The 144,179-nt window shown below is 39.4% G+C and overlaps 1 protein-coding gene and 1 long non-coding RNA gene across 6 annotated transcripts in view; one reads left to right on the top strand and one right to left on the bottom strand.

The window, feature by feature from the left end:
* LOC134538398 (DNA-directed RNA polymerase III subunit RPC8) overlaps positions 1-7,505 on the bottom strand; it is a 10,892-nt gene extending 3,387 nt beyond the window's left edge. The window contains exons 1-4 of one of the 2 annotated variants that reach the window (XM_063379691.1): positions 7,232-7,505; positions 3,295-3,478; positions 2,209-2,346; positions 1,561-1,694 (exon numbers count right to left, since the gene is read on the bottom strand). In XM_063379691.1, the coding sequence (XP_063235761.1) occupies positions 1,561-1,694; positions 2,209-2,346; positions 3,295-3,478; positions 7,232-7,342 (567 nt within the window). In that variant the 5' untranslated portion in view covers positions 7,343-7,505. Of the gene's footprint in view, positions 1-1,560; positions 1,695-2,208; positions 2,347-3,294; positions 3,479-5,651; positions 5,789-7,231 lie in introns of those variants that run through there. The other variant, XM_063379692.1, reaches the window with a different exon arrangement.
* Positions 7,506-45,562: 38,057 nt separating this feature from the next.
* LOC134538397 (uncharacterized) lies at positions 45,563-107,671 on the top strand. Of its 4 annotated transcripts, none has more exons than XR_010076135.1 (5): positions 45,563-45,749; positions 100,971-101,197; positions 105,631-105,787; positions 106,975-107,063; positions 107,152-107,671. It is a non-coding gene; the product is annotated as an uncharacterized LOC134538397 (long non-coding RNA). The 4 variants fall into 4 exon arrangements; XR_010076134.1 differs by lacking the exon at positions 45,563-45,749 and adding an exon at positions 83,976-84,083; XR_010076136.1 differs by lacking the exon at positions 45,563-45,749 and adding an exon at positions 84,084-84,102.
* Positions 107,672-144,179: the final 36,508 nt, after the last annotated feature.

The raw sequence follows: 144,179 nt of genomic DNA, 5'->3' as shown, positions 1-144,179 counted from the left end.
TTTACTGTGTTTTGGGAGTCCCTATTATATGTCACAAAAGTAAACCTTAAACAGTCCTGTAATAAAACTGAAAGGATTTTTTATTTATTTATTTATTTATTTATTTATTTAAATGAAATGAAATGAAATGAAGCCTTGTGTTACTACATCTATCACTGTAATCACTTAAATATACCAAGAAACAATTTTTTTTGAACCCAAAATATTAAAAGTTTAAGGTTGTTTGGATACACATCAACCTCTGTAACTTTTCAACTACATATTTCCAAATACGATAGTCAGTCATAAAAATTGCCTCAAACTTAAAAGATGTGGTAATAAAACACTGTATAACCATAAACCATAGAAAATAAACACCACAATATTCCAAAACATTAACTCCTTCCAAAACAGAAGGAGAAATACCTGTATTTCGTGGGAAAAATTTGACACTTTGTTGGACTCCAACACACTACGTTACGGTTTTTGAATAATTTGTTCTACTATTGGCTGTGGTCGGTGAGAAACACTTTCCGCCACTAGACTGGTCCAAAGACAATGCAGTGAGTAAGTGCACGTGGTTGGCCACTAACAGATTGAATAAACAAACTTATTAACATTTAGTATATGTGATATAATCAGTTATCACTTACTACTCCTCAGTGGTTTGAGAAGTATATTGACAGAAAATGTTTTTCCGAGATACAGGTAGGTGTCTCTATAAACAATATTTGACAAGGAGTTACTGCCGCTCGGTCTGTCGAGAAAATATTAAGACCCAGGGGAAAAATAATTTTGCCGGGCCACCTCCTCATTATTTAATAAACAATTTTTCAAACCTGACAATTAAAAAAAAAAAAAAAAAAAAATTTCAAATACTGCAAATGATACAGATGCTATAACTGTAAAAGTTACTTGCACGTATAGCATAACTAAGGAAAAGCTTATATGGTGAATTTAGATAAAACCAAAATAACATCAATAAGCACGTCAGTGCACCATTTAACACTGAAAGTCTATATAACACTGAAAGTCAAGTTCATGCACCAAAAAGCACTGAAAAACCATTAAAATCATCAAACCAATCATCATTTTCAATCAAAACTTAACTTTAATGACAAATATGTAAATATTTGTATTAAATGCAATGAAAGTAATTTATTTAGCATGAATTTTTTACTTTTATGGAAAAAAAATTGGGAAAGTTTAATTCTTTTTAATCTTGCAAGTGTCATTAGTAAACACATTTTTGCAATATGACATTGTTATATTTTTTTTAAAAACAAAACAAAAATACTTATTTCATTTGTTGTTTTGACACTGGATGATTTTGGCTCGTATTCATTCTAATTGTGTATCTATCGCTTTGCCCATTCTTGAAGTTTCTCTATGGCATACAGTGTAAATGGGCAATGACTATGTATAAAAATAAAAGTTTTAAATCAAATGATGTAAGGAATAAGTCCTGTGATTTTTTGTAACTTCTCGTGAATCATCTAGTAAATAAGCTACTCTAAAAGATTATTCAAACATCATCTCGTCAGTTGTCCAACAGAGAAGGCGATAATCCGAGTTACATACCGTTAACGAGTACGGAATTTTCGCCTCTTCTTTCGGTGCCTCGCTGGTAGATGCCGTGTCCGACGGGGTCTCCGGCCCTTTGGGGGAGGTCTCGACAAAATTTTCAGCCGTCACTCGAAACTTTATCGATTCACCTGCAACCAGCACAGAAAATAAAGGCCATGCCATCGGCTAGAGAAGAACTGCAGCAACAACAGGGAGAGTGATTATGTACCGTACGCGCCACACACCTTGGCAGGTAAAAATATCTTGATACACTGCATCATCACTGCAGAAAACCTTCAGTAAACATTTCTGGTAAGAGCCTGTATTTATAAAAACTCGGCATCGGGCGAGACGCGACAGAAAAGCTGCATATTGTGCGCGGTGAATTTCGGTCACCAATCCACCCCAGCTACATAAAGTGGATCAAAAGAGGGTTTGGAGCCATTCCTCCAAATCACCTCACTTGGAGTAAATTGTGAGTAAATTTTCTTTTATCTTTTTTTTTTTTTTTTTTTTTTTTAACTTCATATCAAAATTAGTTCTATACATTAGTGAACTCAACTGCAGTAGAAATTTTTTTACAATGGGAAAAATTTTAAAACATTTGGAAAATGCAAGCATGAAACCTGAATGCTGTAGGCCTGCCAGTCGAAGTGACCTCACCGGCGTCCATGAAGAGGTCGTGGCTGCCGCCGCCCGTGTCGTACTCCCACACCCACACCTGCTCCGTCTCGTCGAACCTGGACGGGTGCTGCAGCGCAGCGGGCGGGATGATGACGTCGTCGAAGAAGCCCAGCGTGACTGCCAAGCAAGGTGCGTGCGTTTGACTCGTGAAGACCATGTGTAACTCGGCACACAATGGTACAAGTGAAACTTGTTTGGCTATTCAAACCTCAACTCGTAAGTATATCGTGATGAGTAAAACAAAGAGCGAAAGAACACAATTCTGTCACTGAATCTGAAGAGTACAAACAAACATTTTTTTGAGAATTCTGTATGTGTGGATTAGCTTTGATTTTTCATATGGTCTTGGTAAAGTTACTAAGAAAGGATACTAAAATAACCTAGAGGGAAAGTATTTCTACAAATATCCAACTCAACTCAAGACATTCGGACATGTTGCGGAAGTGGAAAGATGCATAAAGAGGTAAAGTAGATCTTAAAATGGACTCCCGAAAGAATACTCGCTCGCTCGCTGGTGTTTTTAGTGAACTGGAGCACAGTCTTCTTGTCGTGAATAGGAAAAACTATGATATTTGAGTAGTAACCGTAAACTAACATTATATGGCAGATAAATGAAGACAAAGATGTAATGCGAGTCCCTTTAGTGCTTTCAAGAATCTGTACCGGGTGTTTCACGCCTAAAAATTGTTCCAAAAACATATGTTTCAGCCATTTTTACTTCTTTTTTTTTTATTTTGAAACGAAATACGGAAACAGAACAACCCATCCACTCTCAGCGTATCCTTAAATGCTTTCCATTAACAGACACCCCTCAGATACTTTGAACAATTTTCAAATAGTGTGGTTTTCCTTGAAGCTCTGCACAATCTATGTGTGTCCAGGTAGACGTGGCCCTTAATATGTAGAACTGCACCGATAAACACATTTTTTTTAGGAGAAGTAGTTACTGAATAATTAAGGCATGAACAAAAAAACTTCTGCAATTTTTAAATATCCAACAGTGGAAAGGGAGGGGAGAATACCTTTTGCATCAATGTTATAAAAATCATTAAAAAAAAAAGTTACCATGTACACCTTCACGGCTACAACTCCGTATCTTCCCAATGATCACTTCCTCCATGAACGGGCGGAAAACCACGTAGCGGAACTTCACCTTCGTGTGGGCTGAACCGTCGCCTGGGAAGATGTAAGAGTCCTCCAAACCGACTATGTCGTAGAGGGCTATGCACAGCCCAACGTTCAGGACCACCTGAAACAAAATGACACAGTCAAATAAGAAGTTATTAACAGCCCCACGAGATACAACTAAACTTCGAGATAGGGTTTTACATGTTTAATTCAGACACTTTTCAAAATAAGCCAATAAAATTTTTTGAAAAAACAGTATGCATTGTGATGAAAAGAACATTGCAATAAGATAAAAAGTGTGCAAAAAATTATTGTAAATGTATAAACGTGTGTTTCTGAATGTTTAAGGATGTTGCACAAATATTTAATCAAATTTCCTGACTTTTTCCTGGTCAAATTTTCAAATTTCCTTGTTTTGTTTTTTTTAATACTTAACATATTTTCCTTTTTTTTTTTTTTTTTTTTTACGAAATAAAGGAAATCCAACCTCCACCACAATCATTAGCTATACTTAATTTGAAATTATAACTATATTAGCTAATGCCTGGCATGCGTTGCAATGCCCTTTTAATTATTTTTTGTAATTTTTTTTAAGTTTGTACACACAAGCAAAGCATCTCTATCTATATCTCTCTTTATCTCTATAACTATATCTCTATATATCTATTTTTATCTCTATATCTCTTTCTATTCATCTCTCCATGTCACTCCAAGTCATTCCACCTCTCTAAATCTCTCCATCTATATAACTCTATAGCTCACTATATATCCTTATATCTATATGTATCTTCATATCTCTCTATAAACCGGTCTATGAATCTAAAAATATAGCTTTACAATTCTCTATATCACTACCCCTTCATATTTATCTCTCTATATACCTATCTCTTCTATGTATTTATATTTCTCTTAATTTAATTATCTATAAATCACTATCTATAGATCTCTAACCCTATACCTCTTCTGTATGCATGTATATGCATGTATATGCATTTGTGCACGTGTGCACGTGTGCCGTGTGCACGTGTGCATGTGTGTGTGTGTGTGTGTGTGTGTGTGTGTGTGTGCGTGTGCATGTGCATGTGTGTGTGTGTACACATCTCTCTCCATCACACTATATTTCTATATCAATCTCTATCTCTCTCCAAGTCCATCACACTATCTTTCCATCTCTCTATCTCTCTATCTATTTATCTTTATCTTTCTATATCTCTCTCTCAACTTGCAAGCCACCATTATTATTTTACCATAGAAAAGATGAACTACATATAATACTTATTAGTAATTATCAGATACTACTTGCCACCTTAATTTATGCTTTTAATTTTGAATTTTAATTTGGGCAAACTTTCAACTCAATTGGATGAATGATGCACCTGACCACTTTTGTTTTTCCCACATTTATCCTCATTCTGTTCCTCTCCACCCACTCTTCCAGCCTATTTAAATCCTCCTGCAACCCTCCCTCCTCAGCAAACCCATACACAACACTGTCATCTGCAAAGAGTCTCGGATGCTCTTTTATTTCCTCCCCTTAGTCATTCACCAGGAATTAAGAGCAACGGTCCAAGGACACTGCCCTGCTGCACTCCTAGAATGACCCTTCCCTTCTCACCCTCCACACGTACCCTCTGTTTCCTGTTCCTTAGGAAATCACCAATCCACTTCACCACCCTTACGAGACCCCCTCCACCTTATTCATAAACGTCTTATGAGGCATCCTGTAGAAGGTCTTCTCAAAATCTATGAAGCAGGCATCAATCTGCTGTCCCATTTCATAAAAATTTAATCATTTCAATATGATACCATTGGAATACCATCATAAAACTTTGTACTTAACTTACTAAAAGAGGTTTAATACAAAATATATATTTTTTTTTTCATGAAAATTTAAAATTCCAATTTTTTTTAATGGAAGAAATATAAAGTGATGTGATACACTAATGGGTAAATATTTACCCACTAATGTTACAAATTCCAATTAGAGCCCTTTTCATTCTAAACATTGGTACAAATTTTAGCTTTCTAGGACCAACAGTTTCAGAGTTACATGATTTTAAATATTTCAAAAAATGTCCAACAAATTAGCGTTTTGGTAAATCTGTATTGTACGGATTAGCGCCAAAAAAAATCGTACAAATATGAAATAACTTTCATTATATGCTATCTTACGTCCTCTTTTCAGAACCGCCTGCGGAGATAAAAAATTCCAATTACTTTTGGAGATATCGAATTTTTTAATATTCATTTTTTGGCGATTTTTTTAAAAAAAAATTTTAAAAATCCGAAAATACCTTCATTCTGTGCTCTTTAACTTCCTCTTTTCATTAAACCCGGCGGAGATCAGGAATTCCAAATACTTTAGGAGATATGGAATTATTTAATTATTATGTTGTGCACTGATGCGGCGTTGAGCGGGAAGCCTACGATTCACACATCCTTCTGGACATACCCAAATACTCATGTTGGCAAGCCTTCTTTTCTTAAAATTAGCAAGAAGTAATTAAAAATACTTTAAAACACTGTGGATGGTTGGTTATATTAGGTAAGTATAGCTACATTAAAAAAAACTGTAAAATAATTTTATGGTTGCTTAGCAAATAACTTTTTAATATGTAGCTGTCCAGCGCTAGGAAACCGTTTACATGATTTCACAGTATTTTTAATGTAGCTATCCTAACCAAATCAACCATCCACAATGTTTTGAAGTATTTATAATCTAGCTAACATAACCTAATTGACCATTAGTTTTCATGAGTTGCATATTTATTTACAATAAACAAAAAAAACCGAAGATGCACGATCGGGCGTTTGCCTCTCGTCTGTTGAAAGAAGGCTTGCCAACGTGAGTATTCGGGTATGTCCAGAAAGATGAGTGAATCGTAGGCTTCCCGCGTTCATCATTGTTGCTTGTTTACAAGTATGATTTTTTTTTTTTTTTTTTTCGCGACGTAGTTGAACGACTACATCACGTAAAATGAAAATTACGTGAGTTCCTACTGTTCATCCTTTTTCCCGGTTTGTTAGGTCAGGTCAGCTACATTATAAATACTTTAAAACTAAACAACCATTAAAATTAATTTTTATTATTTTTAATGTCCGTTCAGTTTCAAAGTATTTATACTGTAGCTGACCTGACCTAATCTACCTTTGTCCCGTTTTGTTAGGTCGGGTCAGTTACATTATAAATACTTAAAACTATACAAGTAAAATTAATTGATATTATTTTAATTTCCGTTTATTTTGAAGTATTTATCATGTAACTAACCTTACCTAATGGAAAATTTCTGTTATTTAGGCATTCACGCACACACGGCAAAATAGAAAATGGCGTCTGTTGAATGATTACATAGGGCTTGTATTGCAAAATAAGAACGGCGATATCTCCAAAAGTAATTGGAATTTTTAATCTCCGCAGGCGGTTTTGAAAAGAGGACGTAAAAGAGCATATAATGAAAGTTATTTCATATTTGTACGATTTTTTTTGGCGCTAATCCGTACAATACAGATTTACCAGAGTTTTTTAATCAATCAAAAATTTATAACTCATAAACCAAAGGTGATACAAATTAAAACTTTTTATTTTTTATCTGCTAAGTTAATGATCTCATTTAACAAAATCATAAAGTTCTGAAGACATGTTTTGACCACTGATTGATTTGATGTGGCATGACTCCGCAGAGGCTGGTTTGTTCATGTGAAGTTGGTGAAAATATCTTAATGTACCTCGACAGAATTATTAAAACAAAGTACTGAATAAATCCATTTTCGGGTATGTGCCTTTTTTTATGGTGGCGCCCATACATTAAACAATTACTAATGCTTAACACTGCCATAATGTATTAACTAGAAATAAATCGCATTTAAAAATAACCTTGTTTGCTAATTTCCTGTTTAATTCTTCTGCAATTGCATCATTTAGCTTTACGTGAAACTTCCACGGAGGAGTTCGAATAACATGTTTCATTTCGGCTAACACAAACATGTTTTAACTTAAAATGTAACACCAAAATACAAAGGAAAACTAACACATATTTTTCTACGTGTAAACTCGACACGTGTTACAGCTAAAAACGCATTTTATTTGTTATTCGTAACTCCATGGTTTTTGTGTTTGTGTACATAAGATACAAAAAAAAACATTCCATGGAGTCACGACGTTAGGGAGTGTGTGAAAGGTGAAAATTCTGAAGTTGGGTTGCATTTTCGGAGACAGTAATTGTAAGCACATTACAACCGTTATATATTTAAACCAACTAATTCACAATAGCGCATAGGACGGTCGTGTGCAAAGTAGAGAAAATAATTTATTTTACTTCTGTTTCGGAAGAATCGCACAATAGCCAAAAAGAGTAGATTAGCATGGCATTTTGTCGGGACTATATTAATGTTTATCAATCACATTGAAGCAAGAAATTGTCGAGATAAGGGAATGCTCAGGTATAATTCCTGTTTTAAAAATTAATTTAAAAAAAGGCACTAGCAAATGTTATAAATAAAAAATATAAAAATTTTGAAGCTCGAAATGATAATTCAAAATGTAACATAACCCAAATTAATTTATTTATTGAAAAACTGTGTTCAGAAAAATAAGCCAAAGATAAACAAGAGGTTAGGACATGTCCGAACACATCCAAAGAGTTTACCTTCGGTAAACTTCGGGAATTAGTTTTAGTTTTGAAAATACGTGCGGGAGTAATGACATGAAAACTAGCAATGATAAAGGAAAATTGTCAGAAATTTGTTTTTAAAAAAATAGGTTACATCGACTGAGAATAAGTTAACTTCATATCCCAGACTATCGAGCCATCTATAAAATGGAAACCTCAGCTTGGTGTAACAAAAGCTTAAGTGCCTCATATTCAGCTTGAAAAAAAATAATAATTGTATTTTCAAAATTATATTATACACGTCACCTTAATTTTCTACACTATCACAAAATTCACTCTCACTCCACAAGCCAATATGCCAAAAAATTATAACTATATGGGCGTCTGTCTGTACAATAGTTTACCAGCATGTAAAAAATAGCAACAGAACTTTGTTCAGCAATTTATAATATAAGCTTTAGGGTTACACAAGTTGATGTTCATTTTAAAATCCTTTGAACTTGATGCCGATCATCAGTGCTCGCACAGGCCATTTTGCCTCAATTATACCTCGCCAGTATATTTGCAAAAACATGTCAGTATATGCAGTGCGAAGTATAAAGTATAGAGTTTCGAACGGCCCGCGCCACCAACATGTCGATAGCCGTCCACTTGACTATCGACCTCTAATCATGTATTGTCGTCGTCCTGCTGAAGGCCATAAAGCCCAGCCTCCACCCACCAGTACTGAACTCCGCTAGCGGACCGCACCCCTAGCAGACCCCACTCGAACACTTTGTGGGCGAGCAGAAAAGAGGTCTGCGGAAGGAGAGGGCCGGGCAGTCAGTTCTCCTCTGCTCTTCGCCACATACACTCGCGCTCCACGACAGCTCCGGCCACTCCGTCGTTAGCCCTACAAGCAGCCACAGTATGGGACGGAGTGAGCGTACGATTAGGGAACGTACAAGTAGTGAATATTGACTCCAATGAACCAGTGATTAGTGAGTATTGTTTTCTGCCAACATAAGCAGGACCACCCATTCACAGCTATTTGTAGTCCATGCACTGATACCACCACCGACGACCCTCGTGGAACACGAACGGGCTTAGCACCCACTACCCTAATTGGTTAGATGACGAGCTAGCCTGGCGCACTCCGGAAACCTTCTCCAAGCCACCAGTCTCCACTAGGCTCCACCTGGGTCTCGAGCTCACGACTACAGGTGACGGCAGTATTAATCCGCCAAAGCTATCAGGGAGTGTTGATGTATTCGCCTGCTGCTAATGTACATATCCATCCACTAGATATAGATACCAAACATTGTTATTTATTGATGTAATCAATAATTATTACTTGTTTATCAAAGTTCCTTTATTATTGATGCCGTCCCCGCTGCCTGATTTCTGACTTAATGAATTTAGAATTTTAACTCGAGGGCGGGGTTCTTTGCCTCGTGGCTTCAGGCAGGGACACGTCGACAAAGGACTCCCCAGTTTGTTTAGCCCACCCAGGACGCCGTAACGATTAAAAGGGAACACTTAAGACAAACTGAATTTATTATCACGTCACCTGGTACATGGCGCCGTCACGCCACTGGCCGTATCATCGTCTATCTTTTCATATCCACACACGCAGCCCTCGAATGGCGGCACTGGTTAGGGTCTTCCGGAAACAGCGAAATACCCAACCTGGGTGGTGCAGGCTATCCTAAGACTAGTGGTACGTGAGTTGGCAGTGTGTGACGTGTAGGGAAAATAATCTTAGGAGCTCACCAGATGGTGGAGCAGCTGAAAACAAGACTAAATAATGAAACTGCCTGCAATTTACCCTAAAGAATTGAGAAGTTACATGTACACGTGGCGGACGTTTCCGCAACTAGCACGCCCTTGACACAGGCGGACGCCACATGTGGCTGATAACCGAAACTAGCCATAGGATTACCACTCTATGACTAATCCCGAACGGGACGCGCTCTGAGGAGCGAATTGAATCCGTTAAGATGTAGAGTTCAGGTTGGATTGTAAAAAGTTACCAGAGTTTCGTCCTCGCAGTGGTGTAGTAGGCACAAGTGCTGGGCGCGGGCGCGGCGGTATCGATGTTCCGGAAAACTCGCACACCACCGATTCACACCCCAGCAACTCTGTCGTTAAGATGTTGGTGAACGCGTTTAGCTACAGAGCAGCCCCGGGTGGGCAAAGTCCAAACGCCTAGCAGATCTGTTAAGGCGTGAAGCGCGGGTCTATCGGTGTAGCACCCTTACAAAGAGAAATTACGTAGAATGCGAAAAATGCTCATGGCTGAGCCAAAATCAACTAGTTAAGGGCCGCGCGAAATCTCGCACAATCAGTTAGGGCAGCCCGTGGAACGGATGAAAACGGATTCAGAAACTTTACCTATTGAACACTACATTCTGGTTTTGGCGCGAAGGTGAAGGCTCCATGCGCGCAGGGCTGCCAGTCCTGGTGAGTGCTTGACTGCGACTGACTCCGCTCCCTGGCAACCCGGCCAGGGAGGGCTCGACTTCCCGCGGAAAGATACGGAGCATGGTAAGATGGTGACGCCAGCGTTGTAACACAAAAGCACCTAAATCATCATGTATTAATTAGTTAGAGATTTTAATGAAATAAAAAGTTTTAGTTTTTCTCTGAATTACAACTGCATGTGCACTATGTTTTGATGGCGCAGCGCCACACCCGGCCAGGCGCATCGCACAACACAGCCGGCTGTGACTAGTGTCACGCTGTTCGGCGCACTGCCCTAACTCACCCTTCCTGGCACGCGTGGACATGTTCGTTGCACTCGTCCTAATCGGGTGTTGAGGACACATAACAGCCTGTGCGATCAGAGGGAGCACCAATGGGCAGCATCATTATATACCTATCCTGTTTTAAATATATATATATTTTTTTTTTCCAGTGTGCGACTACACTGCAAATCTGCGCACCAGTTTTTCCCACACAATGTGTACTTCGCACGTGAATTGTGGACCTCGAAGGCCTGGAGTTGCCCAGGCCACACTACGCTGCTCGCTCGGCACAGGGTTTGGACACTTACGAGTACCACTGGGTCTGCAACCACTTGCCATCACCGACTGTAACATCCATAGTGTATGTTTCTTAATCACTTTGCATCGGCCCTGTGGCCAGCCCCAGTTTAGGTGCAGTTTGAATAAACCCACCGCATAACTTAATTCTTTCATTCAGATTAATGTGTCTTACATTTATTTCCTTTGTAGATTACAGGCATTCGCGCAATTATCCTGAGGCAGTCGGTATCATTCGAGAGCTATCCAACATCACCTGCACTAGGTTGTTTACGGACTAAATGTGTCAGATTCATAGATTCACATCTCAAAATTACATCCTGACTCCCCCAGGCATATAATCCCGTAAGGGCGTGATCCTGGTTAGGAGAAAGATGGATCTTTTACATGCCAAACACTGTTTCCAGAGTCTGACATGGGTTCCTAGAACCGAGAAATAGATACGCCATTTCTAATCGCGGCATGTTACTGGGGAGTGCCCAGCTAGGTCGAGAGGTTGAGGAGACCCATCCCAACTTCGGCCCCACCGAAACAACCCCAGCTCCGCCGTCCACCCCCTGACCTCCAACAGAGCCAGCCCCCTCTAAGGGATCTGAGTAGCAACGACACGGAACCATACCTCTCACATCCCTGGGACCCCTCGGTCACCCAGTTACTCGTGATCCAGCTGAGGCCTATCCAACCTCTACTAGCTCAGCAGGCTTTTACCCGAGCTTAAGTAGCTCAACACTTCCACTCGTCAACAGGGTGGGGACCCTTCGGAGTGTTCTCCAAGCATAGGAGGACCACTACCACCACGTTTCCTACTCCAATCCTGATCCTGAGCCATTTGAGGAAATCTCAGCAGGGAACTATCACAGTAAAGGATCAGTCCCATGGCACCTTCATCTTCAGGTATAGTGCTTTCCCAGGCAGCCTCATGGCGGGAGAGCACCCCCTAATCCGGGCTTGGATGTCCTTGGGTACTTCAATATCAGCATATCCCCCGCCCGAAGGTTACAGCTTTGCCAGAGCCCGGGTGCCCGGACAGGAAGCGAAACCCCGCCACGCCGCCACCCTTCGCTATTCCATGTGCATCCTGGATTCTTCACTTTGAATCCGATGCTTTGAGACACCACCTAGGGTTTGGGGGTCCAAAACCCCCCAGTGGACCTTCTGCAGAGGCAAGTCGTAGTCACCTACCCCCTTATACTAATCCACCAGAATTCCCGTTCCGACATACCGAGGAAGTCTGAGGAGTGGGCACCCCCGGCATTGCCCATATTTGTTTAAACACTGGCGCCACGAGAAGGCTATGGGTTGCCGTAAGCGGGAGAGGCTATATATTCGCATCACACGCCCTTTTTGGGTCTTGCAGAGAGCTTCACTCAGATACTAGAGCCGACTACAACTCCGACACTTCATAGGTCCGCTCATCACCCACAAGGTTGACGGGAAAACCGTGGGGCGCAAGACCCTTAAGCCAGCGGACTAAATGTGTCAACTCGCGACACAATTTTCTACCTAATTCATCAACCATAAGAATCTGCAGTAGGCCACATTCTTCCACATAAGAAATTTTGTGCTTAAAGCCAGAGACTACAATTCTCTTACAAAATATCGTCGCCGTTTCGACATGAATCATAACTGAACTGGATTCAACTCCTCTAGCCAACCACATAAGACAGATTAAGGTAATTGTGTAATTTTCAATGATCTGTGTTCTGTTGCTTATACAGTGTTTGCAGTATTCTATGTCATGGATTTGATGTGTTAATAAGACTGTATCCTCGTATCACAATTCGTGGACCTCTACGCAACATAACAAACTGACCCTCATATCATCGCCGCACCCTTGCATAAGTCGTTTCTGTAATACTTGCATACCATAAGTACACAGAGACATACTTCAGTACCTACACGATACAGGCTGAGTTCTGTGGTAGCACTATGTGAAGTTTTACCTCTTCTGTACTAAATCAACATCGTTATGGAGCTATTTATTTAATTCAATCTTTGCTGTCTCCAGCCATGTGACTAGGAATCCCCCTTGAGAGCTCACACAATGTAAACTATCAATCAACTCAACAAGACAGCTCATACTGCAGCAGTACATAATGACCTGTGCGAGCAGAGGGAGCAACGACTGGTGTCATCACAGTATTGAAACTTGGTTTAGAAAAAAAAATCAAACAAAACACACCTTCTACGATACAGAATAAATACCGTACTTAACCCCATGCCCATGGTTAACACATTCAAGGGTCCATTAATACAGGGAAAAAATTCCACAAATTTTTTTAGGTTTAGAAATAGATACACACCTGAACTGGCACATGCATATAAACAATACTGTTAAAAAAAACCTAACAAGTGCTTGTTATGGTTTAATGGTAATAAGAATGTTAAGTGTCTAAAGACACCTTCAGCATATTTGTCTTAATTCTATTCCATTATGCGTTATGGTATACAACTTTGGGGACATACAACAGAAGGAAATAAAATACCTAGTTTAGCTTCAGAAAAAAACTGCTAATTTCATTTTCAAAACCATTATCATTTTGTAGAAAATTATTTTAAGATCTCCAAGTTTTTTTTTCCTATTTACTGCCAAAATTTTGTTAAATTGTATTGATGTCCCTCGGCCTGTGGTCCCTAAGTCCCTGCTGTGAATTGTCCTGAGACTCGCCCTGATTTGCCCGCGTAGCTCTAGTCGGAGAAAGAGTGGAGTTCAGGCCAACGTGGCCGGAACCGTGGAACATGGAACCAGGAAGGAAATTTACGTAGGTAGAAGGAATGGTAGCTGGCAGCAAGGAGAAGATGTTGCTGTCCGTTTTCACGAGTTTATTTATTCTGTTAAAAGCCCTGTCGCAGCCTGGCTGGCACGTTGCATGACGAGCGTTCTCCCTCGCCGCGACCCGGACTCCCGGAAATACACTCGTGATAACAAAACACGAATCTATGTGACCGCGAAGGCAGTCCCGTGACGTAACGTACTGGTTACGAAAGTCCAGATGTGCAAAGTAGTGCACACGCGGCCTGATACATTTGCCGAGATAGTTCTGTGACGAAACATACTGGAACAAATTATACTGATAGAGAACAACGATGCCGTGCTACACGCGTCCCGAGCGGAGCGGATTGCGAAGTGAGGAAAAACCGCGATTATGTTGACGTAGCCAAGGATATCACCCCCTGTAATTTAGCTGGTTATGTCCTACTCTCGGTTCGGGGTTCAGGCCTTGTGGCAGGGGGAAGTTATCACTACCCGTGCTTCAATGAAAGTTCGTCCATTTGTGACACAACATTTTACTTAGTCTTTCACACAGTCCCTTTACATGAGCTGCGCGCAGCTCAACACCCGTTCTCTCCGTGGAGTGAAGCTTGGCTACACGTGTTTCGGTGGGCAGGCGCCGAGTGCGGGCTGCCCCCATGGTCTCGCGACACGTACATATGAAGAACTTATTATGCCCCTCCTGAATGATAGCGAGAAAACAGTCAGTCTGATTGCCAGCGCCGAAGACATGAAGTCCGTCTCGTTGCGGTACGCCCATGTCGCTGATACGCGCAATGTCTGATTTCGCGTCTCTGCCTCTCCGCCCGTCCTCCCCCCCACTCCGCGACACGTTCAGCGCTCGGAGAGATTCCGGGTGTTGGCCTTGGCTTCGACGCCCAGTGACAGTTAATGCAAAATATCACATAATATTTTAGAAACATGTATAACAATAATTACAAGTTTACAGAAAAATAATACATAAAAATAATATACATGACACGTTATTAAATATAAAAGTATGTTCCTTAAAATACACAATCACTGCACGGGGCAGGGGAGGATCAGGGGTTGGCGCAGCATAACGGACTTTATAAGCAGGGGAGACACTTGGGTCGACGTCAAATGCCCCCCCCCCCCAACCCTCAACAAGGCCACTATGTGCGCGAACACCCCTCTACACTGAACATATTTACAAGTCATAATCGGGAACGTGCTGCATGCCGACTGGCCGCCCTAGGGATGTCCTGTCCGTGTTAACCCTGTGCGCGAACCAGGGCAGCAGGTTCATCACGCTGATGCATGGCGTCTCGTCACGAGTGGCTGTCTGTGTCGGTAGTGGGTGGTATTCGTAGTCCATCAGGTAAGCCGGCGCCCTGCGTGCTCGGGAGGGTCTCCCTGACTCGTCCCCCTGGGCTGCGGGTCCCAGCCCCTCCCCTGACGTCGTGGACCCCTGGACAGCTTTGTCCGACACGTCGCACGACGTGTCTACCAGGATTACCACCGGTACCTCCGTGTGGTCGTGAGCCCCCTCATCAGGACTCACCAGACAACACATCTGCACAGGCACCTGCCGTCGGCGTGGCGGGTTCTTCCTCCCCTGGACTGACCCACTCACGCCCTACTCCTCCCCTGATGTCGTGGACCCCTGGACAGCTTAGTCCGATACATCGCACGACGTGACTACCAGGATTACCACCGGTACCTCCGTGTGGTCGTGACCCCCCTCAAGAGGACTCGCCGGACAACACGTCTGCACAGGCGCCTGCCGTCGGCGTGGCGGGTTCTTCCTCCCCTGAACTGACCCACTCACGTCCAACTCCTCCCCTTCCGACTCCGGCTCCGTAACGGAAACCGTAAAAATGGAGGTAGCCAGGCTGACATCCACTGGCCAGATAGGGCTGTACCAATCCCCTAACGACTCCGTGTCTTCGCTGTCCGCTTCTGGCTCCGTGACGGTCCCCTCTTGCTCATTCCCCACCAGCTCGTGGCTCGACGGCCACACTATTATGTCCCTCTCCTCCACTTCTGTAATCTCAAACTCCTCACCTTCCTCACCTGTCAGTTCCCGTGCCACGCCCTATGTCGTGTTCCCCTTCCTGCTCCTTAAGACATGCCACCTGCTCTGTTTTATCGTGATGCGGGGATGCCTGCCTTTGACCCCGCCCCTTTTTACACGCTACCCCTTCCCCGCTAGCCAGTGGGCTCCTGTCTGGTTCCCTCCCAGGGCTCGTGTCCTCTGTCCGCGCGGCGAAAGCTCGCTCCTGGCTCTCGTGTGACTCAATGTCCACGTCCCTCTGCACCCCGCGTCTTCCCAGGCAAACTTCCCCTCTCATTCCTACGGGGCGTTTCCTCCTCCCAGTCCATAGACCGCGCCTGCATCCTGTTCCCCGGTGACCCCCCTTGCACCTCTGTCATCTCTGACTCCGCCTGGTCTCCTCCCACCCGCCGAAGGTCGTCCCTGTGTATCTTTGCAGGTCGTCCGCTCGGCGTCCATACCAGGTACAACGTGGGCCCGAACTTGCGGATGACCTGCCTTGGATCTGACCATTTAGGAGCAAGCCCCGCATTGAAGTTCTTATTCTTGGACGACAGGTGGTGCTGCCGCACATGCACCATGTCACCGGGTTCCAGCGGCGGAGAAGGACGTCCGCCACCGGCGTCGTCTTTTGGATGTACGCCTCTTGGCGCTGACGTGCCTGTTCCCGCATGATGGACAACTGTGTCCTGAGGGCCTCCCTCAGCTCCCCCTCCGTCGCCACGGCAGCCACCCGGCACTCGCCCGGCAGGGCCACGTTCTGGCCCTGGACCAGCTCCACGGGCGAGTACCCGGTAGCGGCGTTGGTCCGACGTCTCAGACAATAAAGCAAGTTAGGGATATGTACGTCCCACTTTGTGTGATTGTTCCCCAACCGGAGACGGAGTTGAGCCTTGACCTCCTGGTTCCATCAATCGGTTGGGTTGGCGCGGGGATGGTACGTGGGGGTCGTGTGGTGCTCGACCCCTCAGTTCCTGCATGCCTCCCGCCAGCGGGGACCACTGAACTGTCCCCCGTTGTCACTCAACAGCACAGCCGGATAGCCAAACCAGGGAAACACCTCCCCCTCCAACAGCGCCACCAGTGTGCCCGATCTCACGTTGAACACTGGGTACGACTCCACCCAGCGCGTGAACAGATCGGTCACAACAACCAGGAACCGTTTCCCCTTGGCTGTCCGGGTATACGATCCCATGATGTCCAGTGCTATTGTCTGGAACGGCTGCTGTGGGCGGCGGGGTCGCTGTTGCTCCTCCCCGTCTGACCTCCGTGCTTTGAGTTGTTGCATGTCTGGCACCGGCGGACGTAATCACGGACATCACGCGTCACCCCCCGGCCAATGGAATGCCCTACGTACACCCTCTATTGTCTGGTCAGCCCCAGGGTGTCCAGCTAAACTGTGGTCGTGAAAAAACGTGAGCACAGCGGCTCGTGCCTCTATTGGTACGTACGTGCACCAGGTCCCCATTGCCCCTGGACTCCGGGTCTGCACGACTCCGTCCACGCACCACTGAGACGGCGAGAACTCCGCCTCACATGAATCCCTCATCGTCAGTGTGTCTGCGTCCCCCACCTGGGTCTGTTTTACGGCCTGCACCAGGTCATGCAGAGTGTCCACCGGCCCCAGATTCGCCTCCGGCACGGGCAGTGATGTAGCGTACAGCACCGTGGGTGCATTGACGTCCGCGGTGTCGTGTCTCCTGCCCTCTGGTGGTACAATGTCGTCCCAAATGCCCTCGTCCTCGTATTCTACTGTCGTGTCCGGGTGTCGGGAGAGCTCGTCAGCCAGTTGGTTCGCTTTTCCCGGGACATGCTCCACCTGGAAGTCGTAATTCTGCAGTGTTATGGCCCAACGCGCAAACTTGGACTTCCGTCCTTGCATGGTATTGAGCCACTTCAAACTGACGCCGTCCCCGCTACCTCTGAGTATTTAGACGTGATTTTTGTTCGGTTCGTGTTCTCAGGGAAGGTTCGGCCTTGTGGCTAGAGGTAGGGGTCAACGCAGTAGGGCCCCCCGAGCTGTTATGGCCACTCGGGACGCCTGAATAATAACACAAAGCTTCTGAAGATAGTTGGTGAATTTAATACAGCACAGCCCAATACATGGTGCTGCCCGTTCTGGCCGTAACGGTTTGCCCGACGCGACTAGTCACACGCGCAGCTCACTTCCTCAGTGGCGGCTCACGACTTTTATGCACGTGAGGGGCAAACTCGTATACGTGATGCGATAATTACAAAACACACTCTGATATGGCACATGATTTCTTGACGCACAATACACTACACTAAAACCTAGCTCTGGATAAACTGGGCTAGCAACACGTAGGCCCGTGTCTCCGGCGACTCTACGCGGTGTCTAGGTGTGTCCCAGGGACTGAATCGTTATTAAGTTTGGCGGCGCAATGCCGTACGACGGTGATACATAAACCCTGACACTATGGATAACACTTGAGCGAACGACTATTTCGCTAATACATTACACTTGATAAACTGGGCTAGCAGCACGTAGGCCCGTGTCTCCGGCGACTCTACGTGGTGTCTAGGTGTGTGCCAGGGACTGAATCGTTATTAAGTCTGATAGCACGTGTCGCCTGCTGGCTGCCCCGTGCGGGCCAAAACTAAGTAGCCGGTAGGCTAGGTTGGGCGTGAAGCGCCGACGTAAAACCATATAATCTCCCCACAGTACTTACGTATGACGTGGAACACTCATCTTGAGCACTGATTGAATTAAGTTAAGTACCTCATGGTAAATTTAGGCCGACCGCGGAACTGTACGTAAAAGGTTGAAAAGAAATTACACTATTGAATACTACATGTCGGTGAATGCAAAGGTTGAAGGTTCCGCGTTGCGCGCAGGCTGCCGTCCTGGGTGAGCTCTCGAAGGACACTAACGGTGTCGCCGCGCGCGACCCCCCTCCCCCGCCAGCCCTCCCGCGGAAACGTGTGAATTTCGCGGGAAACTGAACCGGCCAGGTTCGGGACAAATCGCACAGTGAAACATGGTTTTGCAAAGACTGAATTATTAATTAATAATAAATAATGTTTAATAAAATCCTGTGGAAAAACATAATTATAACAATTTGTTGTAGTGCGGCGGAAGGATATGCCACACCCGGCCGGATCCTTGCGCCGGTGTAGCACTCGTATGGCGTTCGCCTCGTCGCACGAACTGCACTTTGCTGCGCGCACGGGCGCGTTCGGTGCACACGCTTTTGCGAGACGATGAGGCATAGCGGTCTATGCGACAGAGGAGCATTGGCGGTCGGCGTCAAAACATTGGTTGTCAGTGCGCAGGGTGAACTTACGTCCTTCCAGATGGTGTCAGTAGCGGCCAACCGCCCACACCACGGCCAAGCATTCTTGCTTGTTTACATCGTACATCTGTGCGTCCGGGCCGAACTTCGTGCTAGCGTACTCAATCATGCATCGCTCGTTGTCGGGCCCGAACTGGTACAGATTATCTTGAAGCTTATAGAAAAAAATATATATGTTGTAAGTTATATATATTGCTTAAAAACTACTCTTTATATAATCCTTTTTTAAGGTTTGCAAGAGTAGTATATTTTATTTATTGCACACGGATTATAATATTAACACACACAATAATATATAAATATTATATAATATAATTTTATACTGTTTATATTATATAATAATTCATTTCCTTTTAACTTGCTTATACAATTTTCCGGGGGGTAGATTTTTGCCATCATATTATTTCATTTTTCAGAGAAAAAGATCTGGTGTATATTATTTGTTCTCTTTTCCTTATTTAGTTCTTTTAAACTGCAAGTGTTTTGTTCAATATCCGGCTGTACGATTACACATACACAAGAAGAACAGCCAAGAAACTTGTGTAGGAAAATCGAAGAGTTATTGTCATAATTGGACAGCTTTTATATAAAAAGAACCATGCGCCATGTTTTGCATTTTTAAGAAAATTTAATGTGTATTTTCTTTCTTGATTTAAAAAGAACCAAGTGATATTATGATGATTGTACTGTAATAATATTTTGAAATCAAACAGCTGTTGGAATGTAATAAGTAAGTAATAGATGTTTTGTAAATTTTAACGATGTCTGGGTTGATGCAAAGAGGGAGATACATGGTAGAATTGGCATGTGGTACAGAAATAAACAATGAAGAGAGAAAAAAGAAGCAGAATTTTCTTCAAAGCTACTTCTGCGACAACCAACAATGAAAATGAGAGTGCCAGTATGACAATACAGGATGTTCTTGAGGTACCATGGGGAGTATTAGAAAACTGGGAGACAGCTCACTTCGTAGATGTTAGTATGAGAAAACTCGGCAGGCTTATATTGCATTAGTGTAATACCTACATTAAAATAACACAAAACTGTGTTATTACAGGTAATTACACATGATGCACAACTTGGCGAAGCTGCTTCTGCAACAGCCAGCAATTATAATGGCTGTGCTAATATGGTTCGGCCTCTTATTTGTAGTGTTCCTGAAATAATAATACAAATAGTTACAACAATGAGGTATGAATGCATTTACGTGGCTTGTTTGATGTTGCTTTAATATTTATTATTTTCAAATTTTTAATATGCATATACATACATGGCTTTGGTGTGCATAAATATATTTTTGACACTACTATCTTGGAGGAATGGGGTTCAATTTGTTTTTAATTCAATGTAGATTTTGAAATACTTGAGGGTACAAAATTCTATAAATTAATATTAGATTTGTTATTGTGTGTTTTTTTACAGAGTAGAACACCTCAAGATCATGATGTATATTGTCAAAAAGATCATACATATGATGATGAAGACTGGGATGATAGTGTTCAAGATCCAGACTACACTCCACATTTAGATTCAGGCAATTAAGGTGAACATAGAGAGACAAAAGACATACAGGAAGAGAATGAAGATAATAGTAATGTACCTGAAAAGTTAGATGGACAAACGACTCAAAATAATAAAGAAGGTAGACCTAAAAAGGGGAGAAAACGGAAGCATGTAAGTCAAACATGTCAGTCACGGAAAAAACTAAAAGACAGCAACAAACCTCATTTCGTAGTCAAAGTTACTTACTGTAGTCTCAATAAATTCAATGATTTTAATTGCAACTGCCCCAAACGATGCAAAGAGAGTGTTAATATTGATTCTAGAAAAAAAAATTTGAGAAATTTTGGGATTTAGGATCTTAAGATTGCCAGACTGCTTTCATTGCTGCACATATTCAAGAGGTAAATGTTAAAAGAAAGAGGTCATCATCTAACAAACGACAATACACTAGAAAATACGAAATGGATAAAGTGAATGTCTGCAGAAAAATGTTTACTCATACCTTGGGAGTATCAACAAAACGAGTCAACACATCACTGAACAAAATTCGCTCCGATTGTGTAACTGATAAGAGAGGAACTCACAGAAAAGGTGTGCCTCGAATTCCTCCAGTTGAAATTCAAAAATTTAATGATCACATCAACAAGTTTCCTAGGTATAAATCACACTACTGTCGGCGAGTGAGTGGTGATACAGAATACCTATCTACAGAACTTACAGAATCAAAAATGTATGAATTATACAAAGAGGAAAATGAAGGAAATGGAGCAGGAAGTTTTAGTTGCTACATAATTATACTTCACAGAGATTTTAATATCAAATGGAAAAAGCTGAAAAAAGATACATGCAATGCATGTGACAGATTTCATGCAGCAATGCAAAACTGCAACAACATTGAAAAGGAAACAGTTATGAATGAGTTAAATGTGCATCAGTCAGAAGCTGAAGAAGCAATAGATGCAATGAATCGTGATCTTAAGACTGCAAAGGAATGTGAAATTGTGGAAACGTTATGTTATGACATGGAGAAAACATTGCCTCTGCCTAGAATCCCAACAAATATAATTTATTCCAAGAGGCAAATATGGGTTTATAATACTGGGATACACTCTGGGAAAGAATCCAAAAGTTTATTTTATGTTTGGGTAGAAGGCACTGCCAGAAGAGGTGCCCAAGAAGTGGGTTCCAGCTTGGGAAAGCATATTGTTACTCATGTCGGAAGGAATGTCACAGACATCATTTTGTGGTCTGACTCGTGTGGGGGCCAGAATAGGAATATCAAAATGATACTAATGATGAACACATTGTTTGGTGATCTGAACTCACTGAATTCCGTGACACTTAAGTATTTAGTATCAGGTCACACTTACTTCCCGAATGATTCTGATTTTGGTGATGTGGAATCTGCCCTAAAACAACAACAGCGACTATATACTTTGGAGGACTACATAAAGGTAATGGAAGGATGCCGTAAAAAAAGAAAATTTGTTGTGACACAAATGTAGAATGACGACTTTAAAGCGACCAGTGAAATAGAGAAAGAGATCACCAACAGGAAGATTGACACAGAAGGAAATAAAATTAACTGGCTCACAGTTCGTCAAATTAAATTGAGATGTAAACCACAAGTTCTTCAGATGAAGACAGCCATTCTCAAGAAACTTTCATTGATGTTAACATTAACAAAAACAAGCACCGAGGGAGACCCTCAGATGGATTACAATCATCTAAATTAACTTCCCTGTGGCCTGAAGGAAGTAAGGAAAAGCTTAAGGATATTAAATCTATTCGTCATCTTATACCTCAAGGAGTCTGGCATTTTTATCAGAAATTTCTGTCGAGTACAGAGGTAGAAGATAACATAGATGGCTTTGGGAATAACGCAGACTTCACAATGGATGATGAATAATAAATTGCTTATGTGTTTTATGCTGAAATGTGTATGTAATAGTTTCTCATAACCAACTGACTTTTAAGAACTTTTTTGTGATTTATTTGTCATCTCATATGGTTTAAGTTATGCTTTCAGGGTATCTGGCATTTTTAACTTGCCAGATTGTTTTAAGACTGATTATGTAGATTTGTAATGGGAAATTACTGAATGATTGGTATTAAGGTAATTAAAATTGTGTATTATTTGTTTGTTTGACAACGTGACCATGGAATTAATGTTCCATTATACTTGTTTCTTTTTAAAGAAACTCTACTTTATTTTATTCAAAGAGAACCAACAGCCATTTTTACTGATTTAACTATGACAGGAAGAGAATTCACAATGTTATTCATAATAATAAAGCAGCTTATTATACATATTAAAATATTTTACAGTAATTTTTTTTATGTAGATGTTTCATTATTTTTTTGACATATGGATACTTTGAACAGTCTTTTCTCAGTTGTGACTGAATGGCGCTTGTTTCCATTTATATAAAAACCGTCCAATTATTCTTCCGTGTCGGAGAGCAAGTCTTCCATCAGAGATCTTTCATGCATCCATCTATCAAAACGTTCTAGTCTCTTGGATACTTCAAAGGTGTAACTCCTCCATATTTCATAAGTCTTCTTGTTTCTTGCAATTCGATTGATGTCCTTAATGTCTACATCTTCTATGGCCATCTTCCTTGTGTATATGTCTCGAATGTCTTCTATTTTAATACAATCATTTAGAATTTGCTCTGCTGTATCTTCCTCCGTACATACAGGGCACATAGGACTTTCCAATAAATTAAAAGAATTTAATTTATATTTAAAATTTCCGTGACCTGTTAAAAATTGTGATGTATAATGGTCAGTGCAAATAATTTATTGAGGGGAATATGTTGTATGTATACCTTCCCTTGTTTGAGTTTCGCCACCTTTCTTGCCAAATTGCAATATTTTATGTATGGATTCTACGATTTTTCGAGGTAGTATATTCCTTATTAGTAGTATAGTTTGGGGGCTCCGGAAACAGGGTTCAGGGTGTGGAGCCGGAGCCGGTGTCCGCCATCTTGGATTGTGACGTCACGGCGGCCATTTTTGACCAAAAATTCCTCAAAATTCCTCAAAAATGACTCAAAATGACTCAAAATTTCCCGTTTTCGAGGGAAAAATTCCCGTTTCGAGGGAAAATTTCCCGTTTTATTCCTTAAAAATAACATCATCTTGAAATGTCCCCATAGTGGCTTAAATTCCCCCATGGTCAAGTTGCTCTAAGCCACTGGTGGGGAGCTTTGACCTTGACCTTTGACCTTGACCTTGACCCCGACGGCCATTTTGGACCCGCCATCTTAGATCCGCCGTCTTGGATGACGTCATTGTGTTCTCGAAAATTCCGGCAATGTGTTTTCCACCATATTGGAAGATGACGTCACCGTTGCAATTCCCGTTACGGCCGCCATCTTTAACTTTTTATTTATTATCCGATTTTAACGAAAACAATTTTAAAATTTATAAAAAAAATTAAAATGATAAAAATTTAATAAATTATTTATAAAAAACAAGCATTTACTACACGGAGTTCGGAGTCCTCGGTTCGAACCCGGTGAGGGCAAAAAAATAAAAATAGCGACCGATCCTTCCCCCGTGGTGGCTGCTGGCAGACTGACCACCACCACCTATGTAAAAGTATATATCTTCACCTAGTATGACGTCATGACCGCCATCTTGTCTTCGATGCTGGAAGCCATCATCATTGTATCGTCGGCTAGAGTGCGCTGACGCCATGTTAGTTTAATTCTTACCCGCTAGAGTGCAGTAATCATTTATTAATATTACTGTGACACCCGCCATCTTGAAATTTGGCCGCCATCTTGAAAATCCGTAATTATTTAGCTATAAATTCGGGAAAAGTTCCAAAATTCATTAAATAAAGCACTCATTAATTTACATACTGATTCGACCGATTCCTGTCCTCGGTTCGATACTTGATCGATTCAATAATGTTTAATTTTATGTAAAAAATAATAATTTCAATAAACCATGTTCAACATTCTTAAAGAGACTCTAAATCCTCTACTAACATCATCCTATCAGACATCAAGACCACCATATTGGAAATTCGTAATTGTAATGCTAGAGATTCGGGAAAAAGGTCAAAATTCATTAAATAAATTTGTAATCTATATACTGATTGATTAGGTCGACTAAGATCCTAGGTTCGAAACCAGTAAGAGCAAAAAAATTAAATATAACAATTTAACATAATAGTGACAGGTTCGAGAAAAAAACAACACAAGTTCTTTCACAAAATAAATTTACTACATAATATATATTCTACTACACGAATACTTACGAAAGCCAGCAATCTTATAAACATTTAGGTCCGCATAGGCGTGAAATGACTAATTATTAGCTCCAAACGGTTTATACTAGACAGAGTCGAGCCAAAACCTTTACACACATAGTTCTCCTCTTCTTGAAATAGTTTCAGGATACCGTTTTTAGCAGTTTGTTTCACATCGTTAGAACTTTAAATTACTGCAGCCGATGTCTTGAATGCACACTTCTTCGCTTCGTCTTCGAATGGATACGGCTTTCCATATATACAGTCCAACCACAAGTTATGTTTTAATGGTCCATTTGTTGCTACGTCATCAGTAAGCTGATTGATTATGTCCTCTCTGATATCATCAAGAAAATTACAAATGTCTTTCGACTCACCTAACGTATTTAGATAATAGTAGTCTTTCAATGTTCCACGAAAAGCAGACTGTGACAAGTAGAACCCATTATCATTCACTTGTAATGCACCGAACACAGTCTTATGTTTATATTCATGTTCAGACGCCATACCAATCGGTTGCAGCACATCGGTTTTCTTGCTTGTACGCTTACGAGTCTCCAATCTAAAGCGAGGAGTGGAAATTTCTACAGGTAGTTCGTCAGTAGACACACGGACTTCACCTTTGCATTTTTTCACATGTCGTCGCAAACTGTCAATACGTGTAAACCAACCATGACACACATCGCAGCGAAACTTTATACGAGAAGGATTCTTTTTGCATTTACTCCGCTCATGTCTTCGTGCGTCATGAGCAAATGCGTACGACATATCACAATAGCTGCAAGGATACCGTGGTGATGATGACGATCCTTTCAGACCCGAACCAGATGATGTTGTTGCAGCAGTTACACCATCTCCAGGCATACTCTTATGCACATCGATGCATCGTTGTTGTATAGAAACCTTTACTTTCTGCCGCACAGCAGGACCTCTACATGTCTTCAGGTGTCTTTTCAACTTATCTTGCCTTGCAAATTGTTTACGACATTTGTTACAGCTAAACATTTTGCGAGGAGGATTCTTAACACATTCTCTCTTCTCGTGTCGTCGAGCATTGCTGTTGTTTGAGAAAATCTTGTCACAGTAACAGCACCGATGTTCGTTAGTCGTTCTTGAATCACCAGTCATTGAAGTTTCCATCGAGGACGAAACGAAGTTCGTAGAGTTTTCCTGTGTAGCCAGCACCACCGGCATTAAAGTCTCTCCTGCTGACGGTATCGCGACTGTTGGAGTCTCCTCTTGTGATGACGTCGTCGTTGCCGACGGGATCTGCACCTTCTCCACCGTAGCTGAAGTCAGGGTTCCCGTAGACGATGGTACAACATCCATCAAGTTCTTCGTTTTCGTTGGTAAAGATGCCATCGAGTTCACAAGAACAGGTAATTACGCGTCTTATGCACCAGAAGAATCAAACTTGGTGATCCTTACACCGTCGTCGTCGCCAGTAACAAACTGAGCGACCTGCTGTCTAAGACTCGCTTAAATATCAGCGTCCGCTTATATAATACGCAAGTCAATACATCATCCAATGTTATTACTAAAAAAAATTAGGAATTTCAAGGAATAAAAGTTTAAATTATATATTGAAACAACTAATCGCACATCCTACATACACGGTTCATTTAGACTTACTAGAGGATTAAGAGTCTCTGAACAATGGAACTTTCACAACCCAAACATTTTTTAAACTAGGTACCCAAATTTAAATTTTATTATGTACAGCTACAAATAACCTCCAACTGACTCCAAATGACTACAACACATGACCAAAATAATTTATACGATACCAGGTTAGGTCCAAAGTCAATTTTTTTTGTACCTCTCATCTACAGTTCAGAGGACCTTCAGTGTTGATATAGCTACAGACAAGACATGCCCAGTACCATACATCTTCAAAGCCTTCAAAGTCGATCCTTGTTAAGCCTTATGTCAAAAGTCTCCGAAACAAGAGTCCTACTCTATAAGTTTACTATACACTTTTATGCCTTTTCATAGCACACATCGATAAATATCTTCATAAATAACCCAAAATATTATCAGGCCACTAGCATTCGATTTATGCACCAACATATCCATCAACACAAGTCCATTCTACATTAAGCTCCTCACTTATTTTCATCAGTCTACTCGGCTACACTCAGCACACAAAAACCAAAAGAAGTCAATTAACAACCTAGTATTTATGTAAATTCGGTCATTTAACATGAGGTGCCCGCCATATTGAAATTTGGGCACCATCTTAGATATTTGTATTTATTGACTTATTAGTTCGGGAAAAATTCCAAAATTCACCGAAAAAATCACACATTATTTTACATATTGAATCGAAACTTGCTTCGATCTACGGACGAAGCTGAAAATAAATTTAATTTAAATACCAGAAAGTGTCAGGTTCGAGAAATAAAACACCGCAAGTTCTTTTACAAACATAATATTTATTACACAATTTCTATCCTACTACAGAATCACTTGCAAAAGCCAGCAATCTTATAAACATTTAGCCCTGCATAGACATGCAACGACTACTTCTTAGCTCCAACAGCTCCAAATGCTCCAAATGGCTCCAAATGCTCCAAAAGGCTCCAACAGCTCCAAATGCCCCAAATGTCTCCAAATGCTCCAAATGGTTCCAACAGCTCCAAATGCTCCAAAAGGCTCCAACAGCTCCAAATGCTACAAAAGGCTCCAACAGCTCCAAATGCTCCAAATGGCTCCAACAGCTCCAAATATTCCAAATGCTACAAATGCTCCAACAGCTCCAAATGCTCCAAATGCTCCAAATGCTCCAACAGCTCCAAATGCTCCAAATGCTTCAAATGCTCCAATTGCTCCAAATGGTCCAATCGCTCCAAACGCTTCAACTGATTTAAATTACTTTTTTTTTTTATCGATCTTGACATGTTTACATGCATGACTTTATTAGTATACATTTTTGGATGTCAGTGGTGAATTTTTTACACCTTTACGTTATAAGTTTATTTAGAAATAATTTTTCTTCAAGTTTATACACATGCATTTAATTGAAACCATCATTTTATGTAGCCGGCTTCCTTCAGTTCTTTAAGTATGAAGGATATTTCTTTGATGTTCGAATAGTTTCCTGCACAAAGCGAACCATGTAGAAGTCTTAGCCTGTCAACCAATATGTTGGGATCTTCCCATGAGCTACAATCAATCTCTTCTGCTACATTCATCTTCCTATTATGTTTATAATAAATATTATTATCCCTGGTGTCTTCTGTTTCAACACCAACTACAAGGTCACTTTCGGCATCGAGCCAATGATTATCACAAGCTTGATTAGGATAATTAATTTTATTACGTCGTTTCCATCGTTTTGGTCTCAAGACACCATCACAGTCTTCGCTCTTGTATGATTTAGGTGCTTCAGCACAGTACTCATTCATGTCAGCATCACAAGATTGATCAAGATAATTTATTTTATTACGACGTTTCCACTGTTTTAGTCTTAGGCCGCCATCACAGTCTTCGATCTTGACCGCTTTAGGTGCTTCAGCACAGTACTCAATCATGTCAGCCTTAGTTGTGTCAGCACAGTCATCGATCATGTCAACCTCAGATGTGTCACCACAATCTTCAATCATGTCAACTTCAGATGTTTCATCACAGTCTTCGGTCTTGTCAGCTTCAGGTGGTTCTCCATCTTTCACATTTTCATGGAGACGACTAGATATTGGTGTAAATATCTTTTCATTTCTAATGAGGTTGCTACTTTCTTCGTTTGTTTTTAATTTTAAATTATTGTTTTGATCTATATCAATATTTTTAGCATTAGCTTTTTTACAGTCTTCATAATTATTATTGACGTCTAATATTCTGCCTTCGTTCCTCTTCCACGAAGTTGGAACACAGTCTTCGTTATCTTTATTCATCTTAGTTGTACAGTTCATGCAATGTCTATCCAAGTAATATCTTCTACCAAAGGATTTATGACACTGACTGCAATTAAATGGTTTTTCCCAAGGACCCAAACTACACTCGCTTCTCTCATGACGTTTAGCATTCTATCTCAAGGTAAACACCTTGCTGCAGTATCTACAGTGATGACGGTTTGATACAGCTACAGGCAACGAATCAGGGTACATGTTAGCTTCTGTGACTAATGGTAGATGAAAACTAAGAGTTGTAAATTAAACCATTACTTAAATAGAATTTTTTTTAATTATTATTTCGTCAGCGGGAGTTAAGTTATCTCATACAAAAGTACTGGTTGTAAGTAGTTCTACTTTTCATCAACAGTTGACTCCACATGTTGCTAGCTGGTAAATAATAATTATTTCTTTTATGCTGGATGCGGGATGCTCACTAACGATCTGTTGAAAAAGGTGTGCTTCCCTAGATCTCAAGAGGAAGAAAATCGTCCTTATTTAAAAAAATTAGTGAATATCATCATGGCCTAGCGAGAATCACAAGATAACCTATTCGCATATTAGCATCCAGCATGTATCAGTTGTCTGTATAAGCAGTCTCTGTTGTCTGTATAAGCAGTCAATGTTTTGTGTGGGATGCAGGATGCTCCCTAACGATCGCAACAGAAGGAGGGCTTCGCTAGAACTTAAGGGGAAGGGAAATCTTCGTGTGTGATAGAGTTTCTCAGTTGTTTCATGACGTAGTAATCGTCTGATTAATGATCTTCTGTTTTTGTCTGATTTCCACCTGATAAAAAAAAAATTTTAAGTACCGATTTGTTAATATGAATTCGGAAATTTATACGAAACTCTGAATAAAATTACCTGTCTTAGACACCAAGGACAATGCAGTTTGTCTTACATGTTAATGCTTCTCAGCTGTCCCATAGCATATTATTTGTCTGAGTAAGGTTATTTTATTTTAAATCCACCTAATAAAAATATTGTAAGTGCTAATTTATTAGCAGGATTTCACTAATTAAATGTAACTCTGAATAAAATGACATGACGCATTTAGTAAAAATTCATTCATGCAGAGATCGATTTCTCACAAATAATCAGGATCACTCGGAGAAAACCATCAGATGTCTAGCCAGGAATAATCAAAAGCATTTGGAAAAATCCATTCAAATATTAACAAGAATAATCGGGAGCACACGGAGAAAACCTTCATAATATTAACAAGAATAATCGGGAGCACACGGAGAAAACCTTCATAATATTGACAAGGATAATCAGAAGCACACGGAGAAAACCACCATAATTTTGAGAAGAATAATCAGAAGCACACTGAGAAAACCACCACACGTTTTCTTGATATCATAAAATTAGAGGAAAAAAACATTTAAAAAAATAAATTAATTAATAAAATTTTTAATATAAAAACAAAAAATACATAGATAGATTCTGCTAGCTTGTGAACTTCTCATTGATGAGCAAAGATAGAGTTCTAGCACAAGCCAGAATTTTATGTATTTTTTGTTTTTATAAAAAAAATTTACACAGGAAAACTCTACGAACTTCGTTTCGTCCTCGATGGAAACTTCAATGACTGGTGATTCAAGAACGACTAACGAACATCGGTGCTGTTACTGCGACAAAAGTTTTAAATACCGTCAACATGCAAGAAGACATGAAAATCATGTCTGTAGAAGAAACGCTAATCGTGTGACATTTCCGTGTGACCCATGTGGTGTACATTTCACAAACAAAAGTAATTTGATTAGGCATTGTAAAAGCAAAGTTCATTTGCAAGTTGTACAGCGGGGAAGCGATGGTAATTGCGATGAATATCTGTATCAGTGCCGCTACTGTGGTAAACGATTTGAGCGACTACGAAGTACACGCATCCATGAAAAGCATGGCTGCAGAAGAAATCTTGACCGTGTAAAATTTCTGTGTGAGAAGTGCGGTGTACAGGTTACACAAAAATTTTACTTGAAAAAACATTATAAATTTTGTAAAGGTGGGTTTCTAGCATCATCTCTGGTCCTCTAAGGTGCTACACTCCTGAACTGATGTAATGTGATCTGCATGAATTATTTGTATTTTGTCACTCTAAAAACGAAATATAATAATTTATTTTAGTAGTATAGGATAGCCGGTCCTGAAACAGGATTCAGGTTGTGGTGCCTGTGGTGCCGACCGCCATCTTGGATTGTGACGTCACGGCGGCCATTTTTGACTCAAAATTCCTCAAAATTGACTCAAAATGACTCAAAATTTCCCATTTTAAGAAAAAAACTCCCGTTTTCGAGGGAAAAATTCCCGATCCGAGGGAAAATTTCCCGTTTTAGTCCTCAAAAATTCCAGCAGTTAGAAATGTCCCCATAGTGGCTTAAATTCCCCCAAGGTCATGCCGCTCTAAGCCACTTGTGGGGAGCTTTGACCTTGACCTTGACCCCGGCGGCCATTTTGGATCCGCCATCTTGGATCCGACATCTTGGATGACGTCATTTTGTTTTCTCGAACTTTCCGCCATTTTGTTTTCCGCCATTTTGAATGATGACGTCACCGTTGCAATTTCCGTTACGCCCGCCATCTTTAACTTTTTATTTATTATCCGATTTTAATGGAAAAAAATTAAAATTTTTTAAAAAAATTAAATTAATAAAATTTTAATATATTTTTTTAAAAAAAGTACTTTTTTTGACACGGAGCTCAGAGTCCTCGGTTCGAACCCGACGAGGTCAAAAAATAAATAAAAAATGGCGACAGGCTCCTTCCTCAATGGTGGCTGCAGACAGACTGACTTACCCCCACCACTCATGTCAAAGTATACATATCTTCACCTGGTGGTACGACAAGTGACCGTAGCGACAAGCGACCGTACTCTTTTAAACCACACCTCAGGTAGAAACTCCGGCCAACCACAGGTTAGCACCTCCCACCACATTGTTTCCTCGGGGCGAATACCGTGGACACTTCACAGGGATTAGGGAGGAACTGGTTCTTGCTGTTTTCGACCAATGGAAATGACAGATCGAGGGCTGCCTCTAAACAGAAAGGACGATGAATACAGAAGTAAAAAGGCCTAAGTCGAATAAATGGTATGGAAACACGCGGGCTACCTGAGTATAGTCCCGGACGGTTGCTGTGTGCGTCATATGGCCATGACGTCAACTGGCCGTGCTGGACACATCACACGCAAAAGTACGTAGTGAGTGAAGTTTATAGAAATAAGCGTAACATTTTAATTGTCATAGACGTAAGGCGTAGGAAAATTAATCATCACGTTTTGTACTGAAATAGTTTTCAAGCAATTAGCCTACTTTTGCTTCTGAGAATAACGATATTTATATCTATACTAGCTAAACCCGGCCACGCTTTGCTGTGGCACAGTTTAATATTAATTCATTGTTTAATTTAATATTTTACTGTGCATGGCTGTGGAATGTGATAGAAGAAATAAACATGTGTTTAGCTTAAATATTTTTATTGTAAAGCTAATGGAAGGACTACATTCCTTGTTTTCCCATTTTTTGCATAAACATATAGATCAGATGGTTTACCGACTCTGGAGCACCCGACATATAACTGTCCATGAGACAAGCATTCATTTTCTAAATTCAAACCGCACACTTGCAAATATTGTCCTTGTGCTTTATTGATGGTCATAGCGAACGCAAGGCGTATTGGAAATTGAAGTCGTTTGAACTCGAACGCCATATCTGTCGGAATAAGTGGCATTCGTGGAAGTAATACGTCTTCACCTTTATGAAGTCCAATCAAAATTGTTGCTTCAATAAGATTATCCATTAATTTTTTAACTACTAATCGTGTACCATTACATAATTTAGGCTGACAGATATTTCGAAGCAATATAATTGGCACACCAATTTTCAAATTCAAAATATGTGGTGGTAATCCTGGAACATCGAGTGAATTGAGAAATTCCGTTGGAAAGTTCACTGCTTCATTTTGGTGCACTACTGAATCAGATTTGTATGTCATTGTTTCACCTTCGATTCTGTTTATAATACTATTGTTCATATCGTGTACGTCAACATTTTTAGCCGCTAGAATGGCTCTTTCGCTCAACCATGCATGATTTTTGAATTTTGTTTCGATGTTTTGGAATACCTTGTCTACTAATTCCTCTTTTGAATCTACGATGTTGCATAAATCAGATGATAAGCTGATTTTTCCTGTTTCTGGATTTGTAGGTACAGTGCCATTACCAACTTCAATTAATTGTCTTGAAAATATGACTGCTGTTGGATCGTTCTGAAGTTTAACTCGCATATTCGTGGTTAAATGCATTTTTTTTACTGTGCTCCAAAAATTTGAATATTTTTTAATTTAAACGTATTTTTATCAATAGAGTCGAAAGAATATACTTTCAAATTAAATAAAGTTTTTTATTCTTTCTTGAAATATATATATATATTTACATATTTGTGTAAATTATAGTCGTCAAGGCACAATGGTCGAGTAGACATGTAACTAACACACAATTACACGACCTTGCAGGCACACTATCACCACGCCAACTAGTCATTAAATACACAGACAAATTTTTCACAAAAGCATCACAACACCCGTCTACACTCATACAGAACATTGGACAACACAACATCACACGACCACACCCACATAAACTAATTACAGACTACCACCCAGGCAGGCCACCCTGACTGGGCAGAAGAAGAAAATCCTCCAACCAGCCACAAAAGTGTACAGTGCTACGGACATCCACCAAAGTGCCGTGCATCGAGACTGCAAATGAACGCCAACCAAAGCGACATAGATTCAAAAGTGCAACTTATGTAATATAGTGTACAATAGTGTAATATATAAGCTGCAAGCATAACTAAACCTACTCCCAAACTGTTCAGTGAAAAATATGTAACTATGTGTATGTAAATATCAATAATAATTTCTCTGTAAATATATTTCAACGTGTATGATCATCAGAAAACATTGAGCCCACAGGCTCCAGAACATTACGGAGGTTTTTTAAACTTTTCCTCCTAAAAACAATTATTAAATAAATGTAAATGTATATAAGAAGTGTTGTATAATGTCTATAAACTATGGAAAAAGAGCACAATGTGCTGGCGTTCCACTATGTATACCTATGTAAATATCAATGTATGCAAACATCGCAATAAAAAGCTTTTGAATTTGAATTTGATTTGATTTGAACTTCGACAATATGGTACAGCATCGTCGAGCGTGGTCACAACTAAGTTGGGTGACCATGATATTTAGTTATAGAAACTTTTTTTTCCGACTTTTCCGGTGGATTTTCCCAAACTTTTATTTCATATAAACACTCTTCTGTTATTAAGATGCAATGTTCTGTAAAAATTTCAATCCAAACCATCGTATACTTTCCGAGTTTTGCGGCCAAATACATACGGAAGCTAAATTTTTATTTATATATATATATATATATATAGATATATATTCCTGCGGCCATTTTGCAGCTGATAATAATTGTTCAAGAAAAATAAAATTAACGTGTCGCAGAGGATAATTTTCGAAAAAAACGAAGATATAAATATAAAACCAATTTTTTTAAATGTTTCTTATTTGCTTCTTTTTCGCTTGGATATTTACAAAGTGTCACTAAATCTGAATTCCAGATTTTAATTTCAGACAAGTTAAATTGTATCACTTTGAATTTCATTCCATCATCTACAAAGCGCTAGGGCTATCAGTTATCAGCCCTTTACTCTGTATCCAACACACAACTTAGCAGTGACAAGTAATTGATAGTGAAATTAATTTTAAAAAATTCAAAACTCCATTACTTGGTCACGAAAATAAAATATCCAGATGCACATATCTACGGTTTAGTGTATACCCGCAATATAAAAGTGAAATGATATTACTGTCTTTAATCAAATAAAGTTTGCTTATCCCTTCATTATGTATTGTGATACTCGCACGGAGTTAGGTACAAATCCGGATAGTCATTTACGGCATTGTTTTCCTTCCATGCTGTTTGGGGCGATACATATTTATTTAGGGCCTACCAATAGCGCTGGCCTAAAATATAGCACCTAATTTAAATCCTTCGGTTTTGGTTTTTCATAAATAGCAATGGTCAATGCTTTTGATGTGACGTGCATTTTTATTTGTTAAGATTATGGTGCAGCCCAATGAAAAATGTAATATGGTAAATAACAAGTATTTCTGAAACAATAATTTTGAAGCACTTGCTGTTTGAAAATGTAAATAAATAAGCGACACACTTATGCTGTTGAGACCAAAGTAACTACCTACTTATCTTTAAAAGAGCACTGTGTCATAATTCCATGAAATCACGTTAACAAATTATGTAAATTAACTATGCCTATTTAGTTTAATGAGTTCACCACCATGCTACCTTTCAATGCTTATAAATTTACCATTTCAATGCAATCGGCTATCATGTATAGTGAAACCTACGTGGAGTGAATTTACGGTTTGTTTCTTTTACTTCAGAAACTCATTTCATTGTCGTTTTCAGCTAAGCACGAAACACCCTTAATTGTATACTCTGTTGCATACGATTCCCATTGTAATAATAATAATTGCATACTGCATAAGTCACAATTGTTAACTTTTCATACAAACTAAACTCGACAACTCTGCTGGCTCGGCTTACGATATTCAAACTAAAGCATTTGTTTTTCAATCTTGAAACTAATCTTTTGTTGGCACAAGCCATTCTCTCAACGCGAAAGGGTAAAGAAGGGGTGAAAAAATCCTTTCTTTCAAGCTATAATTCTGCTCTGAAAATAAATTGTTATGATAATTAATGTAAAATACATAAAATAGAGGCAATTTATACATCTTTGAAACCAGATATCGAGTAATAATTACTTCAAAACTTGGTACACGAGTGTCGTAGCTTTAATTTTATTATGTATATCTTAAATTGGCATTCATCTGCTCAAATTATAGTATAATTAACTTATTGTTAGGCCTACGCGGTTCGTATCAGTTTCATTCACGATTTTAGTCGTATTAACTTAGAAGATAGTTTTTGATATTTCTGGGCTAAACACAGTAATTCTTTTGCATATTAGAAAAGTCGACAACCCCAGAATCTACGAGCCTTTACTTATATTTATCGTGTAAGCGTTAGCTTTTCGAGAAAGTGTAGCATAAATATCTGTTTGCCTTTTTTTCTTTTCAGTTACGATAGTTATAAAATGGGGGCTCGTCAGTTTTGGTACTGCGTACCCCCGTTTCAACTTTTGAAATATCATACACCTATTTTTGACAAAATTTCATTACGGAAAGTAGCTATGTGGAACTGAAGGAAATGACACTGATACGGCATATTTGGAGTAATACAGCCAACCAACAGATAAGTTGATGACCTGATGAAAATGACAAAAGATGTAGTATAAAATTTAAATGCATGAAAAAAAAATAAGTTCACTCAGAACTCGCAAAAAAATATGACCGCCATAAATGGAAAATTTTCATATTTTATTGCATTTGCATTGATGTATTCATAACTAATTATTAACAATTTTTTAATCTAATTATCTAGGCATAGCCTATATGATACTTTTGTGACAGCCAGTATTTCTGACATTTCTTTTTTCAAAAATTTATTCCTAACTTAGTACATAAAAAACTTTCAAATTGTTTTTATAATTTGACACCAGTGTATAAGCTCATTGAGGTGAATTTGTCCCAGTAGAACTAAAAATATTGTTTAAGTTTATTCTCTTCCGCACCTAAAACTGTTCCACTTTCAAAAATTCAATACAATTAATCTTTAGAGGGAATATTGGTATCAAACTTTCTTTTTTTTTCCTTTCGGGAGTCTGAGATGATATAGATAACGCAACATTACTATAAATAATTTTTATATTTATTTATTTCCTGTTATATAATTAGGCTACACCTAACAAAATAAACAAAGGCAGCAAAACAAAAAAAAATTAAACTCAAATAAAACTCTTCTAAACATATTAAAAAATGTATCACACGTAATGTAAAGTCAGTTGTAATGTAAGAAAAGTTTAGCCTTGCAATGTGGTAACCTTACTATTAATAGATACCAATCGTCATTCGGAGTATTAAAAAGGTGCATTTTTTAGACATGACAATGTATCCATATGATAATTAACTGAGAGACTAAAAACTATTATTATATGAATTCTAAAATAGAATGTAATCCTAATATATTGAGCAATATAGTCTAAAAGTAATGATAAGTTTAAGGTAAATTTTGCTTGTAGGATTACATTCCAAAAATAGTGTGCTCCCAGTAGTATGTAAATGGTGGTTCTGAAACTGGCTTCTGGCTGTGGAGCCGGAGCCGGTGTCCGCCATCTTGGATTGTGACTTCACGGCAGCCATCTTGGATGACCTTGACCCCGGCGGCCATTTTGGATCCGCCATCTTGGATGCAGCGTAACGGGACACTACGTAACGGGACACAACGTAACGGGACATAACGTAACGGGACAAGTAGATCACGGCGGCCATATTGGATCCGCCATATTTAAATCGAGCGCCCCACTCATTATGATGAAATTTTCATCTCTGTCGCCATGTTGATTTTTTCTGTTCCGATGGAGGCCGTCATCTTGGATACCGTCGACTCTGTTTCAGCTGTTTGTTCCTAGATAGCGCCAGCGTCGCTTTTGATTTTTTTTCTGTTCCACTGGAGGTCGCCATCTTGGATACCGTCGACTTTGTTTCTGTTGTTTGTTCCTAGATAGCGCCAGCGGCGCTCATGTTTTTTTTTCTGTTCCGCTGCAGGCCGCCATCTTGGATACCGTCGAATTTGTTTCTGTCGTTTGTTCAGAGAGAGCACCAGCGTCGCTCTGTCTCATCACATAAGGTCGATGTTCCATTACCTACCATAGCTATTATGAACCTTATCGACCTTTTAAATTTAATTTTTTATGAAAAATATATTGGAAACTCTGTGATTCGAACCATCGCAGCTCTGATCTCTAGGTTGGAAAACATACGCCTTTAACCGCTCGGCCATCAAGACATTTACCAGACTGAAAATTAAATAAGGTATATATAAAAATAACATGCATATTTGGACTTGTATTTTTTTTTAATTTAAAGTAATAATAGCACCACCTGTTCGAGACAGAACCACCATCTTGTATTAAGATGTAACTGTTGCAATTATCGTTATGGTCGCCATCTGGAAAATCCGTAATTTTTATGTTATAAAATCGGGAAAAATTTTAAATATCATAAAAAAAATTAATCAACCTAATTAAATAATAAAAAAATCCTTAAAACCACCGTTGCACTTTTCGTGACGACCGCCATCTTGAAATCACCCGCTGGAGATCACCATCTTGTTTTCGTCCACTAGAGTGTGCTGATACCATGTTAGTATAAGTATCTAGTCACCACACCTTTGTCCTTGACCGTGAACTTTGACCTTGACCTTAAACTTTGACCTTGACCTTGACCTTGAACTTTGACCTTGAACTTGAAATTTGACCTTGACCTTGAAATTTGCCCTTGACCTTGAAATTTGACCTTGACCTTGAAATTTGACTTTGTCCTTTAAATTTGACTTTGTCCTTGTCGACCATCATGGATCCGTCATTTTATGTTTAGTACATGCTGCCAGGAGCTACCACCTGCTGGAGTACTCCATCTTGTGTGTGTGTGTACTCGTCTTATTTTAACCCGCTACAGTGCAGTAAACATTTATTACCGAGGTGCCCCCACCATCTTGAAATTTGGGCACCATCTTGAAATCGTGCAACTATTTAGCTATAAAATCAGGAAAAAAATCCAAAATTCATCAAAAAATTCACTCATTAATTTACATATTGAATCGCTGGATTCCTGCCCTCGATTCTATACTTGAACAGTGACACTTGTAACTAAATATTAAATAAATTTTAGATTCTGTTTTCCATTGCCGTTCCTGTAATTTATTAATCATTCACTCTTCAAAAATAGAACACAAGTCAATATACCTGACCATCTAAATAAATACAGTGCCACTATGCTTTACATGAAATTCTAGTTTTTAGATAATCTGAATAACCTCTAAGTCGTTCATGTACAAAGTCACACATATAGACCAATTAATTGCCTTCAGTCCATGAGACCGAGTCATGAACAATGTCAGTCATATAGACCATGAACTCAGTATACACAGGAAACGGGACGTACAAACAGGAAAACGAAATGTACACACAGGAAAATGGAATGTACACACAGGAAACGGAACGTACACACAGAACACACAGGAAACGTCGATATGAACACACAGTACACACAGGAAAACGGAATTTACACACAGTACACACAGGAAAATGGAATGTACACACAGGAAAACGTAATGTACACACAGGAAAACGGAATTTACACACAGGAAACGGAACGTACACACAGTACACACAGGAGACGGAACGTACACACAGGAAACGGAACGTACACACAGTACACACAGGAAACGTGACGTACACACAGGAAAACGGAACGTACACACAGAACACACACAGGAAACGGGACGTACACACAGGAAAACGAAATGTACACACAGGAAAACGAAATGTACACACAGGAAAACGAAATGTACACACAGGAAAACGAAATGTACACACAGGAAAACGGAATGTACACACAGGAAATCTGAACATACACACAGTACACACAGGAAACGGAATGATCACACATACAGTAGCGGAAACACAGGCTTATTTGGAAATCAGGATACAAGAAATAAATCATACTTTTTAAAAATATAAATAATTCATTTTATTTTTCATTAGTACACAAATGACAGTTAATCAAATGATTATTGTATGTAGCCAGCGTTCCGAAGTTCTTTAAGTATGGTCGATACTTCCACGATATGCGAGTAGTTCCTTCTACGAACAGATGTCACCATCAGTCTTAGCCGGTCAACCAATATGTTTGGATCTTTCCATGATGTGGAATCAATCTCTTCTGCCACCATCTTCATTGCTTGTTTATTATAAATATTATGATCTCTGGTGTCTTCCGTTTTAACACCAACCTCAGGGTTACTTTCATCATCTAGCCAGCGATCATCACAAGCTTGATCAGATTTATTTATTGTAACACGACGTTTCCATCGTTTTGGTCTCAAGCCACCATCACAGTCTCCGCTCTGACATGTTTTTGGTGCTTCAGCACAGTACTCAATCATGTCCGCCTTAGATGTGTCAGCTCAGTCTTCAATCATGTCAGCATCACAAGCTTGATCAGGATAATTTATTTTATTACGTCGTTTCCATCGTTTGTCCTCCACGAGGACCACAAAGATCTGCCGTTCCTGCCCGTCAGCCAGTGCCCACCCGGATCGCGTCAGTCAAAATTGATCACAACACTGGAATCGAAAGAAAATTATATATTACATTACAGAAACCTGAAACAGGCCATCCAGCACGGACTGAGATTAAAGAAAATACATAGAGTCCTCGAATTCGAGCAGCGTGCCTGGATGGAGCCATTTATTACGGAAAATACGTTGAAACGACAGACAGCTACAAATGATTTTGAAAAGGAGTTCTTTAAGCTTGCCAACAATTCTTCGTTTGGAAAACTCTGTGAGAACAAATTTCGTCGACAGCGTATGGAACTTGTCTGTAGTGAAGGCAGGCTACGTAAAGTTGTGGCAAAGCCAGCGTTCCAGGACCGAACCATCCTTGATGAGTCTCTGACGCTGGTGAGACTACAGCAAGAAACCATCTTTCTTGACCGCCCAATATAAGCGGAGTTCGCGGTCCTGGACTTATCCAAGACGTTAATGTATGGGTTCCATTATGACATAATGAAACAGAAATATAAGGATGATATCACGCTGGCGTACATGGACACGGACAGCTTCATATACGAGATCAAGACGCGTGACTTCTACCAGGACCTGGCCGACGACGCTGCGCTCCTGGACGAGTTCGACACCAGCAGCTATCCCATTGACCACCCTTGCTACTCACCTACGAACAAGAAGGTAGTAGGCAAGTTCAAGGACGAGCACAGTAAAGTGGAAATGGAGGAGTTCGTCGGCCTAAGGGCAAAGCTGTAAACCTACAAATACGATCAAAATATAATTAAAAAGGCTAAAGGAATACAGAAGTGTGTGGTGATAATTAAAATATTGTTTGAAGATTTTCTTGAGGTCCTGGAGCAGCACACGGAGAAGCGCGCAAATGTCGGGTCCACATGTTCACATAATATGACATTATATACAGAATGTATTAATAAATTAGCACTATCATGGCACGATCACAAAAGAATTATTTGCGAAGATGGAATTCATACATTACCGTACGGATATATATGGAATGCATAAAGTATATGCATTCTCTTTCTTTCACGTGTCATATTTATAGCCATTTTTTTGCCCTCGCCGGGTTCGAACCGAGGACTTCGAGCTACGTGTCAAAAAAGTATGCTTTTTAAGTAGTTTTTATTCAAATTTTATTATTTAATTTTTTTATAATTTTTAAATTTTTTTTTGATTAAAATCGGATAATAAATAAAGATTTTAAAGATGGCGACTGTAACGGAAATTGCAACGGTGACGTCATAATACAAAATGGCAGCCATGGAATCCTAATTTTCAAGGTCATGACCTCGGCGGCTTAAAGCGGCTAGCTCTTAGGACTTTTAAGCCGCTTTTAGGAATTTTCGTGGTTTCTAAGGTAAAACGACTTTTGAGGATTTTCTAAATCTTAATTTTTGAATTGTGGAATTTTTTGAGATTTTTTGGCGGAATTTGTTTTCCACAAATTTCCACAAATTTCCGTCATAATATTTCTCCATGTCAATACTGACAACTGTTGAGAAAATCTAACAATTTGGGGGGGGGGGGGGGGGGGAATTATCATATGTAATTAATTATATTACTTAAACAATTATGTAAAGTAAGTACTTCAAACTCATTAAACTCAGAGTGTTTTTTTTTTGTTTCGGTATGTATTTTTACATTTCCGGAGTTATCATACGTAATTATAATACTTCCGTGACTTAGACCATCTTTGTTTCAAAAAAGAGCTTTTGAAATGTGTCTAAACGTAAGCTAAGAAATGATTTTGGAATCAGCTAAAAAATTAAACAAACTTTAATACATTTTAATATAATATTTTATATGCAAACACCTAGAAGACATTAGGAGGTTATAGTTTCATCCGTTCACCCGTCAAAAGTATAAAGTTACCAAGCCTTAGACGGACGAGTGGATGAAATTTTTCGGTCTATCTTATTGGGCGCAGGTCACGTAATTGACAGACGGATGACGGATGGAAGGGCTATTGTAATTCCGGCCTTAGTTGCTAACGCCCTTATAATCAAATTATACAGAAATTATTTTATTGTCATGTCGTCAACTTATTAGGAATAAGTTTGTAAAGTGCGTACGTAAATTCGTTAAGTTAACTAATTATTTTTATTATATATATATATATATATATATATATATATATATATATATATATATATATGTGGTTTTGTAGGTATTTTAATATTGTAATGTAAACTTACTTAAATTAAATGAAAGAAAAATTACGTACCAATTACATATCAACAATAGCCCTGGTTTAAAAAAAATGAAATTTGAGACTATTATATTTATTTACTCAAAAATTATTAATTTTTGGTGTTTATGAAGTTTTTTTAAAAAATCTGGAAGAACACCCCCCGAAAAAAATTCTTGGGTACGCCTATGCGTAACGCATGAATGTAGTTGGTATTAGTCGCCTGATGTTTGTATTAACGTGTTGGTTTTGGAATACGAACGTAATATTTACAGTAATAACAAATGTATTCGAAACATATGAAACTTATGTTACTATTCCATTGAGAATTTTAATAATTATTATGAAAAAAGACGCAATCTGAAATATCTTTAAAACTATATTTATGACATTTAAGTATCTTATTCATAGCCTCTTTCACAAGTTTACAATAAAAATCTAAATTAAGTCAATGACTATGCTACAAATAAAAGCAACCTTACCTTGTGTATTTTGTTTGCCTTTCACTGTAAAAAAAAATACCCTCTTCCATCATGGTATATAGAAGAACCCTTGGAGCTGCCGGGTAGAATTTCTGAATGATGTGTTTCATCTGTTGCCGCATGTACTAGTGGCTGTTGAAGTTCTTCTGTCTCTTCGTTAGCAGCAATAACGTCCTGATGTATGATGGGCTCGAATTCTACTTGAGGTTCTTCGCGGTGTAAACCGTGCTCGTGACCATTCATGCTGACACTAAGCAATCTGCGACGCTACTTGGTTTTAAATGATGAGAGTAGAGTACTGTTTTAATCCCGTGCGATGTGTCAACGGGTCCACTCCATTGTTGGTCTGAGCTAGTTGTACTGTTCAGGTAAGAAAGGTCACTCGTATTTCTGTCTCTCTCCCACGTTGGACCTCTCTTTCTATTAGGCGTGGGTATTCCCTCTAAACATTATCTCCAAAGTCTCGTGGCAGGATGGGGGTTGGGCTGTCATGTTGCCAAACGTAAGCTATCAGGTAGAGCCATTCCTGGAAACGAGGTCATTTATCCCTGGTTTCCTGTTGCTTTAAGACATCCGCTGTCTGCGTTACTCTTCGGTGCTAGACGAGTCATACGCTGGCTTTCAGTGTAAAGCGCAACAGCTTTTGGAAGCTGGTAAACATGTAAGCAATAAGAAAATGATTGTACTCTCCAATATAATTTTGTTTACGAAAGGCGCAACGTTTAAACGAATTCAAATTAGGGAATAATCGCCCAAGAATCAAATATCATGGCAAAGACCGATTAATTGAATAAATGGCTTTCGGCGAGGAATTTTATTTCACTATGATTCAAGCGGAACTTTATAGTGAATGGATGTTATGTAACATAATACTTTAGCGACGCAATTAGTATTTCGATTAAACAATTTCAAAAAAAAAGTATTATCGTGGTATCAAGTTATTTGTAAGGGATTGAGTAAGATATTTTTAATAAAGTTCACTTCAGAACTTTAATTTCTGTTCATAATTGTCAAGCTGAAAATGGTTATATGCTTTGATTTGCATATATGCCTATCAATATATCATACACACATGCTAAGCAAATAGTTTTAAAATCAGTTCTAAAAAAATAGTCACAGAGAAGTAATTTTGTTTTTTGTGATGATATTCCGTCAATTTAATCTTAATTGAACACTTTTGAAATCATTTCTTGAAGATATCTCTGCCCAGTACTGTATATAGAGTAAAATTGTCCAGTAAACTCCCAGCCAAGTTGGCAACGCCAGCGCAAAAGTATAGTTTAATGCATTAAGAACTTATAAAAGGTGTAGCCTAATATTTTAATTGTCTGCTAGTGTAATTGGTTTTCTGTTTGATTTATGTCAAAATTGAGTAATGAAATTAGTAAGTTGGCAGTCTTCAAGTTTTTAATTTTTTTACTTTTGTCATGATAGATGTTTGAAAACAAGTCGCTGCGTCAAGTACAAAGTCTGTTTCGCTATTGAGCAGAATGATACAAAACAAGACAAATAAGATAGTAAGCAAGACTTTCAAAGGGTTCATATTAATTTTTACAATTTTAAACTTATTATTTAGTAACATTACAAAATACACAAAATGGCACACTAAGAAAATATAGTGTGTTCTCAATATAACTCATGCCACATTGCGTGTTTTTAAACCCAAGCCAAGTTATGGATATTCCACATTTGTATAATTTGTAAGAAATAAACTAGTTTCAAAGAATTTTATATCCAGTGCCAAATACCCAAAACCAATGTAAGAACAAGCTATGGGTACTTATTATTTGAAACAACTCGAGATAGGTAAATTTCTTCTCAGATTTGACTACCAGGAATATTTCTGTACTGAATAACATAATTATGGGGTTTGGAGTGTAAGCCACTAAGCACACTAATATATAAAAATAATAAATATACCGAGAACGATAGCATCTCACTTTTATTTGAAAATTATTTTGATTTTCTAAAATACATTTAGTAATCAATTACTGAGACAAGCAGTAACCTCGGAGACTTATTCAACACATATTTATATTATACTAGCTGCAATACCTGGCGTTGTCAGGGCTGAACACGGAGTGATATTTTTTGTCCGCGAGTTAAAGGAAAATGGATAGCGCCATATGACAGTGTGGTGGACCCAGAGAAATGACACAATTACTGTTTGTATGTCTATGACCTATGATTTTCTGTTTACCTATGGCGATAGGTTGAACAGTATAGAAGTTGATGGCAAGACCGATTTTGATGAAATTTTTTTGTGTATGTTCCGGTGGATTCGAGAATGGTTTAGATTCACTTATTTTTTTTGGATTCCATAACCATTTTCAAATTATTTTTTGATTTACATGGATTTTTTAATCGTTGGTTTATTTAGGGTTGCTATAGAGACGGTATTAACCATTTGTTATTCTTCACGCGATTCATTTGTTTCTCTTATTTAACCTAAATATTTGATTGATTAAACTTAAAATCAGGAAAGTTTAAGAAGGTAACGAAGGTTGTCAGATAAAACAAAGTGTAGAAAGTTTGTTTATAATATGCTGATCATTTATTTGGTTATAAGAATTGGTCATAAATGTCACAATAAAAACAAACGATACATTTATTTATGTTTTAAATATTTTTCAGTAATATTATTCCAAGTTTTGTAATACAATTTTAAATCTGTAATATTTATTAACTCTATTTACTTAGCACGTCAAGCAATCATTATAGGTTCACAATTGGATCCGGTAGGCAGCGCTGCGATCGCGTATTAGACAGTTGGTGCCAACGATCCTTTACTTACTCTATGCCAACGATCATTATGCCCTTCGGTTGGTGCTGCGATCGGATTTTAGGATTTTTTTTGTTGCATTTTCGCACATCATTTACTTGCGTTGTAGCTTAGTGTTGTTATTACATTAAAATTAAAATAGAATTGTGCGCTTGTTGAGAATATTATATTATTATTTATTGAAATAACGTTCTAAAGTGTAATTGAAAATATACATTTTGCAAAATTTGTGAGGTGCAGTATTGAAGTGAGTATTTTACACGATTTTTCATGACTTTTAATGATGTATACATGTGCAATCAATAACAATCAACATAACCTACAATTTTAAATTGTCAGTTCTCCTTTTATTCTATGCAACTGAAGACGTACTGAACGACTTTTCGTAAATAAAAACATCAGTTTGTAAAATAAATTATAATTTATGTACAAAATAAAAATACATATTACTTACGATAATTAAAGTATAGTAATACACCCACAAGCAATAGATGGGTGGAGTTGTGATAACTGTACATGTGATGGTACCAGGTATTTTAATATTTTTTCTATAAATTAAATCAAAACGGTCCAAACAGTTACAACTTTTTTTTTAATTTTCGAATTTAAAACATTTGAACAGAACAACGTCTGGTCCGCTAGTAATTTTATGAAAAGCCTCAGAGGATGAAATGCACTTTCATTTACGTCATAAGTAATCTTTAACTACTTTATGTGAGGTATACGTTTTCTTAATGTGTTAGGTGTCATTAAAACCTCTAAGCTTAGTTGGGAACCTAAAAATTAAATGTTTTTATGCGTTATGCAAATAGTCACCAGGAAAAACGTTTGTACTATGCATTTTTATATTATTTTTATGTACAGAATCACCAGTTTCATACAGAATAAACAAAGGGCCATTAATGAGAACCTAACTTGTAGCTAAAATATGGCAGAAATTTTTATGTAGTTTTTTTGCTAGATTTTTAATCGTTTCGTGGAATACGTTTTAGATTAACATTTACTTAGGCATTTTTCTCGCATCGTTAATTCAATAAATTCTATACATATAAAATATATTAAACACTGCACACTTGCAAGTGATTGATTCAGTATATCTCTAGCAACGACTTTACAGGTATTGCAATAAATCTTAATTAATCTTAATCTTAATTAACATAACCACAAAAAAATTCACCTTAGTCTCTGACACAATTTGTTTTTTCTCTATTGCACAATGCTGCGATGGTCAAGTAACAGCGATATTAAAAAAAAAATGGTCGAATTAACATTCTAAAATATTATTTACTTCTGGCATAAAATCAGCTTTAAAACTCATTAATAACAAACAATTAACTCTTAAACACATGTAAACTGTTCTTAATTATGAAAAAGAAAAGGTTATTTGTTTTCATGATACCATCCGGCAACATCCGGCTACCTATGATTCACAATGGCGATAGAAATATATCGCCTCTACAAAATGATTTTAATATGACTGCAGTGTTTATTTTAAAAAAATTTCAGTAAAAATAAAGTTGAACCAACAAATATTATTAGACCCATAAAACACATTATCAGTGTAACATTTCAAGCAAAATTGTTCTATAGGAGTTTCAGAAGTAAGCAGAAAAAGTTGTTTCGTGGAACCTCAAAAATCATTCAAAAAACTGTTTTGTAGTAATAACCAAATTTAGCCAGTAATCAATAACATAACATTTATACTTTGAACTCGTAACTAAATGTTAGGTAGTAGGTATGCATATCCTATTAAAAAAAAGTATTATTTTAAAAGTAAATTTTCGAAAAACTACAATTTATACTGCTCATTCAAATCAAACTATTTAATAGAATTTGAAATAGTACCTTTGTAGTAATAGTTACTAGCAAGATCATGAGTAAACGTTATTTTTCGAATCCCGCATATGAAACGCCACCTTATCTGCACCAGTGGGAGATGAAACAAGTACTAAGTACTACCACTGTATATGTATGAGTGCGTTACTGTTATTATATAAATTGTATGCGTATCTATAACGGCTTTATCATAGAAGAGAGACCGGATGATCATGCGATTAGGTGCCTAAAGGAAATTAATATAGTTTTACTTTGCTTCATTATTCTTAGAAGTTTCACTCTGAATCACATACAAAGTAAGCTGGCTTAATAACTAGCAGAATAAAAACACAAAACAAAGTTTCCAAACACACAGCAATAATTACACAACTCGCTACTGAAGGAAGAACTTTGAAAACTAAATTCTTAACCAAAATACCACCAATTCATATTTTAGAAAAGTTTTGCAGAGTAACGCAGTTTTTAAAAAACAAATAAATTGACATTAATGATTATTATTTTGATCTTACTTAGGATCAGATCACACACTGTATGTTTAAGGAGTGAGTTAGTCAAATTTTAAAAGTCTAAAAAAAAAAAAAAAAAAAATTTTTTTAATGAAATATTACTTTGCATTAAAATGATCGTTTATTTACTAGGTCCCATTTTATCTATCATAAACAATATTGCTTCTATGGAATTTTTAAGCGTTCCATTAGTTACAAAATGATACAAGGTAGCACCCGTAATTGATATACAGTACACTCCCTATTTAACGCGGTTGTCGGGGTACATAACTTTTACCCGCGTTGTTGCATAACCGCGATGTTTCGATGTGACCAAGGTCAAAAGGCATAAAACACCGCCTGTGTTCTAATAGGTCGGCAAGCACGCACAGTATAGACGGCCCGCCTTTGTGCGGACTTTGCATCCGCAGTTTTCACTAAACGCGGGTGAAAAAATAAAAATAATAAATTGTAAATATAAATATTAAATGTTGAATTTTATTTTTTATTTTTCCGCATGCTGCGCACAGTTTGTCGCACGGCCTACGAGCGCGCCACACGCCGCCATACACACGTGCGGCACACAAGCTGCTGCCAGTCTCGTGGTGTCAGCCACAGTATCTGCTTCGTCTGAGTGTCCGTAACAAAGTAAGTGCAGTGTGTGCGGTTACACACGATTTTGTGGTCAAAGTCTTCTAAATAGAAAGGCCATAGTAATACTTCAAACCGAATATGAATCGCAAAGTACCGAGTTTGATTGACAAAATAAAAATTCTAGATTTACGTACTTACAAATAGCGTGTCTTTTGCAGAAGTATGCAGCAGATACGTGAAAAACAATTCTAGCATTCGTACAATATAAAATAAAGAATCGTCTATCGTGTAAAGTGGTTAAACTTTGTTATCCATGCTTACAGTAAATTATAAATGGTCACATGTGGGATACAAAAATTGCGCCAAAATAATTTTAGCGCAATCAGTGGCGCCGTATTAAAAAGTCTGTTAAACGTTGTCTTTACTTATTCCATCAAACGCTTTGTCGAGTTGCTGAGTGTGTGTGGCTCGGATCGGCAAGTGTTATATTCCCCAGCCTCTGGTTAAAGGTCGGGAGGCCGCTACACATAAACATATCCGGGGCTTGTTTACTACCTCACGGCAAAAGTGGTACAGTATGGTTCACGTAAGTATTGGACCACTGGGAATTCCTCGGCAAAGATTAAAATTACGCTAGCTGATTTACTTTATTATTTAATGTTAAAACATTATACCAAAGTAAAAAGATGAACGTGTATAATACAACGAATAATATTACGTCTGTAGGTTCAAGTTGTAACAAAACATTTATATGTCTCCGCTTGTCAACACACGTGACCACGAGAAGTGTGCAGACGGAAATGAGTGAACTACTCAAGGTCACCAGACTTCCCCTCGGCTTAATCGCCCCTCTCATCACTGGCGCTTATATTCCACTCCTCCGTCTACCCGGGTGTCTTGGTCGCATATTCTCGGCTCGCCTCTCCCCTCCCAGCGCTTGCCGTCAACCAAACCTATCCAAAATCAATCCCCAGCCGAGTCACGCTGGATAATGTCGCTGGACGGTAGGCTTTATCGGGTCCCCTGTCCGATGCTTTATTTGTGGGTTAAAAAAAATGTTAAGAACTAATGTTTCAGAAAATAACACTGGTCTGGATTGGATCATAATTTGAAAACACTACAAGATAGAGGAATAATGTACGGAGATATCTTGTTTAGAATTTCACTGCGGACATTTTCTACGCCTAGGCTTTTTTCTGCCCGATGCTTAGTTTGTGAGTTACAACGCAAAATTATCTTAATCGGCTGTCAATCATTTATTCCATTTATTATTACAGTAGAAACTCGTTAATCCGTGACGCGCTAATTCGGGAATCGGATAATCCGGGACGATTTAAAAGTGCAGAAAAAAAAAGAGAAGTAAAAATTGTCAGCGCTTAAAATTAACGTCACGCGGGCCGGCAGCCGGCAAACACTGCAAGCCTTCGCATGGGCCGCCAAACTCTGCAACACTGTTTGTACCGACCCTTTGTGTCGTCCCCCTTTCAGCTGTCACATTTGTCACTCTTTAAACTTGAGGGGGATGTCTTGACTTCTGCTTCCCGTCTCCCTTTGTTTGTTTCCACCCGCCAACGCACGGCAGGCGCCTGGCGAGTGACGTGTCTGGCTGGCATTCGGCTGGACGAAGTGGGAAGATTTATGTGTGCAAGTTCAGCACGATCTTATCTTTCTTTCTTCGGCTGTTATAAATGACCGTGAACTAATGGCTAGGCAGTGCCGTATTTTTTTAAGCCGAGACTAATTCGAAGACGGTCTTTACCGTGAACGGATTATCCGGGTTTATTACTTTTTTTTTTACAGGATTTTAATTAGCCGGGCATCGGCGGGTCCCAATTAACACGAATAATGGAGAGTTTACTATTTTTTATCTATCTGCTGCCATGGCGCAGTAAGCCTCGGTAGATGTTACGTCACATGACCTTGGCCTTAACCCAGCTGCACGCCGGTATCTGAGAAGCTTGACAAGACCTTCCGGGCTTTAATCGCTAGTCCGTGAAATTCGGTAATCCGTGATTATCTCGGTCCCGACCATCACGAATTAACGAGGTTCTACTGTGTTATTATTATTATTATTATTCATTTCTGATTGGGGGACATGGTTTGACCCGCGATATACCCGATTCCGCGATCTATCGGGGCGCGGTATACCGGGAGTTTACTGTATTATGCATCAGTTTGGTGATTTAAGTCCCCTAATACAATCAAATACATAAAAATCAATCAAATTTGTGGCGTTATATAGTTAACAAGAGTGTGAAAGTATCACAGCAACATAATGACCAACTAAAATATCATCAAATGATCAAAATATTCAAGAAGTTAGCCTTAGTTTTACAACATAAAATATTGCAATATTGTAACATATATCGAAAAATTTAATTTTAAAGTTGTCTTGAAAAATAAGGAAAAAATCAGAAAAATAACATTCATTAGTCAAACAACAGATAGTTGCAAGGACGAGTCATACCCACTCCAGAAGACAAATTAACAGGTGTTTACTTGATTATTCACTTCAACCTGACCACTCTTAAGTTAAAACAAGTGATTTCATTCCATGTTCTCACCGAGCTTAATTAAAGAAATATAGTCCAGGCTGAAGTTGGAAAAAATAGGGTACTATTTATTTCAGTAAGCTGGTGACATCAATCGATAAAAATAACATTGCTAATATTGTTGTTTGTGTACCAATGTTAAAAAGGCAAGCCAGACTACAGTGCGGTAAAAATAATTATACAAATTTTATGTACGTATCATACACTGTATGTGTCTCAATATTTCTTCACCTGCTGTATCAGAAACCTAAAAATTGTTATGCGCTGTTAGTAAAATTTTTAAAGCTCGCTCTTGATATGTGGTACAAAAATATTTTTTTTCATTTAAAAATTAACAGATTATAATTTATAATGTGACTCCTGTTTCGTAAATATTTTTTAAATGGTAAAATAAGCTAAGAAATTACAGTGCAAAAATATAAAACCTTATGAAATAAACTGATATCTATGGTGTAATATTCACATGTCTTGATTATATATTGATTGATTTAATAGTTATTAAACAATATTCACTCGTACATGAATATGAAATACTCATTCATTAACTGAAAATGCATTGAAATATAATCTTTTTTTTACAGGCGTGCACGTAATGTATGTTCAACGCATTTACAGGCGGTAATTTAGTTTAGAATTCCTACACGCTAAAACAAAATGTTTATACGCCTATTGCAAGTATGATTATTTTTTAAAGTTTAGTAAAATCAAAGAAAATTATTGAAAATAAGAATAAAATACTTAAAAATTACTAAGTAACGTAAACTATAATTTCAACATAGAAATTAGTTTTCGTTGAATTTGTACCTACTTATATTGCAGATATTTTCAGATACTTCATCACGTAAAGCTTGGGCCAAATAAGAACATCTTTGTTTAGTAACCGTTCATCAATCGATTATGCATATAAGTAATGCTTATATTATAATCACAGCTACATGAATTACATATTGTCTATTTGCTAAACAAGCCCCAGAATATCATTTCAACCCTGAAAGGTAGTCAGTCAGCAACAGGTCAGTATACAGGTGCTTGGAATTTTCGAAGAAATTTAGTGGTTTTACAAAATTTTACGAATGAAAGATGCCTGAAATATATTATATTTTTTAATTCGGAAATCTTAATGTATTACAGGCAGTAAACCTCTACGCGTTCTTGTAGGAAAAGAATTTCAACAGGTATCAGTTCAAGTGTCAAGCCAAATTAACTGCGAGGCAGAAGTTGTAACCAAATGCAAAGCAGAATTTGTTGTTTATTTAACGTCAGAACAGTGCTAGTGTGCAATGGTCAATGGTATTTAAACACAAAAAGTACTACAAGAGCCCAAGTCTGAAATTTACCGAACATACTATGCGAGGTTTAATATCTTCTAAATACTGGTCGCTAAGAAACATTCATACAACAATCCAAATATTTATAGCACATATTAGAAAATAATGTAGGCCTACGTTACATTCTACAAACACCGAAGGCATGCGTAGACTATGCCATAAAGACCATATTATTACACGAGAATAACATTTTAAAAAACCTACAATGTATTACCGGAATTATTATACTTGAAATCTTGAGAAATGCGTAGCAATTTTCGTTGACAACAAAATCATTAAAGCCTGCAGAAGCCTGATTTTAATTAATTTTAATTAGTGTTTTTTTTTAGTTTATTTGCTTTTGAGAATAATTTACATGAAATGTCATATATAAATGTTTATCTCAACAGTTTATGTTACCTACGCATTACAACTAATGCGATTAAAGTAAGAGAACTTTTTAATAACACACTAGATACATTACACACTAAATTGAAATTGTAGGAACTTTACCTTAGCAAACCTATACCATAACGCCTGTCTAATATTCCTCACACTGCCCGCAGAACACGCCTAGTGCGGTGAGATAGACTACTCTTCCCTCCAAGCAGATGTTGTACGGTCACTTGACGCTTCGGAGACACGGAGCGTACGGCCCTCTGACGCGCGGCCACATTTTCCTCCACATTTGTTAGTTTTAAGATTTGGTTTTATGCGGTTTACGCACGAAGCTTTCAAAATACGTGTTTTATAATCAGGGCACACCATTGGTTAGAAAATTGGAAGGGTTAAACGCATATACGCCCCTAGTATTCTTATTGGCCATGCCTTAGCTGTGGCAAGGCATCCACATCATTGGCTGGCTCCGCTAACTGCTGTAGCCAGTAGATATAGTACGGTCGCTTGACGCTACGGTCACATTGTACCCCGCCTCTTCACCTAGTATGACATCATGTCTGCCATCTTGAAAATCCGGAATTTTTATGTTAGAAAACCGGGATGAAATTTAAAATCATTAAAAAAATTAACTAATCAAATTAAATAATAAAAAATTAATAACATTTTACTTATAAACCACTGCTGCACATATCGTTATGGTTGCCATCTTGGATTATATAATTGTAGCATGTTTCGTTATGCCCGCCATCATGGTTGAGTACGATGTCGTCGTTACACTTTATGTTATGTCCTCCATATTGGATCCTATTACTGTTGCATGTTTCGTTACGGCAGCCATCTTGGAATCGTGTAATTATTTAGGTAAAAATTCGGGTAAAATTCCAAAATTCATTAAATAAATTTGTAAGCAATATACTGATTGATCCGGTCAGTTGCTGTCCCTAGTTGGATACTTGATCGATTCAATATAGTTTAATCTTATGTAAAAATATTAATTTCAATAAACCATGTTCAAAATTCTTAAAGAGACTTTAAATCCTGTACTACAATCATCCTATAAGGCATTAAGACCACCGTCTTGGAAATTCGTATTTATTGTCTTATTAATTCGGGAAAAAGTTCAAAATTAACTAAATAAATTTACAACCAATAAAATGATTAGTTATATTGATTAAGGTCCTTGGTACGATTCGGAATGAAGATAAAAAAATTAAATATAACAACAATATAACATAATAGTGACAGGTTCAGAAAAAAAAACACAAGTTCTTTCACAAAATAAATTTTATTACATAATATATATTCTACTACACGAGTACTTACGAAAGCCAGCAATCTTATAAACATTTAGGTCCGCATAGGCGTGAAATGACTAATTCTTAGCTCCAATCGGTTTATACTAGACAGAGTCCAACCAGAACCTTTACTGACATAGTTCTCCTCCTCTTGACATAGTTTCTGGATACCGTTTTTAACAGTTTGCTTCACATCGTCAGAATTGTAAATTACTGCAGCCGATGTCTTGAATGCACACTTCTTCACTTCGTCTTCAAATGGATACGGCTTTCCATATATACAGTCCAACCACAAGTTATATTTCAAAGGACCGTTTGTTGCTACGTCATCAGTAAGCTGATTGATTATGTCCTGTCTAATATCATCAAGAAAATTACAAATGTCTTTCATCTCACCTAACGTATTTAAATAATAGTAATATTTCGTTGTTCCACGAAATGCCGACTGCGCCAAGTAGAACCCATTATCATTCACTTGTAATGCGCCGATCACATTCTTAGGTTTATTTTCATGTCCAGACGTTATAGCAATCGGTTGCTGCACATCAGTTTTCTTGCTTGTACGCTTACGAGTCTCCAACTTAAAGCGAGGAGGCGAAATTTCTACAGGTAATTCTTCAGTAGACACATGGACTTCACCTTTTGCATTTTTTCACATGTCGTCGCAAACTATCAATACGTGTAAACCATTCATGACACCCATCACAGCGAAACTTTATACGGGATGGATTCTTCGTGCATTTACTCCGTTCATGTCTTCGTGCATCATGAGAAAATGCGAACGTCATATCACAGTAGCTGCAAGGATACCGGGGTGATGAAGACGAGCCTTTCAGACCCGATCCAGATACTTGCGTTGCCGCAGTTGTGCCATCTCCAAGCATACTCTTATGAACATCAATGCATCGTTGTTGCACCGAAACCTTTACTTTCTGACGCGCAGCAGGTCCTCTACATGTCTTCAAGTGTCTTTTCAACTAATCTTGCCTTGCAAATTGCTTGCGACATTGGTTACAGCTAAACATTTTGCGAGGAGGATTCTTAACACATTCTCTCTTCTCGTGGCGTCGAGCATTGCTGTTGTTTGAGAAAATCTTGTCACAGTAACAGCACCGATGTTCGTTAGTCGTTCTTGAATCACCAGTCATTGAAGTTTCCATCGAGGACGAAACGAAGTTCGTAGAGTTTTCCTGTGTAGCCAGCACCACCGGCATTAAAGTCTCTCCTGCTGACGGTATCGCGACTGTTGAAGTCTCCTCTTGTGATGACGTCGTCGTTGCCGACGGGATCAGCACCTTCTCCGCCATAGCTGACGTTAGGGTTCCCGTAGTCGATGGTACAACATCCATCAAGTTCGACGTTTTAGATGGTAAAGATGCCATCGAGTTCACAAGAACAGGTAATTACGCGTCTTATGCACCAGAAGAATCAAACTAGGTGATCCTCACACCGTCATCGTCGCCTGTAACAAACTGAGCAACCTGCTGTCTAGGACTCGCTCATATACATGCACCGGTTGGAATAATACGCTAGTCAAATCAAGAACCAATTACTATAATACTCGAGTCAAAACACCATTGAAAGAAGAAGCGCACCAAAATAAGATGACACTTTTGGAAGAAAATTCGACAAATGAAATGGACACGCAATGCACGCACTTGCAGCTTTCATCTCAAGGTATCATTTAAATTTCATTCAAGCGAAGTATCAAGCCAATGTCACATCATATTAACATCCTATTGGTCATACTATCCTCATAATTTCACAGTCTTATAAATCACATCAGTTATAGGACTTATAGTTTATAACACACATCATTGCAGACATTGTTCTTTAACAAATTCAAATTTAAAAATGTAATATGTAAGTACTTGTTAAATTGAAGAACCAGGTACGTAAATATTTTATATATACTTTATGGACACTGTAGGCACAAAAACCCTGAAAGTACATATGTAAGAATGATATTTAATAAAACTAATATTAAATTGTATATTTATTTCCAATAAGATACATCTGATCAAAAAAAGCAGGTTTTATTCTATAAACCCTGCATTTCGTAGATCATGTTTCTTTGAGGATGTATATATTTTCAACATTTTGTGAACCAAGTAGAAGTTTTAGCCTATTCTCCAATCATTTGGATTGACTCTCGATGATCAATTTGGTCTCGCGTGCTACGGCTTCCATCTTTTCTATATTAATAATATTATTTGTCGTAAAATCTCCGCATCCGTGTCACCATCACAGATTCAAATCATCATCGTAGCTGTCATCAATATTGTCATGAGCTGCATCAATATAACTCATTTTATGATATCGTTTCCGCATTTCAGTTGTCAGAGATTAACCACAATCTATGATCCTGTGAGCTTCACAATATTCTCTATTGTTTTCTAGACATGGTTAGCTCCATTCTCATTTTCTTTAAAAGCCTATGTGTCCAGTTTTATTATTTAAACCTTCAACCCATCATCCCAAACTCAATTAAATTATTTAATTATATAGAACAAAAATCAACAATGTTCCTTTCATTTAATCATAGGAACCGTATCATCCTTTCCACCTATAGTGTAGTTTCTTGAGCCCAGGAGTCTTTCATTATATACCATGCAGTGTTTTTCAAGAGATGTGGTATACTACCAGTTCTACATACAAATCCATCCTATCATTGATTTGTTTACACATAAAAAAACCTTCTCGTTATTTTTACACGTTTTATTAAATTATCACTTCGACTAAAATAATTACCACTCATAGTAATTTCTACAACGAACTCTTTGCCCAAGACATTTTAACCATCATCTCTGAACACAACCATGTCCCGTCTATATCACAAAGTAAAAGAGGGTAGAGGAGATAGGACAAACAAGTGCTAGTCACTCATAGGGTAAGAACCATGTGTTGGATACCTATCTCAGACATTGTAGCAACTCTGTATTTTTCTTACCTCATGTAGAAAAATATCTTCCTATACATACGTTTTTAAAATTATTCACGTACGTCTAGTCAAAAGTACCTAAATTCAAGCTCGTTAACCTCAAAGAAAATTTAAAAAATTCTCAAGGATAGAGGCAGATACTACACGATCAAGACACGCATACCGTCACCCGCAAATGAACATTGACCCCTCGCGCAGGAGTTGCAAGCTTGCAGAATGCTGCGGCAGTCATATGTTTGCTCGAGTCATACATACATAACGTCGCCAGCCTTCCCACTCATTTCACGTAATGCTCCAGTGAAATCGTAATAAAGCTCATGTAAAGTACTCGCTGGAATCGGTTTAAAAGTGCTAAACACGGATCCAGAGCAGAAAATCAGCCCTCGAATGTATAACTCGCTACTATAAAAAAAAATTTGTAGTGTATATAACAGATTCAAACCCAATAGCATACTCCTTACGCTGAAAATTATAAGCGACAAAAAATTGTAAAATCAAGACCCCGGCCAGTATACATTCATTTTCCCAGGTTGTAAAAATTCATGTTAGTAATCAGCAACGAAGGAGTGAGTAACTTGGACGAAGAACCGCTTTCCAAGTATCCAGAATCTTACTGATACAGCCCATCCAGTGCACCAGCATACTCCGAAGTGTGGTCAATTGATAAACATTCATTAATTTTTTTAATATCATCTGTAGTGTACACCAATATATGACAGGTTACGATTTAAGACCATAAACTTCCCACAAGTCTGTTAGTTTTATTTCGGGAAGTAATAAATTATTTCTCAAAAATAATAAATCAAGTTCATATCAGATTTGCTCTAATGTTACGGCACTACCTGTACCTGCACTTTACCAAAACATCTCCCATAAAAATCTTAAGAATGCAGATGGCATACTCAGACAAAAATAATTTTAGCATTACTGGTAAAAAAAATAATACACACAAAAAAGACAAAACGGACATTACAAATCCGACCTAAATTACGTGTCACGTGTAGTTTATTACATTAAGATGAATGAAGTAGGTTAAGAAAAATATATAAAAAATTCTTTAATTCTATAATTTATTTAAAATTGTACATTTATACACAATAAAATCTGACATGGTATATATATCGTATACATTTCTCAGTTCATGCGACATTCATTTTTATTAAAATAAATTATTATAGTTCGTTTTAAGAGTGACAAAATACATATAATTCATACAGATCACGATACATCAGATCAGGAGTGTAACACCTTAGAGGGCCAGAAATTATGCTAGAAACCCGCCTTTACAAAAATTATAATAATGTTTTTTTCAAGTAAAATTTTCGTGTAATCTGTATACCGCACTTCTCACACAGAAATTTTACACGGACAAGATTTATTCTGCAGCCATGCTTTTCATGGATGCGTGTACTTCGTAGTCGTTCTAATCGTTTACCACAGTAGCAGCACTGATACAGATATTCATCGCAATTACCATCGCTTCCCCGCTGTACAACTTGCAAATGAACTTTGCTTTTACAATGCCTAATAAAATTACTTTTGTTTGGGAAATGTACACCACACGAGCCACACGAAAATGTCACACGATTAGCGTTTCTTCTACAGACATGATTTTCATGTCTTCTTGCATGTTGACGGTACCTATTTAAAACTTTTGTCACAGTACATACACAGATGTCCCGTCGTTAGACCTTGAGTCACCGACGGCTCGGAAAGTATCTTACTTTCAATGTACACTGCTGTTTTAGGCGACAAAGTCCCGTATGTTGCATGAGCTGGAGATTTCCCAGTCGACATTGACAGATCATCTGTACTGGTTGCCAAAGAATCTGATGTATACACGACTGATGCAGAAGCTGGGAATTGCTCACAAAATTTTGTATTTACCAAATGAGGTGTAGTTGCAGGTATCGGAGTCTCCTCTACGTTCGATAATGCACACATTGAAGTCTCTTGGAGTGAAGAGACAGTAGATACAGCCATCATCGGGATCTCTGGAGATGGTAGCCTCGTTACCATCGGAATATCTGGAGCTGCCCTCATCGTTGTCATCGGGATCTGCTTCGGCATCATCACCTCCGTCGTCAGGGACCCCGGTGAAGACGCGAGACCCTCCTTCAAGATCTCTACAGTCGTTGACCCCGCCACCATTGGGATTTGTACCGATGTCGACGTTGCTACCATTGATTTTGGATACACATCAATATTCATATACAAGACTTATATGCAGACGAGCCAATCCATCAGATCTGTACTGTACCACTACAAGAGGTGGACTGAGGGACCTGCTGTCTAAGACTCGCTTAAATAACCATGTTCGCTTGCATAATACACAAGTCAATACATCATCCATTGTTATTACTTAAAAAAATTAGGAATTTCAAGGAATGAGAATTTAAATTATACAGCGAAACCCCTTATTTACGTTACCGTTATTTACGTTTTCCCGTTATTTGCACTATATTCTTCAGGTCCCGTTTGGTTCCCATATAGTCCAATACAATACTTTCCCGCGAATTACGTCTCAAAAATCGAATCAATCCCGCTATTTACGTCACGTAACAACCATAAACAACCAGAAAATACCGTGGAGCTAGTAGGCAATGAACATTTTAAATAGCAAAATATACATATTTTATAACATGAAAAGTTGCTTTTATTTCTAAACATGTAATAATTTAAGCCTAGGCGTGTAAAAGTACGAGTAATTATAGCAGGAGACAATCTAAAATGCACGAGGGAAAAACGTAAACTCATGAATGTACAAACATGGCTGCTTGTAAGTTCTGATACTGTATTTATGTCACAACTTAGCCGAAATACTGGTACGAGACATAAACTTCACAAGATAAAATGAGCGGTGTCTTGGTAACTGTTTTATACGTCTTTTATAATTTGGGAAGTATTGTACAGTTGACGCCATATTTTTTAAACTAACCATTTATTTCTGGGGATCGTAAATAATTAATTATTGGTATCAAGACATCATGATAAACGTAAACTTGAACATGTCACGGCAGCGAGAAAACTGGTGCATATACCAATAAATTGGTATTAGAACTGGATAAAATTGGTTCACGGGAGGTGGAGCTTATATTTTTTTCCGCTAAGCTCGCATCTATTGGTTGGCGGCTGATGGCGTCATGAGTCTGGGCGGAGCATAGAGTGCGCATGCGCCGCCGCGTCGTTACAGCAGCTGACCAAGTACAATGACCTTTCTCCGCGTTTGGCGCGCTATTGACGGTAAATATTCATCAATTTGCGGCCTTTTCTTAAAAATTTTTTTACTGTGAGCAATGTGTATGTAGCCCGTATTTGTTATAAACCCTGCCGGTTGCAACTGTATTTATCATTTGGAGAGGCAAATAATCTCCTTGAACAGCTAAAAAAGCAAGCAGAAGAAAATTTCAAATTTATTTTTTAGGAAGTAATCAGAAAAACATTTTGGCTTTCATTCTTTTTTTATTTTTGTCAAATGTGGTAAATTAATAATTGATTAAATACTAAAGTAAAATTTGCTGTTAGTGTGTTTGTACCTGCATTGTAGTATGTGCTATTAAACAAAAGGAAAAAAATTCTAAATAAGGTAAACTGTACTCCTTTTTATACTTTTCCCTTTATTTACACTTTCCCGCTTTTTACACTTTTTTACTTTGTCCCCATGAAAAGTGCAAATAAGGGGTTTTGCTGTATATTCAATCAACTAATCACACATCATACATACAAGGTTCATTTAGACCTACAAGAGGAGCAAGAGTCTGTAATCAATGGAACTTTCAGAATCCAAACAAAATTTTAACTACTCAAATGTAAATTTTATTATGTACAGCTACACATAACCTCCAACTGACTCCAAATTTCTACAACACATGACTAAATTATTTTATCCGATACCAGGCTAGGTACAAAGTAAATTTTTTTTTGTACCTCTCATCTACAGTTCAGGGGAGCTTCAGTGCTGATATAGCTACAGCCAAGACATGCTCAGTACCACACATCTTCAAAATCCTAACCCTTCAAAGTCGATCCTTGTTAAGCCTTACGTCAAAAGTCTCCGAAACAAGAGACCTACTCTATAATTTTACTAGACATTTTTAAGCTTTTCATAGCACACATCGATAAATATCTTCGTAAATAACCCAAAATATTATCAGACCACTAGCATTCGATTTATGCACATACTGTGGGTCACCAACATATTCATCAACACATGACCATTCTACATTAAGCTCCCCACTTACTTACATCAGTCTACTAGGCTCCACGCAGCACACACAAACTAAAAGAAGTCAATTAACAACCTATTATTTATTTACATTCGAATATTTAACAGCATACCGTCGACTAGTAAAATAAGCCTGACAGTGATCATGTTAGCAAAGTTTACTTGTATATAGGACCAGGAATCCATTGAACCTTCAGAACCTAGCTACACATACACAGTGCTGGATGCAAGGAATTCTACACTCATTAGCCATCACTGACACTCATATTACATCATAGGCACTTGAGTCAACACTCATTTTCCATCATTAACATGCTCACAAATACAAATTAACCACCATCGACACTCAATTCAACACTCACTTTCCATAATCCAATCTCAATTCGACACTCATTTTCCATCATCGACACTCAATTCAACACTCACTTTCCATCATCGACACTCAATTCAACACTCACTTTACATCATCGGCACTCAGTTTCCATATTCGACACTCAATTCAACACTCAGTTTACATCATCGTCACTCATTTTCCATAATCGACACTCATTTTCCTTAATCAACACTCAATTCAACACTCATTTTCCATAATCGACACTCAATTCGACACACATTTTCCATAATCGACACTCATTTTCCATCATCGACACTCAATTCGTCACTCAATTTCCATCATTGACACTCAATTCGACACTCAATTCGACACTCAATTTCCATCATCGACACCCAATTCGACACTCGATTTCCATCATCAACACTCAATTCGACACTCATTTTCCATCAACTACACTCAATTCGACACTCATTTTCCATCATAGACACTCAATTCGACACTCATTTTCCATCATAGACACTCAATTCGACACTCATTTTCCATCATAGACACTCAATTCGACACTCATTTTCCATAATCGACACTGAATTCGACACTCAATTTCCATCATCGACACTCAATTCGACACTCATTTTCCATCGATGACACTCAATTCAACTCTCATTTTCCGTCATCGATACTTAATTCTACATACTCCTTCCTTCTTCGACACTCATTTTCCATCATCTACATACAGTAAAATGGAAACTTTTCACACACACACACACACACACACACAGAGATATATATTAATATATTCTTACTCAACTCAATTCTTTAAAGTAGCAAACACATGAACATGAATAACGACACATTTTAATAACAATTTTTAAAATTATATTTATATCAAAAATACAAAAGTATAAAAATTCGTCAGTCAATAAACATTACTAACTTATTATATATACCCTGAAAATCTAAGTTCATCAAGAATAGTCCACGTTTCTTTGATAACTGATAAAATTTCGTCATCTTGCGAAACAAGTAAAAGTCGCAGCCTGTTCACCAACACGTTCGGGTCTTTCCACGATATATAATCAATTTCACTTGATGACACCATCTTCTTCGATTGTTTGCTGAACATATTCTGAAAATCGTTGTAATAATGATTATGATAATTTGTATCATCATCATCATCATCGCTGCTGTCCACATCTTTATCAAACACACTGACATCTTCATCTTGCATATCCCAGTATTTCGAATTTTTTGACATTGGAGTACCGTCATTGGCATCAAGCTTACTTGCTAAATTTCCAAAAAAATTATTCCAAAGTCCGTAGAGAAGCTCCCCTGAACTGTAGATGAGAGGTACAAAAAAAAATTGACTTTGGACCTAGCCTGGTATCGGATAAAATAATTTAGTCATGTGTTGTAGAAATTTGGAGTCAGTTGGAGGTTATGTGTAGCTGTACATAATAAAATTTACATTTGAGTAGTTAAAATTTTGTTTGGATTCTGAAAGTTCCATTGATTACAGACTCTTGCTCCTCTTGTAGGTCTAAATGAACCTTGTATGTATGATGTGTGATTAGTTGATTGAATATATAATTTAAATTCTCATTCCTTGAAATTCCTAATTTTTTTAAGTAATAACAATGGATGATGTATTGACTTGTGTATTATGCAAGCGAACATGGTTATTTAAGCGAGTCTTAGACAGCAGGTCCCTCAGTCCACCTCTTGTAGTGGTACAGTACAGATCTGATGGATTGGCTCGTCTGCATATAAGTCTTGTATATGAATATTGATGTGTATCCAAAATCAATGGTAGCAACGTCGACATCGGTACAAATCCCAATGGTGGCGGGGTCAACGACTGTAGAGATCTTGACGGAGGGTCTCGCGTCTTCACCGGGGTCCCTGACGACGGAGGTGATGATGCCGAAGCAGATCCCGATGACAACGATGAGGGCAGCTCCAGATATTCCGAGGCTACCATCTCCAGAGATCCCGATGATGGCTGTATCTACTGTCTCTTCACTCCAAGAGACTTCAATGTGTGCATTATCGAACGTAGAGGAGACTCCGATACCTGCAACTACACCTCATTTGGTAAATACAAAATTTTGTGAGCAATTCCCAGCTTCTGCATCAGTCGTGTATACATCAGATTCTTTGGCAACCAGTACAGATGATCTGTCAATGTCGACTGGGAAATCTCCAGCTCATGCAACATACGGGACTTTGTCGCCTAAAACAGCAGTGTACATTGAAAGTAAGATACTTTCCGAGCCGTCGGTGACTCAAGGTCTAACGACGGGACATCTGTGTATGTACTGTGACAAAAGTTTTAAATAGGTACCGTCAACATGCAAGAAGACATGAAAATCATGTCTGTAGAAGAAACGCTAATCGTGTGACATTTTCGTGTGGCTCGTGTGGTGTACATTTCCCAAACAAAAGTAATTTTATTAGGCATTGTAAAAGCAAAGTTCATTTGCAAGTTGTACAGCGGGGAAGCGATGGTAATTGCGATGAATATCTGTATCAGTGCTGCTACTGTGGTAAACGATTAGAACGACTACGAAGTACACGCATCCATGAAAAGCATGGCTGCAGAATAAATCTTGTCCGTGTAAAATTTCTGTGTGAGAAGTGCGGTATACAGATTACACGAAAATTTTACTTGAAAAAAACATTATTATAATTTTTGTAAAGGCGGGTTTCTAGCATAATTTCTGGCCCTCTAAGGTGTTACACTCCTGATCTGATGTATCGTGATCTGTATGAATTATATGTATTTTGTCACTCTTAAAACGAACTATAATAATTTATTTTAATAAAAATGAATGTCGCATGAACTGAGAAATGTATACGATATATATACCATGTCAGATTTTATTGTGTATAAATGTACAATTTTAAATAAATTATAGAATTAAAGAATTTTTTATATATTTTTCTTAACCTACTTCATTCATCTTAATGTAATAAACTACACGTGACACGTAATTTAGGTCGGATTTGTAATGTCCGTTTTGTCTTTTTTGTGTGTATTATTTTTTTTACCAGTAATGCTAAAATTATTTTTGTCTGAGTATGCCATCTGCATTCTTAAGATTTTTATGGGAGATGTTTTGGTAAAGTGCAGGTACAGGTAGTGCCGTAACATTAGAGCAAATCTGATAGGAACTTGATTTATTATTTTTGAGAAATAATTTATTACTTCCCGAAATAAAACTAACAGACTTGTGGGAAGTTTATGGTCTTAAATCGTAACCTGTCATATATTGGTGTACACTACAGATGATATTAAAAAATTAATGAATGTTTATCAATTGACCACACTTCGGAGTATGCTGGTGCACTGGATGGGCTGTATCAGTAAGATTCTGGATACTTGGAAAGCGGTTCTTCGTCCAAGTTACTCACTCCTTCGTTGCTGATTACTAACATGAATTTTTACAACCTGGGAAAATGAATGTATACTGGCCGGGGTCTTGATTTTACAATTTTTTGTCGCTTATAATTTTCAGCGTAAGGAGTATGCTATTGGGTTTGAATCTGTTATATACACTACAAATTTTTTTTATAGTAGCGAGTTATACATTCGAGGGCTGATTTTCTGCTCTGGATCCGTGTTTAGCACTTTTAAACCGATTCCAGCGAGTACTTTACATGAGCTTTATTACGATTTCACTGGAGCATTACGTGAAATGAGTGGGAAGGCTGGCGACGTTATGTATGTATGACTCGAGCAAACATATGACTGCCGCAGCATTCTGCAAGCTTGCAACTCCTGCGCGAGGGGTCAATGTTCATTTGCGGGTGACGGTATGCGTGTCTCGATCGTGTAGTATCTGCCTCTATCCTTGAGAATTTTTTAAATTTTCTTTGATGTTAACGAGCTTGAATTTAGGTACTTTTGACTAGACGTACGTGAATAATTTTAAAAACGTATGTATAGGAAGATATTTTTCTACATGAGGTAAGAAAAATACAGAGTTGCTACAATGTCTGAGATAGGTATCCAACACATGGTTCTTACCCTATGAGTGACTAGCACTTGTTTGTCCTATCTCCTCTACCCTCTTTTACTTTGTGATATAGACGGGACATGGTTGTTTTCAGAGATGATGGTTAAAATGTCTTGGGCAAAGAGTTCTTTGTAGACAGGGTGGCGCCTCAGCCAGCCAGCCGGCTGCGAGTGCAAATACAGGCACGATCCCTGTGCCAAAGAACCCTGCCCCTCAGGCAAAGAAAGTACAGGTAAAACCCCTGTTTGTATTTGTAGACCAAGGCCACGGCTACCCGGTCATCAAAGCTGCACTGGACGCAGCTCTCCATATGACATGGACGTGCGTAAGTCGAGGCCACGATCAATTAATGATCCACACTGCCACGATAGAGGACTACCATCGTGCAGTACAGGCATTAGAGCAGGCAGGTGTGCAGCACTCTGTTCTACTGCAGCCAGACGAGATCCCTAATAAATTCGTCTTTTGTCGGGTGCACAGCAGCATCGACAAACAATTTATCCAGGCAGAGTTCGTAAAAATGGGCCTGCCCGTACAGAACTTCTTGTTCCTATGCAACAGGCAAACCAGGCGCCCAATAAATAAACTTGTGGTCGGGCTCCCGAAGGCCGTAAACTCAGATAGGATTTACGCCATAAAAACATTCTGTAACCTCAGCATTCGTGTCGAGGACTACCGCCACCCGAAAGGTCCCATGCAGTGTGGCTACTGCCAGCGTTTTGGGCATCCCACGAAAGGCTGCAGAGCATCTCCTGTGTGCCGCTGGTGCAGCAAGGGCCATAAAACAGAGAATTGCCCCGAGGGAGGGGACAGGAACAAGGCAAAGTGCGCGAGCTGCAAGGGCCCGCACTGCGCCAACTACAGAGGGTGCCAGGCTTACAAGCGTGAAAACTGGCGCTATCTCCCGCAGGAGGAACGCAAGGAAAGGGAGCTGCAGTCAAAGCGTGCAATTCGCGAAAACAAGCGAGCTGCAGCTGCGGCGCAAACACACTTTCAGTCACAACAAGCTGGCTCGTCCAGCTACCAGCCCCAGCCCCCCAGACAGGTATGGCGCGGCCCCAGCTGCCCTGCTCCTCAACAGTGGCAGAGCCCCAACCAGTACTCGGTGCTGGACGACAGGTACGAGTTGGAATACCCTGTTGTGGCCAACTCTTGAAGGCCCAGAGGGCAGCCACAGCCCCAGAGAGCCCCGAAAAAACACCATTCGGGACATAAAAATGGAAAGGGGAAGAGGGCCCCGGAGGAACAGCCTGCTCCAAGGCAGGTACAGCCTGCCCCGCAGCACCCCCCCCCCTCCCCCCATCGCACCACGCACGAAGCCAATCCCAGTGGCGCCCCGGGTGAATCACGAGGACACTGGAATGCAGATCGAGTCAGCGCCTGCAGTGTTGCCAACTGCTCCGCTGCAGCCCAGCTCCACTCGTAAGCCAGGTCCCGACCCTAAGGCATTTCTAAAGGTCGTGGGCCAGTCCAAAACATTTATTGAGGACCCAAACCTGTCCCAGGCCCTTGAGCCAATGTGCCAACTCATGGCCATCTGGTGCGACGCGGCCATGTCCCTTGAGGAAAAGATACAAGCCACCATGGGCTTCGTGCAGACACTAGCGGCCAGCTTCAATGCCGCACACCCCTAATTTAGGTCCTGTCACGAACACTAATCCCGTAGACAGTAGTTTAGGTACCATCCTCTACTGGAATGCACGAGGAATTAGAAACAAAATAATCGAGTTTACAGATCATTTACTAAAATATAAGATTAAAATCGCGGCCATCAATGAGACTCACCTAATACCAACAGATAGATTAACGATATCAAACTATAATGTTTACAGGCGCGACCGTGACACCAGAAGCGGAGGGGTGGTCTTAGTGGTCCACAGAAGCATTAGGCACACAGAATTTTATTTACCTGCATTTAATGAATTAGAAACTGTTGCAATAAATATTAAAATCAACAACCAACACATAGTACTTATTTCCATGTATGCACGGCCGGGTAGGTCTCTCACTTTGAATGAGCTGGTAATATTATATGGCTCAGCTCCTGCATTTTTAGCAGTTGGCGATATTAATGCCAAGCATAAGGATTGGAACTGCCGGAGCAACACAGCCATTGGCTTCCTGCTGCAATGGCATGAGTCTAATAAAAATTATCAAGTTTATGCTCCCTCAGAGCCCACACACGATAGCGGAGCACTAAGGCAAACCCCCGACATACTAGATATTGTTTTAAATAAGAGAGTCCAAACGGGATTCGAACTCAGAGTCGTCCATGAAATGTCGTCTGACCACTTTTCAGTACATTTAATATTTCATGACGCGGACACTGACACCAATCCGCCGATAAAAATCAAAGACTATAAAAAAGCTGACTGGCGAGGCTTTCAGACGCATCTATTAGATAACGTGCCCGCAGCCGATGCTGCCAACCTAGAAACTAAAGAAAGTATTGAAACAGCAGTAAAAGAACTCACAGTAAATATACAAACTGCAATAAACTCGTGCATCCCAGAAAAGGAGGTTAAGTTTAAGCAGGGAGAGCTGCCGGCATACATAAGGGACTTAATATCACAGAAAAGTAGACTAAGGCGCGAACATACTAGGCGTAGACAGCGTGACATTAAAGCGCGTATTAATGAATTACAAAGAATAATTTCCGATGAGATAACTCTGTGGAGGGACAGCCAATGGGAGGCGAAAGTCTCCCAGCTCCGGGTGCAAGATGGTAGCACCTGGAGTATGACAAAGCGGTTCCTCCACAAGACAGATAAAATTCCTCCATTACAAACCCATACTGGAGTCGCTTATACACCAATAGATAAAGCACAGGCATTCGCGGACACATTAGAAGAAGCATTTAAACCTAATATCGAGCCCTGCGACCCAATATTTAATGCAATGATATATAGGGAATTAAGAATAAAACTAAATCAGCCTTTAACTTCAGAGCCTTATCTAACTCAATCGCAGGAAGTTAAGCAGGCTATTAAACGTATGAAACCGCTTATCCGGGAATAGATGGCATACAGGCAGTTGTCCTTAAGAAACTGCCTGATGAAATTTTAGAGTACTTAGCTGAATTAATAAATGCCATGTTTAAATTGCAATATTTCCCTTCACAATGGAAACAGGCCAACGTAATGGTATTTCATAAGCCTGGTAAAGATAAAACAATGCCACAAAACTATCGGCCAATTAGCTTACTAAGTATAATGTCAAAGGTAGCTGAGTACATAATTTTGCAACGACTCAATACTCATATTAAAGAACGCAACATATTGCCGAATGAACAATTCGGATTTCGCAGCGCGCATTCCACTATGCAACAACTAGTACGCATGACGGAAGAAATAGTAACAGCGTTTACATGGAACAGTTATAATGTAGCAACGTTTCTAGATGTAGAGAAAGCTTTTGATAGAGTCTTCCACGTAGGCTTAATCTATAAACTATACCAAGCCGATTTCCCCGACTGCTATATAAAATTATTAGCCTCGTATTTAGCCAATCGCTCGTTCAGAGTCACTACAGAGGGGGCACTGTCAGACGAGAAACGAATCAGAGCAGGCGTTCCGCAAGGTAGCATACTGGGGCCCGTTTTATTTAACATTTACATACATGACATGCCTAAACCTGAGCATCGCCTAGTACAGTTTGGCCTATACGCCGACGATACAGTATTGTTTAGTAGGTTACGCAACTTAAATCTTGCAACAGAAAGGCTTCAAACTGCGTTAAACTCACTAGAAAATTGGTGCACGAAATGGCGAATTAAAGTTAATCCTACAAGTCCGAAGCCATTGTTTTTACGCGGAAACATCTCCCGCCACTAGAAAATAGGCCGCAATTAACGCTTTTCAATGCAGAAATACCGCACAAAAACGTAGTAAAATATTTAGGCGTACATATGGATCGTAAATTACTATGGCGCGACCATATAGAAGCAAAAAGAAAGGCGGCATTCACGAGATTAATGATACTCTATCCAGTCATGAGTCGACGACGAGGTAGCTCAGTTAAAAACGGATTAACCATATATAACGCGCTAATTAAACCCATTATTACCTATGCGGCACCAGTGTGGGCAACAGCAGCAGAATCCCATCTGAAAAAGCTACAGAGAATACAGAACAAGAGCATTCGTATCGCGACTGAAGCACCTGTGTATTGTCCCGTCAGGGCCATGCATAGGGAGCTAAAACTCGAATTATTAAAGGACTATTATGTTAGGACTACTCAGAAATTCTATGATAAATGTAAATTAAGTGAAAATCCGTTTATTTCCTCCCTTGGCGACAAAGATCCGGATTTGCATCGGAAATATAAAATGCCGGTTTCAATCCTGGCTCACAGGCCCCCGTAGCTGCGCTGTGGTTGGCCGACTCGTCCGGCCAATGAAAATTAAATTATTATTAAAATGAAACTTCAAGTTAATTTATACTTAATTACAATAATAAATAGTTAGGCTACCAAACGTAGCGACAAAGAGTGTCGTACTGCATTGAACCTGCCCTCTGCCCTCGCATTCAGTGAAAGTAAACACCGATTGAGCTGGGGATGCCGATACGAGTGGCATGCTGCTTGCTGCCGGGCATGGTAGGCCTGTGGTGCGTCGCGACGATATAATTTAAAATTAGTGGTAGAAGTCGTGTCCTGTGATACGTGTTTGCCCGGATAGTTAGTGCAAATAAACACCGATCGAGCTGGGGTTGCCGATACGAGTGGCATGCTGCTTTCCGATGGGTACCACTGCTGCAGGGCATGGCTACTTAAAATTTTGAATATTTAAAACAATAATACGAGTGCTCTGTTCCCATTCGCCTGTGACTTTATATGTTGGCAGTTCTACCACTATATTTAAGTGCGTAATATAATATATTAGGCTAAGAGAGAAAACTTAAAAATAATAAAAACAAAAAAAAAAAAAATACCAAAAATATAATAGTTTAATTCATATTAAGTTATTAGCTTTAAAATATCTTAAATAATGTAGCCTACGCTCCGCACTAGCAGAGCGTACACATAGTGAAATATGTTCTGTTTGTGTATGTTTAGTAAGTAAGGTGTTCTAATTTTCTTCTTTTAGTTTAGGTGCTACTGGAGGCGGAGTGGGTGGCCCGGCGTGGCCAGCCACCACCAGCGGCGCTCGCGTCCCTGGTCAGAAGATCCAGAACTGCTGAACAACAAACAATGCGGACATTTAAGTCCAAGCGCCCAAACCCCGCATGGTAGACTCTTTCTGCTCTGACCAACTCTTCTTTCTGAACCATCCTTCTTTCTCCCGTATTTAACCTGCCTGAAATTAATGCATGAAATTTGGCATCCCGCATGAAAGTGCCCAGGGTTTTCCCTGTGTCTATGCAGGTTTTACCTGGGCCCAACTTATCTAGTAGTTTAGTCTAGAGTTAAGAGTGAGGGGAGTTCGTCATGGCGCCAATCGCTGCCATGGCTGGCCAATCCCCTCCTAGCACACGATGCATGCGACCCTCTCCCTGCATGGCTAATCCCAGCATGACTAAGGCGTATAGGCTTCGGCCTGAGACGCACTTAGGTCCCTCCCTAACCCGGACCCCTCCCAAATACACTTAGTTTTAGTTAGGTTAGGAAAAAAAATAAAAAAAATAGACGACGACGGTGTAAGGATCACCTAGTTTTATTCTTCTGGTGCATAAGACGCGTAATTACCTGTTCTTGTGAACTCGATGGCATCTTTACCATCTAAAACGTCGAACTTTATGGATGTTGTACCATCGACTACGGGAACCCTAACGTCAGCTATGGCGGAGAAGTTGCAGATCCCGTCGGCAACGACGACGTCATCACAAGAGGAGACTTCAACAGTCGCGATACCGTCAGCAGGAGAGACTTTAATGCCGGTGGTGCTGGCTACATAGGAAAACTCTACGAACTTCTTTTCGTCCTCGATGGAAACTTCAATGACTGGTGATTCAAGAACGACTAACGAACATCGGTGCTGTTACTGTGACAAGATTTTCTCAAACAACAGCAATGCTCGACGACACGAGAAGAGAGAATGTGTTAAGAATCCTCCTCGCAAAATGTTTAGCTGTAACAAATGTCGTAAACAATTTGCAAGGCAAGATAAGTTGAAAAGACACCTGAAGACATGTAGAGGTCCTGCTGTGCGGCAGAAAGTAAAGGTTTCTATACAACAACGATGTATCGATGTGCATAAGAGTATGCCTGGAGATGGTGTAACTGCTGCAACAACATCATCTGGTTCGGGTCTGAAAGGATCGTCATCATCACCACGGTATCCTTGCAGCTATTGTGATATGTCGTACGCATTTGCTCATGACGCACGAAGACATGAGCGGAGTAAATGCAAAAAGAATCCTTCTCGTATAAAGTTTCGCTGCGATGTGTGTCATGGTTGGTTTACACGTATTGACAGTTTGCGACGACATGTGAAAAAATGTAAAGGTGAAGTCCGTGTGTCTACTGACGAACTACCTGTAGAAATTTCCACTCCTCGCTTTAGATTGGAGACTCGTAAGCGTACAAGCAAGAAAACCGATGTGCAGCAACCGATTGGTATGGCGTCTGAACATGAAAATAAACATAAGACTGTGTTCGGTGCATTACAAGTGAATGATAATGGGTTCTACTTGTCACAGTCTGCTTTTCGTCCAAAATGGCCGTCGGGGTCAAGGTCAAGGTCAAAGCTCCCCACCAGTGGCTTAGAGCAGCTTGACCATGGGGGAATTTAAGCCACTATGGGGACATTTCAAGATGATGTTATTTTTAAGGAATAAAACGGGAAATTTTCCCTCGAAACGGGAATTTTTCCCTCGGAAACGGGAAATTTTGAGTCATTTTGAGGAATTTTTGGTCAAAAATGGCCACCGTGACATCACAATCCACATGGCGGACCTCGGCTCCGGCTCCACACCCTAAACCCTGTTTCCGGAGCCCCCAAACTATACTACTCTTATTCATCTTCAGAATTGCTACATTTGCTCTTTCTTGAATTAATAGGTCTATAGGTAAAGTTCCAGAAATAACTTGCAATGCTTCTAATGATGTTGTTCTGTAGCTTTTGGTAATTGCTATTAGGGCCGTTCGTTGAGATGCACATAGTTTTCTTCTTACATGTTGATTTTGTAATAGATCATACCATACAGTGCACGCATAGGTAAGTATACCCAAGTATACTCCATTGTACAAGGTAATCATAGTATTAATGTTCAAACCCACTGATGTTGGTGTATGACTCCTTATTTTCTGAAAAAACAATAGGGCCTTTTGAGATGCTTCTTGTATATGTGCTTGATATCCTGTTCCAGTTGTTATCAGTACCCCTAGATATTTAACTTTTTGTATTTATCTTGACTATGCGTTCACAAAATCTTATTAAAGGTGGTCTATCTTTATGTAATTTGCCTTTGAGAAGTACACCTTGCCGTCACCCGACCTCTGTGAAAGGCCCGGGGGGTACCTGACGGGCGCTACGGGCGTCGCGATGCTCTTGTTGTCCGGAGGGGCGCCAGGCTAGCGGGCTGCTAGGCTGTTGATGTTGGGTCGTGGGTACTCTGCCCCCGCGTGCCCCGCCAGATACACGGCTTGAATCTACCCTGAATGGCTCTCCCTTGACTGTGAAGGCCGCTCGGCCGTGTGGAGGACGGGAGACTACAGAAAATTAGTGTACACGAGTTGGTGAGAATACATTTAATTTGGGAGTTTCACCGGGGGTCCATGTGGGTACACGGTACACTCTACAAGTCCGCTCCGCGGTTCAGTCCCGCTACAAAAATTCTCACCAACACTTGGCGACGTCTAGCGGTTACACAGTTAACAAGGAAAAAAAAACACAACACTACGTGACAATGGTTACCGCGGCAGTCTCGCGGGACGTGGGTCGATGCTCGCTGGAGACGGCCAGCGCCGAACGTTAACGGGTGCAGGGGGGTGGGGGTCGATGAGCGGGCTCCTAAGTTCGGCGAAACACTTACGTGAGTGATACGATACGCAGCGCGGTATCACGATGAAGACGGTCGGGATAGGCCCGGCTCCGCAAAATACGCGCCGAGTCGACGTGGGCAGTGGTGAATTAACAAAAGGTTTTAAATTTAAAGATTTAGTACAGAATAAAAATAATCAATGAAAGAAAACTTGGATGCTGCCCACGGACACACATCTGTTTCCGGCGCGGAGTGGTTGGAGACTGCCGAACATGGCCGCCTCGCAAGGAAGAGAAACTTTCTCTTCTTTGTGAGTCGGCGTCAAAAAACTTATATTAGTTGAATTTACTCTATTACCAGTTAAAACATGTTCCAGGTGCCCAATTAAAATGTAGCACCTGGTAATTGGGTGCTTAAGGCTTAACAATGGTTTTTATGTATTTAATTATTTAAATTGTGACATCAAGTTGGCGACTGTAAATTTACTAACATATTGTCCCACTGCGAATTGATTTAGAGGGATTTCTCCTATTCTGACTTGATCATAGTCACGGGCATTTTAATTAAGGCCAGTGGCCGCGGTGACTGTTAATGAGGTTTGTTGTCTGCTCCGTGCGTGGTGTACTAGCCCGGAGTGGCTACGACGCACTTATTACATGTCGGGTAATTAGTAATTTCGTACTAATGGCTTTTCCCTTAATTGAATTATGGGTTCGAGCCTCCGGGGTTCCGTACCTTTAAATTTCATTATGTCTATTGGGGTCACGCCCGAGGCGCTCGCCTGACTCAATCCGGCTGGGCAAGGGGCGTGCTCCGAAAACGGGATACGGTACTGGCGGTGCGGAGCACGGGCTTAACGGCCATGGTCGGAACGACGTCAACCTTCTGTCTTTTCAGGTGAGATGTGTAGTCGAACACTGCTGCTTAGATGTCAATAGTGTGTAAAATTGCTTCTGTTGTCTGCTCTAATTCTTATCGAGAATTGGATGGTATAATAAGCAGGCCATCAGCTGCATAACCATGCATAATACAGTTATCCGGTAATTAGATTTTTAGTAATTCATCAAATACAATATTCCACAGCAGTGGACCAATCACTGATCCCTGTGGACAACCCATAGTGAGCGTCTTTTCCACCACTATGTGGCCCAATCTGCATTGACTTGGTACAGTACGGCCTCCATACCTACTTGACTTGCGTCAGTCTGCAGGTACAGGGGCTCGTCCGGAGTCATTCTCGCCAAAGTACGACAGTCGCGGAACAAACCCTTGACCGCAGTCAGTGTGCGGTCCGCCGCCTCCGTCCACTGGTACTTTGTCTTAGGTGATAGTAGGTCAGTCATTGGTGCTGTCACGGTGGTGAAGTCTGGGATGAATGACCTAAGCCAATTCAGTAGCCCCATTAGCTTCTGCAGTTGTTTCCGTGTCTTGGGTACTGGTTAAGTTGACGTCGTACCTCCTCTTTATTAAACAAAAACCCGGGTCACAGTCCTGTCCGCGGTGCAACACTCCAGCCATGGCCCTGGTAGTGCCACCACTCGTCACCAGATGGCAGTGGTAAATATAAAGAGACAATGTATTATAGTTATTTTATATATGTTATTATTGTAAATATTTAGGTATATTGTAAGTATTTTTTGTAGACGTGTAAATAATATTGTAAAATGCAAAAGATCAAAAGAGATAGAAATATGTAAAACTTTAACACAAATGGTTCTAAAAGAAACGTGTATTAATTGGGCGGGCTAACAAGCCCAGTCAGCATATTATTAAAGGCAAAAGTGGTATTATTGGCTTGCCTTCCTCATTTTCCTATCCTCAGCTAGCGACTCTCTCTCTCATTCTACCTCTCTCTGCCCACCCATCCGCTAGCGACTCTTTGTGAGACCGCTGTCAATCCTCTGCTAGCGACTCTTCGTGAGACCGCGGGCATCCCTCTCTCCAACTTCCATCCTTTCCGCTACCGACTTTTTGTGAGACCGCGGGCATCCCTCTCTTCTACACCCAATCTTCCTGCTAGCTACTCCTTGTCAGCACGTCCTCGGTCAGCTGCACTGGGCCGAACGGTCCACTCCCGCCTCAGAGTGTGAGGCTGCTCTACCAAAGAGCTGGCGCCGGGCAAACAACACAACAACTGAACGACCGAGCGACGTCCACCCCGTCTCCACAGCTTCACCAGAGACGAGGCCGCGACATTTGGCTACCAGAGTTCATGAACAGTCAGCAGCATTCGGCGACCCGAAGTGTGTATATTCACTAAACGAGTATAGAAGACTGTGTGCATGACAGAACGTATATAAATTCGTGACACAATGCTACCACACAGACTGACGACCACATGCGAAACAGGTCAACCACCAAGGGACTTTGACCTAATGACAGGAGAGGAACAGCGGCACAACACATCTGAGTGCAAACCAGTGAGAGCAGATTTAGCAATGGGTACATTGGTTTGGGATACAATAGCAACACCAAGGCCCACACAGGCACCAACACAAAAGGCAGGGGCAAACCTCATAGACTGGGAGGTACTTGCAAGCCCAGCAGTGCAACCAAATGTGCATATGGGGCGGACAGCTACCGCAAAGGGCGCATAGTGCTACCAGAGTTCAGTGGGCTAGCGCATGAGGACCCATGCGAGTTTGTGCAGTGGTGTCAGGGACGGTTGACACAATGCGGGGTGCAGATTGAAGAATGGACACAACGCACGAGTGAGCAATTACGCGGGCAAGCTCGTGAGTGGTGGAACCTGTGGGGACGCTATGACATGCAGTGGCAGGAGTTCGCTACCCGCTTAACACGGCGCTTCGACGACCGCATGGCAGTCATGAGCTGTAAGGCTCGCTTCTACGGCGAGACCCAAAAGGACTCAGAGTCAGTAGAGCAGTTCGTGGCAAACAAGCTGCGGCTGTATCAGCGCATAGCCCCAGGAGAAGACCCCGAGCAAGCTTTTCCAGAAGTTACTGCATTAATGCGAGAAGAATTGCAACCATTCCTCAGACCATACTGCAATGGGACGGTAGAGGACTACGTACGACAGGCAACAGCTACAGAAGGCAACCTACAACACCTCCTGGGACTTCGAACCGGGACAACTATCCCCGAACAAGGACCCAGACATCAGGTTGGAGCACCTGCAGGGACAAGCAGGGCCATACCGCAGGAACGTCCATGGCGGACAGCAACACAGGCGATCGAGGGCCAACCTGGTGGGACAGACCAAAACACATCTCCAGGATGGCGGAATGCAGGCAATCGGCGCGATGGAGGCCGACCACCATAGTGCCGTCTTGGATGCCCATAGGGCACATATCACTGGCATCAGGACTGCCAGAGACACCAACAGCAACAACAACCGGCGGGAAAACGGGCAGTAGGGGGTGTAGGACCTACAGAATTACCTCCTGCGCCAGCCAATCCCCTGCTACAAGCCACAGAGAACAACATTGAACAACTGGGGCAGCTCACCACGCTAGAAAACCGACTGATGCGGATCCCCATCACCCTGAACGGGAGACAGACTGCCGCACTTATAGACACAGGGGCGAGCCATGTGTTCGTCGCCCAGCACTGTGTACCACCCGCAGATATCAAACCCAGACGCTGTGCCCTGCGCCTTGCTACGAACACTGGAACTGGGACAGCCATTGGAGATGCCATCATCACTGTGGGTATACAGGAGATGGTGACCCAAACTTCAGCAGTCGTGGTAGAAGGACTCAGAGAATATTTGGTACTCGGACAGCCATGGTTGGTAGAGCAGGATGCCTTGATTTCACCAGCATCAGGCCTGGTAAATTTAGGTAAATGTGAGCGCCTGGTAGTATATACACTAGGAAGCATACCACCTTCCCACAGGTCACACGACCACAGGCCAAGAGACATGACCTGTCACCTGCTCACTGTGGGAGATGATGACCCACCTCCAGCGGACCTGATCGAACCCAAACAACGAGTTCTCGACACCCAACGCACCTCCTCAGATGCTGAGCGTCGACGAGCAAAGCAAGCAGAAGAACTGGATGAGATATGGACCATGCCCGGCGAATGGACGGCCCACGAAGTGACAGATGAAGGGGAAGACCCCGAGGATCGCTGTCGGCGGCAAGCGATTGAGCTGACAACAGCGCGAGAACACCAGAGGGCCTACACTTAGCAGATAACCCTGCAGACCACACGAAAACCACCGGAGCTACAGCCTGGTGACCACGTGTATATCCGCACACATCCCCTGTCCAATGCAATAAAGAACTACTGTGCTGGACTGAGCCCCAGATGGTCGGGACCACACCGCATCATGAAGCGGCTAAGTCAAAGTACGTATTTGGTGCGCCGGGGTAGGCAAAGGCGAAAAGTACACCGGGACCACATCCGGAAAACAGCACTCCCAGAAGGGGGCAATACCATGGAGGATCCTACACTAGATGTGGCAGGAACAATGCCGGACAACCACCAATCTGTCACACCCCAAGGAATGCAGCATCTGTTCCAGGGAACACCGAGCCCAAGGACAAGAATGGAGAGGCCTGCAGAAGCCCCTGTCACGACCCCGAGGCGACAGCACCAGAGTCACCCAGCACGAATGCAGATCCTTGATGTCACTGGGACACCAGAGGCGGGCATAGGCACCACGAAGGAACAGCCCCTGGTGACAGAACCGGATGACATCGAGACAACAGAACCACCTTCCCCTACCCGAGGCGGATGGGGGCATGGAGCCTCCCTCGCCGATGCTGAATTCCGGGTCAAGGTGGAGGAACCAGCTGAGGACAACCAGAGATACCGCCGACGATGACGCCGGCCCCCACTGTACCTGGCAGATTACGTCACAGGCAGCGAACTGGACACACTGGTGAATGGCGACCCAGGGAGTCCGGAACCAGCAGGCCGGCCCTGACGCTCGCAACTACGAGGAGAGAAGGCATCATGTGCCTGCTGGAGGGCTTTTCCAGGGGGGGGGGGCGTCTGACGTCGTACCTCCTCTTTATTAAACAAAAACCCGGGTCACAGTCCTGTCCGCGGCGCAACACTCCAGCCATGGTCCTGGTAGTGCCACCACTCGTCACCAGATGGCAGTGGTAAATATAAAGAGACAATGTATTATAGTTATTTTTTATATGTTATTATTGTAAATATTTACGTAGATTATTAAGTGTATATTGTAAGTATGTTTTGTAGATGTGTAAATAATATTGTAAAATGCGAAAGATCAAAAGAGATAGAAATATGTAAAACTTTAACACAAATGGTTCTAGAAGAAACGTGTATAAATTGGGCGGGCTAACAATCCCAGACAGCATGCCCAATCCAAAATGCAGACAGAAATGTCCAAGAGCCCGCCTTTACTTAGTAGATATTTTCTACTCTTCCAACTCTTCTTCCTGAGCCATCCTTCTACTCCCGTAGCCAACCCGCATATAATTAATGCGTGAATTTTTGCATCCCGCATGTAAATGCCCAGGGTTTTCCTTGTGTCTATGCAGGTTTTACCTGGGCCCAACTTATCTAGTTTTAGTCTAGAATAGTCAGTGAGGGGAGTTAGTCATGGCGCCAATCGCTGCCATGGCTGGCCAATCCCCTCCTAGCACACAATGCATGCACCCTCTCTCGCATGGCTACCCCTGCATGATTAGAGCGTATAGGCTTCGGCCTGAGACACACTTAGAGTCTGTCCCTAATCCAGACCCCTCCCAAACACACTTAGTTTTAATTTAGGTTAGGAAATAAAAAAAATATCGCCCAGACAGCTCTCCTCTCCCAGCCAATCTGGGAGATTAATCACCATTGTAAGCTCTCCTCTCTCCCAGCCAATCTGGGAGAATAAATATTATTACAGGCAAAAGTGGTATTATTGGCTTGCCTTCCTTATTTTCCTATCCTCAGCTAGCGACTCTTCGTGAGACCACGGGCTTCCTTCTCTCTCTCTCTCATTCTACCTCTCTCTGCCCACCCATCCGCTAGCGACTCTTTGTGAGACCGCGGGCAATCCTCTGCTAGCGACTCTTCGTGAGACCGCGGGCATCCCTCTCTTCTACACCCAATCTTTCTGCTAGCTACTCCTTGTCAGCACGTCCTCGGTCAGCTGCACTGGGCTGAACGGTCCACTCCCGCCTCAGAGTGTGAGGCTGCTCTACCCAAGAGCTGGCACCGGGCAAACACCACAACAACTGAACGACCGAGCGATGTCCACCCCGTCTCCACAGCTTCACCAGAGACGAGGCCGCGACAAAGTCGCAATCAGGTCCAAGTGCTCGGGCAGCGGCCGGCACCCATCAGCATGGACAAGGTGCCCCAGAAACTGCAGCTCTGCCGCCCCGACATGGCACTTACGTGGATTGCAGGTTAATCTATGTCTGGCAAGCTGCTCCAAGACCAGAGACAAATGTTCGCGTGCTCCTCCCACATGTCAGACCAGACAATCACATCGTCCAGGTAGGCTGTGACGAAGTCGCCAACAAATCCGTCCAGGACGCCGACCATCATGGCCTGAAACGTCGCAGGAGCGTCCATTAGCCCGAACGGCATGGCGCAGAACTGGAATCTGCGGCCGTCGGGAGCAGTGAACGCCGTCTTGGGGCGGTCCTCCGGGCAAACTGGCACCTGCCAGTACCAGGACTTTAGGTCAAGTGAAGTGAAAATTTTTGCCCTCCCCAGGCCAGCCAGGGCATCAGCTATGTTGATCAGTGGTGGTGGGGCAGGAACAGTCACAGAATTAATAGGCTTAAAGTTCATACAAAATCTTAGTGAGCCGTCTTTTTTCTTTGCCATAACAATGGTGCTATTGTACGGGGACTCGCTAGGTTCTATGACTCCAGTATGTAACATGTCCTTAATTTATTCCTGTATGACCCGCTGCTCACCTGGACCGAACTCAAACGGTTTCACAAAAATAGGGGCATGGGGCCGAGTCGGGATCTTGTGTTCTGCGTACGTCGTGCGCCGTACGAGATCCGCCTCTGCAAACACCTGTGGCTGCTGCTCCAACACCTCCTCGAACAGGTGCACGTACTCGGGCCGCACCTCGCTGCGGATCCTGCCTGACCTATGGATGGGGGGTCGGGGGTGTTCGTGGTGGTCCGACAGCATACAGAGTACGTCGCCCTTGCCGGCCCACGTGCAGTTTACCATCGCCCATGTCGATAGCTGCGTCCTCCTGGATCAACCAGGGCAGCCCCAGGATCAGGTCCTCGCGCAAGCCTGGGATCGCCAATGCGGTAGTCTGACTGAGCTTGTCTCGTACGACAATGGTTACCTGCACGCGCCCAGTAGTGAGCGCGTCTACTCCCTCCGTGGCCAGCTGGATGACATCCTCCCCGGGTAGCATCTAGGCGTCCGGCACCAGACTGTTGGCGACGAATGTGTGGCTCGCCGCCGTGTCCACCAGGGCGTGGACGGGCCGCCCATCCAGGCAGACAGGTACCCGCAGCAGATGCGCCGCACCGTCTCCCAGCTGTCCCAGCCGGGCAGGTGCGGCGTCCGGCTCCGCTTAGGCGGTCACGCCTCCCGCGGCGTCTGGACGTGCGACGTCTGGGGCAGCCGTCTCGATGTGTAGGTGGGTTGTAGCCGGTGTTCCCCTCGGAGTCGATGTTGCCTCGGGACACCTCGTGCCCCAGGTGGGTGGCGTTCCCGGTGTCCACGTCCGTTGTCCGTCTCGGCTCCGCATCGGCCGTGGTTCCCGCCGTGCTGGTGTTGATTCGCTCGTCCTTGCTTGTGTGGCTAAGCTGGGTGGCATTGCTGTGATGTCCCTCTTCGGCGATGGTGTTCTGAGTGCGTCGGAAGGTCCGGTCTCTAGGGGGAAGTGTCCGACTGAGTCACTGTCCCCTACTGTCCGTTTCCTGCTGACGTCCTCTCTCGCCATCTTCTCCCACAGTCTGGCCGTGGTCGGACACTCGGCGTGCCAATGATACTCTACATTGTGGCAGTACAGGCAACGTGGTGGTATCCCGCTTTCTCCCCCTCTGTCCTGACGCCTCGACTCCTGCCTCTCCGGGATGGGCGGTGCCGGTCTGTTTTGTCGCCGCATGTCCGTTGTTGTCGGCACGGATACATATAGCACCACTGCCAGTGCCTCTTTGGTCTCCGACCGCTCCTGTATATGTACCCCGCTGCCCCGTTTCTGCGATGCATGCACACTTCTAAGTCTACACAGATCTTGCTCCACTCCCCAGACTATTTCCACAAAGTCTATTAGATCGCGGTCCAACACCCCCCTCAAAAACGGTCTCAGTTCTGGTAGCACTAGTTCGCCGATGACGGGAATGATTTGTTTCACGGGTACGTTCGAGTTCAGACGGCGATGCAACCGTGCCTTCTTGTGTATGAACGCCTCGACACTTTCATTACGGCCTTGCACTTCGCAGTGTAGTGTCTGTTGTCACCTTGCCCACGCGAGATGTCCGTCGAAACGGCGCTCGAATGTTCATTCGAATTCGTCCCAGTCTGCTAGGAAATCGCCAGTTTCAATCCACCACAGTAAGGCCCGCCCTCGCAGTTGTCTGCTCACTGTAGTTGCCCAGGTGTTCTGCGGTACGTCTCTCAGTGCATCCCGGCACATCTGGGTAAATGCTCGCGGATTTTCGTGCACTTATCCCGCGAACTCCGGCAGTAGAGTCGACCTTTCCGCTACCCGCAGCACCGCGGGAAACTTGTTACGTCCGGCCATCACTGCTACCCCTCCTTCAATGTTTGCCACTTTTCCCTCCTCGCCCGTCACGCCCGCACTGGTCTTCACTTGTTTGTCTATTTCACTGTTGCCCCTGCTCTGCGCGTGCGTTAGTTTACCGCTACTGTCCCTGTCAAACTCGTCTGTGTCCGGCTTCACCTCCCGGGTCTACAAACACGCACACGATCTCTCTGTGTCGTCACCTGCGGTGTTATCGTCCCGACGCGGTAAGTCACACCACTCGCACTCTGCCGACATTATCAGTCCCGTCGACATCCACTATCTTCTCGGTGTCACCGCCCGGCTTCTGTTACGCACCAGCGCCGTGGAACGCATCGTAACTCGATCCGCTGCTATCTCGTCGCGCCGCCCTGTCGCGCCAGCTTCCGTTCGCAGCTGCGTCTCCCACGCTCAGCCCTGCCGCGCCGCGTCTCTGCCCGGCCCGCTCAAAAATTTAATAAAAAGTTCGTAAAAATATTCAGCATAAATTTCTTAAGAAATTGGCCACACAAGTTGGGCGACACTTGACGTAGCCACGGATATCACCCCCCGTAATTTAGCTGGTTATGTCCTACTCTCGGGTCGGGGTTCATGCCTTGTGGCAGGGGGAAATTATCACTGCCTGTGAGACAATGAAAGTTCGTCCGTTTGTGACACATCGTTTCTTAGTCTTTAACACAGTCCCTTTACATGAGCTGTGCGCGGCTCAACACCCGTTCTCTCCGCGGAGTGAAGCTCGGCTACACGTGTTTCGGTGGGCAGGCGCCAAGTGCGGGCTGCCCCCATGGTCTCGTGACACGTACGTATGAAGAACTTATTATGCTCCTCCTGAATGATAGCGAGAAAACAAAATCAGTGTGATTGCCAGATCCGAAGACATGAAGACCGTCTCGTTGCGGTACGCCCGTGTCACTGATAGGCGCAATGTCTGATTTCGCGGAAACAAGAAAAACCCTTATAAACAATTTAACTATTTACAAAAACGATAAGCTGCGTAACCGGCGTGGTCGTGAAGTCTCAATTCCCCTTGACACAATCTCACCCGTCTGTGCTCTTGGCTCTGCATCTCACCGTGCGACCGCCTCGTCCAGCCGCCAGATGCCAACTGCCCCCTCCTGTCACGTCTCTGCCTCTCCGCCTGTCCTCCACCCCACTCCGCGACACGTGCAGCGCTCGGAGAGATTCTTGGTGTTGGCCTCGGCTTCGACGCCCAGTGACAGTTAACGTAAAATATCACATAATATTTTATAAACACGTATAAAAATAATTACAAAAGTTTACAGAAAAAATAATACATAAAAATAATATACATGACACGTTATTAAATATAAAAGGTTGGCGCAGCATAACGGACTTTATGAGCAGGGGAGACACTTGGGTCGACGTCAATGTTAACGAGATTTTTATAACTGGAAATCCTGTCACAGCTTGGACGACCACGTCTGTTGACGGACGTTTCATCCACACTGCGAACCGGACTCCGTAACGTACTTCTTCTCGCGGAGCGGAGCTGGTCTGCCCGTGCGGCAGCCTGAGAGTAACTGACCTACATCCCGCCACCCGCCCGCACGGTCTGTGGAGGGGAGGAAGGGGAAACGGGCTGGTGTGGGAGACACGACTCGCACGGCGGACCAGGCTTGCGGTTTACATTACTAAGCATAGAACTCGAAAGAAATCACATAATTATTTAAGGAATGACATTACAAGTAATTGAACGGTAAATGACAAAACATAAACACAAATTAATTAATTATTTCAGAATTAAACGTCAATTAAGTATTTGTACAATCTTAGACACAATATTTAAGACTTGAGAGTTCTGTTAAGTTACAAATTATATACAATCGTGGATGCTCGTGATTAATTAAAATGTACATAAAAAGTATAAATATTTACAAACTCAATAATGTCTACTGACGTGCTAGGGCGGACGCGGGTGCGTCCCTAATCGTAAACACTTCAATTAATCAAGAGAGGGTGCTGACGAGGCATAATGGCCTGAAGGAGCCGGTGAGACACTTGGGTCGACGTCAGTATATTTTAATTAAAGTTAATACTTTCCTCCACAAAACAAGCAGTGGCATACACATTTTTTTTTAAAAAAGAACTACACTTTCTGTTTATAACTTGCGTTATTTTGTGTATATTTTGGTATTCCTTGAATAAGTGCTATTGAAATAATGAGTAAGCGTGTTTATCCGACATACTTGACTGCTGGTGCGAAGAAAAAAAAGACTTTGAATAATCCAGATTTAGTGGGGTCATTTGATAACAGTAATACAGAATCTGCCTTGACATATTTAAAGATATTATTTCCAGTTCTAACAATTCGTCATTTGCCGCCAGTTTTTCTCGTTCATCAGTTATATAGTTTGATCAGTAACAAAAGTTTGGTTGATGAAGATTTGGTAAGACTTTTTAAATAAATATATATTAATGTTATTAATAAAAAGGCTTTAAAATCATATCATGGGCATAATTTACGTTAATAAAAAATAAACGACAAAGTAATAATGGAACACATTTTTGGGTAAATATGTAGTTGGGCGGTATTTGCGAAAAAAAATGTTAAAAATCCGAGGTAAATATGTAGTGTACGGATTAGCGTCAAATTTTCTTTTAAAAAATCTAAAATAACTTTCATTATATGCTCTTTTACGTCCTCTTTTCATTACAGCCTGCGGAGATAAGAAATTCCAAATACTTTAGGAGATATTGAATTTTTTAATTTTCATATTTAGGCAATATTTGTTAAAAAAAAAATTTAAAATTCCGAAAATACCTTTATTCTGTGCTCTTTAACTTCCTCTTTTAATTAAACCCAGCGGAGATCAGAAATTCCAAATACTTTAGGAGATATGGAATTTTTTAATTTTCATCCTGTGCACTCATGCGGCGTTGAGCGGGAAGCCTACGATTCAGTCATCCTTCTGGACATACCCGAATACTCACGTTGGCAAGTCTTCTTTTCTTAAAATTAGCAAGAAGTAATTATAAATACTTTAAAACATTGTGGATGGTTGGTTATATTAGGTAAGTATAGCTACATTAAAAAAACTGTAAAATCATTTTATGGTTGCTTAGCAAATAAATTTTTAATATGTAGCTATCCAGCACTATGAAACCGTTTACATGATTTCACAGTATTTTTAATGTAGCTATCCTAACCAAATCAACCGTCCACAATGTTTTAAAGTATTTATAATGTAGCTAACATAACCTAATTGACCATTAGTTATCATGAGTTGTATATTTATTTACAATAAACATAAAAAAAACCGAAGATGCACGATCGGGCGTTTGCCTCTCTCGTCTGTTGAAAGAAGACTTGCCAACGTGAGTATTCGGGTATGTCCAGAAGGATGAGTGAATCGTAGGCTTCCCGCGTTCACCATTGTTGCTTGTTTACAAGTATGATTTTTTTTTTTTCGCGACGTAGTTGCACGACTAAATTACGTAAAAAGAAAATTACGTGAGTTCCTACTGTTCATCCTTTGTCCCGGTTTGTTAGGTCAGGTCAGCTACATTGTAAATACTTTAAAACTAAACAACCATTAAGGCTAAGATCCTTAGTTTTGCAGTCACCAAGAAAATTATTTCTGCCATGAATATCGTAGTAGATAAATAAATATATAAACGGCATAATTGTAAACAAAACTTTAAATTTTGTAAATATGATGATTAAAATTTTCTCAAAAAATGCTTTCTTATTAAATTTTAATTTTGAAATTTTCAAAACTAAATATTAGGTATATATTTAAACGGTACATACCTGTTACTTTGCACACAACTTAAAGGAGGTACAATGAACAATTCTGCCGTATAATTTTTTTAATACAACGTACAGAATTTAAATAATCTGAGTACAAAATATTGTGATTTAACTGTCACTTGCCGCACATGAAAGGAACGAGTTCAACAGTTTGCCGCTAGAGCTCCGATTAGTTCCGAGTTTACTCACTAGATGCCTCGAACATCGCAAGAGTTCAGGCGGGAATATTACCGCTTCGAAACGGTCAAAACACAACACTAGTATCATCAATAGTAATCAATGAATTGAAAACCGTCTCACGTTGTCGACAATTTCTATAGATATATTTGTCAGCTTCTCAGTGATGTAAATTATATTTAATATGCTTCACTTGTCGTGACAAATTTATTCATAGAATATTTTTGATTTAAAATCATCTAACTACAATTACTGAATTGTTTTAGTAGATAGAGATTTATTATAATAGTTGGGCGCCTTAAAAAAACTTATTTTGGAAATATTAAAGTGCTAAATATAATATCTAACGTCTAACCTGTTTCATTTACAGGCATCTACGTGAACGTCGCAAATTACATTTATTACAACATTATTTCACATATTATCTTAGTGACTTCATTATGTATTTTGATATGACTCTTTACCGTAACACATGAATGAATCCTGCAATCATGGTGTATTAAAATAATAGCAAAATGGTTTCATATAATAATATAACTTCCAAAATCAATTTAAATTATTATTTATACTTCTATTCAAGAAGACAAATATATAATGTTTAAGATTTTATTAGAATATTTCAATAATTATTGTATAAAAAAATTGATTTGCAAAATGACAATGATTTTGTATAAATTTATTTAATTATATTTCTTTAGTTATAATTTATTTAATTATGTTTCTTTAATTATATTTGTACCTCGACTTTAGCTCTGGTAGTATGGGCTATACCTCTGGGTGTAATGTTACATAAATGAGTTATGATCAAAATATTAATAGATGTTTAAAAAAAATTAGTAACTGAAGGACCAGCCGCCTATGGCAACTTCCTCCCATAATGATTTAGTTATGTATATAACGATACAAAAATAAGGGACAATCTCTCTATGCTGTCGTTCAAGTATGGTTAACTAAAGGTTGTTTAAAATTACCTTTGGTTTTTAACAATGGATTTTTCACTACCCAAGCATTTATTGTATCACTAACCTTGAGCATTTTCGTTAGTTACACAAGTTCGTTAGAAACGCAATTACAAGGCAGTGGCGATTCTTTTTTTTTTTTTTTTTTTTTTTTTGCTTCTGGGGTCATGTAAAATTATGTTTTAAAACAAATATTGGTCAAAAAGAATTATATATTTTTCAATTTAACTTCCGCTACATTATTTGCAACTATAAATGATCATAGAAACATAAGTTCCATGTGCGCGCACACACGCACGCATATGTATACATGTAAATACTTTTGAACAAGTGAAATGAGGAGTTTTAGCAAATAAACATTCAGGTAATTTTCCAAAATACAATTTTAAAGACCTTTATACTGTGTTCTTACATTTGCAGTTAGATTTATTTAAATTCTTTGGCAAATATTACAATTTAAAAACTTTTTTAAGTATGTCTTGTAATTTTTTTAGGTAATTTTATTTGTGTTACAAGAAACTGAAGACCTTGCTGAAGTATAATTATTATGTATATAAAATGTGTTGAAATGGGTGTGTAATACTTCGATGAAATTGATACAGAATTATATGAAATAAATTTCTATTGTTTTACCAGCCTTTGAGCTATCTAGTTTACGTGAAATTGTTATACTTAAACTTTAGGGCCTAAATTTTGAATTGCTCGAATATGCAAAAAGTAGTTCCCTCGCTCACATACTGGCCAATACAAATTCCAACCCACTGCCAAAAGGGCTGGAAACTTGAAATTTGGGTCGCAGCCTCAATGAGGAAATTCGGGAAAGTACCAATATTTATTTTATAATTATTAAAAAAATAAAATTAAGAAATAGGCACGCACCTTTAAAATCGGTGTATACCTTCTTTCGGAAGAACGTTGTTGCAGAAATTATTGTTTACTTCTCATGCTTGTACAAATTGAACAGTACTGTAAATGCAGTGGCGTAGCGTGGGTGGGGCGGAGGGGGTGGCCCGCCCCGGGCGGCAACCCGCGGGGGCGGGTCGCCGGTGAAGCGGGTTGAGATCTGATCTATGATTCATCCATTACATGTGTCAGACACACTATAATGTTCCATTTTTATCTAAAATTTTGCGCACCAACTATTTTTTAATATTTATTTAAAAGAAAAACTGCGAAATCACTGACAGAGCTCTTTATAACGTTTGTTTGTTTACATACGAACGGCAACATCGCATCACGCCGCGCCGCCCGGCGCGCGCGAGCCGAGTTGAGCGGCACTCCTTATTATGTTAATTACTCATACAAAATCTTTTGTTTCACGCGTCGGCCCGTGTCGATGGCTCTCTTTCGCACTCATTGAATTTAGTACTACGCATTGTACTGTAAAGTTTGACCTTAACCCAGGGCAAACCAAACAACTTCCGCAAACCGGGACACAGTAAAACTCCTATATTATTATTATTATTATTATTATTATTATTATTATTTATTTATTGTTTACAAAAGTTACAATATTTCTTACATTAGTCTCGCAAAACCTATTCACCTAGGTTTGTCTGCGAGTACGGAGTCACACTCGTACATTAAATCTTATTTTATAATACACTTAAAATTGCTCTAATAGCTGTTTGAACATTGATTATTGTTTAAAAAGTATGGAGTATATTAACATAAATTACATTGAGTTAAGGTACATCTTTTTAAGTTTACGACTGAATTTTGTCCTGCTACTTGAATTTAAAACTTCAATAGGGGATGTTTTGTAAATCTAGTAGTAGTCTAGGAATATTTTTTTTTTGTTTTTGGATATCTTGATTATTTATGGTACCTGTCATACAAAGAAAACATAATTTTTCATTTAGCTCAAAAATGGCGCCAACGATTTTTCTCAAATTTCTCGTCATTTTACCTTTTAATAACATCTATAACATGGCTTACTCAGTCAGTTTTTACCGGGAAACTCTAAAAAAGGTAGCTGCCATACAAAATCAATTTTGTTTGTAAATTTTCCTATAAGCCCGGCAAACCGCGCCGTCACCAAATCCACTTTTGTTTTGTGATAGATAAAATACTTATTTGAAATTCGAACGTGTCCTCCGGCCAATATTCATGGGAATACATAACTTATTTTACAGGTACAAGAAGAAGACGTACCTGCCGTCGCAGTTGGAAGTAGTTCTGGTCCCACCACAGAGCAGGGTCAAGACGAAGTCGACTCATTAAAAGTACCTCAAGCATCTAGTCATAAGCCTGCAGAAAAAGTGAATGTTGCCAAAGAAGACATAATTGAAATCGTGCCTTCTGCTCCTGCCGAAATCAAAGATGTGAATCTCGACGATGTAGGTTGCTGGCCTTCTCCTATGACCGACGAAGTAAGAACGCTTCTAGTATGTCGCGGATCTGACTCAGTACAGCACATCGATTCCAAATTTGCCGATGTTGTTCGCTCAGGGACTTCAACGAAAGGCGGTACCCGAAAACTAACCAAAGAGTGGTTCTACAAACCATTATCTAACGGCGAAAAGGTTCTCCGAACATGGATGGTGTACTCGCCTTTGAAGCAATCCTTGTATTGTTTTTCTTGCAAGCTGTTTGGCAATTCCGGCTCTAACTTCGCATCTGAAGAAGGATTCAACAAATGGTGGAAGCTAAATCCAAGAATAGGAGACCATGAAAATAGCCTGGGCCATGAACAGAGCTTCTTGAAATGGAAGGAGTTGGAAGTTCGCCTGAACTGTAAAGCAACCATCGATCAGAAACAACAAGAAGTTTTCGAAAGTGAGGAGAAGAAGTGGAGGGATGTACTGTACAGGTTGCTGAATATTATCCAGTTCTTAGCCAAACAGAATCTGGCCTTCAGAGGACATCGAGAAGACATTCGAGGAGATGATAGTGGCAATCGCGGGAACTTTCTGGAGTTAGTGCACCTCCTAGCTAAATACGACCCTCTTCTAATGGAACACCTGACAAAGATAAAGCTGGGAGCAAGAGTCTCAGTTTCGTATCTATCTCCAGAAACCCAGAATGAATTTATAAACTTACTGGGACAGCAAGTTCGATCCACCATCATCCGTCGTATTCAAGAAGCTAAATATTATTGCGTAATCTTCGACAGCACACCAGTCATCTCCCACAATGACCAAATGAGCCAAGTTCTGCGATACGTACATATCGAAGGAGAAAAAGTCGCCGTGGTAGAATCTTTCATTGACTTCTTCGAACCAAAAGGAAAAAATGCAGAAGATCTCAGCAACGATATAATCGCGAAGATAACATTAGACGGACTGGACATACAGAATCTGAGAGGACAGGCTTATGACAATGCTGCCACAATGTCAGGGATCCACAATGGAGTTCAAGCCCGGATTAAAGCACCGAATCCGAAAGCTATATTCGTTGCATGCACAAACCACTCACTAAACTTGGCTGGGGTACACGCTGCTTCTGAATCAGTGGATTCCGTGACATTTTTTGGAACTCTGGAGAAGCTGTTTGCCTTCTTTTCCGCATCAACTGTTCGATGGAACGCTTTGGTTGCCATCACAGGTCAAGCATTAAAACGAGTCACTGAAACGCGCTGGAGCGCTAGACATGTAGCTGTCAAGATGCTTAAAAATAAGTTTGAGGTAGTTCTTGAGGTACTGGAACAATTAACAGATTCATCTCAAACTTCCGAAACAAGATCGGGAGCCAGTCTTCTCCTGACAGCCATGCAGTCATTTAACTTCCTAACTTTTCTTGGCTTTTGGGCTGCAGTGCTACCTGAAGTAGATGACGCACAGATTTACCTGCAGCAACGAGGACTAAGTGTGGATAAGTGTGCTCAGAAACTCTGCACTTTGAAAACCCTCTTAGTGGAAAGTAGAGACCGTTTCGTGCAAGAAGCAATTGACTTTGCTAAGACTCTCTGCGAAAAACTCGGAATCGAACTGAAAACGAGAAGAATTCGCAGGAAAAAACGCATGCATGGCGATGAATCTTCTGAAGATGCAGCTTTGTCTCACGAACAGGAAATCCGTCGAGAGATTACCGCATCATTCGACAAGATCATTCAAGAAATGACGACTCGATTCCAGCAAATTCAAGAAATATCGGACAAGTTCGGATTTTTGATGCCAGCGAAACTTTTGGACAGCAAGTTCGAGTGTGATCTTTCCCATGTATTAGAAGACATTGACAAGGACGAGTTTCAGATGGAGTGGAAGCGTCTTTAGCAGTTTGTTGTTGTTGCCTGTTCTGAATCAGAGGAACATATAAGTGGTAATGGACCACTGGAGCTCCTCCAGTTCATTCAAAAACTGAATCTCGGAATTTCGGTTCCAAATATAGTCATCTTGATTCGTATATATTTGACTTTGGCGATTAGTGTTGCAAGTTGTGAGAGAAGTTTTTCGAAGTTGAAGCTAATAAAAAATTACCTCAGATCTACTATGAGCTCCGCTAGACTATCAAACTTGGCTATATTGTCGATTGAACAAGAATTGGCTGCTAATATTGATTTTGACAAAGTTATTTCTGACTTCGCTGCTCATAAGGCCCGTAGAATCCGCTTGTAAAACCGCTCATCCTATTTTAACTTCAATAAAAGGTACCTCATTGCATGTGAAATTTAATTTTAAGTAAGCACCTATAGAATAGGGGCGGCAAAATGGGTCTCCCGCCCCAGGCGCCGAGATGGCATGCTACGCCACTGTGTAAATGTATTTGAAGACATAAGCAATAATAAGTTATTAGCTGATATTGAATACAAACAATTTTTTTCGTGACTAAAAAAATAAGGTTCTCTGCTTGGCGAGTGATAAAATTATACTAATGTCAAAAATATGTTATCGGGAAAAATAAATGAAGTTATTTTATACCACTGATTCACTACCCATAAAATCAAACTGCAAAGTCTTTGCAACTGGTATCTCACACAAGAAATATAAAACATATTCGTGCTTCGTTTAGTATAAAAATAAAACACATCATATAATATCGGGAGACAGCCTTGAAAATCGTGCATATCACCAACATGGCCAATCAGACTCATAGTAATGTTTATGATGGCAATATTTTCGGGGTAGTTTTATGCTCAAAATTAATACAAAACCAAATCAGCAATCCTTGTATGATAATTTATAATACTACAAAAAATCTTCCATTTTCTTCTAATTGTTTTGAGCACTAAAATATTGATTTACTTTTGGCCCAGATTTTATTTGAAGATACTCTGTACAGTTCCGCTTGTTTGCATTGTTTATTTATCAGGTTTAAATCATGGCCAAATTAATTGAACTGTAACACAAATTATTTATATATGTGTGTCTGGTTTGGAATCAGTATGATGTACTGAAAAACTATGTCCTATCAGTGTAATGAATGGTTGTACCCTTATAAGCGTTGAATATTTATGAAAATTTTATTTCTTTGGTTTTTAAAGCCGCAGACTTGTATTTTATTTATTTCATTTAGACAACAACATGCGTCCGTGTTTTCTACATGGCACGCTCTGTAATATTTTGAATGTTATAGTAATTTTGGCTTTTTAAAATCTGTGATTTATGTGCAGTAGAGTAATTTGTAATTTTTTATAATTTCTTTTCATATTTTTAATGATCCATTTGCTAATAGTATATATACTTCTCCATTTATTATAATAAACACATATAACATTATTGGAATTCGTTCAGAATGGGTATCACAAGACAACAAAAACTATTCCCCTGCATAAGAAAGGTGATAATACCAGTAAAGAAAATTATCGTCCGAGAGCAATTACGTCTTATATCTAGGGACACTTGTATTTCGCGAATACATTTCGTGTCAAGGTATTTTACAAAACACTGTAGATTTTTCTTGTAATTATTGGCTGTGGTCGGTGAAGGCTGTTTTCCCGCACTTGACCGGGCCAATGAGGACGTAGTTACCGTACTGCTCCACGCCCGCAATTCGCCAAACCTCTAAGAAAAAAGCTACAGTTATGTGTGAAATAGCCTGACACGAGATGTATTCGCGAAATACAGGTGTCCTTACTTATATCGAAAAATATTTGATCATTGTATGATAATTTTAAGTATGAAAAGTAAAACATATTTTCAAATTTAATACATGGTTTTTCATCAACTCTAGTACTAAAACACATACTGCTTATTTTCTACAAAATAAATCTATACACGGCAACTGATTATGAATCAATTGAGTTTTTTTTATAAAGCATCTAAGGCCTTGATTGTTTAAATATATTGTTGGATAAATTAACTAAACTAGGAATACTATCAAATGCACAAAAATAGAAGAGTTTGATCTTAATAATATAAAGCATAATCTATCTATTTAGCACAGCCTGAATAATTCATTCCCCATTGTCAAGACTAAAATTAAAAAAACCGCGAAAGAAGCAGTATAAAATAACTATCTCATTATCTTTGCGGGTGACTCAAACATCATACAAACAAAACGAAATATTCTTAAACGCAAGAAAGCATATTTTAAACACTGTAAATAACTTAGATTTTAAATCAAATGATAATTATCAGTCTGTAAAATTTAGTTAACGATGAGTTGGAAACAGAACATCAAACATATATCATATGTGTTACTACCAACAGAGAACTCTCACAAACAATACAATTCCTTTCTGCGCAACCTGCAAGCTCCGGTACCTTCTGTAAAAACAAATATATGTAAAACTTTTCCGGAAGTCGTACCATGGTAACGACTGAAATATGAAGCCTTACTTCTAAATCTACTTAGCTAGAGAACAAATTGTATTACATTATTTTCATAAAATTAACACCTTCATACAAACAGAACTAAGCTCTTTCATTAATTTTTTTTTAGTTACGTGATATTTTTTTTAAGTTATAAAGGAATCCAACTTGAACAGTAAAAAAGAAACAATTTTAATGAACAAACAAAGTAATTATAGATAACTGTTCAAACCATTTAAGATTCATCCTGTTACATAATTTTTTATATTTATATACATCTAATGTATAAACAAATCTGAAAAAAAAGGCAATAAATTCCGATTGACTTCATTATCGAACTAGAATAAAACACAAAATACACTTGCAGAGAACCAACAAATATATTGCGTAAGTGTTTCTGCAATGGAAATAAACTTTAAAATTGCCTTTATTATTTCAAAAAAATAATTTAAAACTCCAAGCAAATGTAAGAACACGTCTTCTAGATATAATGGAAGATTATAATGCTGTGTCCGAATTCGCCTGAAGAATATACTTGTAGATACTTTGGAAGTGACTTCGCAAGGCTGTCAAAAATGGACGTGAAGTATGCTATGCAATACGCAAGTAAATGAATCTGTGTAATTCTCGCGTACTTCCAGTTGAAAATACGTTTTAATATGAAAAATGTTTGGTCATTTTTATGTATCATTTAAATAATTTAAGTGATTGCAAAATAAATATAATTTATTTTGTATTTGACTGGTATAAATAAATAAATTGACAAAATTAATTTATGGATGTTTAAAACGAAGTTTCAACAAACACATGTACATATTTAGCCTACCGATCGTTACTACAAAACAAAAGTACAACAATAATGTAAGTTGCCGTAAATTCACGTGACAGCGATGAAGTGTTAAAAAAAAGGACTAATTTCACATGCGTTTAAAAATAAAATCTAAAAATCTTTTTCGGCTGGCTAAACATTGAACCTATCCGGATTCGTCAAAGGCAAGCTGGACAGAGTGGCAAAGGGATTGGAAATCTAATACTCACCGAGGCAGAGTACACCCTTCCCCCACCCCCCTCTCCCTGACCGGTCGTAAACATGACTCCCCGCTGGGCGATAAGAATTCTGAGAACAGCGTCCTCTTTCCCACCCCCCTCCTTTTTCCAACGCGTCGCTACATCGTTCAACCGTACTGCTAGAGCGCTCTGTTGAGGACGTAGATAACTACGCGTGTCTTTGCCCGCTCGCGAGAAACTCAGGATCTTAGCCTTAAAATTAATTTTTATTATTTTTAATGTCCGTTCAGTTTCAAAGTATTTATAATGTAGCTGACCTGACCTAATCTACTTTGTCCCATTTTGTTAGGTCAGGTCAGTTAGATTATAAATACTTAAAACTATACAAGTAAAATTAATTGATATTATTTTTAATTTCCGTTTATTTTGAAGTATTTATAATGTAACTTACCTTACCTAATGGAAAATTTCTGTTATTTAGGCATTCACGCACACACGGCAAAATATAAAATGGCTTCGGTCGAATGATTACATAGGTCTTGTATTGCAAAATAAGAACGGCGATATCTCCAAAAGTAATTGGAATTTCTTATCTCCGCAGGCTGTAATGAAAAGAGGACGTAAAAGAGCATATAATGAAAGTTATTTCAGATTTTTAAAAAAAATTTTGATGCTAATCCGTACACTACATATTTACCAAATCCGAAAATACTTTTATTAGATGCTCTTTAACTTCCTCTCTTCATTAAAAGTGGCGGAGGTAAGAAATTCCAAATACTTTAGGAGATATCGAATTTTTAAATTTCATCACAATACCAGTGTATTCATGTGGCGTATACCATTGTTTCTTGTTTACGAGTGTCTATTTTTTTATTGGATAATGATGTCACGTGATTGTTCGTGATAGGCCAGAATTCAAATGAACCAATACGTGATTATTTAGTTAATTTATTGTTTAAAACGGTGTTTAATTACCGCCTCCAACTTAGGTGAGTTTTTAACGTTTCTAATTTTAAAGTCTTATTTGTTATTGTTGCGCAAGTAATAAGTAACAAAAAAATTTTACGTGAGTTGTTACTGTTCATCCTTTGTCTCGGTTTGTTAGGTCAGGTCAGTTACATTATAAATACTTTAAAACTAAAGAACCATTGAAATTAATTCATATTATTTTTAATGTACGCTTAGTTTCAAAGTATTTATAATGTAACTGACCTGACCTAATCAACCATTTTCATTAATTAGGCATTCACAAACACATGGCAATAAAAAAAATATCTTCGGTCGAATGATTACACAGGTCAGGTATAGCAAATAAGAACGGCGATATCTCCTAAAGTATTTGGAATTTCTTATCTCCGCCGCTTTTAATGAAAAGAGGAAGTTGAAGAGCATATAATAAAGGTATTTTCGGATTTTTAACATTTTTTTTTCGCAAATACAGCTCAACTACATATTTATCCATTTTTGTACTTCAAACAAATTTTAACGTATTTGGAAATTAAACAAACATGACTACCACCGCAGCCAAGTAAACAGCATTGCTATATATCATATCAGGTGGAGATGATACACACTGGTATATTTTTGTTTACAGTTAAAACCAGGCGGGCCTTTTCCCGGCTGACACCCTTTTTTTTCCCCCTCCAACATCCTGACTTGGTGACAACACGTGGTGGGAGATGGCCCAGCTTCTTGCTAAGCCATACACAGCTGCGAAATAAACTCATCATTGTGAAGTAACAAACTAACCAACTCCGCAAAATTTTTAGGTTTGTTTTGTAAGGTACTTAGATGCCAATGGTTAAGTTGTTACCACTCCAAAAAAATTTTATATAGTAGGAAAAAAATAATACATTGCAAAGTGATTTTAAGTTCTACGAAATGTTTTAGTACAATTTTCGCTATCAAATGATTTTTTTTTTCTGTTTACACTTGGTAGGTAATGTAAGAGTAAGAAATGTGTATCAAGGTTCAAATATCAAATCGAAGTTTACTAAATACTGATAATTATAACTATTTCTTTGCAATTGTCTTGTGTGTTTGAGTGTGCTCCCGCACATCATTAATAGAAATGGCTTTCGAAAATGCTGTCTATAAAAATGCCCCTTAGTTTCAATTGTGATAATACTTTAACATTTTATATTATATATATATATCTTAGTCACTGTGCTTAGTTCAGTAAAAAAAACATAATGTAGTCACAAACATTTTTACATGTTTTGGCATAATAGGCGTATTTAATATCATTGTTACAAAGAATTTGTAAATCACAGGTCATGATAAGAGAGAACTTTTTTTTAAATTTATCTAAAATTTTATTGTTGGCTTCTCATACTTTACTTATACCTACTTAAATACAGGCTTATAGAGCATGTTAAGTTTTAAACATTGTTAATACAGCCTATCATCTCGAGAATTTGAGTTTCTATATGTTTTCAATTTTAAGTTTCCAGGCAATGTCCCCAATGGTATTGTTTTATTGTTTTATGATTATAATGATATATTGTGGGCAAATTAGTGCACGTCTAATTTGTGCAAAACTAAAATGGGTGCATGTTTATACTTGATTATATTTTAAGATGACAAGGAACGAGTACATTTGGCTAATAAACTATAAATGGTACTGCTTACGCTAGTACCCCCTTGCGGGACTTCTAACATAGTAACCCCGAGTCAGTTCCACCTGTTCCCCGACAGAGCGCACCGCAGTAGCATCTCGCCGGAGCTTATCGCCCGCGACTTTAGCCACGAACCATCTCACCGCAACTAAATTGAGAGATGCATCCTAAATTTAGGCAACCAGCAATATTTGTTATTTTTTTTTCTTTTGGTGGGTAAAGCAAGTTCTCTGCAGGCTAATTCCATCCAATCGAAGGTCATTTCCCCTACTCTCCAATGTTTACTTTCTTAAGTGCTCTGGTCATTCTACCATCAGATGTTTGGTAAGTTTCTATGAAGTACTTTTTACATACGACTTCACTTTTGCATTAATAATTAAATAAAATGTATTAGTAGTACTTTTTTTTCCTTTTTGGCATTAGTTGTTAGTCTATGACATTGTGGTGCTTGTTGTTTTGCCAGGCCACATATCAATCCATTTTGAGCAGAATTAGTTCCAATTTTCCAAAAATACTCAAAAAATACTTCATCGTGCTTGCTTTGAAGTTCTATTAAAACATTTTTTTTCTGCAGCAGCAATTGGGATTACGTACTAAATTAATTTACAGAAACAATTTTTTTTTTTTGTAATGTAAGATTTCCTTGAATTATGTTTACTCTTTCTTTCAACATGTTTTCACCCATTTATTTTTCTTTTTCAACATCTCTTTGGCCGGCCTTCTGCAACCGCTTCTGCTTCATCGCCATCACTTAGATCAAAATACTTATGCTCTGAAATAAAGAAATTACCATAGGTAAATCTTGTAAATTTATAGGACATTTATATTGGTCATTGTAATTTACTAATTTTCTTAAAGGTACAGGTAATAGGCCAATAGGTTTTATTGTACTTTTTTGTGTACTTTTAGTTAACTGCTTTGGCCTCATAGACACCCAGATGTACAACTTACGCTACACACTGTAGGCTTAAATGTTGACAGGACTAGTGGTGTAGTAACTCCATTTTTAGGTTATGAGCACATGTAATTTCTAACCATACAACATGTTTTGGCTCTTAATTTTTACTTAATATACAAAACTTTGAGGTAATATAAGCTTGTAAACACATTAAACTTTAAATAGTTATGAGTAATTAATAAAAAATAAAAGACATAAACAACTCGTACTTGCAGAACTGGATAGGTCTGAGTCTGATGGTAACTATTCATCTTCGGATCCATTATCTGCCAATATACTTGGTTCACCAATACTCACTTCATCACTAGAGTACATGGTAAACCTCACTGGACTTAAACTAACCAATTAAACAAATCAAATTCCATGGTTCGAACAAAAAAAAAACATACTCAGTGTATCAACACAACTGGATTACAGTTACATGTCTAGTGGCGTAACTCCCAATTGCACCACTTGTGTTAATAAATCGAGCCATTGAATGCAAAAACTTGTGTTGCTACCTGTGTGTTTGGAAGGTGAACTTCATCTTACATTGTTTGTGCAGTTAACAGAACAATTTTTCTGAACAAGATTCTATTGCTAACTCAAAAAAAAAAGTGGAGTTAAACAACCAGTGTATGCTAAGTAAAATCATCAGCCCTACAAACTTTTTTTTTGGCTCAAAATTATAACTAAGCATCTTGATAGCAAATTATAACTTTAAGAAAAAAGAAATAATTAAAAAGTTTTAAAATATTTTTTAATATGTAGATGCTACAGCCCAAAGATGAACAAATGCAAAATAAATTTTTTCAAAATTCATTATTTCCCTCAAAATGAGCTAAATAAATTACATTTTTAACAGTTATTAATTGCAAAGTTTAATAATTTTTATAGAAAAAAATCTAAAAAGCTTCTAATATTATATTATATATTATTATATATTATATTAATATTACTGCAAAGACTCAATTATAATTATGTCCATTTTTACTGTTTTAATTTCCAAATCTGTTTCATTGAGTAAGCAATGAGAGGATTGTACAATTTAGCAGATTTACTGTTAAAAATTTGAAAAAAGATAGTCTCAACATGCTTGTCACAGGGACAAAATTTGTCGCAACTCCCACCACTACCTGCAAAGACACATTTATAGCCACATAATCTTGAAGCTTCACAAACTGCATATTATGGAGGGACATAGTAACAACAGCGCACCTGGCAATCGCAGATTTAGTCAAGTGGGCAAGACAAAGTTATGGAAAGTCTATTTCGGAAGCATCTAAACGTCGATATATAAAATGGTGTGGCTACGCATTCTTCAAAGTGAGACGTAAGGTGTCGTCCATTAATCACGTGATGTTTTTTTAGCAAATTTTTAACCCCCCCTCCCCCCGAGTGATTTGTGGTGAGGTTTCAGACTAACCCCCCCCCCCCCCCCAACAATAAATCACGTGTATTTTTTTGGTACAAAATATTTTTAAAAATTTCAGAATATTATCTTTAAATATAGGTATAATCTAATTTAATTCTGGAAAATTAGTGATAAAAATGTCCAGACACACATTAAGGTTGCAGGTTTATTCTCACTGGCATAAAAATAATAAAGAAAAGGCTTATATGTGATTTACGCATGTATTCGGCGCCAAAATCACAGTCTTACTGGCGACTGGCAAGCCGAGCCGGGTGGTTCATGTTGCGGCGGGCGGGGATATTGTTGCCTGGCTACAGCGAGTCAAGGTCACGCGTCGCTTTTCAGTTTAGTAGAAATCGGGCGAAAAAATAAATACGCGTGATATCTCTCTACACCCCCCTCCCCCCTTGTGATATTTCGTGATTTTTCCCGACCCCCTCCCCCCCCTTATGAGCCTCACGTGATTAATGGACAATCCCTAAGCCATTTCTCACTTTATCGAATAAACTTCGGCCTGTTGCGTGGGCAAAATCTCACCTCAGCTGATCTCCATCTCAGTGGAGAGATAAATCCATTTTTTAGGTTTCATATGGAAATATTGGTCAAAGATGGACGATGCAAACGATCCATCCTGTTACAAGTGCATGGTTCTTAAAACCAAGCTCTGTGATGATGTGGGGTTGCATGGCAGCGAATGGGGTAGCAGTTTACATTTTTGTAAAGGTACAATAAAGGCTCTATCAGTGCAGCGATTGTTTGGCAGAAAACAAGATAACACACTGCCACATAACACAAACATGGATATGTATGAAACGTGTCCCTGTTTTAGAGAGGCCAGCAGCAAAACACAGACAGTATTTATCTCCCATAGAGAATATTTGGAGGATACCTAATAGGAAGATGGCCCAGCATCGTTCCCGCAAGATCCAGCAATTATAGGATTATCTGCGGCAGGAATGTGGATAAATTCGTACAGGCACATTGAGCTGTTAAGTGTCGTCCATGCCTAAACGTTTTACTGCGGTTATCCACCCTAACGGTGACGTCACCATTTGGTAATCAAACCAAACATACAGTTTTGACTTGCGTTGTGCGAGAGAATACACTTGCATCGTTTATTATAACTTATCTGTTTTGTTGCAAACTAACAGAAATGCTGTTACAATGTTGTATTCAGAATATAAAATGTTAATAACATGTTACTTTTGCATTTACGTTTTGTTGATTTTCTCAATTCCCTCATTACAAGCTATTTCTTACGTGAACAAATTTTATTGACTTTGACTTTGTACTTCACTGAGTGTTGTCTGTGTGTTTCAGAATCGCTTGCAGTCTGAGGGTAAATTGCACCTGTTTGAGTTGGGAGTAGAAGAAAAGTTCTTGATGGTATCATTTTTGGATGACTTCAGGAATTGTGCGAGAAAGAACTGCTCTGCAAAGCCAGTCCTTGACAAATTCTTGGATGTTATTTTACCAGAAGTACAGGATGTCCGCATTGACAGAGCTTCTCTTACAGAGAAGTATGGTTTATCTGGTAGTGAAATACAGTAAGTTAATTTTTTGTGGATTGTAATAATTACAGTTTCCTGGCACTTTCAGGACAGTGGCCAAAACTGGAATTAGCAATTTTGCCAGATTATCGAACATCAGTATAGTTCGAAGAGGCATACCTAATGTGAAATGTAACCCGCTAGATAACAGGAAACACGGTACTGAAATGAAACTAGACAAAACAGTAACTTCTTAGCAAACTGAAAGTGCAGGCAGTGGGGTAATGTGACCTTAGTGGCCAGTGTCAACTGTTGTAATCCACCTGGAAAAAATCTGAAATTTTAGCGACAATACTGGTGCTGGTTTACAAAACGTGCCAAACTTGAAGAATGCCAGATTTAATGCTTACTTACTTACTTACTTACTTACTTGAGATATGTTCACTTATGTCTAAAAGTAGAATGATTTGAATATAAACTTGTCCCTTTGCTGTTTCACTTTGTCATGTTGTATTATTTAAATGGAAATGGATTGAACTTGACATTTCGCCTACATCGAGTTCATTTGTGATGATAAAAGGTTATCGGATGCTGATGGAGCATCGATAGAACGAATACGTCTGCCACATTTCCCACTTAACGAAAAATCTTAATTTGATTCCGCCAGGAATGGAACCGGAATTGACTTGGTAGGAGAGAAATATGACCACTAAATCACTGTGGTACCTAAACAACTGAAGGATTATTTATGAGAAGAATAAAATAAAAATTATATAAGAATCTTATTATGATAGTGGTGATCACTCCTATTTTGCATACAAATCTACTGTTTTATTCTGTGCTTGATGAATGTTGAATGCTTGACCTTCAAAAGAAAAGGAAAATCACTTTTTCGATGAGATTTAGAAAAACTACCTCCGTACTCCTTTCCCACCCTTTAAAGCAGAATTATGATACTGATACTTCTTGATAAATTTTTGCACACATGATGTTCAAAATAAAAGGAAAATTACTCTCTGCATCTCTGGATGCTCCGGCTGGACAAATAAAAATCTGCGTTTACCAAGTTTTGCAATAAAAGGTTGTAAATACATAAATAAGAATATTTGTTTAGTTGTTAGTTTTTTACCTAAATAAAATCTACAGTGTTATTCGAGCTTGGAAAAATTTGCACAATTGGCCTTGGACCAAACAAGCAGGAGATTAAAATAAAAATAAAATTACTGTCATCCCCCTAAATGAAGCCTCTTCATTATATGTAAAGCCCTCTCAAGGCTGGCTACTTTAGCTTATTAGCTGATATTATAAAACTGATACAGTCTTGCTGTGCTGTGAATACATAATTTCTGCTTAACTGTTTTGTCTGTAAGTGATGAGAAATTATAACCAGTGTGATTAAAATAACTTAGTATATAGTACTTTATTTCCGTGATTTAAATAAAATCAAAAATTTGAACTAAGTATGCAAATTATCTGTATAGTATTTGGGTCCTTAAGAACATCACCATTTAATTTAATGTTCTTGAGATGATAGGAAAGGTCGCATCAGGCATAAATGACTAGTAGAATATAAAAACAATAATAGAATCTGAACGACTTGACAGAAATCGATGGGGTTTGTTTTGTCAGCTAGATATTTTCATCGCAGAGACCTGAATGTATATAAGTAGTCATTACAGTGTATGTTTAAAACTTTTTTTTTTAGTTTTAAGCTAATTTGAACTTTTAAACATATTTAAAAATTATTTTGAAGGAAAAAAAACTGTTTTCTAAGTTATTCTGGCTCAGTTTCTTACATACTGCTTGATCTGAGTGTAAATATAATTTTTTATTATAAAAAGTAACCTTGTTTTCATTACCTTCGAAGTTGCACTTTTCAAAATTTAAAAATTGAATTTTGAAAAGTGTGAAAAAACACTGCATAACTCATTACGTAAGTTATTCATGCTCAGTTTATTAGCTCACTCAATTTTTTTTGTGATTAAATTTATTACTTTTAAAACTTACATCTCGTTTTCAACCTGTTAGGGTGGAATTGTGTTAATTGTTAAAAAAAAATTATAGGTAGTTGTATGTTTATTAATGATACCAATTAATATATTTTCTTTTGCTTTATTAGGTTTGCATATACAATTTATTATTTTAAAACTCACAGGTTTGTCAAATATCTTGCTATTAATAAAGTATAAACAAAATATGTCGAGTAGTGTACGATTGATACTAGAAAAAACAAGCAGACAAAAGACTTCTGTAATCTATTTATTTGAGTTCTAAATAATATAAACACCATTTCATTTTTTTTCTTTCCATAATTTGATTCAATGTTCATACTTTTTACCGCAAACAGTTTTACTTTCTATTATCGACAGGGTGTCTACTGACTGGAAAATTCCGGGAATTTTGGGAACTGTACATGAGTCACAATCCGGGAAGAGACTGGAATTGTACCGGATTTTAGCCTAGTTTCTGGGAATTTTTTTTCTTTGCTTTTGTGGTCTCCAATGTGTTTTCACATTTAAATCTTTCATAGTAATACAGAAGCCTTCACACGTACTTGTGGACGGGGTCATGAATGGGGTGGGGATATTAAGAAGAGTTTGGTGGCGCTACTGTATTTTCTCTCACGCGCTCTGTTTTTCGTCTCGTCAATGGTCTGGAGTAATTCACTCTGTTATTTACCTAATCAGTGCTAGGTATTTGATCACGTTTTACTTTAGGATGCATTTTTTTAATGTAGTTTTTGTGTTGGAGCAGTGAGTACCATCATTATTAATTAATTTCTTTTACACCCACCCCTGGAAGTAACGCTGTTCAATTTGTGTGGGTTTAAAGTAATGATACCAATAATTTGAAGTAACGACAGCATGATTTGAAGCAGCACAGTCGTAGATTCGAAGTAGCGCTGGTTTTTTTTATTTAAGTAAATTTTTGTTTCCGTGTACGCACAATTGCAAAGATACTTCTGTATCATTAAATTCAGTGCATATATCAATGTGACGAATCAACTATATATATTTTACTTTTTCCTTCATAACCGTTTGCTTCCTTCATTGCGTGTTTACTTAAGATCATTTAATATATTTCCGTGGTTTATACTAAGCCATTCTGCATCTCAGATCAGCTCCAGTGAGGAAAGCCATAAGCTTTCAGTGTTACCTTACCATGTGTGTACCATGAAGTGCTTGTGGCAAATCATGGCAGACAGGCATTTAGTAAACAAGAGTCGGAGATTAACATGAAATAATATAATAGTAGAAAATGTTAAGTTTATGCTTTATTAAAACTTAATTTTTATCCTACAGGAATGACATTTTTATGTTGTTTGTACCAGGAATGTTATGACCAAGCCCTGTTATGTAAATAATGAGCGTGGGCTGTTTTGCAGTGTATTTTAATTTAAGGATGTTAAATCTCAACATTTTATTTAAATGTACTTTAAATTTATTCAGGCATATATTAGTTCTGTAAATATTTAAAATGATAATAGTGTCACAATAAAAAATTTTTGTTACTACTGACAGATTTTCAATAAACTACTTTCATTTAAAATATGTGTTGCATGTGTGCATTTATATGTGGATTTTGTTCAACAAGCATGATTTTTGGTAAATCTTCTCAATATGTATGCAAGATAAAAATAAAATGTGTTAAACTTCAAAATCACTACAGTTCAATTTTGTTATGTGATCATAGTGCAAAATATTTGGATGGAAATTTTTCCAGGAATGGACAGAAATCGTACATAAATTTTTTTTAGCTCAGTCGGTTAGACACCCAAATAGATTAGATAGCTAGCTATAGCATGTCTCATTCTTAGTGTGAATTGTGCATTTTAATGGGTCATTTACTTTCTCTTTCTAATGCACAATAACTACTATTAGCACTGTTAATGTTTTGGTGTGTTCTGTTGCCATATATATTAAATATATATTAAATACCGGATATGTTAATATAATATTTTTAATGTACTTAAAAAAATGTTATTTTATAAAAGAAAATTTGGATTGAGAGTTTTGGAAATAAATTTTCTTGTATTTCACGAAGATCATCATTTATTCAATTTCTTACTTCTAAGAAAACTGAATTGAAAAAGACTTATTGTTTTCAACTTTTTTATGTCATTTAATATTAAACATTTTGGCTCTATTTGACAATAGCACATAATTGTAAGCCTTGTTGTTAATAGTGACCGTCTGCTACAAATTTTTCTTGTGAAATAATTTGTGTTTAGAATTAATATTTTTTTTCCTTTAAAAATGCATACAACTGTAATAATACTGTCAAAAGACCCTATTTTATGGTCTTGGAAAAAACAAATAGTATTATTAAAATATATATTCAAACTTATAATTAATGATTGTGTCTCAAATTAGAATGTTAATGTTAACAAGTCATGTGCTCTGTACTGCAAGCTAAAGCATGATTTAGACTATAAAACATGCCCGAATGTATCAGCTATGACATACGTGTTTGTTTTTTTTCTCCTACAGAGACTTAGTTGATGCTCAATTACTGACCATTGGTTCTGCAGGAATTCATGGGTTTTCTTTCCCATTTGTAAATCAGTACTTGCAGATGTTGAAAAAGGGAAGACAGACCATCCTGAAATCCATCAGAAAGAATAAAGGTGGTCAAGTTCTAGTGAAAGTAAGTACAGTATCCATCCTATGGTTATTTTTATTTCATTTTGGCTTAACCTTTTTCGTGGGGAGGGTAGTAAAAACTAACTCACAGCATGGATACGAGGAAACCAATTGGTAATGAACTATTCCAGAATTTGCTTGGAGTGTTTTGGAAAAAAAAAACCATGTAAAAAAAACCAGTCAGGATCTTGTGAAGGAGGGGTCCCAGCATAACCGTGGTATTGTTTTTAATGAGTAAGTTTCCTATATATAGTAGAATTTTAGAAATCTGATGTTTTGCATATAGACTTTTAAGTATGTGATGATTTTGCTTGAGAATATACCACTGAATATTTTTTTTTTTTTTGGGTTTTATATCATTAAGAAAGATTGCAAGCTTTCACTGCCATTGTCTGGAGTTGTAGCTGTGTCGAAAGTGAAGATATCACAGGAATTTTGATTGACGTTGCAGTCGCCATATTCAGGTAGCAGTTACCTACTGAGGTTCTCCTGCCTTCTAATACTCTTAACTGAGAGGGAAGTGTTTCCCGATTGGCTGCATCTGTGGGCCAATCAGAGCCTTCCTTTCTTCTGTTTGGCCTGTTGGTTTGGCCAGTCGGAGCTGGGCTCGTGTGACTGCAACATTGACCGAAACATCAGTGATATATCGCCTTCGACGTGGCTACATCCCAGAAGCCAAGCAATTTTTATATTATTGTTTGTAATACTCTGTTATTAAATCAGTTGTTTGAATATTTCATTAATTCATAATTATATGTACATAAAATGTTATAAATACATGAAACACACATGTCAAGTTTGCATGAAAGATGTGCTTCCTGTAACGCGGTAGGAAACTGGCATTATGTATACAGACTACTTGGAAACACAATTCCTCACGCCTCTGTGCGTGAGGCATGTCTGGCTGTAAGGGGTGGGAATAAAATTGTAAGGATTACAATAATCCTTCTAAAATAATCTTTCTGTAACCTTATGTAGATTATGTAGCTAAATTGCTGTAATTTTCTGAAAGGGATCCCCCCCCCTGGCTACGTCTCTGAGATTTGGAATCAGGATCGCCGAACTGGGATTTGAACCCCACATCCTCCAGAATAACCACTGTGTCAACTCCCCGTCAATTTCCTGTGAATTTTTTTAAGTTATTTGTTTTTAATGTTTATACTTTTTTTTTTTATCTGTTTATTCATCCAGGTGCTGAGAAACAACAAATTCGAAAAGACTGCTCAGTTGGGATTGGAATATCATTTACATGATCTTATAGGGACAGGGCGTGTAACACGGTAAGAATGTTGATACAAATATAATTTATTTGTTTTAAGTTTAAGTGATTTGTAAATTAAACTAATTTTTTTTAAATTATTTTTTCAGCTTCAGTACTCCACGAGGAACTGTGGTGAAATTTGTCAAAACTGAATAATAAACTCCCAAATATAACACACAAGCATGATTTTTGGTAAATCTTCTCAATATGTATGCAAGATAACAATTATATGTGTTAAACTTCAAAATCACTACAGTTCAATTTTGTTATGTGATCATAGTGCAAAATATTTGGATGGAAATTTTTCCAGGAATGGACAGAAATCGTACATAATTTTTTTTTAGCTCAGTCGGTTAGACACCCAAATAGATAAGATAGCTAGCTATAGCATGTCTCATTCTTAGTGTGAATGGTGCATTTTAATGGGTCATTTACTTTCTCTTTCTAATGCACAATAACTACTATTAGCACTGTTATTGTTTTGGTGTGTTCTGTTGCCATATATATTAAATATATTATATATTGAATACCGGATATATTAATATAATATTTTTTAATGTACTTAAAAAAATGTTATTTTATAAAAGAAAATTTGGATTGAGAGTTTTGGAAATAAATTTTCTTGTATTTCACGAAGATCATCATTTATTCAATTTCTTACTTCTAAGAAAACTGAATTGAAAAAGACTATTGTTTTCAACTTTTTTATGTCATTTAATATTAAACATTTTGGCTCTATTTGACAATAGCACATAATTGTAAGCCTTGTTGTTAATAGTGACCGTCTGCTACAAATTTTTCTTGTGAAATAATTTGTGTTTAGAATTCATTTTTTTTTTCCTTTCAAAATGCATACAACTGTAACTTTTCTCTTGGATGTATTTGTCGTGGTGCCAGACTACACGTGTGACGAAAGCGTGGCATACTTCTTCGACCAAGGAACTGGTGGTTAAGGTCATAAATGACTAGCGCAACTCTGTGTTGGGCAGCCCCACGTAGGTGCGTACCCTTTTGTGCAAACAAAAATTAAGGAGTTTTTAAGGCTCCCTTTACTTCGTCGCCTTCACTACTGTCACAAAATACCTCAAGGAAATATCAAATTAGTGCACAAAAAAATAATTTTTTTGTTAAGTTCAGTTCTTACAGTTAAAGCCCATATTATCTAGAATTATCTTACATATCAAACCCTAGCATAGTGTCTATCTGAAATTAATAGCCATAACATTTAATTTGATTTACTAGTTATATTTACTTTATAAGTTCAAAGTACTAAGTCAGGAAAAACATGTCTTTTTGGTTTAAAGGTGAGATGCTAGTTATTAAAATCAAAATGTTTCTTATACTTAGATCTAGTCACGTGGCCCAGAATTTTCTCAGTTGTACTGCGCATGCGCATGGTGTTGTTTGCTGCCAAGATGGAAACAAAAGAACATTGAAATAAATATCTGCGTTTATCCATTACTTGTACGCTATCGTTCTTTATTAAGGAGTCGTAGTGAAATTTAAGGGCTTTTAAGAGCCCTTATTAAATTAAAGACAAATGGAGGACTTCTTAAGGATGTTCATGACATGTATGAACCCTGGGTATAGTCGTGGCCTGTTCGACCCAGGTAGTGATTTAAGCCGCTGCCGTGGTTGTTGATGTTGAGCGGGAAGATGGGAAACCCTGCATCTGCCTCCGACAACCTATCGGCTTGGCAGCTGCCCAGCTACCTAACAATGGGAACACAGGAAGTGCTTACGTTAACACTGGCACATATCTAGGTACCAAGTAGTTTTATTGCAGTCCATGAGCTCTGAAGTGTACCACTACAACAGTATATGTCAGTTAACTGAAGACTTTGGAAGTACGGCACAGACAGTCAAACATTTGTGTGCTGCGCTGCCATGCTTGTCGTCAAGATAATAAACTGAAAAACAGTACCCGGAGATTGCTGGTGCCGAACAATTGTCACTTGTGGCGTGTGCTAATGCCGCATAAGTACAGGAGGAGAGATAAATTCCTGCTCCAAATAGTTAGAAAACTCAGGGAGACAGACATGAGAATATTTGAATAAGTGTAACTACCAGAAACTAAAAGTCAGTTAAGGCAAGGAATTGAATCACCTCCCCAGTTCTCATGCCAGCATTAAGAAATGTTATTGTGGAAATTCAATGTCAGCTCACCTTGAAATAGAGATCAGTGTGACATGGGGAAAGAATCATGACATTATCATCTTCTACCCAAACCTAAAGTACTTTTGTTGCCTATCGGTTGATATTGTGGATTTGGAACTGGTATTCTAAGCTATATAAACCTTAGAAACTTAATTATCACTTGTCTCAATATAGTGACATTTTTTCTCTCTCAGCAAGCCATCAAAATTTTACTTTTAAATTGGCTATTTTTCACGAAAATGCAGCATACAAAACATGACATTCATTCATTGCTGCATACATAAATTTTTAAACTGCAGAAAGCATATTTTTGCCGTGAACCTGATAGCAGGCACGTTGCTGCAGTGGCAGTCTGCAGTTAGGCATGACAGCAGTGATTTTGTACTGTACAGGCCGAATAGTGGCATCCCTAGTCTCTGGCTTCGTGGTGACTCGGCAGGGGTAAAGTGTCAAGTGTGGTTGAGTCGGCATCAAAAGTACAAAAGCTCTGGTGAGAGTCTTATAGGTCAAATCTTTAGTTACCCAGGATGCTTCCATGTTTGACGGTTTGTGTCTGTCATCAATATTACAGCAAAAAAGATTTCATCAGGCATTCTCTGGTTCAGCATATTCTGTCGTTTCAAAAAGGTTTTTGAAATGAATTCCAGCTGTTGACCTTGGCCACTAGGCTGCATTTCTGCACTGCCAGCATTTTGAGTTTGCTCAGTGTGTATCGTTTCTGTTTTCATTTCAGTTCAGTGTTTCATGTTTTCTACCAGGTTACGCTTCACATTTAATCTGTCATGGCCGTGGTACGGAACACATTAGTGAATATCAGCTTGAAGCTGTCCACTGATGTATCCCACCAGTTGACAAAAATAAGTCTTGTCGGCGGGTCCCCAGCGACCTGGTCGAATGGTGATAGAAGGGCAGACTGGGGCAGTCCGCACTGCGTTCTCGGCAGCCTCACGATCAACTGTAAAGTGACCGAGGTCCTGTGTGTGGTGGCGCAGTGCAGCACCATGCCAGCGAACCAGTAGGACAGTGACATCACTTCAGGAACTGTGAGCGTGGGCAGTACACTGGCAGTTTCGTGGCCGTCCATTAAGTGCTGCATTGACGACGGACGTAGTAGCAGTGACGGAGTGGGCTGTTTCACTGGCATTAGGTGGGCTGGAAACTGCATCCGTGGCGTACAGACACTTTTCCTGCTCATGTTTCGAAGAGAAATTAAACTTATGTAGAAGAACCTCAGGGGCACTCGTGGTCACAAATGGGGCACCACTGGAGTGTTACTACGTGGGTTGTGGACACGAATTGTACGACTAAACAGCAATACAGGTTTATTTAAATACAAATAAGTAAGATGTCATGTTTGATGTGTTCCATGCATCCAACTGTGACAAGGTGAAGATGAACTACGAATTGGTTGTTGTCAAACAACTAAGCTTATGTTACTATTTTCTTTTAGAGAAACAGAATAAATGCCAAGCTAAACATATACAGTTTTAGAATTAAGACAAGCCAGCTTACAAAGTTTTCTTAAAAATCTCACCCTAATATTTTTGAATAATTATTTAGTTATCAAAACCAGGGGTGGCCATTGTGCGATTTACCTGTAAAATCAGGGGCGCAACAACAGGGGGGGGGGGGGGGGGGGCAAGGGTATTTTAATATTTTGCCCCCCCTCTGAAACCTTGAAGTGGGGGCGAACGGGGACAAAGAAAGTGCTGTGGAATCAATTTTTAGATAATAAAACTGCTTAAATAGCACCATTTTCCTCCTTGAAATACAAATTTTCCCGGGGGTCCTCCTCCGGACCCCCCGCTTCAATAGGGGGGATCAATGATTCTTTATAACAAGGTATAATGTCCCCCCCCCTTCCCTTTGAAAATTTAGTTGTTGCGCCTCTGCGTAAAATAAACGGAAAATCATGTTATTGTACTATTGTATGGCCACATCTATTATTTTACTGGTTTTCCAACATTTTCACAATATTAAAATAAAGTTTGGTATTGTATATTAATCTGTGTCATCTGTTCTCCATTGACTGCTACAAAGCCAATCATCTCGTATTACTTTTTTTTCTCTTTTTTTGTTTATCTTTTGGGTTCTGGCTGTTGGGCATCTAGATTTGTCTGAAGTCTTTGAGTGAATTGGTGTGCAAAATGGCAATGTTGTGGTTTGGATAAAAATTTTAAGTTACATAATCCATTATTTTTTTAGCTGGCTTAAAATCTAATGTGTAGTGCTACATGAATAATTATTGAGAGATGCATGTATTGTCATTACATTTGTGGCATCAGTAAGATTATATTAATGTGTACTATATGAGCAGGAAAACCAAGCAGTACTTTTAGTCTTTAAGAGCCGTGTATCACAAGGTAGGCCTAATACGTGTGCTTCCTGTACGGTTTGTCGTTCTGATATAAACATTGCATATTGGGGGGGGGGGGGGGGGGGGAAGACTAATATCATGGAAAAATTTAAAAAAAAAAACAGCAGTAATACGAAAAGTGACAAAGAAAACAATAAAATTCAAGATTATTTGAAAACGTGGATAGTGCCGTCATTATTATGTACTTGGCTTGAGTGCTGCAGTCTTACAACAGAAATCATCATACATGTTAATATTGTAGAAAAAATATTGATAAGTATTTTGATTTGCAGTTTTAAAATTCAGGAAAACCTAAAAAGTGGTATAAAAAACAGGCTGTAAGATATACAAATATTTAGAGCCTGCACTATTTTTCCTTTTAAGGTAAAGATTAAAAAAAAGTCAGCGATGGCATACTTCTAACTTTATTAGAACAAGAAATATTTCGTATTTTGCATTTTCAGATATTTTTTTCTGGCCGCGAGTAGGTTCACTTGCGCCTGTCTTGCGCGCGGGAGCCTGCAGACGGCTGCCGTGTTGCCATTACTTCGGACCCATCCTCGGCTAACGGAATCTGACCCCACCTCCTCCGTGCCAGTAAATAATCAGCATGGTGCGGAGTACTGTTTCAACGACATGAAGAAAGCTAAGAACAGTGCTATCAATTCAGAGATGCATGGCTGTGCTGTGAAAAGCGAAAGGTTTGAAGAGAAGGTGAACCCAAATTTTGTATAGTTTTAATTATTTTTTCCATTTACTGCAAAGTGTGTTTTGGCAAAAAAATATTTTGTGACATAATGTGCTTTTCAAAAACTTCCTTTTTTTTTTTTTTTTTTTTTTTTTTTCAAGTAACACTTTGCAAACTAAGCTATCCTGATTCAAGAAATGTGTTTATTTTTATGTAAGTATAATTTAAGTAAAAAAATCTTCAGCTTAAAAGTAAGAGTAAACAAATAGTTATATTTCGAAAATTAGATTTGGTAAGCATGAAAACAAGTTAATTTTTAACAGACTTAAAAAAAAAAATAGGTTCTCAATTAGTTTGTATTGTTTTTTTTAAATGAGCATTAAGCTGTCAAAGCCAAACTGTTAGTCCCAATTAGCTTTAAACTAATTGCGGCTTATAATAAAATTTTGCCCTACAATTTAATTTAAATTTTTTCGGTGCCTATGTGTAAGACTTAAAAAATTAACATGGCTACATTGGGGAATTCAAACCATATTCACCAGCAAACTTAATTTCTTAGCAATATTCGTTACTCCAGCAATATTTTTACTTAATCCGTCTACCGTGAGAACCTCAGTGCACTAGCTGTGAAATAGTTTCTCTCCCCCTCTTTTTTTTTTTGGAGGTCAAGACAATGTGAATCAAAAGTGGAAACTTGAAACTTGTACCTTAGATAGGTTAAATATATTTTACACATTTTGGAACAGCTTAGATCCCCTGTGCGAAAAGTTTCAGGATAATGGATTTCATACTCGCATGCTAAGGTTTGCATTTAAAAAAACGCTCAGTAGATAAAGCAGCCGGTAAGTACAAATGCCATTGTACCATTACAAAACATTTTAAGTTATTCTGTTCTTTTGAAGAGAAAGAATAATTGTAATTTTTAGACGGCTTTCTGATGTAACTTAAAGATAAATCCCTTTATCAGGAATTTTGTTTTTACTTAGGAAGCTACATTGTATGAATCCAAATGGCAATGAGACAACAGTTTGAAAATCTTATTAGTTGACTAAAACTTAGTATTTTATTTAAATTTAAGTATATCTATATTTCACAAAAAAATGGAAAATTTATTGGGGTGTGCATATATTCGTGTTTAGAATATATGCACACCCCAATATGAACTATTCACATTCAGAAGTAGAATATGAAAGATTTAAATTGTGAATATTTACAGGCACATCTGTATTTGCTTGTTTTTACTCAGGTGAAGCGAAACTTCTGTGTTTTTTATCAGATATTATAGTCATTGCTTATTTGCCGATGTACAGTAAACTCTTAATCATACGACACTTCACAATTCCAGGGAAAAGCATCGGTATTGCCATTTGGACTAGTTTTGACCATCCCTTATCTAACCTAATAAAAACCTTTTTTTTTCTCTCATGAATCTGTGTTCAACCTTCTCTAGCAAGAAAATAATACACTGTTGGATCTATTTATTTCCTTTAATAGATGGCTGTCTTATGGGAAAAAAAACACTTATAGCTTACAAGTACATACATGTAAAACCTAAATTGATACCAAAACAAGCCGTGACGGTAAGGCGGCCGGCTTGTTCTCTCAGTCAAGGCTGCTTATGCGACCAACCCAATTGATACCGTTCGTCTGGCAGCTAGCATCTACGGGAACAATATCAGCATTCAAATAATGTAGGGTTTATTTCACGCAATGTTACCTCACACACTGTGTGTATGGCAGTCCTCACCGCCGCTAAATGCCCAGTCGTATCGTGACACTCTGCAAAAACTGTTGCTTTTTCGTTAGGATAACACTACATGGAAGTAGAAATGGCTGTTAACAGTTATAGACTTTGGTTTCTACCTACTGATTACTTTTTGGTAACCCATGAACGTTTTAAGATAAACACGTTATAAAAAGCGAAACTAAACAGATTTACATACAAACACATTTATAAATGTACTCATCACAAGCTGACAACACCATCACTTAGCACTCGCCACCCTAGACCATGCTACCACATTCAAGTGACACTCCTGGGAAGAGATCAACAAAACTGTCAGGAGATGGCCGCAACTTTCGGGCAGCTGAAGGAATATCTGTCTCCAAGTGGTGTGGGTATGTACGTGTGAGGGCGCCCAATGAAAACACAAAACGAAGCGCTGAATCTCAAATTCCAGCTACTCTCTTCAGTGGGCTGTTGACCTTGGGTTATAACACACGCTGGCTGGTAGTATAGTTCTCACGAAGAGGATCTCAACACGCAGCACCCATGAGTGTAACGAACAAGTTATTCTTCAGCCTACTTCCTTCAAATTTTACAGATTCTCAACTCTCCCCCCCCCCCCCTCCCGGAACAATACTTGGCAAAGTCCATTTTTCCTTGCGGTCATGGAATTTGGATTTTAATTTTAATTTTAAAAAGTACAGCACTGCACTTTTTAATATTTCAATATGAGAAATGTGAATATTAAAGATGTTCACATAGCTTCAATAGTTAATAAACATGGTACAATTTTCACTTTGCCTGCAAAAAGTTAATAATAGTATGTATTATTATTTTCACTACATGTGTTCTGTATTGTTATGTTTCTATCTAAGTGAAAATGTAAGATAATTTTTCGATTTCTAAATTATTAGCATTCAATTTAAAAAAAAATTCCTGTTCGACCACCAATATCCACTATTCGCACAACCCTGTAATGTGATAGATTTGTGTGGTGAAATATGTGTACATGTAATTTGCATAAGTTTTCTAACGCTATTAATACAATGTTTTTTTTATTTAGTTTCGGCAAAGACTACTTTCCAAGAAAATGATAGAGAATGGAGAAAAAGAAAAACTAGCTATTGCCATAGGAAATGTAGAAAATGATACACCATTTATTAGTGTCGTGGGGGACGGCGGCTGGAATAAGAGGACTTACGGTCATAGTTACAATTCAGCAAGTGGAGTGGTGAGTTATCTTCCTGTTTTCACAAATGCTTGCTCTGTACAACAGAAATTAAGATATCTCTCCAGGAAAAAATAAACAATATTCAGAATAAAAACTTAATCATATTTGGCTAATACAAAACAAAGGAAACAAATCATGGATGACATTTATGCATTATATAAAATTATTACATCAAAATTCAAAAGGAAAACCCATGAAATATCACAACCGAAACACGAAAACACACAAGAAAACAGCGAAACGCAGAAAGAATCCAGAAATTAATAGAAAGGAAAAAATTAGAAAAATCAACCACACAAAAACCACAACTAGCAAACATCGATCCAAAAACCATACATGAAGATTTTGAATTCAAACTTCAGGCATCACGCCTGGAAAATCAGGACAATCTGGCCGCCGCGATCCAATATGTTATCATTAACACAACTACTTCTGGACCGAACATCCTATTACCAAATTCACAGTACGTCTTTAAAAGGAAACTAAAAAGCAACAATATACCAACAGACATCAACACACTAAAAGAATTAATTAATAAATCAGGACAGCTTCGAGGGACTGAAGATATCAACTGGCAAGATGAAATCAAACATCTCATTCAAAAATATGGCAAACTTACATTCAAATACAACACACAAACTAAAACCTGGGAAGAAATTATCACAAGAAACTAAACATACAGGATAGGTGGGCACCTCACTAGGCAGAAGAGGATGAAGAAGGACTCCCCCCCCCCCCCAGCCAGGCGTTAGTAGGGAGTGAACCTGTCGCACGTTTTGACAGCTGTAGTAGTAAAGTAGTTGTAGTAGAGTTTAGAGTAGTAGGAGTAGGAGTAGAAAAATTCAAAAAATGTCGAAAACACCAGAGTCATCGCCATTTGCGAGAAGCTCTCGCATATCCAGGACACCACCAAAAAATACCACGGAGAAGAGAGGAGGAGGAGGAGGAGGAGGAGCTGAAGAAGAAGGAAGAGAGAAGAGAGGCGGAGAAGGAAGAGAGAAGGAGGAGAGGATGGAGACGCAGGAGGAGCAGAAGTGGAAGAGGACAGAAGAGACTGAAGAAGAGGAAGAATCAATAAAAGACAAACGTTCGAAAGTAACCGAATCAGATTTCGCGGAATCTATTTCTAAAATTAAAAAATTTCAAAGACAGATTGAGGCACTCAATAGGGACTCGAAACTTTCAGTCCTTACAAAATCAAAAATTTTCGAAGTCATAAACGGACTACAAGATATTGTATTAGAGCAGGAATTCAAAATAGTACAATTAAAATCACAATTAGACGAAAAACGTAAACAAAAAACTACACAGCAACTTTCGTATGCGAAAGTTGTACTTCCTAAAATAAATCAAAAGCAAGAACCAGTAAAATTAATCATAGAACCTAAAATTAAAGATAAGGACGGTAGCAGTGAAACCACCAAAAATCAACTAATCAAAAACATTAACCCTAGCCAAGAAAAAATTCAAATAAACAAAATATTAAAACAAATTCACAGGCAATCATTCTGGGAATACCAACACAAGCACAAGCAGAAAAAATTAGTCAATTAATTCAAACAAATAACCCCCAACTCAACTGTAAAAACATAATTTAAAAAAATCCTAAAATAATAGTATACGATGTTCCAACCACAATCAATAAAGATGAGTCACTAAATTTAATCTATCAGCAGAATTTCGAAGAACAAATTGATGAAACGGAATTTAAAAATAACTGCAAAATTTGTTTTGAAACACGACCGAGAGGCGCGAGTAGACACATGATTCTCGAGACATCCCCCAAAATTTTTCACAAAATAATAAACAAAGATCGGCTGTATATACAATAACAATCACATAAGGTCAAAGAATTTATCTCGGTCATGCAGTGTCACAAATGCCTAAAATTTGGACACACTGAAAAAAGATGTAGGGGCGACATCACATGCTGTTCCAAGTGCTCTGAAACAGGACACTTGGAACAACAATGCAAAGAAAAATTTCTAAAATGTGTAAACTGCACTAGAGCAAAAAAACCAGATAAGGAATGCAAACATTCGGCGAAGAATATAAACTGCCCCCTTTTTGTTTCGGCCAAAACGAGAGTTAAAAACAATATAAATTATAACGAATAATAATACTTATAAATTTTTACAAGCAAACCTACAAAATTCCAGAACAGTAACTTTAGATACGAATGCTAAAATTGTAAACATTGGCTATGATGTAGCATTTCTTCAAGAACCCTATTTATATCTAAACAAATACACAAACTTTAATAAAGATTGGCATGTCACATATAACCACACAGAAAGTAAAACACTAACGGCCATAATAATACATAAAAAAATAGAAATTTTAGAAATGAAACATATTAAAATCAGTGAAATAACAGTAATAATAGCAAAAATAAATAATATAGAAACAGTACTAATCTCAGTTTACCTGCCCCCATCTAAAGACATAGACTATATTTTGAATCTAATACAAAAAATAATAAAAGAAAATAAAAATAAACCACTTATTATAGCAGGAGATTTTAATGCTAAATCACACAATTGGCACTCTAAAAATAACGATGAAAGAGGCGAAATTATCACTCAATTTATAGAACATAATAACTTAAAAATTCTAAATTCAGAAGGTCACGATTACACATTTGATAATATACACGGACAGGAAAATATAGACATTACACTAATTTCAAAAGATTTCGAAAATTTAACAACAGACTGGACAGTAGAAAAAAGTTTAAGCGATCACAATATAATAACATGGAAAATAAATAACCACTCAACTCCAATTATAAACAAAGAAAAAAAGACTACACAGATTAACTACAGATTGGGAGAAAGCTATACAACACATTAAAAATAATCCAATAAATATTGAAAACCTAGAAATTAACGAACAGATTAACACACTACAACAACAAATCATCACAGCATGCACTCAAAAAAACAATCACACAATCATTAAAGATAAAAATAAAACTAAACTTTGGTGGTGGAATAAACAATTAGAAAGAACAAGAAATTTAGTAAATAATAAAAATAGACAATACCGACGATGCTGTCCCTGTAGGGCTAAACAACAATATAAAGAAGAATTAAAAATTTTACGTAAAAAATATAAACAATCAATCATTGAAAACACTAATGAAAATTGGGAAAAATTTGTAAAAGATGAAGTTAAAAAATCAGTTTGGAATGTCCCCGATAAAATTGTTAGAGGTAAAATTAGACGAACAGAACCCATTAATAGTATAAACATAAATAACGAATACACTAAATCAATACAAGATATATACACAAAACTTACAGACTATTTACTACCATTAGATGAAGAAACAATAAATCAACATGTAGAAATAATTAACACAACTAACATAAATGATGAAGACCCCATAACTAATGAAGAAACATATAATGCAATTAAATCATTTAGAACTAATAAAGCCCCAGGTAACGACACTATAACAATCGAAACAATCACACAAATTTGGCCCGAAATACAAAACAATTTAACAACAATATATAATAAATGCTTAAATACAGGAAACTTCCCTAAAATTTGGAAAGTAGCAGAACTAATAATTCTTTATAAAGGTAATAATAAAAATAAATCCAAACCAAATTCGTACAGACCAATATGCTTACTACCAGTTTTCAGAAAAATACTAGAAAAAATAATTTTTAAAAGAATAACACCCACAATTAACCAAATCTTACATGAAAACCAATTCAGATTTAGGGAAAATAAATCCACAGAAAATGCAATAAATAAACTAATGAAAATAATATCACAAATTCAGGACAAACATGCAATAATAATTTTTCTCGATATCAGTAATGCTTTCTCAACTATAACATGGTACGATATAAAAACAACAATAAACGAACTCCCCATAACAACAACTATTAAAAAAAATTTTATTTAATTATATTAATAATAGAACAATTCAAGTAAATACCAGCACAACTAATATTACCCGAATAATGAATAGAGGATGCCCACAAGGCTCAGTTTTAGGTCCTACCCTTTGGAACTTAGTCATAAACGATTTAATAAAACAACTAATTGATATAAATAAAATAGACACTATCGCTTTCGCAGATGACCTGGCAATAATAATAACTGGTAATAATAGAGCTCAAATAGAAACTAAATCTAAAAATATTCTAATCTTAATTAAATCTTGGATGGATAACCATAAACTAAAAATCTCTATAGATAAAACAGTAGCTATGCAAATTAAAGGAGACCTTTATAAACGCCCACCAACAATAAAATACGATAATAATACCATTAAATTTGTTAAACAATTTACATACCTAGGATTAGTAATAGACCATAAACTTAATTTTCTCCCCCACATAAAATATATAACTGACAAAACTAAGCTAATTTTCTCTCGCCTAAGACAATCTATCTAGAAAATAATAGAATATAATATTAAAAACCAAAAAATAATATATCAAGCCCTTTTTCTCAATATAACTCAATACTCTGCATCAATCTTTAACCACAGACTAAATCACACACACATAGTAAGAACACTAAGAGCAGCCCAAAGATATAACTTAATAAAATTAACAGGAGTCGCTAACACAATTTCATATATCACAATACTCATTGTAAATAAACAAATACCAATTGATTACCAATTAAGAGACAGAAATATAATATACAATATAAAAAATAATAAACAAAATATAACTGATAGAAATAATCAATACACAATAATTGAACAAGATATTAAAATTTGGATATCAATAAACGACGACGAAATTGTAGGTATAAACCAACTTAAAAAATTTTTGTTTAATTTAAGCCTTCAGGAATGGATTCACGAAATAAATCAAACAGATCAAAGTTACAAGATAAAAAACTATATTAAAAATATCAACGATTGGTACGAAAATAAAACTTTTTTCAATAAACAAATAATTTCGCTAATATCAGGACATGGCCAATTAAAATCATACCTTAAAAATATACTACACAAAATTAATGACGACACATGCCAATGCGAACAAGGACCCCAAAACACCTATCACATAATGTTCGACTGCACATTATTTAATAAAGAAAGATTAACACTAATAAACAAACTTAAAACTAAAAATGAATCATGGCCCCTAAATCACTACGAAATATACGACACCGAAATATATGAATATACCAAAACTTTTATGGTGGAATGCTACAGCATAGTCAAAACCCTAAACGACGATTTAGAAAACTAGGAACAATATATAAATAAATAAATAATTTCATAAGTTTAATCTTATAAGTTTTCAGCTTCAACCCAAATATAAATTATAAATTAAATACATATTTTAAATAATTTCAAGGAAAAATTTTTATTCAGGCAAAACATAGATTTTTGGAAATTAAAAGACAGGACAGGACAGAGCCCGCGTAAGGCAGCGAGCGGCGCGCACGCCGGTAACCAGGTCAAGGAGGCCGAGGCCCGGGGGTCCCAAGGAATGCGCGCAATCAGCAACACCGCGACCGCCGCACCGCCTTGCCGCCGAACCAGGAGAGAACGCACGCAACACGGAAAAATACATAAAACTTTTTTAAATAAATTCTTTAGTGAAACCTTGGATGTCTGAATCGCATGTCATACTTAAGCCATTTCTCGAGAAATCTCAAAAAATATTTCTAAATTTTTAATTTCTGGAAATAATTATATTTTTATTTTTTTATTTTTTCTAATACTTATTCTAATAACTTTTTCAATATAATCCACTCATACTAAGATTTTCTGTTTTTGTCTCTCCTTCAAAAAATTTATAAAAAAAATTAATGACACCAATTTGTAGACTTAAAAATATTTCTAGACTTTTAATATTCAAGAATAATTATTTTTTTATTTTTTGTATTTTTTGTAATACTTATTCTAATAACTTTTTCTATATAATCCACTCATACATCTTAAAACACATACAAATATAAACACAAATACTAAGATTTTTTTGTTTTTGTTTCTCTTTCAGAAAAATTTATAAAAAAAAATTAATGACTTAATAGTAATTATTTATTTTTTTCTTTTCGACTTATAATACTTAATTAAATTTAACTTAGAGTCTCTATCAGTGCCTCAAATCTTTTGTTTTTTATATCCTTTTCAATGTATCAATTTTAAAAACTTTTTATATCAATTCAAATGTATAACTTTCTATATCAATTCAAATGTACAATTTATATATCCTTTAATGTTTCAATTTAATAACTTTTTAATGTTTTTTAATACAATTTATGTTTATGTATAATTTTAATAACCTTCTATATCAATTTACAATTTAAATGTTTAATAACTTTTTATGTCATATAATCTTTTCCAATATTTATTGTAATAACTCTTTATAATCTTTCAAAATATGTTCACAAAAATTATAATCTTCCGCAAATGACAAAAATTATAATCTTCCGCAAATGGCGGACTCATGGAAGACCAAAAAAATTGTTAAAAAATCCAAAAAATACAAAAAAATTCTAAAAAAATTAAAAAACTACAAAAAAAATATATAAAACTAAAAAATCAAACAAAAAAAAGGAGGGGCTAGGGTCGCCGGGCAGCAACCTCCACGTGGTACCCTGCGGTAACCGGACACCAGTAGCAGTAGGTTTCTCTGTGGACGCCATGGGGAGGTGCGAAGGTGTTGCGCCGCGTCCCCACTGGTGGGGCTGGACCTGCGGGGTGCGGGAGGACAGTTGGGCAGTTTCTGCGGAGGCACGGTATCCCGGCCTACTGCATGAGCCCTTCAGTCCAACCAAGCCCTGTGGCACCGCCTTATCGGTCGGAGGAATTGCGGCTGCGCTCCGGATCACATTTCCATTGGCAGAAACAGAGAACACAAAATTACATCTTTTCTTTTTCTTTAGTGCCTCTCTGGGCTCGCGGCTTTCGGGAGCAGGGGAGAAATCTCTTGTTTACTCGGGGGTCTCGAGTCTGAGAGAAGGCAAAATAGTCAGTAGATCAAACATCTCCCACTCTCCTGAGTGGACAGATTGTTGTTTATTTAGGGTGTCCGGGCTAATAGCTGCCTTCCAATCGGGGAAAGGGGGACCCTTCAGGCACCTTTCCCCATACGGACCTCCAGAGAGTTCCAAATAATCCAATCTTTTTACCTTTAAAGTGGTTTCAAATATTCAAAATTTAAAAATTAATTTTAAATATTCTTAATTAAAAGTCTTTAATTTTTCTCTTAAACACAGTCAAATTTTATTATACAGGAGAAACATTAAAGTTAACAAATAATTCTGACACCCCGGAAGGCTAAAGCTACGAGGGGTTAAGATTTTCATTTCTTTCTTTCTTTCTTTCTTTCTGTACAACAGATAATACAGGAACAGGAACCCTAGATGATCTGTAAAAATATACAGTACACTCCCTATTTAACGCGGTTGTCGGGGGACATAACTTTTACCCGCGTTGTTGCATAACCGCGATGTTTCGATGTGACCAAGGTCAAAAGGCATTAAACACCGCCTGTGTTCTAATAGGTCGGCAAGCACGCACAGAATAGACGGCCCGCCATTGTGCGGACTTTGCATCCGCAGTATAATAAATTTTAAAGATAAATATTAAATGTTGAATTTTATTTTTTATTTTTCCGCACGCCGCGCACAGTTTGTCGCACGGCCTACGAGCGCGCCACACGCCGCCATACACACGTGCGGCACACAAGCTGCTGCCAGTCTCGTGGTGTCAGCCACAGTATCTGCTTCGTCTGAGTGTCCGTAACAAAGTAAGTGCAGTGTGTGCGGTTACACACGATTCTGTGGTCAAAGTCTTCTAAATAGAAAGGCCATAGTAATACTTCAAACCGAATATGAATCGCAAAGTACCGAGTTTGATTGACAAAATAAAAATTCTAGATTTACGTACTTACAGATAGCGTGTCTTTTGCAGAAGTATGCAGCAGATACGTGAAAAACGATTATAGCATTCGTACAATATAAAATAAAGAATCGTCTATCGTGTAAAGTGGTTAGTTAAACTTTGTTATCCATGCTTACAGTAAATTATAAATGGTCACATGTGGGATACAAAAATTGCGCCAAAATAATTTTAGCGCAATCAGTGGCGCCGTATTAAAAAGTCTGTTAAACGTTGTCTTTACTTATTCCATCAAACGCTGTGTCGAGTTGCTGAGTGTGTGTGGCTCGGATCGGCAAGTGTTATATTCCCCAGCCTCTGGTTAAAGGTCGGGAGACCGCTACACATAAACATTTCCGGGGCTTGTTTACTACCTCACGGCAAAAGTGGTACAGTATGGTTCACGTAAGTATTGGACCACTGGGAATTCCTCGGCAAAGATTAAAAATACGCTAGCTGATTTACTTTACTATTTAATGTTAAAACATTATACAAAAGTAAAAAGATGAACGTGTATAATACAACGAATAATATTACGTCTGTAGGTTCAAGTTGTAACAAAACATTTATATGTCTCCGCTTGTCAACACACTTGACCACGAGAAGTGTGCAGACGGAAATGAGTGAACTACTCAAGGTCACCAGACTTCCCCCCTTTCGTCTTAATCGCCCCTCTCATCACTGGCGCTTATATTCCACTCCTCCCGTCTACCCGGGTGTCTTGGTCGCATATTCTCGGCTCGCCTCTCCCCTCCCAGCGCTTGCAATCAAAACCAAACCTATCCAACATCAATCCCCAGCCGAGTCACGCTGGATGATGTCGCTGGACGGTGGGCTTTATCGGGTCCCCTGTCCGATGCTTTATTTGTGGGTTAAAAAAAATGTTAAGAACTAGTGTTTCAGAAAATAACACTGGACTGGATTGGACCATAATTTGAAAACACTACAAGATAGAGGAATAATGTACGGAGATATCTTGTTTAGAATTTCACTGCGGACATTTTCTACGCCTAGGCTTTTTTCTGCCCGATGCTTAGTTTGTGTGTTACAACGCAAAATTATCCTAATCGGCTGTCAACCATTTATTCCATTATTATTACAGTAGAAACTCGTTAATCCGTGACGCGCTAATTCGAGAACCGGATAATCCGGGACGATTTAAAAGTGCAGAAAAAAAAGAGAAGTAAAAATTGTCAGCGCTTAAAATTAACGTCACGCGGGCCGGCGGCCGGCAAACACTGCAAGCCTTCGCATGGGCCGCCAAACTCTGCAACGCAGTTTGTACCGACCCTTTGTGTCGTCCCCCTTTCAGCTGTCACATTTGTCACTCTTTAAACTTGAGGGGGATGTCTTGACTTCTGCTTCCCGTCTCCCTTTGTTTGTTTCCACCCGCCAACGCACGGCAGGCGCCTGGCGAGTGACGTGTCTGGCTGGCATTCGGCTGGACGATGGTGGGGAGGGAGGGTGCAAGGTCAGCACGATCTTATCTTTCTCTCTTCCGCTGTTGTAAATGACCGTGAACTAATGGCTAGGCAGTGCCGTATTTTTTTAAGCCGAGACTAATTCGAAGACGGTCCTTACCGTGAACGGATTATCCGGGTTTATTACTTTTTTTTTTACATGATTTTAATTATCCGGGCATCGGCGGGGTCCCAATTAACACGAATAATGGAGAGTTTAATATTTTTTATCCATCTGCTGCCAAGGCGCAGTAAGCCTCGGTAGATGTTACATCACATGACCTTGGCCTACCCAGCTGCACGCCGGTGTCTGAGAAGCTTGACAAGACCTTCCGGGCTTTTAATCGCTAGACCGTGAAATTCGGTAATCCGTGATTATCTCGTTCCCGACCATCACGAATTAACGAGGTTCTACTGTGTTATTATTATTATTATTATTATTATTCATTTCTGATTGGGGGACATGGTTTGACCCGCGATATACCCGATTCCGCGATCTATCGGGGCGCGGTATACCGGGAGTTTACTGTAGTTAAAAAAGATCCAAAATTAATTATCTATGGACTCCCAATAGTAATCAAAAAGGAAGAAGCACACAAAATGATTTATTATCAAAATCTGGCAGACAAAATAACATATGAAGAATACAAAAGAGATTGTAAATTATGTTTTAAAACTAAATCTCGTGACAATACTAAAAATATAATTTTGGAATTGGAACCTGATCTTTTTCATTATTTAATTAGCAAAAATAGAATATATATTCAATATCAGAGTCATAAAATAAAGGAATTTATCTCGATTATGCAATGCAATAACTGTTCAAGATTTGGGCATACCGAAAAAAGATGCAGAGATCAGAACATGTTTTGCTCTAAATTTTCTAAAGAAGGCCATAAGGAAGCGCAATGCAAGGAAAACTTTATTAAATGTATTAATTGTATAGGAGGGGAAAAAAGGACCGAGACAGCAAACATAATTGTAAAGATAAAACATGCCTATTTTTCATATTAGCACAAAATAGAGTAAAAAATAATATAAATTATAGTAATAAATAGTCAAAACTGTTATACCTTTTTACAGGCCAATCTGCAGAATTCAAGGATTGCAACTATAGATTTAAATGTTAAACAGTTAAGGACAAAATAGACATAATTTTTTTACAAGAACCTTATTTTTATTATAATAAATTTATTAATTTAGATAAAAATTGGAACGTATCCCGCTCTAAAGAAGGTAAAAACTTAACAGCTATACTAACTCATAAAGACATAGAAATTCTACAATTAGGACATATTAAACTCAAAGAAATAACGGTAATAATAGCAAAATTAAATGGTATTGAAACCTTATTGATATCTGTTTATCTTCCTCCATCTGAAGAAATAGATCATATAATTACACAAATACAAAATTGAATAAAGGACTATAAAAATAGACCATTTATAATAGTAGGTGACTTTAACGCTAAATCTTTTGCTTGATTTTCCAAATCAAATGATGATAGAGGTGAATATATCTTAACATTCATAGAACAAAATAATATGTTAATAGTAGTGATGGTTCGAATCCCATTTTTCTCGAATCCGAATCCCAAACAGTACCTCGAATCCACCCCTCGAATCCGAATCCAGTTCTCAAGGGTTAATTATAAAATAATTTATAAGTTAAGAGAAAAAATTAAACATTATGCAGAACTATCTAACCCTTTAAATTTTTATTTAAAAAAACAAGGATTTTGACACGGTCTGGATCAAGGCGATTCCGTTTTTGATCACAATATGTTTCCTGCAGTGCTGAACAAATGTTCAGAGAACACTGTCGAAGGTGGTGAACACAAATATTTTTTGGACAGTTTATGTAGCCTGGGTGAACACGCAGACTGAGTTTTCCAGTATTCGAAAATGTTTATTTCTGGGTTAACTGTAGGATGACGTAAGAATCTGGTCACTTCATCAATTGCTGTAGAATCTGACTTGGTGGATTTAAGGCATTCAGGCATTATCTGTGAGTACAGTGATTCATGTATCCACGGAAATCGGAAAACGAAATTCAACATCCGACGGAACAATATTTTGTAGTTACCAACTTGACATTTGTTTAAAGTCCCAAATGAGGGTAAACGTTTTCCTGAAATATTTAATGGAAACTGAAAAGCACCATCTTGGCTTCAATGGTTTTAGGCCATAAGAAATATTGTCATGCGTCTTTTAAAATGAAGCCTCACTAAAGCATAGTGATTAATATGCCCGAAGTTAAAAGTGAAGGGGTGTTTTCGCTAGTTTACCAATTAAATTTTTTTATATTAATATTAGTTATTTTTTATGTTGCTAAAAATGATTGGCTAACAAATTCATTGGTTGGCCATCATGGAATTCTCAGATAATACATATTTTAACGTAGGTAGTCTACACAAACCAAACTTGGTCCTAAAAAAATTCTTAAATAGAATGTATCAGAATATTTAAAATTGAATTGCGATTAAAATAATAATTGTATAACGTATTAATTTTTGTCATTCATTATTTCATTGTTATTACTACATGTGCGACCGTAACTTGATGAAATTCGGCATTATTGTTGTATTACTAAGTAACAGATTTCTCAGTAAAAATATTTAAAAAAAAAAAAAAAACAAGATTCATATTTAGTCTAGATCCTAAATGTGCTTTATTTTATTTTTTAGCATATTCTGAGAATACATATATGATTTATGCCTTATTTAATGCCAATGTAGCGACAATGCATCCATGTTCATGAATATAAAGTAAGTTTCCCAAATCAGTACATGCTTCATAATTTTTTTTATATAATAACGAATTAAAAGTACAATACAGTAGAACCTCGTTAATCCGTGATGCGCTGATTCGGAAATCAGATAATCCGGGACGATTTAAAAGAGAAGAAAAAAAAGAAGTAAAAATTGTCAGCGCTTAAAATTAACGTCACGCGGGCCGGCGGCGGCAAACACTACAAGCCATCGCGTGGGCCGCCAAACTCTGCAAAGCTGTTTGTACCGACCCTTTGTGTCGCCCCCCTTTCAGCTGTCACATTTGTCACTCTTTAAACTTGAGGGGGATGTCCTACTTCTGCTTCCCGTCTCCCTTTGTTTGTTTCCAACCGCCAACGCAACGGCAGGCGCCTGGCGAGTGACGTGTCTGGCTGTACTAGGAGAAGGGGGGAGGGTGCAAGGTCAGCACGATCTTATCTTTCTCTCTTCGGCTGTTGTAAATGACCGTGAACTAATGGCTAGGCAGTGCTGTATGTTTTTTAAGCCGAGAAACTAATTCGAAGACGGCCGGCCCTTACCGTGAACGGCCTTAACCCAGCTGCACGCCGGTGTCTGAGAAGCTTGACAAGACCTTCCGGGCTTTTAATCGCTAGTCCGTGAAATTCGGTAATCCGTGATTATCTCGGTCCTGACCATCACGTATTAACGAGGTTCTACTGTATCTCAATAGGATGTGTTCCAAGGAAAACGTAAACAGGCCAAGAATATTGTAAGCATTTAAGTTTTTAAAGTAGTACATTTACATCAATATATTTCCTCGAATCCCGAATCTTTTCCCTCGAATTTCGAATCTTTCGAATACTAGGGTACATGGCCAAGATAACATAGATCTAACTTTAATCTCTAAACACTTCGAAAATAAAATACAAAATTGGCGAGTATTACCTTCAATTAGTGACCATGGAATTATATCATGCACAATTAATAATTTACAACCATTAAAAATAATTGAAGAAAAATGTATACATAGACTTGTTAAAAGTTGGGACAGTGTAAAACAAAAAGTTAAAAATTACCCTAGAGAATATACAAACAATAATATAATAGATAACATTAACCACATTCAAAATAATATAATTAATTGTACTCAAAAATCAAAATATAAACGATCCAATAATAATAATCATAATAATAAAATTTGGTGGTGGAATCAGGACTTAGAGAATGATAAAACAATACTAAATTATAAAAACCGTAAATACAGACGTTGTTGTAAATGTGCAGCTAAACAAATATATAAAGAAGAATATTAACAAATGAGGAAAGAATATAAGCAAAAAATAAAAAATATATGAATATAGCTTGGGAAAAATTTATAAAAGAAGAATGTAAAAAATCAATTTGGAATTTGCCAGATAAAATTATAAGAGGTAAAATAAGAAGAACAGAACCTATTAATAGCATAAAAATAAACGATAAATATACATTAACAATAGAAGAAACATATAATGAGCTCATAAATTATTTACTTCCATTAAACCTAACAAATCAAATTGATAATTTGGTCCCCATTGATATGGACACAACTATTAACTTTGAAGAAAAGAATAAAACTATCTATGAAATATTAATAGCAATAAAATCTTTTAAAAATAATAAAGCACCTGGGATAGATACTATAACAATAGAAACAATAAAACAACTTTGGCCCGAGATACAAGAAGACTTAAAAATTATTTATAATCAATGCCTAAATGAAGGATATTTCCCTAATATTTGGAAAATAGCAGAATTAGTCATCTTATATAAAGGAAATAATAAAAACAAAACTAAACCAAACTCTTATAGACCTATATGCTTATTACCTGTATTAGGAAAAATATTAGAAAAAAAATTTTAAACAGAATAATGCCCATTGTAAATAACTTTCTACATAATAATCAATTTGTATTTAGAAAACAAAAGTCTACAGAGCATGCTATAAATAAATTATTAGAGATAATAAAATCTATAACTGATAAACATATAATAATTTTTTTTATAGATATAAAAAAATGCATTCTCTACAGTAAACTGGAATAAAATTAAACAGACAGTAAATAAACTTCCATTATCTATAAAACTTAAAAAATTAATATGGAGCTATCTAGGAAACAGAGAAATTAAATTCAATTTAGGCACAACTAAAATCCAAAGAGATATGAACAGAGGATGCCCACAGGGCTCAGTTTTAGGACCAACATTTTGGAATCTAATACCTAATAAATGATTATATAACTCTAATAAATGATAATCATAAGATAAATACAATAGCTTTTGCAGATGATTTAGCTTTAATAATACCAGGTAATTCAAGACAAGAAACTGAACAAAAATCAGATAGGATATTAACAGTAACTAAATCATGGATGGATGATTAGAATTTAAAACTATCAACAGAAAAAACTTTTGTACTTCAGGTAAAAGGTGACCTATATAAAAGACCCCCAACAGTAAAGTATAACAATATAAGTATAAAAATAATAAAAGAATTCACATATTTAGGAGTAATAGTAGATTCAAAATTAAACTTTTTACCTCACATAAAATATTGAGGGCGTACCGGTGCTAAGGTTGGAATATTGGTGGAAATTAATGGGCGCCACCACGTGAGTGGGCACGTGGACCCGGCTGGAAACTCTAACTCAGGGCGTTACGTGGCCCGTGTGCGGCGAGATATTAGCCCTTCTGATTTCTACGCAACACCTGTCCCTAGCTAAGCCCACTCTCAGCGTCGGGCGCGCTTCTAATTACCACAGTGGGCTCTCAGGGCATCCCACACGCCGCTGACCAGGTTAAGGACCCACGTGGCCCCCCGAACACAAAAACACGTGACTCAATTAAGTTGGTTTTATTACTCACGCTACACGCCCTTACACAATCATCCCTTGATACTGCTACAAAACGCCCGAGGCACGAATCGAATTAGGTGAGGAGGTGAACCACGCACGTCGTCGCCTCGAGTTGCAGACACGTTCGCCCTCGGCCGGCTGGAGAAAGAGACTGGGGGAGAGACCAGAGCTTGCGGGAGGCAACATGGCGCCCTTCGCGCCGAACACAATTACCGTTACAACTTAGCTATGGCGTGCCCCGGGTTACTATTGAAAAATACATAAATCCTTTTACAAAAATTAGTTCATTACATCCATGCCCAGACCATCTGTAATAATTACTTATATGATAGAAAATGGTTTAAATGAAGTTGCATGCTAGTTCCTCCGTCGCCCGCTAGGGAGCGTCCTTGTTCGTGCTTGCACTTATTAAATAACAAAACATCATGAATTAGTTAAATAAAAGACACTCACATGCATAGCCGTCGTGACACTATTTTGGGGCGAAAAGAAAAGGATTACAATAATTATTAATACATATAGGTGTGCGGCGCACTGCAGCTAAGAGCCCTCTTGCCGGGCTACCATCACACGCACACACGCACGCACAAGCGGGAGGTTTGAACAGAGATGGTGGTGTTTGGGCGATGGCATATCGGGCTCAAAGGGGCCGCAGGCAATATATAACAAATAAAACTAAACAAATTTCTTCCAGACTCAGACAATCAATTTGGAACATTTTGGAATATAATGTTAAAAATAAAAGAATTATGTATCAAGCACTTTTCTTGAATATAATACAATATGCAGCCTCAACTTTTGACAATTGGTTAAATAATACACATATAATTAGAACTCTAAGAGCAGCACAAAGACATAACATAATTACATTAACCGATCTGTGTGAAACTACGTCCTTTATCTCAGTGTTAGTAGTAAATAAAATAATCCCGATAGATTTCCAAATTAGAGACAGAAATATAATATATAATCTTAAAACTTATAAACAACAAATAATAGACAGAGAAGACACTTATACAGTAGAAGAAGGTGATAACAGAATTTGGATAATAGTAAATAATAATCAGAAATATAACTTAAAACAGTTTAAAGAATATTTATATCATAAAAGTATAAAAGAGTGGGAAAATGAAATTAAAAAACACGGATAAAAGTTTTAATTTAAAAAATTACATAAAAAATGTTGAACATTGGTATAATAGCTCAGTAAATTTAAATAAATACATGATCTCAATCATAACCGGACATGGCCAATTTAAATATTATCTAAAAAATATTATTCATAAAATAGAGGATGATAACTGTCAATGTAACAATGGATTACAAGATGTTTATCATATTTTGTATAAATGTAATTTATTTAATGCCGATAGAAAACACTCCAAAACCAGTTAAATACATTTAATGAAACATGGCCTTTAAGTAAATTCAAAGTATATGATTTAGAAATTTTTGAATTTATTAAAACATTCTTTACCAATATTTATATAATAATAAAAACATTAAATGATTTTAGAATAATAATATAATAAAACCTGAAAATCTATAAAATAATAATATTAATAATAATAAAATATTGCTGTCCCTGGATTCTGGTAATTTGGTACTGGATATGATAATTTTAGAATTATAATTTTTAATAAGATTAATTCAGAAAGTTATTAAACTCAAATTATTGACTTACATATTGTTATAATTAACATTGCATTATAAGTTTGTGATTTTTTATTTGTCTTTTTATTTATTTATCATTTAATTTAAAGTTATAAATTTACACTAATCTTGTCTGATAATTAATACTTTTATTCTGTACTGTGTTGTACTTTGTATTGTGTTATTCATGTAAAGTTTTTTTCTTAATGTGTTCTGTGTCATTTATATATTTATCTATATTATATCCTGTTTTATATTTTTGTAAGGGTTCTTGTTCCTCAAATATTTACTACTCAAAATTACAATTTATTATTACAAAGGAATTAAAATTAACTAAATATTGTACCTTTTAAATAGTTAATTTGTAATTGTTTAATTATGTTATTCTGGGTTGTCCTTATATAGGTTCACATAAACAAATTTGTAAATTAACTTAACTACGTTATAACATGATAAAACTTGTACTCGTGCAAATGGTGTATTGGAAAATTAAAAAAAATTAAAAAAATAAAAAAAATTCAAAAATGGAGGGGCAGAGATGCCGGACGGTGGCCTCCACGTGGCACCCCGCGGGCAACTAGACTCTCCAGTGGGCTCTCTCCTGGAGGAAACCGGGCTTGTGGGCTTTGGGTGTCCGCCGGGGTCTTTCGGGGGCTGGGTGGCGTGCGTCTCCGCACCTGGGGCGGGGGGGGGGCACACAGATGCTGGATAAGGCACGGCATTCCGGTCCACCGCTGAAGTGTCACCCCTCGCCCCTCTCCGGGGCGGGGGGATGGGTCGCTGCTTAACCGCCCCCGTGCGCTCCCCTGGTGTGGCCCGATCGCCCTTGGTCCGCTCCGAAAGGATGATCCCAGTAGAATATAGGCTCCTCTGTCCCTGGTTTCCGTGTGTGCCTGGGTAGCTGGATATCCGCTCCCCTGCCGGCGGGCTGGGGCCATGGATGGAGCGATGCAGCTTAGGGGTTAACTCAGCTGTCTTCCCTCACTTAGTGAGGGATCGACTAGCTAAAGTAACACATAGTTCTTCGAGAGTCCAGGCTAATGACCGTCTTCCGTTCTTGTTAGACCTCTTCTTGGGATCTAGCAGGAACGGACCTCCAACCGAGATTTCCATAGCCCGGAACCAAACCAAAATTTTAAAATAACTCAATTCTTTTTTGCTTTTTCTTTTTTTTCTTAAATGCAGTGGTTTCAATTCAAGCAAAATTTTAGTTTAGTTTAGTTTAGTTAAGTTTCTCAAATTACCGCGGTGGGGGAGGCTTCGTACCTTGGGCAGGGAAACTCAGTGAGGGAGGGGGGGGGCCTCTCGAAAAGTAGAGCGCACAGGGGGGGCCCCTCTAGCGCCCGATCTGTGTGGAACTGTAGGGATTGGGGTGCGGTGTCTGGTTCACTGTGGGACCTTATCCGTAAAACTAATTTAAAGTAAATAAAACCCCAGAGGGCCTTCTGGCTACCAGGTTATTTCTTTCTTTCTTCTGTAGTCTGTTGTTCACCAAACAAAATATTTCAGTACCTATAATAACATCCAGTCAAAACATGTAAATTAACTTTTTTTTCTTTTGAAGGGTTACGTTATCGGAGCCGAAACAAACCAACTCTTGTAACTGGGAATGAAAAGGAAGTATTGCTCCGCATACGAATTTGCAAGACTCTAAGACAAAAAGGTGAAGGAATATCTTTGGTTTAAAAACTTTAGTGCTCCAAGCACTGGAATGGAACAAACTATAATTTTAGAATGGTTCTGCATGAATATTGAGCAGCGCGTGCTAAAATACATTGGTGATGGAGATTCGAGTGTTTACTTTAGAATAAAGCAGCAAGTTCCTTACGTAAGGGAAATCATAAAAATTGAGTGTGCATACCACATTTTAAAAAACCATTTGCACAAAATTTCCAGAAATATGTCATTTCCACCTCTTGCGTGTCGTTTGCTTGAATCAAGAATAGTAAGATTAAAATCTGGCGCTAGAAAAGCAATGGAAAGTGATGGAAAATTTCTTGTTGGTACGTCTGTCATTCAATTGAAACTTGACATAAAAATTGGTCCTCACCATGTATTCGGTTGTCACGAAAACAGCCATGCAGAATACTGTAAAAAGAAAAAAAAATACGAATGATGAAAATTTTGTGACATTGATGAAAGAGTCTGAGATTATGGAAGCTATTGAAAAGGCTCTTGATCCTATGGTGATGAAAGCTATAGACTATAACTTAACAAAACTACAAATCAGGTTGGGCGATATATGAGTATGGTAGCTAAGTTTTCAGGTGGAAAGCGGGTAAACTTTACTAAAAGAGGCTCTTATCAAGCTCGTTGGATGGGAGCTGGACTGGCCCATGACAGTGGTCCTAGCAGGCACTTTAGCCCATGGAAAAACAAATTTGGTCGAATCCCAGGAAAGTACTTTGAAACAGTTTTAAAAAATAGAGAGAAACGCTGTTCAGTTCGCCTTCTCCAGTATGAAGATGGCCCTCCAAATAAAAAGAAACGACCAAACAACACTCCTGGTCCCTATTTGGAGTATGGTCCAAGTGCTGAAAACATTTTGTGTCCTGAAGACGTGTTTTAAGTCCTGAAGACGTGTTTTAAGTCCTGAATAACTTGATACAAAGATGAAGTTTATCCTCGAAAACCTAAACCGGGATACAACAACATTACAACATATTTATGAGTTGGAAAGAAGTACTGTTGGTCAACACGAGTTCACTAAATGGAAGGATGCTCCTATGAACAGACTTACAACATCTAATTTTGGTTCTGTGGTAAAAAGAACACATACATCCTGCCACTGTCTAGTAAAATCAATTTTGTATCACAGGGAGATAAATTCCAAGGCCATTCAGTTTGGACAAGTCAACGAAAATGTGGCTAAGAAGATGTATTCCAAACTAAAAAATGTAGAAGTTGAAGAGTGTGGCTTTTTTTGTACATCCACGCTTTTCATTTCTCGGAATATCTCCAGATTTACTAGTGGCAAATGATAGTTTTCTGGAAGGTAAATGCTTATTTTCAGCTGGGGATGATAAATTAAAGGACTATGTTTCAAAAAGGAAAATAAATATGTGTATCGAAGAAAAACTTGGAGATTTGCGTTTAAATAAAACCCACGTTTTTTTAATTAAAAAAAAAAAACAGATTCAAGATTACTTTGGTGTCTGCAGTAGAAAATATTACGACTGTGTAGTTTATACGAAAAATGATTTCCACGTTGAAAGAATTTTGTTTGACAAATAAATTTGGGAAAAATTCATGCTTTCAAAGCTACAACAATTATTTGCGGAATGCTTACTTCCAGAGATAGCAGATCCATTAATTACACGAAGACTAAATGCGCAAGGGCTTTGTAAAAGAAGGTCAAAAATAACTAAAGAAAAATATAAAACAAATTACTTCAGTTTTGGTTTCCTAAATGTTATGCATGTGTTGTTCTGTTTTTGTCACAGTCCTTATATAACAGTGTTGATAATATTATGATCATATTTTGATCATAAAATCAATACAATTTTTTTTCTAGAATTTGGGTTATTGGACACATATTTTTGTTTATTTGTAAATTATATTCGAACTTATAAATTTATGTAGACATCTCTGTTTAGAAACATATGCCAACATGTTAATTTCAATCCTTAATGTTATGCTAAATTCTATGTAATATAATTATTTAAATGGTACACATTTTGTATAAATGTTTAAATTATGTCTTTCAACAGTATCACAAAGGAACATACATATAATTTATCTTAGTAAACTCTCTGTAAAATTACACAAAAAAATTCTGATTAGAGTATCATTGTTTATTACAGCATTAAATTTTGTGTAGGTAGTGTTTGTTCCTGTACATTTCAGGAAGTATTTAAGACATTACTTTATTAAAGTATTTAGTATAGAGTAAAAGGTTTTTTTTATCGATTAGAGTTATAAGACTGGGAATTATTTTTTATATTTTTTTATTGTCTTCTGTTTATGTTTGAAATTAGACCACAAAATCATACCCGGGCCGAGATTTTACATCAGAAACTCTTGCTATAAGTCACTCTTCAAATAGTTACTAAATCACAAATAAATAAATAAATTGTTGCAGCGAAGTTACCGTAGTTGATAACTGTTTTAATTGAAAAGGTATGTAAAATAGCACGTGCACATATACCGCGCATAGCATGTGAAGGCCGTGGATCCCGGCGGAGCTGGTGTCTGGCCGTGAGGAAACATATCGGGTGGCAGGGAGGCAGATAACCGGGGCACTGCGACAGTGGCCAGCGCGCGACTGATGACTTGGCAACCCTGTGTGCAGAGTAAGCCTCGCCGCAGCCGAGCGCTGCACATTCGCGACACCCGTGCGCTCTACCGGATAACGACTGACAGGACTGGCTCTTGTATCCCGTTAAAAAAAATAGCTAGAAAAAATTGTAAATAAGTTTATATTTTTAGTACACAACTTAGATCCGAACAGATGAATTTTCTCTATCCGATGTTGGGTGCGGTATTATGTAAAGTACTGACGTCAGCCGGGGCTACGCCCCATGAGCCTAGTCAGTCTCCGTTTCCTCAACATTCCTCTCCCCTTCCCCGGCATTTGTACCGCCATGTACGTAGTCGTGTGTTTGAATTGCGCGCCACGAACTACCACAAGAGGGCGCTTAGAAGCAGTGCGGCGATCCCTAAAATTGCTATGTTAATATTAATTGTAAGCCTTTTTGTTGTTTTCATCCATCTTCGCCCCAGTGCTGTGTAGTTTACTTGTGTTTCTTTAATTTAAATAAGTTACCTTAAATAACTATAGACGTTGCCCGGGCGGACCCGAACAGGCACGGACTTGGACGAGGATAGGAATGCTTTTATATGAATTATCATTAAATAAGTAAATAGTAACAAACTTTCCATTGTCAGTAATTTTTATATATTTTTAATGTTTATCTGTAATTTACTCAACTTTCGCCGGGGCACGGAGTCGTAGAATACAGTAACGGTAATTGGGTTGGCGCGAAGGGCGCCATGTTGCCACCTGCGAGCGATGAGCTCAGCCCAGTCCATCTTCATCACTGACCGAGAGCAGACGCGCCAGCACCCCGGGGACTTCAACCTTTGTTCTGCACTGACCAAGTAATTCTGTCTCGTTAAGTATTTCTGAATCTCTTTCGCTCGTCATCCTCGGGGCAGCTCTCGGCCAGCGGGCTGTTTAATTAATTAATTGTCTCAGTCGAGTTTTTTCATCACCGTGTAATAAGTGTACTTTGCAGCATGGCCACGTGTGTGGACCATGCCCTCACCTAAACCGATTCGTGCCTCAGGCTTTTTAACCGTGTAATGTGTAACGTGTAACGGGCGTGTAGAGAGACGTGTTAGTGAGATTAAATCTGGAGAATAAATATAAAGTGAGTACTTATTTAATCACGTGGTGAGTGAGTCTAGGAGTGTGGCGTGCCCGACGCCTAGAGCGGGCCAGGTCTGGGTAGCTAGGATAGAAAGGGCTGGTAACTCGTCCCCACTTGGGCTACGTCACGCCCTGAGTGAGAGACTCCGCCGGGTCCACGTGCCCTTCCACGTGGTGGCGCCCATAGTTAACATCTCGAAATCACCGGCAATGCGCGATCAGCCCTCAAATGGCGCCCAAGAGCGTGGGGCGAGTTACATCTTCCGCGAAAACCAGACCTGTACGAGCGTGTGAGATAGGCGGTTGTTACGCGGAGCGCGCGGAACTAAAGTTCGCGCTGGAACTATTGTTCGCGCGGAGCGCATAGCGGGACTCTGGCGCGCCGGCCACGTGACCAGCCGGGCGCGCGCTTCCAGGAATTCGCTGCGAGCAGCCAGGTGGCCGCATTCCTCGCGACAACAGCAGCCGGGCCAGGTCAGTGTGTGTGTGTACCGCCATCCGCGTCGCGTCGCGTAGCGAAGGGAAGAGGGGCAATCGACCGGCCTCACCACCACACGACCATGTCGGACAACCACGGACTTGACAAAAATCCGGGCGCGATTAAGGCAAGTGAGTTGTTTCAAAAGAATAGCTTATATTGTGTTATGTGCGCGCGACCGCGCCAGGTGAGCGGGACGGCGATTTCTTCGTGGACGGACACGTGCGTGTGCGTAGGACAGTATGAAGCGCAGCCGAACCACGAGCAGGCAGAACGGGCGGATCAGTTTGAGGCGGGACACAGGAAGTGCACGGATGCGGAGTGTGAGGGCAAGACGCGGGAGGGAGGCTGGTGCCGGAACTGTCGCGCGTTCAAGCACACGGCGTGTTTCGCGAAGTCCGAAATAATCTCCTTTCAAGACGGGTGGTACACGTGCCAGTGGTGCCACCACGTGAGAATAGCGGGCCCGTCAGGCCGCAGCCCGGTGAGAGACGCCGCCGACACACCACGGAGCAGGGTACCTCTCATAGGACACGTGGAGCTACCGGAATTTGCGGGCAGAACCAGCGACGATCCGCGGAGATTTGTACACGCGTGTCGGGAACGCCTGAATCGCTACGGAGTGCCGGAGTGTGAGTGGGCGAACAGGGTGAGCACCGCGCTCAAAGGCGACGCCAAGACGTGGTGGCAGATCGTCCAGGAGTATGACATGCCGTGGACCGAGTTCGCGAGATTGTTCGAGGCCAGATTCGCGGACGTGAAGACAGAGATGAGAGTGCGGACGGAGCTGTATTGTCTCGAGCAAGGCGCGACGGAGGCGGCGGAGGCGTTTATCATGAAAAAAATACGTCTGTACAAGCGGCTGTTTCCCGGAGAAGAACCTACCGGAGTGCTGGAGCGGGTAGTTGAGCTGATGCGCCCGGAATTTCGCCCGTATTTACGCCCGATGACGCGGCGTCCGGCAGAGGAGTTCGTCCAACAGGCGCGCGTCTTAGAGCAGGACCTACGAGCTGTCAGACCGACCAGGATCCACGCCACCCTGAGCACCAAGCAGGAAGACACGACGCCCGCCGACACCAAGGCGCTGGTGCCCTACACGGCGCCCACCCGAGACCAAGCTAGGCGCGACGAACCCGGACCGAGCGGCCACGCGCAGCTGACATGGCGGAGACGGACTACCGGCGGCAGCCCACCACCTCAGTGCCACACGTGTCCACCAGGCACGTTCCATTGGCACGAGAACTGCCCGGTGAGGAACAAGTTCCGGCCTGACTTCGCGGCGCAGCAGCCGTCGGGAAACGGACGGCAGGGGGCGGCGCGCTAAGACAGCCCACCTCCCCCGCCTCACCTAACAACAACAGACCTACGGCGGCGGGGCCTCTCCTGTGTCACGTGGGAGCGGCGGAGGCCGACCTGTTGCGCATTCCGGTGGTTGTCAACGAGCGCGCAGTCCACGCGCTTGTTGACACCGCCGCCAGCCACAACTGTGTGGCGGCACGCGTGATTGGCCGTGACAACTTCGAGTACCACCCGGGCCAACTCCAGCTGGCTACCACGGGGGACGCCTGCTACACCCAGGGCGTCGCGACGCTGGAGGTGGACGTGCGGGACCAACGGTCCGTCACGACGGCGCTGGTGGTGGAGCAGTTACGTGATGACGTCATTCTGGGGCTACCCTGGCTCTACGAGCAGCACGCAGCCATCGACATCCGGGCCGGCTGCGTCCACGTCGGCACCCAGGGGCGGCGGACCATCCACGGGCTGGGTAAGCCTACTCCACCAGCAGTAAACCAGGTCAGTCTCGACGAGTTCCAGCACGGAGTTCCCCCCGAGTTTCGTGCTACCATCCAGCAGGTCCTCGATCATCAGTGTAATGTGTTTGCGTCCGCGGACCCGCTGAAACGTACCACCATAGCTGAGCATGCCATCCCGACCCATCCTCACGAGCCAATGTTTATCCCACCCGGTAGCTACGGCCACGTTGGTAAACAGACCATCCTAGACCAGGTTCAGGACATGTTGCATGACGGGATAATTGAGCCTAGCGAAAGTCCGTATAATTTCCAGGTCGTGTTGGCAGAAAAAAAAGACGGGAAACTACGCTTCTGTGTCAATTTCAAACCTATCAATAGAGTGACAATTAATGCCCCACCCCCCCTGCTGAACATAGCCGACACACTTTCAGGCCTGGGTAACGCCAAGATATTTTCTTCCCTCGACCTAAAATCTGGGTATTGGCAGGTGCCGATACGTCCGGCGGACCGACCCAAGACGGCGTTCACAGCCCCAGACGGGCGGAGATTTCAGTTTTGCGCGATGCCATTCGGCCTACAGGACGCCCCCGCTACCTTCCAAGGGATGATGACACGGGTCTTAGACAACTACTCGGGCAAGTTTGCGGCCGCGTATCTGGACGACATAATTGTTTGGTCTCAGACGTGGGAAGAACATGCGCATCATTTAGCATTAGTCTTGGAACGCCTGGCGAGCCATGGTCTGACATGCAATCGCGAAAAATGCCACCTGGGGACCACAGAACTAGATTTCCTGGGCTTAGTGGTTAACGCGGACGGAAACCGACCCACGGAAAAACAGCTGAGTGTAATTATCAACAAGGAGCCCCCACGCACGCGCAAGCAACTGCAAAAGTTCTTGGGGCTAGCTAACTGGCTGCGAGCCTTCGTCCCAGAGTTCTCGGTAGTAGCGGCGCCGATGACAGAACAGCTGTCACCCAAACGTCCGTTCAGGTGGACCGTGGAAGCCCAGAACGCTTTTGACGAGCTAAAACGCAGATTTCAACAGTGCCACTTACTCGCGCGGCTGGACCCAGGCAGACCCCTGATCGTACAAACAGACGCGAGCGAGAAGGGCATCGGGGCCATCCTGTTACAACTCGGCGACGACGGCGAGCCTCGGGTGATTGAATATGCAAGCGCCAAGTTCGGCGACGTCGAGCAGCGGTATAGCGTGAACGAGCGTGAGTGTCTAGGCGTAGTTTGGGCCCTCAGACGCTACCGCCCACACCTGGAGGGGCAGAAATTCGTACTGAGAACTGACAGCCAATGTCTCAAATGGCTGGCCACGATGCAGGGGCGACGTTCGAAGCTGACGCGTTGGGCCATGCTTCTACAGGCCTTAGATTTCGAAGTCGAGCATGTACCGGGAAAACAGAACGAACTAGCGGACTAGCTGTCGCGAGATCCGGACGTCACCGTCACAGCCTGTGACGATGCGGAGTGGGAGGAGCTTTTGCCACCACCCAGCGGGCGCATACCCAGGACCCCGCGCACCCCGACAACCCAAGCCGCATTGTGTGTCCTAAACCTTAACGTCACACCGACATTACCGCCAGGCGCGGAGCTTGATGACTTAGACGCCTACGTGCGAGCGGCCCAACTCACGGACACAGACACACAGGAGATCGTGCGCCGTTGCGGGAGCGGAGAATGTGAAGGCTACCGTGTATTGGACGGGACACTGCAGGCGCGACCTAAGGGGACAGCTGGCCAATGGCGGACGTTCGCGCCAGCCGCCACCCGCCGGGAGGTGTTTGACATGTATCACGTGAACAGGCTAGCCGGACACCCCGGCGCAGACCAGACGCGACGCGATCTGCGGGAACAGTTCTACTGGCCAGGGGTAAACAAGTTTGTACGGGACTGCGTGAGGAGATGTAAACATTGCCAGAGGCACAAGGCGCGCCGCACCGACGGGACAGCCCAGCAGGTACCCAGGCAGCCCACCGAGCCATTCCATACAGTCGCCATAGACCTAATGGGACCATATCCCCGCACGCCCCGAGGGAAAAGATTTTTGTTGGTGGTGACAGACTGCTACACGCGTTGGGTGGAGGCCTACCCCCTGGCGAACATCCGCGCCGGCACCATTGCACGCAGCCTGGAAACGGAGTTTTTTCCTAGGTGGGGGTACCCCCGGGTCCTGTTGTCGGACAATGCCACCCAATTTGTCGGGCGCCGGTGGGCGCAGCTGGGGAGAAAATGGCGGGTAATCCTACACACCACCCCCGTGTACCACCCCCGCGCGAACCCCACGGAACGACGCAACCAAGAGGTGAAGGTTCAACTGCGGTTGAGGCTCGCGGATGACCACGCCCAATGGGACACGCACATCCCGGACGTTCTGTACTGCATCCGGCGACGGGTGAACGCGGCAACCGGCGAAACACCAGCCACCATGGTCCAGGGGCGGAACCTCACCCTCCCCGGGGAATATCACGTGCGGCAACAACAAACGGACCCGGACGTAGAGAGCCCCGAAGGACGCCTGAGGCGATTGGCCGAGACGCACGATAGGGCGCGACGTAACCAGGCAGCTTACCAAGCACAACGCACACCCGAGACGACCCGCCCGCCCCCTGAACTGAAACCAGGCCAGCTGGTTTACGCGAGGCTCCACCCCCTCTCCTCCGGCCGACGCAACTTCTGCGCCGGCCTGGCGCCAAAGTGGTTTGGCCTGGTGGCGGTGGTCAAGGCGGGGCCCACGGCGGTCGTGATAAAGTTACCCTCAGGCCGGGCCGCGAAATATCACCGGGACGATGTGCGCTTGGCACAGGAAGAGACGGAGGCGGCGGACGAGGCGGAGACGGGGCAGGAAGAGACGGAGGCGGCGGACGAGGCGGAGACGGGGCAGGAAGAGACGGAGGCGGCGGACGGGGCGGAAGAGACGGAAACGAGACGTGACGGAGCAGGGACGCGGCAGGAAGAGACGGAGGCGGCGGACGAGGCGGAGACGGGGCAGGAAGAGACGGAGGCGGCGGGCGGGGCGGAAGAGACGGGAACGAGACGTGACGGAGCAGGGACGCGGCAGAGAGAGACGGAGGCGGCGGACGAGACAGACGGGAGGGCGGCCGCACAGCTGGTCACGTCCACCCCAACAGACGGGGGCGGGTTCAGAGGCTTCCCGGACCTGGGGGCGGGACAGGCGACGCCCCTCGCAGTCACAGATGTCCGGCCGAGGCGGCTGTTCGAAGACTCGGGGAGTGACGTCTCGCCTTTCAGGGGATTTCTCAGGGACACGCCCGGAGTGACGGAGGGCCAGTCGACATCCCAACCACTGATAAGGTGGCCGGAGGAAGTTGAGAGTAGGCCGGGTTCGCCGGACGAGCCATTATGGCCGCTGCATTACTCGTTGGCAGACTCCACGTTCAGGGTGACAGTAACCGAACCGCAGGAAGACGAAACACCGCGGGAAGAGAGGGGAGACCGGGCGTCACAAGACCCAGTTCCGGCTCCGCGATACACGCTACGACCCCGAGGGATCGCGAGGAAGCACAGCTGTTGTTGATAAGGGGGCGACCACGCCCACAGGCGACCCAGCGGAAACGTCGACATGACCGGCTATTCGAGGGGGGGGCAATTGACGTCAGCCGGGGCTACGCCCCATGAGCCTAGTCAGTCTCCGTTTCCTCAACATTCCTCTCCCCTTCCCCGGCATTTGTACCGCCATGTACGTAGTCGTGTGTTTGAATTGCGCGCCACGAACTACCACAAGAGGGCGCTTAGAAGCAGTGCGGCGATCCCTAAAATTGCTATGTTAATATTAATTGTAAGCCTTTTTGTTGTTTTCATCCATCTTCGCCCCAGTGCTGTGTAGTTTACTTGTGTTTCTTTAATTTAAATAAGTTACCTTAAATAACTATAGACGTTGCCCGGGCGGACCCGAACAGGCACGGACTTGGACGAGGATAGGAATGCTTTTATATGAATTATCATTAAATAAGTAAATAGTAACAAACTTTCCATTGTCAGTAATTTTTATATATTTTTAATGTTTATCTGTAATTTACTCAACTTTCGCCGGGGCACGGAGTCGTAGAATACAGTAACGGTAATTGGGTTGGCGCGAAGGGCGCCATGTTGCCACCTGCGAGCGATGAGCTCAGCCCAGTCCATCTTCATCACTGACCGAGAGCAGACGCGCCAGCACCCCGGGGACTTCAACCTTTGTTCTGCACTGACCAAGTAATTCTGTCTCATTAAGTATTTCTGAATCTCTTTCGCTCGTCATCCTCGGGGCAGCTCTCGGCCAGCGGGCTGTTTAATTAATTAATTGTCTCAGTCGAGTTTTTTCATCACCGTGTAATAAGTGTACTTTGCAGCATGGCCACGTGTGTGGACCATGCCCTCACCTAAACCGATTCGTGCCTCAGGCTTTTTAACCGTGTAATGTGTAACGTGTAACGGGCGTGTAGAGAGACGTGTTAGTGAGATTAAATCTGGAGAATAAATATAAAGTGAGTACTTATTTAATCACGTGGTGAGTGAGTCTAGGAGTGTGGCGTGCCCGACGCCTAGAGCGGGCCAGGTCTGGGTAGCTAGGATAGAAAGGGCTGGTAACTCGTCCCCACTTGGGCTACGTCACGCCCTGAGTGAGAGACTCCGCCGGGTCCACGTGCCCTTCCACGTGGTGGCGCCCATAGTTAACATCTCGAAATCACCGGCAATGCGCGATCAGCCCTCAGTACTATTAGAAGATGTGTATGAACTATAAAATTTACAAA

The sequence above is a fragment of the Bacillus rossius genome, chromosome 13 (assembly GCF_032445375.1).
Source record: "Bacillus rossius redtenbacheri isolate Brsri chromosome 13, Brsri_v3, whole genome shotgun sequence".
Lineage (NCBI taxonomy): Eukaryota > Metazoa > Arthropoda > Insecta > Phasmatodea > Bacillidae > Bacillus > Bacillus rossius.
Note: the sequence above shows the minus strand (reverse complement) of the source record. Positions and strands in the feature narration are given on the sequence as shown.